The sequence below is a fragment of the Coffea arabica genome, chromosome 2c (assembly GCF_036785885.1).
Source record: "Coffea arabica cultivar ET-39 chromosome 2c, Coffea Arabica ET-39 HiFi, whole genome shotgun sequence".
Classification (NCBI taxonomy): domain Eukaryota; kingdom Viridiplantae; phylum Streptophyta; class Magnoliopsida; order Gentianales; family Rubiaceae; genus Coffea; species Coffea arabica.
Window position 1 is genome coordinate 27,806,178 of NC_092312.1, and position 143,521 is coordinate 27,949,698.

At 36.4% G+C, this 143,521-nt stretch overlaps 12 protein-coding genes and 1 long non-coding RNA gene across 19 annotated transcripts in view; 2 read left to right on the forward strand and 11 right to left on the reverse strand.

The window, feature by feature from the left end:
* Positions 1-7,144, reverse strand: part of LOC113727105 (cytochrome b5 domain-containing protein RLF) — a 7,403-nt gene extending 259 nt beyond the window's left edge. The window contains exons 1-6 of the mRNA XM_027251100.2: positions 6,828-7,144; positions 6,236-6,316; positions 5,722-6,115; positions 3,717-3,851; positions 2,070-2,120; positions 1-184 (exon numbers count right to left, since the gene is read on the reverse strand). The exon at positions 1-184 is cut by the window's left edge and continues 259 nt beyond it. Coding sequence (XP_027106901.1) covers positions 108-184; positions 2,070-2,120; positions 3,717-3,851; positions 5,722-6,115; positions 6,236-6,271 — 693 coding nt within the window. The 5' untranslated portion in view covers positions 6,272-6,316; positions 6,828-7,144 and the 3' untranslated portion in view covers positions 1-107. The remainder of the gene's footprint in view (positions 185-2,069; positions 2,121-3,716; positions 3,852-5,721; positions 6,116-6,235; positions 6,317-6,827) is intronic.
* Positions 7,145-24,401: 17,257 nt separating this feature from the next.
* LOC113727106 (cycloartenol-C-24-methyltransferase) lies at positions 24,402-31,882 on the forward strand. 3 transcript variants are annotated; one of them, XM_027251101.2, is made up of 14 exons: positions 24,402-24,605; positions 24,732-24,843; positions 26,426-26,492; positions 27,248-27,321; positions 27,414-27,498; positions 27,607-27,662; positions 28,174-28,228; positions 28,483-28,530; positions 28,622-28,705; positions 28,877-28,993; positions 29,095-29,178; positions 29,277-29,402; positions 29,537-29,634; positions 31,606-31,882. In XM_027251101.2, exons 2-14 carry the CDS (start codon positions 24,761-24,763, stop codon positions 31,667-31,669), a joined length of 1,041 nt encoding a protein of 346 aa, XP_027106902.2. In that variant the 5' UTR covers positions 24,402-24,605; positions 24,732-24,760; the 3' UTR covers positions 31,670-31,882. The 3 variants fall into 3 exon arrangements, with proteins under 3 accessions (XP_027106902.2, XP_027106903.2, XP_071931728.1); XM_027251102.2 differs by lacking the exon at positions 28,877-28,993 and having other exon boundaries at positions 24,447-24,605; XM_072075627.1 differs by lacking the exons at positions 24,402-24,605; positions 24,732-24,843 and adding an exon at positions 26,187-26,205.
* A 10,377-nt stretch (positions 31,883-42,259) lies between these two features.
* Positions 42,260-49,776, forward strand: LOC113727107 (pentatricopeptide repeat-containing protein At3g53170-like). Of its 5 annotated transcripts, none has more exons than XM_027251105.2 (5): positions 42,275-42,778; positions 44,552-45,647; positions 45,892-46,002; positions 46,860-47,026; positions 48,277-48,372. In XM_027251105.2, the coding sequence occupies exons 1-3, from the start codon at positions 42,485-42,487 to the stop codon at positions 45,921-45,923; spliced, it is 1,422 nt and encodes a 473-aa protein (XP_027106906.1). In that variant the 5' UTR covers positions 42,275-42,484; the 3' UTR covers positions 45,924-46,002; positions 46,860-47,026; positions 48,277-48,372. The 5 variants fall into 5 exon arrangements, with proteins under 5 accessions (XP_071931731.1, XP_027106906.1, XP_071931730.1 ...); XM_072075629.1 differs by having other exon boundaries at positions 46,866-47,026; XM_027251107.2 differs by having other exon boundaries at positions 42,308-42,778; positions 46,878-47,026.
* Positions 49,777-50,684: 908 nt separating this feature from the next.
* Positions 50,685-52,554, reverse strand: LOC113724197 (protein STRICTOSIDINE SYNTHASE-LIKE 10-like). Its single transcript, XM_027247122.2, has 3 exons — positions 52,248-52,554; positions 51,450-51,716; positions 50,685-51,165 (listed from the first exon to the last, which is right to left on the reverse strand). Exons 1-3 carry the CDS (start codon positions 52,499-52,501, stop codon positions 50,691-50,693), a joined length of 996 nt encoding a protein of 331 aa, XP_027102923.1. The 5' UTR covers positions 52,502-52,554; the 3' UTR covers positions 50,685-50,690.
* A 4,969-nt stretch (positions 52,555-57,523) lies between these two features.
* Positions 57,524-58,016, reverse strand: LOC113722971 (uncharacterized). Its single transcript, XR_003456861.2, has 3 exons — positions 57,912-58,016; positions 57,713-57,809; positions 57,524-57,608 (listed from the first exon to the last, which is right to left on the reverse strand). It is a non-coding gene; the product is annotated as an uncharacterized lncRNA (long non-coding RNA).
* Positions 58,017-58,179: 163 nt separating this feature from the next.
* On the reverse strand, positions 58,180-58,895 carry LOC113724198 (uncharacterized). The gene is made up of 2 exons (XM_027247123.2): positions 58,490-58,895; positions 58,180-58,394 (listed from the first exon to the last, which is right to left on the reverse strand). Exons 1-2 carry the CDS (start codon positions 58,893-58,895, stop codon positions 58,180-58,182), a joined length of 621 nt encoding a protein of 206 aa, XP_027102924.1.
* A 42-nt stretch (positions 58,896-58,937) lies between these two features.
* On the reverse strand, positions 58,938-59,636 carry LOC113724199 (uncharacterized). Its single transcript, XM_027247124.1, has one exon. It carries the CDS (start codon positions 59,634-59,636, stop codon positions 58,938-58,940), a length of 699 nt encoding a protein of 232 aa, XP_027102925.1.
* An 11,739-nt stretch (positions 59,637-71,375) lies between these two features.
* On the reverse strand, positions 71,376-82,547 carry LOC140035585 (uncharacterized). Its single transcript, XM_072076870.1, has 2 exons — positions 81,750-82,547; positions 71,376-71,495 (listed from the first exon to the last, which is right to left on the reverse strand). The coding sequence occupies exons 1-2, from the start codon at positions 82,545-82,547 to the stop codon at positions 71,376-71,378; spliced, it is 918 nt and encodes a 305-aa protein (XP_071932971.1).
* An 18,411-nt stretch (positions 82,548-100,958) lies between these two features.
* LOC140035586 (uncharacterized) lies at positions 100,959-101,594 on the reverse strand. Its single transcript, XM_072076872.1, has one exon. It carries the CDS (start codon positions 101,592-101,594, stop codon positions 100,959-100,961), a length of 636 nt encoding a protein of 211 aa, XP_071932973.1.
* A 198-nt stretch (positions 101,595-101,792) lies between these two features.
* LOC113724200 (uncharacterized) lies at positions 101,793-103,486 on the reverse strand. The gene is made up of 2 exons (XM_072076873.1): positions 102,899-103,486; positions 101,793-102,827 (listed from the first exon to the last, which is right to left on the reverse strand). Exons 1-2 carry the CDS (start codon positions 103,484-103,486, stop codon positions 101,793-101,795), a joined length of 1,623 nt encoding a protein of 540 aa, XP_071932974.1.
* A 60-nt stretch (positions 103,487-103,546) lies between these two features.
* Positions 103,547-105,520, reverse strand: LOC113724201 (uncharacterized). Its single transcript, XM_027247127.2, has one exon. It carries the CDS (start codon positions 105,518-105,520, stop codon positions 103,547-103,549), a length of 1,974 nt encoding a protein of 657 aa, XP_027102928.2.
* A 5,718-nt stretch (positions 105,521-111,238) lies between these two features.
* On the reverse strand, positions 111,239-112,093 carry LOC113724202 (uncharacterized mitochondrial protein AtMg00310-like). The gene has a single exon (XM_027247128.2). It carries the CDS (start codon positions 112,091-112,093, stop codon positions 111,239-111,241), a length of 855 nt encoding a protein of 284 aa, XP_027102929.2.
* Positions 112,094-113,660: 1,567 nt separating this feature from the next.
* Positions 113,661-114,365, reverse strand: LOC140035587 (uncharacterized). Its single transcript, XM_072076874.1, has 2 exons — positions 114,300-114,365; positions 113,661-114,110 (listed from the first exon to the last, which is right to left on the reverse strand). Exons 1-2 carry the CDS (start codon positions 114,363-114,365, stop codon positions 113,661-113,663), a joined length of 516 nt encoding a protein of 171 aa, XP_071932975.1.
* Between the last annotated feature and the right edge of the window lie 29,156 nt (positions 114,366-143,521).

Sequence of the window (143,521 nt, forward strand, 5' to 3'; positions counted from 1 at the left end):
CATTCACGTAGGAAGATGTAATGTGTCTTATTCTCTAAGGCAAATATGCTTGTCATAAAGCACTTTTCCTGAGAACAATTTCTTGAATCTTGCAAATAAATGGTTGTTCAATGGCCATCCTGTAAAGTGCCCACAAGACACTTTTCCAGTAAAAATTCAGCATTAACCCAAGGATGGTATTTATCTGTATAAAGAATAAGGATTACAACGGTAAGATCTACAGTCTACCATGCGTGGCTTTTGAACACTTTATTTTCCTTTCTTATTAGATGGAGAAAGTATATATGTCCTCTAGTTGCAGACAGGGGGAAAAGGACGTCACATGCTACATTAGGCAAACACTAAAGGAACCACAAAACCATCATCACTGCATACTTTTGACCAGTAAAAAGTTTCTGACTAAAGCAGTTATTGAACTTTCAAAGATCTAACCTTTTAATACCTCCCTACGTTTTCACCTGCTAGGTCCTCCCTCATATAATATTTTAGGGGCATTTATGCCACCATAGACAACAAATCTTTCAAGTTCTTTCTGTCTCTTTTATCCTTTTCTTTCCCTTTGGCAGATCCCTCCACTCCCTAAACCCCCAACAAAAAGTCAGCACGTCCCCTTCACCGCTTATTGCACTATCTCCCAGTATTTTGCCCAGTACCCCCAACACCCTCGCCAAACATTCACACACCCCCCCCCAACCCCCCCAAAACAATAGCTCCCTAGCGCCCAAGGTACCTCCTTTAAATCATTAAAATCCCCCACTGCGTCCTGTTAAACACCATTATCACACAGTGTCCGATCAGCACCCCCAAACATGCAAGAATGGAAAGCTATGGGAGGAGGCTGGCTTAGAGGAAAATGGAAAAGCAGGGTTGATGGGGTTGTAAGTTGTAAGATATGATGTAACAGAGGAGAGACGTGGAAGGGGGTAAAAAGACTGGGTAGCACAAAAGATGGGGATAGGAGAGGCAGCATAGGTCAAAAGGGGGCTGGAGGCGTTCTCTGATTGGAGATACCTGATGATGGGATAGTAGGATTGCAGGAAAAGAGCAAGAAAAAGGAAGGAAAGAAGGGGAAAAAGGAAAAAGAAAAAGAAAAAGAAGGAAAAAAAAAAAAAGAAGGAAGAAGGAAAAGAGGAGAAGTAATAGGTCTATAAACTTCTAATGAACTTTAAGGATCCTTCTAATGAACTTTATACATCCTTAAGTTTTGTACAAAAAAGGACTTGGCAGCTCAAACTGATGGAAGTACTAGAAGTTTATGCTCTTTCGAGTTCAATGGGCAAATAAGACTAAGAATAGTTGAATGGACAAAAGAATACTCCATGACAAGCTTTTAGGTTCATCGAGGTTGTTTGCCCTCAAAAGCTCAACTGAAATTCTTGGAAGTTTTATCGTTTTGCAGGGCAAAAATTCCACTTTACATCACTATGAGAAAATTTTATGTCCCTATTTGACTCTGTATTCAGACCACAAAATAGTAAGTCTCAGATGATAGTAGCATACATCTCCTCTTGCCTCCTAAACTACATTTTGTCCCCTTTTAAACCCCCTTGAGCCAACCTTTTACCATGCGAAGATCAATATCCACTCCTTACAATTTCTACCGTCCTTACAATTTCTACCGTCCAAACAGTTTCTGCCAATGAAAGGATAAGGGATGACTTTGGCTACAATTTATCACTGGCTAGACGTGGAGCAAACCCAACACTAATAGGGGGGCAACAGTGTGAACTAGATACAGGGTCCTACCCTTTTTTGAAGCCTTTCTCCAACCCCTATGCGATATCTTCATCACCATTTTTTATCACCCAATATTGCTAGCCCCTATTCCAAAGGAATATTAAAAAAAAGGCTACAAATGTTCAATTTTCTAATACTGATGAGACAAAATAATAGCCCAGTGATAAATTATCTTCCTGCACAGTAGAACTTGGAATCTACCAGCCTAGATGTGCACATGTACTGGAAACCCCAATTTCTATCCTATAATTTGCAGTGTGGGAAGTATGAAAGAGGCCCAAACTTAATGCAGACAAAACCATAAAAGTGTGCTAAATCAAAGGAAAGGATACTGAACAAAGATGTGCAATCCTTGCCAACCGCTTTCACCAGCATATCAACACCTACAAACGAATAAGGCATAAATCATTGGCAAAATTTGTGAACTCAACAAACTAAAACATAACAAAGAGTAAACATTTAAAGACAAACTAGCAGACTCGAATCATTTTTACATTAGATCCTTTACTTTCAGAACTACAGTTTTTATTGTAATCTTCCAAGTACCACATAAACTATAGAAATATCATTAATGCACATTAACCAACAAAAAGACAAGCCAGTCAATTCTCACAAGCTCTGATCAGAATCTACCAATTGATCAAAGTGAAGGAATTTGGCATGCCCATTAGGACAGCTATGACTAGAAGAATGAAGTATAGAGCAACAATAAAACACTAGACAAATGTGCCCATGGTAGTTAATGTAGTACTCTGCCAAATGGACTACCTTAGGTATTAATAGGTTGTGTCTGGGCATCCTACGAAGGACAGGATTTGGTGGACTCAGGGCATCCTACTATGTTGGTAGAAGTCAGAGATTAGATCAACATTTCAGTAACGTTATAAGAACATGATGGACCCAGTGACTCAGTGCAAGAGGTACTGCTATGTTTGGTAGAACTTGGAGATTAGATCAACATTTCAGTAACATTATAAGAACTTGATGGGCCTAGTGCCATGGCAGAGCTTATGGTGCTTAGATAGATCCCCTCAAGTTCACATGTTGGGAGATAATTCTGTCAGCATATACAGGAGAAGTCTTGAGACACATGCTTGTCCAATACTTCACCTTCATCAAACAGACAATTTTTATCCACTGCTCAACTATTTCCATTCAAATAGGAGCTCACTACCACAACTTACAGAGATCTGGCCCCCACTCAAAGCAACCCAACTAAAGCACTCTTTCACTTAGAAAACTGTCATACCATCTTCATGCAGCATCGACAAATCCTCCAAAGGTCTCCACACACACAAACAAACTGGCCTTTCCAAAAAATAACCATTTAACTTTAATTGAGTCTAACAAGGACGTTAATAGAAATAATTAACACATTGAAATTTAATCTTCAACCAAGGAAAAGAAACAGAAAATGTCTTTGAGGTGAGAACACAGATTGCATGAATAAGAACTTAAAAGAAAAGGTGAGATTGAATTTCATAAACATGGGAATAAAGATGCTGGACTCAGCTTTTCTATCACATTTTTCATCAATTGAATAGGACACTTGTATTGGGCCTGACTGAAGCTCTATTTACAATTTTAAGTTCTTTTGCCTTTTTTAAGTTACAAAAGTCGAAGTGTTGCTTAGCTTGAAGATACATTAATTTCCCCCTTAACATCAATATTAATAGTAATACTTTGTTCTCTTTCTATTTTAAAGTAATCATAGACTAGTAACATCATTATTGATAAACCTATCTCACAAAAATACTGCATTTATGCATTTGGGTTCCATCAGTTTACAACTTCTTGAATTCAAAATGAAACTAACAAGTTCCTCTTTGGTTGATAAAGCAGATGAGAAGCATTCCCCCCCCCCCAAAAAAAACCACTCCAAAATTGAGCACATAAACAAAGAAAAGCCATTAAAATGTAACCTTAACGATTAGTGTAAGTAACAACATCAAAAAGCTCACAGAAACTTTTAATCCTACCTCCTGGGTGAAATTTCATGTATGGAGCTATGTTGTAGACATGACCTTTAAGAACTGTCCACATGGAGTCCTCATTTTGGTGTTGTTTGACTTCATTCAACGAAACAAGTCTCCTGTTGGATTGTCCATTTAACCCTGAGAGGCAAAGATTTAATAACAATGACAGCTATACTTAATTATCTCCAAACATGAAACATGGAAATCAATCGCTTTCAGGTAATTTAAAGTTTGGCACAAGCAATGCCTATTCTGCTGTTTAGCATATAGCAACTGGGAGACCACCACAATTTAAAAAAAAAAAAAAAAAAAAACACTATTGTTTACAGTACTTTTGAACAGAGTCATGATGTCTGAAATCTGTTTTTTAAGGTAATCCAACCATATTTACACAAAACAAAGTATTAATCAGTTCCATGTATAAACTCAAGCAGCAGAATCGAATAGAAAGGCAGAAAAGTGTCTGTAAGATATTTAAATGAATGTTTTTCATATATTGTATTTTCCAGAGTATTTCGTATCAGAGTGCAGATGTAGAGAAAAGGATTTGATTCTGATTAGCAGTATAAATGCATAATTACAATGGAAGTAACATGAGGCTCTCCCAGTGCAACCTAACAGGGACCAACAAATAGCTCATTATAAGGCTAAAGCTCATTGAAGACCTCTAGGCAAACATAAAGGACAGGTGCTGTGTACACAAGTTTTGCCACAAAAGATCAACAATGGAGAACAGAAATATCTTTGCCGATTAGACTTGCAATTGCATCTTCTACCATAAGGCTGGAAAGGGATGATAGAACAATACATAGCCTGCTTGAGTTCTATAATTATAGTTATGAACTACTCTTATATCCACTAGTTGGTAATCAAAATCGGGGACCTGTTCTACCACAAACAGTCCAAGGTTAAATTAACTTTTGCAGGTACTTCAAATCACAAAGACGTCACCAATGAGCTGTGAGAGAAGGTAAGATATGAGGCTTTCACAGGCTTGACTAGCTGTGCCTAAAAGTTTCACCATAAGAAAAGTAGCAACTAAGCCACCATATTCAGAATAAAATTTTGTCACAATGACATCTAGAATAACATCTGCTTTAGGAAAAGTTGCAAGTTCTTTTTCCAAAAAGAATTGCAGGTAGTTCAAATAAATTTGTCTTGTCCTAACTTAATTTTTCATCAGTTGAGAACTAGAGAATCCTCTTCAGCAGTAAGCTGCCCAACATCACAGCATTAAGCTCTCATGTCATAGTTTATAAGACCCATATGGCAAAGTCAAGAACAGTTGATCTTGATGATCCAAAATTTTCAATTCAGTAGTTGGTCAGTTTGTACTAGGAAATTACCCCTGCATGCTCCCAGTATAACTGCACCATGAATTCAAACTTATCTTTATACAAAGATAAATGCAAGACAGTCACATATGTGGCATATAGCTATACTCATTCCTCAATCAGCTTAAATGTCAATGCTATACATATACACATATTATATCAGTTGTACCCTTTGATTTTTCTTTTGGTGCCTTACTGAAATCTGATCAATGGCCTCTCAAAGAGAAAAAAAGAAGTTGATCTGCGAAATCTCCAACCACTAGCAGGATAAAGGGGATCCAAATTCAGTGGATGTATGATATGATAAACTGACGGAACACAAGGATAGAATCTCAAACAGATCTCATGAACTCAACAAGATTTAGTGGAAACGACCAGTATCATTAGGAGTAGCTTGAAACCCGTAAGATTAAGCCAAAACTGCAAATGTCAGGTCTGTAAACTCTATCTAAACGTCACTAAGAGTTTTAATCATTAAACTGACTAGATCTTGTTCATGGACACTTAGGAAATCAGCTTTTCTTCGTTCACCCTTTCAAAGCAAAGCTACGACAACTAGCAGTTCATCTTCTTTACTTCACACCCTATGAATTTGTTTCTTCCATATTTCAGATAAAAGTTTATAAAATAAGAGATATTTTAAGTGGAAACTAAAGTTCACTCAGAGTAAGTACCTGCCAGATCAGGATGCATTCTAGTGAGTCTCATCCAATCCATCTGGCTATAACCCTTCTCAAATGGAACCTTATTCCGCTGTGCAGGCTTCCTTGTAGCAGTCTTCTGTCCCTGTGAAGCCTTAGCTGAACTTACTGCATTTTCATCTTCACTTTGGCTAACATGTTGGTTCACTTTATCGCTGGAAGATGTATCAATTACACTGAAAGACAGCGATCCTTTTCTTTCTTCCTTTGATGAAGCAGTGGTACGAGGCAACTTATCATTCCATAGTATGCCACTGGCCTGACCAGAATCATGGTCATTCACTGACTCATCTTGTATTCTGAGGCCACTAATATTTTCAACTACTTCTTGTGCATCAATTGCATCTTTATCCTCATTAACACCAACCTATTTAGAAGATTCCAAAAACACCTTCAATTTCAGTACATATTGTCCAGTTATAGATATTGCAGCCACTAATGCTAACATTACATGAAGCATTTCTTTAAAATTCAAACACCAACTTACTTGACAAAAGGTAAAATCATCATCATTAGCAATCATAACCCTGCCAATTCAGCTATAAGACAGACTTCAGCTGTAATTCACCTGTTACATGACAAGGCTCTTGTTTAGACTAACAACGCAGAATCTAAATATATAAAATTAAAAAAAAAAAAAAATTGATTGCATAGAGCCATTGTCAAGAACAAATTGCTACAATCACTTATATGACAAGAACTTGCCCAGTAAACTAACAATTATCACCAACATTAACAAACTAAATCATCATAATTAAAATAACTATTACCTAACGGCAATATATGATGGAAAAACTGAATTTTCCAGCTGAAACGTAACGACTGAAGGACCCAAAAGGGGAAACTAACCCTCAAATAACAATAAAAACACTTTTGCCCATTTCGATGACCTATTAAAGTAAACTTCAAGATGGCAACTTTTTTCAAAAGCAAATACTAGGGCAACAAAAAATAAAACAACGCCCGTTTTCCACCTCAAAGCTCTCTGCAACATTCCCACAATCGTTCCCATAAATCAATAAAAATAATCAAAAATTAACACGCAGAACAGTATTTAACTGGAAAAAGATGGGGCTTACTTTTGTCGAAGACGATCCCTTTTCGGTTTTCCCTGTTATCTAGTTCTTCTCTGCACGAGCAATTTCCTTGAATGATACTTACAAGAAAAAAGAAAAAGGAATAAATAGACTGGGAGAAAAAAATAAAATATAGTAGTCAGATATTAGACAGCTATAGGTGTGGCAAATCGTTTCGCGTTGTTATTGTGCTCGTATCAGAGATTATATGCTGTTTGTCTTAGAATACTTCAACTCTAATCCAATCCATTGGATTACTTTCGTGTCATGTCGGCACATGACCTGTTTATTAATAAGTTAATCCACTCAACTTTCGTGCCGTGTCGTCTCAAAACTTGTGTTGTTTTATAAGTAGGTTGATTCAACTCAACTCGCATAATCAGTTAAATACGCTATAAAAATTAAAAATAATTTTGATATGACGCATTATTTTGGAAAATCAATCTATTGACCTATGCTAGAAACACTCTAACATTTTAATCACTTATTTTAACTCATTTGATTATATAATCGATTTAATGTTGCTATTGTTCAAACACATTTTTTGAAATACATCCATTTGAATTAGCTGTTTTTTTGGGTCTTTTTGAAAAATTTTACTGTAACAGAATTTTTAGAGTATATTTTGAAATATTTAAGAGTAGTAGAGTTTTTAAAATATATTTTGAGATTTTTTTAAATATTAAAAAAATTTTAGATTACTTTTTAGAGTACCTTTTAGAATGCTTTTAAAAATTTTTTAAGTATTTGAAAAACTGAAGGTTACAAACAGATGACTATAGCTTTCCAACTTCCAAGCATAACGTAAGTACAAAGTCAACCTTGTTTGGATTGATTTTTTTTTTTTTAAATCTCTATTTTCTATGAATATTCCTTGTGCATAATTTTTAATTATTTTTATATCTCACATACATCATATCATAAAATATACTAAAGTAATTTTTCTCCAAAAATTCTCTGGAAAATAAGATCCAATCAACCCTTTAGAAACACGGTCAGATAGTTCCATATATGATAACATATAAAAATATGAGTTTTTAAAACTTCTAATTGAAATTTTCAAACCAATTTTGATGGTTGTTAATTTTTCCTAAATACTCAAAATGACCTCTGCAGTGTTTAATTATTATTATTATTATAAAATAAGCACTTTATTGGGTCAGCGTGTCAACTTGCGAGTTGATCCAACCCAACCCACGTGCATTTTGACTAACAGATTGACCTAATAATGACCCATTAAAATTTGGACCATGCTAAAATCTATTAATTTCGAACCGTGTTCGAACCATATTGTAGTACCATGCTAAAAATTGTCACCCCTAAACTGTTATGAGTTAGAAAAAGTGGTTGGGCTATCTTACATTAACGTAATTTCTTTTGGAGTCTGTAGTTGGGCTAAATAATGGGTCGCACGTAATTTGTTTCTTGTCCAAAGAAACCTCCAAGGCCTGTGGACTCTGTTTGAGAGAATATGTTTGAATTGGAGATTATTTGAATTTTTTAAAATAATATTGTTGGACTTTTTTGTGATATATGGTGATTGAAAAGTGTATTCGCGTTGCATAATATTAGTTACTATCTTTAATATATATATATATATATATATATAATCAATTAGTCTCTTTCCAAATCATTTATGAAAGGATAATATCCCAACCTTTTAATCCGAAGTCCTTCTATCAATTAGTCCCTTTCCAAATCATTTATGAAAGGATAATATCCCAACCTCTTAATTCTAAGTCCTTGTATATATATATACACACACACACATAATCAATTAGTCCCTTTCCAAATCTTACATATATAAAGCACGAATAGCTTGTGAACAGTGCCTGATGGACCGGTTATGCCGTGATTTGTGTGAGCTTGAGGGGCGTTTTGGTCTTTTGTTGATGGGTGGCAGTGGCTCTGCTGGAATTTCACTTCTGTCCGCTTGGGCAAATGGCCCGGTTACTCCGTAATATTCATGAACTCTGGGGGTGTTTGTTGGTTGCATGATTTTTGAGCGGCTTGGGGAAACGTGTGTGCAGATAGCCTCATTGAATCGGTGGACGCTCTTTGCTTTGCCTTCTCTCTCTCTTCCTTGCTCTCAATTTCAATCCTTGCTCTCTCCAAATTACCACTCTCTCTCCTGCTCTTCCAATTAACGGACCAATTTCTCCCCTTCACTTGCTTACGCCATGTGGCAAAGATCAGCAATCAAGATTAATCTTTCTCTTCTCCTAGCCACCATCCCTCCTTCCTCTAGGCTTCAGCCCACCAACCCTTGCCGCCCTATTTGTAGAATAGTTCTATCAGTTATTTCTTAGCATTTTATTCTAACCTATCCTTAAACACAAGTTGATTTGAAATTCACCCTTTAAAGATTTTAACTATCTCTTGATTTTGAATACCACTTTCACTTGCTTACGCCTTGTGGCAAAGATCAACAATCAAGATTAATCTCTCTCTTCTCCTAGCCACCATCCCTCCTTCCTCTAGGCTTCAGCCCACCAACCCTTGCCGCCCTATTTGTAGAATAGTTCTATCAGTTATTTCTTAGCATTTTATTCTAACCCATCCTTAAACACAAGTTGATTTGAAATTCACCATTTAAAGATTTTAACTATCTCTTGATTTTGAATACCATTTTTATTGAAAAAGAAAACGAAAAAGAGAAACTCACCTATTTTAGCACATGATTTAAGAACACAAAATAACCTATAATGTTGCAGCTTATGGTACAGATTACAAAAAAAAAAAAAAAAATCATCAGCCAAATAAGAGAAAGAATTATCAAATAAGTAAGAATTATAGATCCCAAGAACCTAGAAAGTAGAAAAGAAAATTTTAAGCTCACGAAATTATTAGACTCATTTTCAATGGATGATGTCCTGTCCAAAGAAACCATTGTTGCTCCCTCCATTCTTGAACACTTTTAATCTATCAATTAAACAATCATCTGAATTACAACAAAAAGGTATAATATGAAACCCTGATTAGGAGACAAGGTAGTATATATAAACCAAGGTCATGGTGGGATAGAGTTGAATAAAAATTATATATCGTGAACATAGACCTATTAATGTAAAACAAAAAAGCCGCTGAATATACAAAAAAGATTAATTCAATTTTACATTGGTTTGAAAATATTTTTAAATATGTTTGAATGCTCATTCAAGTCTAGCAAACAAAAGAAAATGACAAACCCATTTTATAATTGTCTTTCTTTATTTCTTTCTTCTCAAAGATTGTTAAATGTGAAGTACTAGCAAATAGAAAGTGTCAAAAAAAATGGAAATTGTCAAATTGCTTGTCTTAGAGAAGCAACGTGACTAATAAGCAAGGCTACACATTACATGTATAGCCATATGCCTTTTAGTTCTACCTAATTTTAGGCATTATTTATTGATTAATGCTATAGTAAAAATGTTAAATAATCATGCCTTTTAGTTCTGCCTAATTTTAGGCATTACTTACAGATTAATGCTATATGAAGAATATAAGATAACCTGATTTCAAAGTCATGTTTATTTGTGCAATTAGGAAAAAACACACAGTCACGCACATGACTACTGTATCTAATAGAGAAAAAAATACAAAAAATATAATAACAAAATAATGAGTCTCAACTACCTGACGCCATGCGTCAGGGCTGAAAAACTAGTCATTTATGAAAGGATAATATCCCAACCTCTTAATCCTAAGTCCTTTAAACTAACTAACTATATATATGTGTGTGTGTGTGTGTGTGTGTGTGTGTATTTTGCTCTTCACCACAACTGTGTGATATTGCAGGGGATGGATTTTCATATTTTCATGTTATTTGAGTAGGCATGCTCCATATAAACTACAAGCTATTGAAGGCTTTTTGTCCTTTGAGAATCATTTCACTTTTTTTTTTTTCATTATCTTTGTCAAATTTATCTTGTAGCTCTTATTCATTTGCACGGCCTTGTATTCTGTTAACTTTACTAACGGTATCATCAATCAGACTGAAATGAGACACAATTGAGAGAATAGCGTGCAACAAGTCCAAAATTGAAATTTCAAGTGTAAAATGAAAACGGTGCACAAGTTTGGGGGTGCAAAATGAAATTGATCTTCTTGAATTTAAAGCGCGTTGCCTTCTTGCCTAACTTCCCCAGCTATGATGTTTTTTTTGGTCAATTTTTCGCCTGTTCATTGTTTTTGGATTCATTGAATGTAATGTTTTGATATAACCAAAAACAGAAGAAATGAAAAGCATACAAAAAAAATCTTCTACCTGCCGCACAGCCCATGGAGGTTTATGGACCTGTAGATAATTACATCATAAATTGTGTTGTCAATTAGATGTAAATCCCCAGATTTCTTCGGGGTTGGGGGTTGGGTAGTTAAGTCCTCAAATTTACCTCAAAAGTTGTCCACTTTTGGGATTAAATCTGGGATTAGATTTAATTAACTAATTTTAAAAGTCTGAAAAAAAAATTAGATGTAAATCCTATCCTACCCTACCCTACCCTAATTCTAATCCTTTTTTTTTTTTTTTTTGGAAAACCCTAACTCTAATCCTAATTCTAATCCTTCTATCCTATCCTACCCTTAGACCTAAAAAGGAAGAGCTCAAGTTATAGTAACCGTGCCTACTGGTCCCCTGTCAACGCGGCTGGTTGGTGGGCCTATATGTAATTTTAGTCATATTTTGCTAGGATAATTTCAGAAACCTCCCTTGAAATTTCAGACAATTTCATTGAGCTCCCCTAAGATTTGAAAAATTACATATACCTTCCTTGATTTAATAGTTTTAGTAAAAAAATCTTAAAATAATTTTGAGTTGGTCAAATTTTTAAATGAATACGCAAAAATGCCCTTGTGTGATGAGTGTTAATTTACTTTTTGATACAATTATAAGATTTTCTAGTATAATTATAAGAAAATGTATCAAAATTTTCATGTTAATACCTACTATTTGATAAACAACTATAATAATAATTTTATCGCTATGACAGAATACTTTTGATGGTATTTTATTATGGATTTAAATTTATAAAATAGAAAAAATGTTGAAATAATGCATTTAGAGTTTATGAATTTTTTGAGTAGCGGGATTATCATAATTTAGAGCCATTTCCTTTTGATTTATTGTTAATTTTAATACAAAAAAATAGAAAACAAAGATCAACAAAAACATTGAATTGCATATAAAGTTAATTCATAAAAAAATCACTAGTTCGCCATTTGGTTACAATAAAAACTAGAGGTAATAGTGATAATTCTACAGTTTTATTGGTAAAAAATTAAAAAAAAGGAATAAGAAGGAAAAAGAATAAAAAATTAATTTTAAAAGTCATTTTAAATATAAACATACCATAAAGGGAATTTCATTAAAATATTTAAGACTAATATTGTCATTTTAAATAATAGGGAGGTATGTATAATTTTTAAAATCTTGGGAGAGCTAAATGAAATTGTTAATAACCTCAAGGGAGGTTTCTGAAATTATCCCTATTTTGCTTCCGGTAGCAACTTGTGGCGCGGACCAACTAAAGTGGTGAATAAACAAATTAGCCTAAGATACCAAATACGTCACCTATGAATGATTGTTACGCTCAAGTGATAACTGTTTGTGAAATTTCTCTTTTCCAGCTGTTGTCCAAAATCTCATGCGGTTCGATGTTAGCTGTTTCGTGTATAAACCGATGATATTTTATAGGAATATTCATGTAGCATAGAACCCATGTTAAATTCTTGAAGTTTTAAAGAATCAAACTTTTCAATATTTCGTGTATAAACCGATGATATTAAAAATGGTTCACTTGACTCATTAAAAGATATAGCAATTGATTGAGTAAATTTTGGTGAGATATTTGAGAATTGAGACCCATGAGTATTCAAGTATTTTCCAAAAATTTCCATCAATGGGTATAAATGAGATTAGTCCTGTTTCAAGATCAACATCAAAATTAGAATATCCATCTCATCCAAAAACCCTTTCGACTTAGGTAGCTCATTAGGATTTGGGACAGACTGCCACCTCTAATATCCATTAAATAAATATATTAAAATAAGTCAACCCATTTATACTCATTATATTTAATGGGGTATGGTTATACTCAATTAACTATTTATGACTCATTTGAAATTTTACTTGTTCTTTTTTTGCGGATGTTGTTGGTAAGAAATTATGACTTTTTATTGTTATTGAATTAGTAAGAAATTCAAATTTATTCACTTCACATCTATCAAAAATTTAATTTAAATGTAAAATTATTTTAAATGAGTATTAATGGATAATACAAGTCAATCCCTTTCCCACCAATTAAAAGAATTTAATTGAGTTACGCATTTAAACTCATTTAAAGTTCATTGCATACCTAAACCCATTTATTAATGGGCGAATTTAGACAAATTAGAATAATTGGGTTGTAATTGATACATATGATGATATGTACAACACGGTGCTACCTTAACATGGATTTCTGATTTTAGCTTTTTCAAAAAATAAAATTTTATAGAAAAAATGGGTTAATTAACATAGTTCTTACATCTAAATAGTTTATTAGATATGAAATAGATGTACTTATAAATTCTCGTTGTACACCTGTTTGAAGAACCTAATGTCTAATCATTACACAAGATAAAATTTGTTGCCTTTGGTAATCGCGTGGTCTCTGTATCCGCACGTTCACAATCAGTTGCTTTAGGAACTAACTTTACTAATAGGGTTAAACGAACTAAACCCGCTGAACTTTACCTTTAGTTGCTCTTTGCTTCTCGGTCTAAACTCATTAAATATGTACTTTGTCCTACATCTATTTGATGTTTTAAGTCAAAGGTGTTCTTACTGCTTTAGGCCTTGTTTGGATTGCTGTTTTCCATCGAAAAAATACGTTGTTTTCCGTAATCACATTTCCCTATTACCTTTTCCCCTCACATACATCAAATCGCTACAGTAATTTTTCCATGAAAAATCATGAAAAATACAATCCAACATAACTTATTTTGTTTCTTTTTTAATTTATTCATTCCCTTATTTTTTTTCTTTTCTACTACTTTATTTTATTTTCTATTTTTTCTTCTTTTACTTCTCCTATATTGCACTTTCTTATTGGTATTACTAATTTGTGTGCTTATTATAATATTGTAATTTTCTTTTACTTATAACTTAATTCTCATTTTATATATTTACACTATTAGAAAATTCAAGACAAACTATATAGCATAAAAAACTAATATATGACTGTCATAATTAAAAGTGTATATGACTAGCAATTTGACTATTTAAAAAATATTAGCAAACTAGAAATTTAAATTACTTAATATTAAAAGTACTATCCCAAAATAATAAGTGACTAATATATTTGTTTACTTTTTTTATATATAAATAGCTAATCATTATGTTATTACAATTCGAAATTGTTACTATTATTATTAAAAATTAATTTATTTTAGACTCTTGACGAATTGATTTAAATAATATATGAAATAGTTTATGCCTATAGATAACATATATTTTGTTATAGCATAGACTTTATGGCAATTAATACTTCTAATAATACAAAGTTAAAAAGATAGAAATAAATAAAGAATAAGTTTAAAAAGACTAAAATAATAATAAAGATAATAGAGTAGTTGATCATATCAGAGAAGGAAGAAATTTTTAAAATATGTATAAAGAAAAATGACAAGTAGAAAAAAAGTAAAAAGGAGAAAAAAGAAATAAAATAATAATTAATATTGAAGGGGCATTTTTATCCTAAAACATAAAATAGGAGGGCAAAACGCTTATTTATTGAGTTGATAAAGATAAAAAAGCAATTGAGAATAAAGTGCAGGGAAGTTTAATGCTTTTAACTCTTACTAATAATAAAGAAGAAATACTTAAGGAATTAACAAAATTGGTAGGTCTTTAGGATTGAATGAAGTAACCTTTGTGGAGCTATGTTTGCAAGTAGTTGCATTAGACACCATCTAATCACTAATATTGAAGATGAAATTCTTGAAAAGTTAGGATGGTAGGCTAGCCATTAAAATATAATGAACTCCCAAACTCCACTAGTGAATTGCGCAAATGTCATGACAAAATAAAATTACGCAAATCTTATGTAGGTGTCAGGCCCTTCAATAATCAAAGGAACCAACGACATGGATAAGCAAGGAAGGGGGAAGGGAAAGAGAGGAAATGACTGGGGAAGACGGAGAATTGAGAGAGGGAAAGGACAAAATCAATGAGTTTGTTATTTTTTGATTGCCCATCCATTGCACGCTTGAGCCTTTATACAATTGAAGAATGATCAGAAGTTATTTCACTACTACTAATAACTAACTCTTTCTTCATTTTTGTTGCAACTAATAAACAAACTAACTACTTAGCTTTTGATATTTACACCAATGGTCCCTGAAAACTTTTGTTTTTTGCAATTAAATCCTTGATCCTGTCAATACTCCCTTGGTTTAAAGCAGTCTTGCCCTCAAGGCTGGAAATCTGGAAATTGACTGTTGCTAAAGGACTGATCTTCGCAAGAGGCTTCTTCCTCTCCTAGCTGATGCCATTTGATGAGATATAAAATAACAGGAATTGCATTTCTCATAATAACACATCGCTTCAATATTACAGTTCGCTGTAGAAGACACTGATCATGGCAGTCAAATTTTGGTAATGCTGAAGTTGTGGCCTGTTGTGGTCCTAATTTGCGTTTTAGGAGGGAAACATGAAACTTTGGATGTATTTTAGCTTCCGCTGGTAGTTGAAGCTTGTATGCCACGATGGTCCATAGAATTTAGCTGCCAACTTTAAGTTTTTCCTGAGAGCCACGGACTGTTGCCTAAATAGTTGTAGTTTTAGGAAGACCCAATCACCAACATCAAACTGTCTCTCTGCTCTATATATGTCAACAAACACCTTTATCCTATTTTGTGCTTGTTGCAAATGTTCCTTAATTCTATGGAGTATTTGAGCTCACGTATGTAACATGTTGTTGCAACTGGTATTATTGTATAATGGTATAGCCCCATAGATAAAGAGAGAGGCTTATAGCCATAAAGGGCTTCAAAAGGGAAAGCCCCCAAACTGGTATGATATGAGGTATTGTACCATAATTCAGCGGAGCTAAGCCAATAACTCCAACGAGTCGGGGCCTCAAGTAGTTTTCTAAACACCGGTTCAAATGTTCACTGTGGCCATCAGTTTCTGGATGATAAGAAGAGCTATAGTGTAACTTTGTCCCAGCCAACTTGAACAACTTTTGCCAGAATTTACTAGTAAAGATCTTTTCCCTGTTAGTCACAATGGACTCTGGTAAACTATGGAGCCTGTAAATATTGTCTAGGAATGCTTATGCCACATGAGCAGCTATGAATGGATGTGTGAGAGGAATGAAATGACCGAATTTTGTTAACATGTCTATGACCATCAGAATGGTATCAAATTCTCTTGAGAGAGGTAAGCTCTCTATAAAATCCATGGTGATGTGTGACTAGGCTTAAGTTGGAATAGGTAGATGTTGCAGAAGTCCTGGATAGGGAAGATGCTCATTCTTATTCCTATGGCATGCGTCACACTCCTTATGAATTGAATGATTTCCTTCTTCATCCCTAGCCAGTAAAATATACTCTTGATTCTTTGTGTACAAGCTCTTTGTCCATAATATCCCCCAATAGAAGATTCATGTAAGGCCTTGATTATCTTCTGCTTTATTCTTTTGTGGTTCCCTACATATAACTTCTCTTTATACTTGAGTAACCCCTAATTCAATTGAGAGTCAGAATTCTGGGGTATAGGCTCAAAAATTAGCTGACTCATCAAGTCTTGACACTGCTTATCCTCACAGTAGCCATCTTGTAATTCTTGCATATAAATAGGTTGCACACTTGACAATGCCATCAATTGTGGTTGTTGTCTAGGCTGAGGTTCTACAACACTTCTTCTAGATAATACATTAGCTACTGTATTTTCAGAGCCGTTCTTATACTAAATTTCATAATCCAGGCCAAGTAACTTTATTAACCACTTATACTGGACAGTAGTATTTAACCTTTGCTACCAGAAATTTTAATGACTTGTGATCTGTCCTGATAATGAAGTGGTTCCCCACTAAATAATGCTCCCATTTGGTTACTATAAAAACCAATGCCATCAGCTCCTTTTCATAGACAGACAGTCCCATATATTTGGGGGAGAATGCCTTGCTGATGAAGGGTATAGGGTGGTTTTCTTGTATCACTACTGCTCCCATACCTTGACAACTGGCATCTGTTTCTACCATAAATGGCATCTCAAAGTTTGGTAACCTCAACAATAGTGCACTACTTATGGCTTGTTTGAGGAGATCAAAAGCTTGTTGAGACTCTGTGCTCCAATTATAGGCATCATTTTTAAGTAATATAGTCAGTGGTTACCGATTGCTCCATAACCTTGTATGAAATGTCTGTAATACCCTGTGAGTCCCAAAAATCTTCTGAGCTCCTTCACAGTTTTAGGAGTAGGCCAAGTGAGTATACAGTCTACTTTGTTCATATCCATACTAACATCTTCATTAGATACTACATAACCCGAATATTCCACCCTATCCTGAGCAAAGGAGCACTTAGAAAGCTTAGTATATAACCGGTTTTGCTTAAGCACTTCCAACACCTGTTTTAGATGCTTTTCATGAAGATTCATGCTCGTGTTGTAGATCAAAATATCATCAAAGAAGACTAAAACAAACTTCCTCAGAAAGGGCTCAAATACTTGGTTCATTAGTGCTTGAAATGTTGTAAAAGCATTGATTAATCCAAATGGCATCACCAAAAATTCATAATGGCCTTGATGAGTCTGGAAAGCAGTCTTATGTGTATCCTTCAATTTCATCATGATCTGGTGATATCCTGATCTGAGATCAATCTTGGTAAAGAACTTAGCACCATATAGTTCATCCAATAGCTCATTAATGTTTGGTATGGGATATCTGTTTTTCACTGTCTGTGGCCCACACAAAAATGTCATGTGTTGTCTTTTTCTTAACCAGTAACACTGGAGATGCATAAAAGTTGTTGCTTTGCTTGATAATTCTAGATTTCAACATGTCAACTATGTGTTTCTCAATTTCTGCCTTCTGAGAGTAAGGATATCTATATGGCTTCACCTTGAATGGCAGTGCCCCTGGTTTTAGGGGAATTTGGTGGTCTAAATTTCTATTTGGAGGCAACTGAGTGGGCTCCTGAAGATTTCTGGGTACTGATTCAGCACTATAGTAATTGTTTCTGGTATTCCTTGGTCTTCTGCAATTATTTTGTTAGTCTGTATTGAAGTAGCACAACACCTTCTTTTGCCCTGCAGGAACCTTCTGAGGTCCTTCTTCCCGACCAAGTCCATGGTTGCTTCATTTACTGCTCCATTTAAGGTGACAACTTCTCCCTGATTGAACATAGAAATCTTCAACTAGTGAAAGTTAAAGGTGATTGGACTGTAATTGCTCATCCAATCTACCCCTAAAATGATATCCCAGTCCCCCAACTTTATGATCCTGAAATCAAAACAGAACTTGTATTCTTGAACACTCCAGGAAACCTTTGGACACCGTGCACAATTGGTCACCAAACTCCCATCTCCCATAGTGACAGTAAATGGTTTGACATACTCATGAAGAATGGCATGTTCAGAGACAAGCTTGTGATGAACATAGCTGTCACTGCTGCTAGTATCCACTAGTATCTTAATAGTTCCTTCTACCAGCTTTCCTTGCAATAAGATGGTATTCCTTCTAAGGGAGTCAGAAAGGGCATTCAAGGATACTTCCATTGATTCTCCTGGATGGCCAGATAATTCATCTTGCTCTCCTAAGGCGTCTTGAAACTGTGCATCTTCATTCTTCTCATATAACATGAAATTCAGGTGCTTCATTTTACACTGATGTCCCTGGTCAAATTTCTCACCACATTTGAAGTATAAACCATTGTTTCTTCTAAATTGTACTTCTTGGGGAGATAACTTTTTAACCTCCAGATTCTTGGTTGCCTATCTAGAGGTATTGCCATGGGGTAGCTTGTAGTTACTGACTCCTACATTAGCAGGAGTGGGGTGTTTGAACATCCTAAATCTTGGCTCAGTCACTATTCTACTACATTTCTTCATGGTTTTCCCTTGTAGTTTAAGTGCTTGCTCTTGTAAATGAGCTATTTCCACAACCTCAGAGAGAGTGCCTGGTTTAAGCATTTTTACCATAGGCTTGATTTCCTCTTTGAGACCAATTTTAAAACTGGAAATAAAATAGTCTTCACTCAAATGGGGATTTCGAATTAGCATCAATGTCTTTAGTTCCTCAAACTTCTCTTGATAAACTTTTACAGTACTATCCTGATGTAGTTTATTAAACTCCTCCACTACATCCCTACTGCAAGTGCCCTTAAACCTTTGACACAACAATTCTTCGAATTCCCCCATGTCAACTTAGGTCTTTCAAGTTTAATGCCTTGAAACCAATTATCAACATTTCCATCAAGAAACATCTCAATTATTAACAATTTATAGTTTTCAGGTACCTTGTTCAGTAAGAAGTATTTATTGCACTTCCTAGTCCATTCCCTGGGATTCTCCCCACTGAACATATTAAGCTCAATCTTAGGCAAAGTGCAACTAGAAATCTTACCCATTCGCTTGCAGCTTTTTGCTCCTTCTTCCACTCTTGTATTCAATCTCTGATGGATAGAAGGAGTAGGTAGCAGGGGCGTACGATCCTTTCCACCCCTTTCTTCTTTAGTTGGATTTCTCTTTTTGCTCATCCATGTTTTCATCATTGAGCTCGGTGCTTGAAATTTTTGATCCATCCCTAGGACGATTGAATCCAGCCTTTTATCCTTTCCGGCCAGTTCTTCCTTCATCTGAAACTGCTAGGTTTTGACATCTTCCATAACTTCCTACAACTTGATTTCTTGCCATTTGAGATGATCTTCAAGAGTCTTGAAATGAGTACTTTCCACCATTTGAACTCCACGAGCTGCCAAGGATCAGTCAGCTCTGATACCAATTTATCAGGCCCTTCAATAATCAAAGGAACCAGTGATAGGGATAAGCACGGAAGTAGGGAGGGAAAGAGAGGAAATGAGGGGGAAAGAGAGAGAATTGAGAGAGGGAAAGAATAGAATCAATGAGTTTGTTATTTTTTGATTGCCCATCCATTACAAGCTTAAGCCTTTATACAATTGAAGCATGATTAGAAGTTATTTAACTACTACTGATAAATAACTCTTTCTGCAGTTCTGTTGCAACTAACAAACTAACTTACTACTTTTTTGATATTTACACCAATGGTCCCTAAAAACTTTTGCTTTTTGCAATTAAATTCTTGATCCTGTCAGTGGGCTATAGGCTATAGGGAACCACGCTTAGGGATGGCAACGGGGCGGGATTGGGGCGGGGGACCCTTCCCCCGTCCCCCGCCCCGTTGCCTATTAGTTCCCCTCGTCCCCCGCCCCGTCCCCCGCTTCCTGCTCCCCCCGCCCCGCCTTCCCCCGCTTCCCCCGTGGGGTTAATAAAATTTTATTATATAATTTTATTATAATTAAATTTTAATAAATAATCAAGTACTAAAATATCAACACATCACCAAATTATTATTCATTGTAATTTTACAATTGAAACTCATAAAAACAATCAAACAGAAGTTATTTGAATACAATCCAATATGATGAAATAAATATAACTAAAATAGTCAAATTTTCACTTTTAGTACAAATACAATCACTAATTCATCATTGTGTTTGTGCTTTTTTTTGAGAAAAAAGTGTTATTCTATTAAGTGTAATTAGAAATTTAGTATAAATGTATTAGTAAATTTAGTATAACTAATTAATAAATTCTATTAGTAGACATGTATAATTATTCATATAATTGATAATATCAATTATATTACATAAACTAATATACATTATATAATACATCTAACTAATAATATCATTATCATAAGTTTATAACTAATTAACTTACATATAATATATAGTCATTTATATATATACATTTTTTTTTTGTTTTGCGGGGGATGGGGCGGGGGTATACTCCCCCGTCCCCCGCCCCATTTCTAAGCGGGGGGAAAAAATTCCCCCCGCCCCCGCCCCCGCCCCAACCCCCGCCCCGTGAGCCCCCTGCGGGCACCCGCCCCCATTGCCATCCCTAACCACGCTCTTTGTATTTAAGTCAAAAAATTTTAATTTAAGCTACTCCAATTTTCTACTAAGAAGTCATACAGCCTAGTAGTTCTAACAAAAAGTCGAATTACTATTAAATGCTTGTGACATTTTACCGTATATTTAATTAATTATTAATGTTAGTGCTTTGCTCACTAACATACAAGAAAAAAGAATTTGCCTTTTCTTTAAGAATTAATCTTTTATAACACTACAATATATACACGATCAGACATGAATAAAAGACACATAATCTTAGTTCGAATGTGAAATATAAATTTTGTAAGAGTGTAAATGCACTGATAGCATATATACTACTAGATGCATGAAATTTGTTTTTTTATACATATGTTTATAAAGCACTTAACCAAGTTTCAATTTTTGCTAATAGGATTATACAAAAATATCAATTGAAAGAATAAATTCAATTGAAAATTTGTTGTTCATCTATCATTATATACGACACTAATAAAGATAAAGTATAAAGTAAGAGGTATATAAAATGAAATCAATTCATCATCCGTAACATCTACCTATTTTGTGATTTCAACCAACTCACTTATTGAGTAACTCTTAGGTAAACTAATAAAAAGAACCGGCTTATGTACCTACATTAAAAAATGAAACTCTTTTTGAATTATTATAAAATAAATTCAAATTCAAATTTATAAATATGTCTCCCATTCAACCCAATACCGTATACACAACTCAAAAAAAAATATTTTTAGGTTGTTTTATGTGGTCGCCGGACAAAACTTAAAAAAAAGCCAAAAAATTGCATACCAGCTACAAATGAAAAGAACAAATGATAGAAAAAATTTATTTGGATAAAAATTTATTTGTTCTTTTTTTTCCTTTTTGTTTGGATAGAAAATTTATTTACTAATTTAATATGATTTTAATTTTTTATTACAATAAAATATGACTTTAATTTTTTTTCCTTGCACGTGAATTGTACTCTTATATTTTTGTTCCACAAGCAATGGATTTCACCCATTTACTTTTAGCTATGTTTTTAAATTTGTACCTGACATTGAGTTGGCTGAGGTCATGAGTCAATGGGTTCGATCGATTGTCTAATCGGATGATTTCATAATGACATCACAAATATATTTTAGTTATTTATAAAATAAAACAAATATAAAATTACCCTTAACTTGACATATTTGATGAGTTTATAGCTAATACAAAGAATTGATTTTCAAAAATTCTACAATTTAGGGGTTGGAAATACAATTTGAAAATATTTATGGTCCAATTAATAATTTTTTGAAATAGTTATGGGTCAAAATAAAATATTGAAAATTATCAGGACATTCATGTTCTTTTCCATTTTCTTTTTATTTGGATAACAAATTATTTATTAAATTTAATATGTCTTTTATTTTTTATTTGGCTACTAGTTGATTATATGATAGAGGATGAAATCAAGTCAAAATGAAAAAAAAAAATAGCAAAGAACAACATGCATGGTTCTCTTCTTGTGATCAGCTGTGAAGCTTGTTTGGAGCAGTCAAAGGGTTCGTTTGGAGCACTCAATGAAAAATGAAGAAAGGGGAAGAAATCAACCGTCTTTTGCCAAAGCTGAGGAAACTCAGCCTTTTTGAAATAAATAAATCTAATTCTCCGAACAATTTTCAAAAGCCGGTAATTTTTGAAAGCATCTAGGGGATTTATCTACCCATCAACTCAACCCCCCCACCCAATTTTTTTCTGTCAAGAAATCATTGATTCTTACTGACTCAACAAACCTCAACCCCCCACCCAATTCAAAGAAGCAAAAATGAAAAAACTTTTGGCTGCCTCGCTCTCTCTCTCTCTCTCTCTCTCTCTGCCCCACCAAGTACTATTGCCCTTGTTATATTGGCAATAGAAAATATTCACTTTCCCCCGTAGTAGCCAGGACCCAAATATTCGCCCAAATCCACAATTTCCCTTGGTATCGTGCACTTGCCATTACCCACCTCTGGACTCCATTTGCTGACGTGGAAATCATGAATACTAGTCACTGAGCAGTCAGTAAAAGATTCCAACATTCTTGAACTTTCTGTGAAAATTACAAAATGTTCCCTCCTATTTTGTGCAAATGCTTTTTCAGCCCCTGGTAATTGGAATAAATCAATTTTGTTTCTAACATGTTTAAGCTCCATGCCTAAATTTGAAATCGTGTTTTTGCTTTGTTTGCTTTGGAATGTTAAGCGAATGTTACCAGCATATATAATCAATGAAATCCCTTCCTTAAATTCTTCAAAAAATTTTCATACCTATGCAATAGTGATGTTGAACGATCAAAATTATTCTCTTAAAACTAATTTTTTATTTTATATAAAAGTTTTTTCTTTATGAAATAAGTACCATTTTGTATTGCTTCTTCCACTGATATTATTATTTCGATTCTCAATTATACACAAACTTCTATCAAATCAAAAAGACAATCTTTGTTTCACAAGAAAATGTTGCAAGAATTAGTCCCAAGTTTTGCTTAAAGTAAAATGAGCTTGATAAAAAAATTTTTTTTTTCACAATTTGCAAATTATGTATATTAAAGATAAGATGGACATTTTTGTGGCAATGATATGATTGAGCTTTATCATTTGAAAAAATATATATAATTAAACACCGAATTTGGCATAACATATATACAATCATGCCATTACTATGGTCATTCAACTTTTAGATCAGTGTCATTCGTGTAAACTTTAATACTACTAAGTAGTAGAAGTTTTGTTTTCTAAATTTTAGTACTAGTATTAGATTGAGAGGTTCCAATCTAACATCCTAACATATACTCCCTCCGTCCCACTTTGATAGTTATGTTTTCCTTTTTCGTCTATTCAAATTGTAGTTCACTTTTCAATTAAAGAATGTAGTTGTCTTTTAATTTTTCTAAAATACCCTTATTTAATATAAGTTGTTATTACTATAAACAACCTTATTTAATATAGATTGTTAGTATTGAATATAACCTATCCCATTTAATGCATTTAGATTTTTCAAAACATATTGATAAATGAAAAGCCAGCTTTATTTAATATAAGGGTATTTTAGAAAAATAACAATCTAAATTTATTTTTCCAATAAAGTTAATTATTTTTGCTTAAACTGTGTGAAAAAAAAAACTAGGACTATCAAAATGGGACAGAGGGAGTACATTACAACTTTTCAGCTAATTTAATCTAAACCTGATAAAATTGAAAATTTCTATGATCCCTTTTTTGATAAAACAAAAGTCATCCAAAGCTTAAATCCCACTTGCTCAACTCCACAATTTCCCTAAATCAAAATAGCTTCCAGAAATGTGAAGTGCCGTGGTCCAATGTCCATGGCCATGAGGACAATTTACCCAAACTTTTTTTTTCTACAATTTTTTTTTTTTTTTGTGCGTTTCGTCTCATTCTCTTGGGCCGCTGACGTAGATAACATTTAAAAACGAGACAAATCTTTGCTGTCTCCGCCGTGTCTTTCTCCTCCTAACTTTTCTCCACTCCCCTCTCACTCACCCAGCTTTATCAGCGCACACTCGCACAGTAGTAATTCAGCACACCACTCTTCTTATTAAAATCCCATTCAAGACTCAGGCCTGACCCCCTTTTTCCTCTTTTCTCCGTCCATCTTTGCCGGCTTTCTTTCTCCATTTCACGCTAGATCTCTTTCGACGTAAGTCAAGATTACTGCTGCATTGCTTTGCTTGCCTTGTTTTTTGCGAAATCTTTACGCCCAATTCTTTTATGGGTTGTTTTTTGGTCTGATTCTTTGTGGGTTTTGTCTGTTTGTCCGTTTTAGATCTTGGGTGGTGAAAGCATCGAGAAAAGATGTCGAAACCAAGTGCATTGGATCTGGCTACTGGGCTCGGTGGAAAGATTGCCAAGGATGATGTTGTCTCTGCTGTTGACAAGTATGAACTCGTTTTTACCCATTTCTGGCAGTCCCACTGTTTTTTTTTTCCTCTCCCTAAGCATGCATGTTATGAATATGAATACGTTGAATTGTTATGGACGGGATTAAGAATTTTCTTGATATATGAATGCTGTGCATGAGATTTAGATATTTTCAGACTGATGATTTTGTGCATAAAATTGGCATGAATTTATCTTTTCCGTAAAACCCCATTGTTTTTCTTTTCCTCATATTGAATTTGTTACAATTTTTAGTATTCGGATTGATGTTGATGGTAATTTGCTCCCCTGGATAGTTAGTCAACGTCATGCTTTTTAAACCTGAGTGTGAAATTGGGTCATTAGTCCAAATTGATGAGGCTGATGTGGTTATGCTGGCTTCACTGTATCCCGTTCTTTGTGACATGAAATGATTACTAGAAGTCAATCTTGGAGTGCGGGTGCTCTTTTTTTTTCTTCTTTTTTTGTTTTAGTAAATGCCTTGCTGTAACCATAATGTTTCTTGATAAAGTAACTTGGTCTATAAAATACTAACATTTAGAATTTTCAAATTTGTGTTTTTTTTGTCGATGATTTGAGATAAATAGTTTCAGGGTAAGACTATTTTGAATTAATTTGTAAGGTACTTAATTTCAAGATTTATCAAATAATTTCGGCCCAGATGTTTTGTGTTGTGACATCATAATTAGCAATAGCTTGATGTGGAGGTGTCCAGTTGTTGGTTGCAGGTTACAATTCTTTTTTAATAATTCTTGAATTATGACATCATAATTGCTCCTTGATGTTTAGTTTCTGCCTCTCTCTCTCTCTCTCTGAGTGCAAATTTTTCTTGTATCAATCTTCTTGCTAACGCATGTTCTGGTTTTCCTTTTGTGAGCAGTTTAAATATCATTACATTTGAGTCCTTAAACCTTGGCCTTGTTCCCAACAGTTTGGGATTACTTAAGCTGATTAATTAAAAGCTGTTGAGGTCCTACTATAAAATGTGAGAAAATATTGTTGGTTTGAAATGCTTTTAAAAGCTAAAAGCTGCTCTCAGAAGCACTTCAGGGGCTGCTTTTCTGAGCAAAATAAGCTAAAAGTAGAAGCCATAATAAGTTGAGAGCACCCAAAAATACCTTTTAGATTTGGAAAAACAATAATCAGCTGATCATGAACTATTGAGAAAAGTTTATTGCCTTCTACCTGAGATTTGCATTTATAACAAAGAACTCACCTGATGTTTACAGATCTAGCCCCTTTAGAAACAGTTTTAGAAGTTATTTGGAAAACAAAAAATGTTTATACATGTTTAAAAGTTATTTGGGTTTATGAAGTTTCTAATGAATGACATCATGAAGTACTAGGTGAAGACTTTTAAGGTGATTTTCAGTTCTGAGAATATTAAATGAGACTACTGCTTGCTAGCACTTGTATGTTGGTGTTTTTTGGCCTTTGTACTTTTGAAGGGTGGAAGATGGTTTGAGAGCATCATTCTGGCCATTGTTGTTTGACAATTTCACTTGAAACCTTTTGCCTTCTCTATTGTTTAGGTGAATTTCTGATCTTTTTTTTTCCTTTCTTGTAATGATACTGAACAAGGTATGAGAAATATCATGGTTACTATGGAGGTGATGAGGAAGAGAGGAAAGCTAACTACAGTGACATGGTGAGAGGGCTTTGTTATAATGGATCTGTTTACTTATGTTGATGTCTATGTCACGTCTAAGTGGCAGATTTAAACATTTGCTTGTGTGGTTAATTTAACAGTCATTCTTAGACTGTTTTGTATGTGTGTTCAGTGGATAATTTGCAACTGCAATGATTTGACAAAAGAAAAGGATGAGCTGGAAGAATATCTATTAAATCTGGGGCATGCAAAGTATTCATAGTATACTGGTCCCAAAAGTGACCACAAATCATCACATTGAATGTCCCTGAGCCTTTGGAAGTATGACATTTTCCTGTATCCAAGCCTCTTTCTTTGATAATTTTCCACCTGCTATTAGATCGGCATTTATCAGGTTACCTCTCAGCCCCTAGGATACATGGTTTGATTTAGAGACTAGATCATCAAATTTGGTGCAAGCAAAGCCTGCTTGTTGCAATTTTCTGATGATTTTGAGCATTCCTTACCTGCCTACTACAAACAAAATGCATGTCATTGTTTTGGTTGGCCAACTTTAGAATTTCCAATGTGATTCAGTTTGAATTTTAAGCTGCAGATAGGAAGTGCTGACTGGGATTACATACGGTCATATAGCAAGCAGTGTAGCTTATAAGTTAGCAAGCATCTGTGCAATCATTTTTGCTCCCTTGTTGCTCAAGCATTTGAATCCATTTGTCCAGTCAATGTGGTTATGGGTATGTAATTTGACTGCAAAGACATCATGTTGTTTCATATTATGTGCTTTTGGTTGTCAGGTCAACAAGTACTATGACCTGGTGACTAGCTTCTATGAATATGGCTGGGGAGAATCATTCCACTTTGCAGCAAGGTGGACAGTTACATTTTATTATCTGTCTTATAATTTTCCACTTTGCAACTCTTGGGACCAAAAATTGGTAACTAAATTCCACTTTCCTGCAGATTGAAAGGAGAGTCTCTGAAGGAGAGCATTAAGCGGCATGAGCATTTCCTGGCTCTACAATTAGGGCTGAAACCAGGACAGAAGGTCTCGTTCACTAAATCTTGAATTATTTTACCACATCAAGGAAAAGGGCTTGTGTTAGTCCTCTAATTATCTCTTCCAGACATCATTAAAGTTCTGACATGATTGTAGGTCTTGGATGTAGGATGTGGAATTGGTGGACCCTTGAGAGAAATTGCTCAGTTCAGGTTGATAAAATTTACCATCAGACTGATCCACATTATTTGCTTCTCATTGCTTGAACTTTGATTTCTTTTCTTAAAATATTTTTTGCTTATGATATGTCATTTGTCCATCTTCCTATCTTGTGTGCTATTACAGTCACAAGATGCTAATTGTTGGGATGTAAAATATTCAATTCTCAAACTTCCTGTTGTTAGCTGAAATATATATTTTATAAAAGGGTATGCCCTTTTCTCTATGATAAAATTGTTTGCTAAATACCTACATATAATTGCTGCATAGATATCACAAAATTGAACATATGGTAAGTTATTAGCCTGACGAGAAAGGCTACTAGCTGTAACAGTACATTGAAATTGATGTCAATAGTGAAGGCAAGTGCCAAAACTTAGTAGAATTTCCATTAGGAATCTTTTTCATGTGTATCATCACAATGAGTATCTATCATGTGTGTCCAAGAGTTTGCACATTTTTAGCATGTTGGTTCAGAAACTGATTTATGTTGATATCTGGCAGCTTAACTTCAGTTACTGGTCTGAACAACAATGAATATCAGATATCAAGAGGAAAGGTACAACTTATTTTCCTTTCTTGTTGTTTAAATATAGCAATGGACGCCTAATCACTTTCAATGTTGTTGTGTATTGGTGGCAAAGCATTTAAATTGAAGGACCCGTGTTGACCAATTCATGTGTGAAGTTGAAAGCTTTTTATTAGAAAAGAATTTGCACAGTTTTTTTTTTTTTTTTTTGCACTGCTTCCTTTTTCCTGGTTGTCTAGCATGTAAGCTATGCATGTTCCAATGTGTTTATCCTGTGACTCTAGGTACTGAACCATGCTGCTGGGGTAGAACGCACTTGTGACTTTGTGAAGGTCAGTAACTTAAGGAGGACTAGTTAACAAGTTATTCTCCGGTTCTGATTTCTGTCCTCTCTAGTTATAGCATTGCTTAATGATGTTGCAGGCTGATTTCATGAAAATGACATTCCCTGACAACCATTTTGATGCAGTATATGCAATAGAAGCTACATGTCATGCACCTGATGTGGTAGGGACATTTCTTCATCCTTGATGTGACATTTTAGACTTCCAAGCTATATTTGGTTTTTGCTTGTTTTTTCACACCAGGTTGTAGAGTCCTCTTCCTTGACTAATTGTAATTATTGATGACTTAAACTCGTCTTTGTGTGTTTGCTTATGTTTGTTTTCTGGCCTTAAGGTGGGATGCTACAAAGAGATATATAGGGTACTAAAACCTGGTCAATGTTTTGCTGCATATGAATGGTGTATGACAGACTCTTTTGACCCCAATAACAGAGAACATAAAAAAATCAAGGTATTTGAAGCAGCATGGAGATCATCTCCTTAGCATATTTTAGCAGTATATATTTCTTAAATGGATTATTTACATCTAAATACCAAATTTAATGGCTGCAGGCTGAAATAGAGCTTGGCAATGGTCTACCTGACATAAGATTAACAGGACAGTGCCTTGAGGCTGTGAAGAAAGCAGGTTTTGAAGTGAGTAACAAAATTTTGATTATTCTATTGAGTCTTCATGTTGAAGGATGCTTTTAATTTGCCAGTTGATTATTGGAAAACTATTTCTGTTTGTTAAGGTTATTTGGGAGAAAGATCTTGCAGCAGACTCACCGGTTCCTTGGTACTTGCCCCTGGATAAAAGTCACTTCTCCTTGAGCAGTTTCCGACTAACAGCAGTTGGACGTCTTATTACCAAAAACCTAGTAAGATTTTTAAATGCTTTCCATTGATGCTGCTGAAACAACAAGTGAAAGCTCCTTTACTATAGTTTGTGCTACCATTGTCCTAATAAGATCTATATTATGCTTTTTGCCACCATTGATCTGTTTTCTTGAAGGTTAAGGCTCTAGAGTATGTAGGACTTGCCCCAAATGGAAGTCAGAGGGTTCAAGATTTCTTAGAGAAAGCTGCAGAAGGGCTTGTTGCTGGTGGAAAGTAAGCCTTTTATCCAGACTTTGACTTCTGTTACTAGTACCTTGGCCTCGTGTCTGAAATAAAATGCTGCACATTAGTTGATATTGCTTGATTGCTGTGGATGTTACCAGTGCTGCAAATACCATTCTGCCAGAGTATTGTTTCATTTAAGAGAGTTTCCCAGCAGGAAAGAGAGAGGAATTGATTCCTCTTATGCTCATTCGATTCTGCTCTTGCGCTTGTTGACTCTCAATCCCTTTTCCAGAACTATTTAAAGTGCAATTTTTTAACCACTGGTGAAACATCTATGCACATTGTCTCCTCTTTCAGACAATAGATTACTAGTCTGACTTACTCATCAAATGCATAGAATGACAAAAAACGAATATATCAAATATACACCACGGTAACAAATTTTTTGTGTAATCTATTACAGGAGTTCATCTCTGAACTGGAAAAAAAAAATCATACCTAACTTGGTTTTGGGATTAGAAGCAAATAATTTTGATAAGTAAGTTGTGTTAGGCTTGTGGTTTTTCAATTGGGTTCTGTGAAAGCTTTACAATCCAGTGGGCTGCAACTTAAAAGATATGACATCACAAGTCTTCCTGTTTAGGCGAAAAGATGGTGCCGGAAAGGAAAATTTTTAAGTCTGGTTTGTTCTCATAAGTCATAATGGGGCATATATTTACATCCTTGTTCGGGTTGCACGTGAAAGAAGAAAAAACTTTCCTTCTGTTTTTCTTCCTAAAATGCAGCTTTGTATCTGTTGCATATATGCCCTCATATAGGATTTACCCTGGAAATACCACCAGTCATTCATGAAAGGCATCACAAGTGCTATTTGGTTAGATTAGTTTTAGGCTCATAATCTTAGTAATAGCAAATATTTTAGTAATTGCAAGTGCAATCAGAATCATGAATGTCAAAAGAGTCAGAGAAACTAGAAATGCCTGTGACATACCATCTGATTAGCATGAATTACCTAATCAAGTAAAATTGCATGGAGGATTTTGAATCTTGGTTGAGGTCTTTTCCCTTGCGTGGTGGAAGCTTAGTTTGAATTTTAAAAAAGCGAAAAAGAAAGGCTTTTGAAGTTCACCCAAAAACTAGGAAGGAACAATTTTGTGAACTTGACTAGATAAGTATGGAGTATGAAGTTGTGTTATGTGTGTCCTCATTATGAATGGCAGATCTAGGGGCTGGTGGGTAGCCTTTTTACCCATTGAAAATTTTTTCTCTTTTCAATAATAGATCCTCAATGAACTTTGATTCTTCCACATCAAAAAAAATTCTGCAAAATTGAAATCAGCCCTCCCAAGACTTTGTAAGCATCTAGATTTTGCACCACTACCTGTCATAGAGTGGAAGCTTGCTTCTCGCGTTCTACATTCTTCCTTCTTCCCTACCTTGTAATTACTGTTTAAAAGAACTGAAAGGAAAAAATGTCATGGATCCAATGGTTATCCCTAGATTTTCTAGGTTACAGCTATGAACTTTCACGTTAGAATTGTTTTTGAAATTATAATAAGTAACTTATTAAAGTTTTGAAGCTGTCGATTTAGACTTAGTTGGAAATTTTCATCACAGTATGTTTTGTTTGTTTCACTTGTATTATTTTAACACATGAATTCGTCTTTTTTGTATCCCATAGTCCAATAATCATCTGAAATGGCTCATTTATTTCATCCTGGGTAAGGTACACATACAAGTGGTGCTTTGCTCATGTTGGTCGGGAAAGAACTGAGAGTGGGAACATGTCAGTGTTAATAAACATATTTGGGGATGTATGTTATCTCTCATGCTTGTTTCTGATGCATATTTACTTTGTGGTGCTACATTTAGACCTTATTTATAGTAGCATGTTGGTTGACTCGAAAGAAAGTGCATACTCAAGGTCTAAAGCATCTTTTCTTGGGGTGTGGTCATGTATTCCGATCTGCTGGCTCCTTCAGGGTCATAACTAATGGTTCTTTGAATTCGCCTCTGCAGGAAAGATATCTTCACACCAATGTATTTCTTCTTGGCTCGGAAGCCCCTTTCAGATGGTCAGTAGTGTGAGAGGGATCACTGTTTTGTTTGAAGATCTTGTTCAGTAAAATCATTTAGGTTTGGCTGAGTCTTGTGACTATGCTAATTGTGGGTTATTCTGAAAGATGCTCTGCATTTGAAGTTCTGTTGCTATTTCCTGCTTCTCTCACCAGATTTCTGGCTTTTTCTTTGACTCTCTTTGCCTCAAGTAACCTATATAAGTTTTCTTTCTCTGCAATTTGTTTGGTTGGGAAAAGGGATACTCTTTTAACAGACACACAAGTCAGGGAATGAGGATATCACTCAAACTTAAATCACACCAGTTAATGTAGGCTTGTTTTTTGCTTTTCCTGTCACCAGACCTTTTAAGGTTACTTGTGAATGGCTGATCAGGAAAACTAATCGGTTGCATATGATATAGAATTTTGTGCTCATCTATATCAAGCAAATTTTCCTCAATAGTGTGACCGCAATTAGGCTGAAAAAAAAGAGCTACATAGTTCTGTGCCCAAAAACATTGGCATAGTTATGCACTCAGCTTTCTTCTGCACAATTGTGTGCTGCGTAAAGATATTCAAATGATGGTACAATAGCGTATAAGTTAATTTTACACGAAGATATTCATGAAAGAAAAATTAATTTTTTTTACACTGACAGTATATGTACACTATATTGATGTACACTATATTGATGTAGTGGCTAAGATTGACATTTCAAAAATTAGAGGTCTTGCCTCAGCATAGGCTTTAATTGAAGTTTTTGAGAAAGTGGACTTGCAAAAAAAAAAAAAAAAAAAAAAAAAAAAGTGCTAGATGCTCAAGCGGGCATGAATGACCGTGGAAATTGCTCTGGAAAAAGCATATAGGAATGAGTTCGAAAAATGGCTTCAATTTGCAGGTATGCATCTGCCATAGTGGACAAACACCAGTTGAACCTTTTGCCTAAATTCTAGAAAGGCAGCCGCAGCAATTTCCGGGATTTTGCACGACTAAGTCACTAAGCAAATGTGTGAATACAGTCTCCTCCCTTTCTAGTTGCAAAAATAAAAGAATCTGTCGCGAATATGCCAAAAGACAACTCAACATAGAAATTGCATTAGAAAAACAAGAACGAAAATTTGATGTGTAATTGATGTAATCCAAATTTGAGTTACCTAACAGAATATCACGTTTATGTTGTAGAGACGTACAAGTAGTTCATTTAAAGTTACAAAATATTTAAAAAAATATTACACCATTCAGGGACTAGTTTATTTAAAGTTACAAAATATTTAAAAAAATATTACACTATTTAGGGACGGTTGATCTGATGATTGTCCTGCTCCGTGTCCTTACATAACATCAATACTTGGAAAAAAGAAATGTATGAATTTGACAATCTTCAACCGAAATGTTCGGGTCCTACAAAAAGTCATCAATACTATATTCTTTATGGAAAAAGATATAATGTATAATTAAAATTAAGTGAATTAAAATAAAGAAGAAGATGCCTCACTTTATGATCACCCCTTGTTAGTTTTTCTTTTGAGGTACGAAAGGCTTCAACTATTATTATATATATGTGTGTGTGTGTGTATTCTCTGTCAGGATTTTAATTTTTGATAAAATCCGGTCAATCAATTAATTTCTTAAAAGTTGAGATAAAAAAAACTTTTTAACTTAGCCGGACCGGCCAAATTCTGCCAGTCGTCATTGATGGATTTTGGTTCAAATAAAAATACTTACCCAACAAATATGTACGTTGCCTTTGCGCTGGTGGAGCTTGGTGGGTGGGAGGTGAAGGTTTCAAACCTTGCCTCCTACCAATTGTCTCAATAAGTGACTTTTCTTAAAAATTCGGACGGGTATGTAATGCATCCGATTGGTCTGATGGTAGCTTTGTCCCACCTGTCTCTCACGGGCTCAGTTGGACCTTCCTTTAGATAGATTAGGATATAGATAAAATGACAAAAAAAAAAAAAAAAAAAACCAAATATGTACGTTGAACATATCCATCGGTTTGTATTTTCATTTAAAGAAATAAATGCTGTCACGTAGTTGGAGGGATTTGCCAAATATTAGCTTTGGTACGGTTTGATACTCTTTTCAACTTTGTGGTTGGGAAGCAATAATGGGGTCACCAAATGCAGTGCAGGACAACCGATCCCACAACCCCGGCGCCGCGGCGAAATTAAAGAACTAACCAAATACTAATAAATTTGAGAAAACACGTGCCTTCATATTCCTTTTTTTTTTTTTTTTAACCCTTCTGCTTTTCTCCACTTCCTTTCCACCACTAATTACAAGGTATCTAATACAGGGTGGTTCTATGTGTAATTTCACTAGATGACCATTCAATGGTACTTTCTATATCAAAGGCTCCTATTAATTCTTTTTCTTTACCATCAAAGAAATAGGAATTGTCATGAGTCACTAATTCTATACCAGTCAAATGAAAACTTTGAACTGGCCCTGTTTGAATTAACTGTGTTATAGAGGTGTTTTTAAAATATTTTACTATTGCAGTGTATATGAAAAATTTTTACTATAAAAATTTTTTGAAATATTTGATATATTATATAGTTGAGATGTTTTTTCAGTTATTTTTGTTTATGTATTACTTTAGTATTATATTTAAAAAAACTAATTTTTGAAAAATGGCCAATCCAAACCGATTAGATTTGGAGTTAGGTGCGATTGCACTTACATTCATATTATATTTTTGACGCCTTAAATCAACCGAGCTGTCTAGGTCATTAATTTGAGATTCAAAATAACGACTCGGATAAGTTGAACTCATCTCGACTTATTCGGCTCGTTATATGCTCTGTATAGTTGAACCGGAATCCTGTTTGGTACACCATAACCCAATTTTTGCTCAAAAGTGTAAAGAAACCATTACCAGAATTGTTTGAATTAGATACCGTGCGTGAATGGACAAGCTTTGACTTCCGCTAATGCACATACACACCCTAAAAATAATTAGTGGTATTTTACGCATGTGTATGGTAGTAGCTAGCTTCCCTTCCCTTGTGGTCCGGTCCTAGAAAAGGCATCTATGCTATTCTTTCAAAAATATTCCTTGCTTCAATCCAAATCCATATTTGTTATTCGAGAAAACGTATCAAGCGATAAAATTGAATTAAATTTGAATAGTACCCCGCTTCCAGATAAAGGAAAAAATCAAAGAAGAAAGCAATAAATAATTAAGGAAAAAAAAAAGAAAAAAGAATAGCACAAAATTTATAGTAAAACAATTCAAACTATAACCCATAACTTTTGCAACCAATCCAATTCCAATAGTTAAATAGCAAAAGAATTATGTTAAAACATTAATCTGTGGCCTCAGCCTAATGTCACGAGACAACAGTGTAAAGAATAAAATCAGTAGAATCATTCATCCCAGAACCACCAGCCTCGGAGCCAAAACGTCCCATCAAAGCTGCCGAATCATCGGTAATGCCGCGACCAAAAAACCCATCAAGAGGGTGGTTGTGGGACCGTTCATGGTGGTGGTGAAAACCATCTTGACTTGCCGGAGGATGGTAATACAATCTTGCAGTTTGTGGGAAGTGGGAATGAAACCTTGCAGCTATTCTGACACCTGCATCCAATAATTCCATGTATTTTGCCATTTCTTGATTGGTTGATTGATTCCTTTCCTTTCTCTCTTTGATGATTTTATGACAAAATCTCCTTGGAGAAAGAGAGAGAGAGAGAGAGAGAGAGAGAGAGAGAGAGAGGAAAGGAAGAATAAAAAAGAGAAAAGAGAAATGGAAAAAAAATGGAATTTGTTAGAAAACGTCCCAAACCTCAGAGCCCATAAAATGGGAGAATGCTATGTGAATGCTTGTGAGGGAATTTAGGTCAAGTGTGCGTGTATATATATAGTTCTCGTCTCGTGGTGTGGTCTTTCGGTGACTTTTCCTTGTAACGTTAATTTTATGTTAATTGATTTGCGTGTTTTAAGCAATTTGTGTTTCTACCCTTATAAGCTTATGTATCCTTGTTCTTGGCCCAAGCATTTGCGGTGTGGTATATGCATTGAAGTGTGGTTTCAATTAGGGTTGTTTAGTAATAGCCACTTTATAAATTTTCATTTCATTTTTTGACATACAACAGAAAAGCATTGATCGATTTCATCAATTTACTTGATTTTTTTAATTAAAATTTACAGTTGATATCATATATATATTTTTAAACTCATTCTATTATTAATTATGCAAGAGTCGAACTCAAAAAATCTATTGATCACATTTGGTGTCTTATTCTCAATAATTTTTTATACACATACTAAAAGGAAATTGAAATGCAAATACATTAGGTGTCTTATGGTATTTATTACATTCAAAATAATGAAGACAAATTAAGTTCTTACAAGGACAATAATTAGGAACTAAAAATCAAGTTCATAGTCTTTCTGTGTTAGCTAGGAAATTTTGTCATAAATAAAACGACTCTATAAACAAAAACAATGATTAATGTTCAAGACTCGAGCTTCAATGTTTTTACTTATGAAATTACGCTATTAAGATCCCTTAGTAGATTTATCTAATTGACAAAATATATATAGTTAAGAGATTGGAAAACTAATATACAAATGAGGATGGGTCCTGTTCGCCAATAGTGAAGAATACGAGGGCATATTTTAAAAGTTAAACCTTCTTTTCGTTGTTTACTTATTTGGACCAAAAAAACCGCGTCAAGTTGGCACAGGCTGGCCATAACCGCCGCGTTCTGGTGACTGGTCCAACCGGTTGTTGGTCCGGGTGCTGGTCGGTCAACCTCATTTCTGTTAATGTACGTAAATTGAATTTTAATTTATTTAGGGTGTCCTTGTGTAATTTATTATTACGAAATCCTCCCCAAAGAATCTTTGAATCTTTCATTTTGTAATGCTCCACTTATTTCTTTTTGTTATACTCCCTCCGTCCCACTTTGATAGTCCTGTTTCTTTTTTCACACAGTTTAAGAAAAAGTAGTTAACTTTGTTGGAAAAGTAAATTTAGATTGTTATTTTCCTAAAATACCCTCACATTAAATAGAGTACAACTTTATGGGAACTTGAATTGATGGTAAAAAAAGAATCAACTCTCATTAAATGGGGTAGGTTTATAGCAACAACAACTTGTATTGAATAAGGGTATTTTAGGAAAATGAAAATACAACTACATTCTTCAATTGGAAAGTGGACTGCAATTTGGGACAGACAAAAAAGGAAAACAGGACTATCAAAGTGGGACGGAGGGAGTATTAAATTCTATGTTACTCAAATCTAGATGCATGCTCTGCTCTTGACATTTTCGATATCTTAGAGATTTTCCTGAGTCTTAAGTCTTTAATAAGACCAACTAAAGTTCAAAAAGTTACAAAATGGTACAAGACAAATTTGACAACATTGCAGTTATGTAGAATAAATTTTCTTGTCATTTGAATTTCTTTTGTAAAATATTACTACTGCTAATAAATGTCAGATACCGATAATCATGCACCCTTCTTAGTTTCTTGTATACTTTTTAAAAAATTGTTTGAATAAAGTAAAATAACAATTATGTATGGTAGTCAAAATTCATAATAAGGACAGGCAATAATCTTAAAAGGCTGTACAAGTAAATGCTATTGCCTAATAATTCTGTAAAATTCGTCTAGAAAGGGTAGTATGAAAAGTAATAGTAAGATGAAAAAGAAAAAAGGATTTATGGAAATTGAACCCTTGACCAGGGACGAAGCTATGGAGCCATCACAGCCCAATTTTCAGAATATTTCACTTTTATCACTTATAGATTTCAAAATGATATTTTTAGAAATAAAATATTTACCCCCATAAAAATGTTTTATTTGTTTGATGATTTGCGGGGTATCCACTTCCCCAGAACTATTTGTAATTTCTGTTTTAATATATTTCATCTTTTATTACAAAAAAAAAGAGAGAGAAAAATTTTGGAAATATAGAGATTCTAGAATGTCAAAGATGCCGTTCTCACCTTACAGAATATGTCATCTTAACAACGTTGAATGGTTCGCTTTTATAGTATAGACCAATCACGCCGGTATGTTGCAACTTGCAAAGCAGGTAGGAAGTCCTCCGTTTCCAAGTAGTAACTTTTTTTTTCTTTTTTTTTTTTTGTCAATCTCATCCCTACTTCTACTCTATCTTAATCTAACTATGGGAAGACTCAACTGAACCTATGCGAAAAGAATCACTACCAGACCAAACAAGTACACCACGCACCCGTCTGAATTTTTTGAAGAACCACAATTATGACAAATCGGTGAGAGGCAAGGTTCGAACCCTTGCCTTCCACCCCACCAAAGCCTTAAAAGGCAGCCTAAGGCTGATGGTCGTTTCCAAGTAGTACCTGCACTAGTTAGTTTCGTTTCTCTTTTGAATCTTGCCAACTCTATTGATTGGGTGATTACATTAGTCAAGTTGTCTGTCCCCAATCTTACAAAAACAGTCACGTGAAATCTATTATTTAAAGTGTGAGCATATGCATTTGAAAAATGTAGATTCCAATATTATGCTAATTAAAACCACAAAAGAGGGCGTCAGGTTTCTTTAGTCATAAATTTCTTGTCTCCTAATGTCAAGGAAAATGGCCCCTCTCATGAAATCAGAGTATATGAATTTTGTGCATTTCATCTAGGATTGTAATTGAATCAAGCTACTCGTGAGATGCATGCGATCTGTTTGGTCAATTGCTCGATTCGACTGAGCGTTGATCAATTTCGAATCAAGTTCGAGTATGCTCAAGTAATCAAACGAGTCGAGTTTGAGTATTAGAATACCACGATTGAGTACTTGATGTGTTTAATCGAACAGTGTACATTACTTTAATTATTATATATTAGACGAGTTCAAGTACTGGTAGAAATTTCATCTCAGATGGAAACCAATCTTGTTCCCAATATGTCAAAAGTGCCATTCCTTGAGCTCTTTGGAATGCTCAATTACATCTTTTTGCTTTTCATTTTTGGAGCTGGTTGTTAAACTTTTTTCAATTTATTCTCCATTTGCCAAGGTTAGAATATATTTTGAGACCTTGTATAAAATTTGTCATGCATTTTGTGATTCTTTAAATAATTTTATGGAATTATGATGCACTTTTTTTTGGTGGATCAGTTATATAATTCCTGAAGTTTTGGAAGTATTGAACAAACCACCTTCTAAGATCATCACTAAACTCAAGAACTAAGGTATACATGGAAGCACTTCCCATCATAATGTTCATTTCCTCACATAATGTTGTGTGTTAAATTTGAATATACAAAAGCCCACATAATGTCATGTGTTATATTTGACTATACCAAAGAACCAGGTCGCACCTTTACAATCCGAATTTTGAGAGACTTAAGAGTGTATATCACTAAGTTTGATTTATATATCACTACCTTTAAAACAATAACCTCTATTGCAACATAGAACAGCTGTTTAACATCTTCAAAATTAAGAAAAATGTAGTTTTAGTTCTCAATATTTGGTCTGTATGCTAAATTGGTCCATAGTGTTTCCACCAAAATAAATATGATTCCTAAAATTTCTAATTTTAGCATACTTAGGACAATTAATGAAAAATTACAATATCTAATTGTCAAAATCAATTGGAGTTAACCAAAAGTTTGACTTTATATATTTGGCCCTTAATGTTCAAAATTTAACAATATGGTTTATTATGTTTCAAATAGTTACATTTAAGGTTTTTCAAATTAAATAAAATATGAATTAAATTAAATACGTGACAAATGTGTTCTCAAATTCCTATAAAAATCCCTCAAAGCACTTCACATTTACACAACACCGTCTTTTTACCTAAAGAGTATCTCCTTATTAAATTAATAAAAATACACATATAAATAGATATAGAAAAATGTTGTGGGAAAAAGAGAATCCTTAAGTTTAGTATGTAAATTTATAAAAAAACACTATTATAAAAGTTGTTGCATTACTTATGGATGTAGGTTTTAATTGATTATTGTTAGGAATCATGACAAGTAAAGATAATTACCAATACAAAATACTCGTATGGATTTTTGGAAGAAACTTGCTTTTCATTTTTTCTTGTCTTTCCTTCATGTTAAATTAAATATTTTAATAATAAAGTTTTAATGTATTTATGTTTATGTTCATCTAAATTGATAATTTTATTAAAGAATTTAAACAATTATGAAACCGCTGAAACTTAATGGATAACCAATTGCAATGCCAAAAAGAATTTATTATTCTATCAACTTAATTTACATGTAGTTGTTTATATTTAAATGGGATATTTAACGGAGTACTTAAATATCAATATATGTTAATAATAAAAATCATTATTAGTTAATTATTGATATAATTAGATGTATTTGCCTAATTTGAGCCTAATTAGGCAAATGAGAATAACACATTATGAATTCGTGATACGAGTAAATGAAATAAAGAAACAAAAAAGGAAGAAGAAAAGTTTATTTAATTTTGGGAAATTCGCCATTTTCGTCCCTAAACTTTTACACTAAAACCAATTTCGTCCTTTATGATTTTTTTTAGCCAATTTAGTCTTTCGACTATTTTGAAGTCTCCAATGTAGGACTTTTGTGGCGGCGACACTACATTTTACATATTCTGTACAACCGGTGATGGGTACATCTGTCATTTTAATTAGATTTCTTTAATTTAAACAACCTTTGACCATAGTTCTTCTTCTCCTATGGAAATCTCATCCCATTCACCAGAAATTCGCACAAACTCTCACTTCACACACCCATATATATATATATATATTCTTCAGTCCACGCTAAGAAAATTGAAGACTTTCTGCTTTACGTCAAATTGATAGTTATCATCAAAATGAGGCTTAATACTTCTCACCCCTTTATGTACGGCCGCATTGGGTGGTAGCCACTATTAATCAACTAAAAAGGGTGTTTTTTTCTTTCTAGAACACTGCTATTAAGCCAATTTCAAGAATCCGTGAGTACATACAAGTCATTGCTATTATTTGCCAACATAAATTAGTACCAAGAGTGGACACGAGCTATAATTAAGCTAACCTGTGAGGAAAAAGGCAAGCAGCGACGCCATTGTGAAGGCGGATCTCAGCAGCCTTGGCAGCAGAGACAGAAGGGAGATTAACGTGGGTGGTTAGGAGAAGGTTCCGGTGGATGAGGAAGCCGGTGCCGGCAGCTCCGATTCTGGCCATTAAGGGACCTATACCGGAGAAAATGGCGGCTTTCATTCTCTCCGACTTACCTCCGCCGTTACAAAAGCACCAAGACTCCCTCAATACCCCATTCTTGTTAATTACTTCAAGAATGCGGGATTAGCTCCAAAAAAAAGCGTTCCTTTTTTCTTTTTTTCCCCCTGGGTTTATTCCTTTCCAAGTAGTGGAAATTCAGATCCAGAATTCCAGCTGAAAATGCATATTATTCATTCTTCTTCTTAAGCTAGGCGCCCCAATGCCAATGCCCTGACCATCGTCTTTAGCTGTGGCTACCACTTGAAGGCTTCTAGCCACTCCCGCTAGTATTAATTCAAACAGAGCAAAATGCGTGAATAGAAAGATAGAATCATGGATAAAGCTAGAGAGACTGACTGAGCGGGTAATGTTTCAGGGGGATTTTGGAGAGCAGATGTTTATGGTAAGAGTAAAACAGATTTTTTTTTGAATGCATGGAAATTCGATCTCCATGAGTTGGTCTTGTTTCTGAAAACTTGGCCGCTAACACTCTGTTTCTTCAGTGCCCTTCTCCTTGCAAACCCAATTGTCAGTCGCACTAATAAGTGGATGTACGACATTACTCAGTTCTTGATTTTTTGTTTTTTCTCTTGTGAATTTTGTTTCATGATTTGAGTGTGTGTGAGAGAGAGTTTGTGCGAATTTCTGGTGAATGGGATGAGATTTCCATTGGAGAAGAAGAAGTCCGTATAAATTAAAGAATTTAATTTAAAATGACAGATATACCCATCACCGGTTATACAGAATATGTAAAATGTGGTGTCGCCGCCACAAAAGTCCTACATTGGAAACTTCAAAATAGTCGAAGGACTAAATTGGCTAAAAAAAATCATAAAGGACGAAATTGGTTTTAGTATAAAAGTTTAGGGACGAAAATGGCTAAATTCCCTTTAATTTTTTCATGTTTCTTAATACTACATTCTGTAGTAAATATAACACAATTTCAAATCGATTCACATCTAATTTCATCCTCTAACCCTCAACATTACTATTTAAAAGTTAAGCAACTATAGTGATTTAAATCCCAAATTTTGGGGGTCCAAAAATGCAAACTTAATATAGTTGATTAACTAAAATTTGATTTTGAAAGTTAAGAATGATTAAATTTTCTTTAATTGTCCTAAATCTGCTCAAATTTAGAAACTTTAGGGACTACATTTATTTTAGTCAAAATATTATGCTCAATTTAATATGCAGGCCAAATATTGAGAACTAAAATTGCATTTCTCCGTTAAAAGTATTTTTGAATTTTATCTCGTTTTGAAGAAAATGAACTAATGAATTTCACAAAACAAAAAAAGACATAGTTCATAGCTTGATACATGTATCATTTTGGTTCCTTTAGTCCTTACTCCATAGCGTTACTAGGGCTAGAATTAAGTTCTAAATGAACCAATAAAATGGATTTCATTTGGATTTCTAAATGACCCATTAAAATCTCACAATTGGAATTTGGACCACGAAATCAAAATCTTCGTGCCATCCCTGGACCCTGCACGTAAATCTGTTATCCCCGCGCAAAACAACACAAATTCCACTGTCACTGCTAAGCTACGCCTCTCATCTTCTTCCTCCACCCTCCACCCTGCACTTTTCCCAAATTCTCACATTTCATTCAAACAGTCCCTCCCCTACACCCCCGGCGCAATGGAGCTTCACCTCGTCGACCCAGCTACCCTGCGCCTCTTCTCCTCCATTCATCATCCCAGAACCCCAAAATTCTCCACCATTAAATCATCAAAGAAAGACTCAATAACCACCTCAAAGGGCCTTCAGAAGAGTTCCCAGAAGGAACTCTCAAGAATTCTCAGGAGTGAGGCTGCTACGAAAAACATAGTGAAGAAAGCAAATTCTAATAAATATAATAATCTCCATCCAAAAGCTGTTTTGGATGCCTTGGATGATGCCATTAAAGGGAATGATTGGGAATCTGCTCTTAAGGTTTGTGGGTTTTCTTTCCCCTGCTTGGTAAAATTTCTGTCTTTGAATGATATGATTTTTTATTTTGATTTTTGGTGTGAGGTCATGGTGGTTGTTGCTAGAGTAATTATAATAATACTAAAAAATAACAGTAGTAGTAGTTGGAGGAGACAGAATTAAATAAGGTGAAATGGAGTATGTTGCTTCATCTGCAGAATTTAAGGACAAGAGCTGAAAAAAGGTGAATTTGTCTGAGTAAAATGTTTTGCTTTGGGATGCTTGTGTGAAAAATCCATTTTCTAAATAAAGTTTCCGTCTTTAAATGATATGATGTTCAATTTTGATTTGGGTGTAAGATCATGTTGGTTGTGGTGGGTACCATAGTAATAGTGACAGAAGTAGGAGTGACAGGGAAAGAATTAAACGAGGTGAAAAGGAGTATATTGGGTTCATGTGCAAAATTTAAGAGCAACAGCAGGAAAAAATGTGAAGATGTCTGGGTAGAATGTTTTGTGGTTGAATACTTAAATGAACAGAGCCAGTTTCTGATGAACTTTTCCCCATTTCATGATATGGTTGTTGAAGTTTGTCCTGTGTTGTATTTTTTCAAAGCTATGGTTTCTAGATTATGTTAGTTGCCAGTTTAATCGTCATTACAATTTCACCAGTACTCATGCCAGATGATTGCTTAGTGAACTACATAAGGTGTATGGAAGTTTAATGCGCTGATGGGGGTGGTAGTGAGATACATTCATTAATGGCTCTACGCCATTCAATCTGCACTCATAGGGAGAGAGGGATTTGTGCAGTTGGAACCGAGTAGAAGTGAGACTGGGGTGTAGAAAAGTAAAAGGAAATCTAGCTCCAAAAGTGGTAGGATTGATAATGAAAATCACAAAAGCTTGAAGGATACAGAATTAATAAGCTGTATGAACCCGCAGAGCTGATACAAGTTTTAGGTAATAACTGATATGAAAAAGTTCTGGCTGCAACACATAGATAGACTACTTATTCTCCAAATACATTATTGCCAAAAATTGAGAAGAGCACACTTACCCTCAATAATGCACCTGTCTGGCACATATTCACCAGCTACACAACACAGTTTCTAAAACTACTGGAACAGTTGCAACAAAGCATAACTAGCGAAGCATAACTACAACTTACTTAACAGCAATATCAAGGTGTAACAGGCTCCTGCATCAGATCGTGTTTTCAAAGGAATTTTATTTTCTCAGCTGTTCGTACTCAGATCTTAGTTTTAAGCAATTTAATAGGTGGCTCCACCCTAATATTCATAAAGTATGTAAAGTTCAAAGAAGACAAATTAATGTCCTTAACTCGTGTGGCTGTTTTTGTTGAATCTCTTTGGTGTTTCAGGAAATTTACGGAAACAAAGGTTTAGTTTTGGAGGCTTTTCATGTTGTGCTTTCCCACTTTTAACTATGCACAAATGCCTTAGGTTGATCTTTTTTTTTTTTTTTTTTTTCTGTCGGATACGATAGACCTACACTATTTTATAGTAGGGGGAGGGGGGACCTGAAGAGGCCCAGGGGTAACCCAGATTGAACCACCACCCGACCATACGGGTGCACTACGCACCCGTATGGATTTTTGTTCAGCAAGCCCACGCATATTGTGGCAATTGGTGGGAGGCAAGGTTTGAACCCTTGACCTCCCACCCCACCAAGCCTTAATGCTTTGGTGGTGGCCACCAGCCCAAAGTCTGGTGGTTCTTAAGTTGATCATTCTAACAGTTTTTTGGATGACTTTGTCTGAATTTCCTACTCGTAGATTTTCAGCCTACTACGTAAGCAACGCTGGTACATACCAAAAGGCCAGACATATACAAAATTATTGGTAATGCTTGGCAAGTGTAAGCAGCCAAATCATGCTGGCTTGCTTTTTGAGATAATGGAGTCCGATGGGCTTCAACCGACAATTGATGTTTACACTGCACTTGTGGGTGTCTACGGCTTTAGTGGCCTCCTTGACAAGGCGTTTCATACTGTTGATGAAATGAAGTCAGTTTCTGATTGCAAGCCTGATGTGTATACTTACTCAATCCTTATCAAATGTTGTGCTAAACTTCGTCGATTTGATATGATTGGGAAAATTTTAGCTGAGATGTCATATTTAGGAATTGAATGTAACACTACAATGTACAATACTGTAATAGATGGATATGGTAAGGCTGGGCTTTTTGATCAGATGGAACACGCATTGTCAGAAATGATTGAAAGTGGCACATGCCTTCCGGACATATATACTTTCAACTCAGTTATTGGGGCTTTTGGCAACTTTGGACAGATTGATAAAGTAGAGAGTTGGTTTGATCAATTTCAGCTAATGGGAATAAAGCCGGATATTATGACGTTTAATATACTTGTCAGATCATATGGTAAAGCAAGCATGTATGAGAAAATGGGTTCTGTTCTGGACTTTATGAAGAAAAGGTTTTATTCTCCTACAATTGTTACTTTTAACATTGTCATTGAGACATATGGAAAGGCTGGAAATGTTGAGAAAATGGAAGAATATTTCCTGAAAATGAAGCATCAAGGAATGAAACCTAATTCAATAACTTACTGCTCCCTGGTTAGCGCTTACAGTAAATCTGGGCTTTTGGACAAAGTTGATTCAATTATCAGGCAAGTAGACAATACTGATGTGATATTAGACACCCCATTTTTCAACTGTGTCATCAGTGCCTATGGCCGGACTGGGAATATAGAGAAAATGGTTGAACTGTTTTCAGCAATGGAGGACCAACAATGCAAACCAGACAGCATAACCTTTGCTTCTATGATCCAAGCTTATCAAGAACAAGGAATGATTGAAGCTGCTCAAGAATTGGAGCATAAGATGTTAATGTGCAGTGGTAGTTCAGGTACTGATATCATTGCCTTCCAATTTTTGCAATACCAGATTTTTCTTCTGGCATGAAAGTTGAAGTTTGTTGCAGAATCTTTATCTGGTTTCTTATTCTTTCGACTATTATTTCTATCTGGTCTGAGTTAGTTTGTCTGCTGTTTTCTTATCATAATCGCATTTTCTTACTTATGTTAGTATATAAAATTGAAAATGTACAAAAATCTTTCATAATTTTACAAATTGAATTGGCTTTTCCCCAGAAGTAAAGCTGATTGGAAGCTGGCATCACTAAGTGGTTCAAGAGTTGATATTGATATAAAGTATTCTGTCTGAGCTAGGAAAGGAAGAATTTGGTGGCAGTCTCTCATTTTGTGAGCGCCTTTCCCTTTCCATTCTCTATATATGCTTATGTCCCTGTCCTATGAGGTTCTATGCATTGTGCCCAAAGTCCAGATAAAAGGAAAATTTTTCCCTTTTCTTTTTAATCCAACCATGCTTTACTGTATATTAATTCCATATCCACCTCTAAATAATTGCTTTGCAAATTGGAAAAAGAGTTTTACATATGATTGTTATATGATGCTGATGACTAATTCCCAGCTAGCTGCACAAAGAGTGAGTTACTGAATGCCTTCAGATGCTAACTAATAAATAAAGATAGTACTTTTGGAGATTGCAATCATAATTCCTCTGTTTCTCTCTTTCTCCGCCTTTGTGCTTTCTTTATTTTGGAACTTCATTGATTCAAAGAAATATGCAAATGATTTGAGAACTATGGTCAGAAGATGAGGGGATTTACATGAATCAGTCAATGGCTTGGTAAGCTGTTGTTTTTGGTCAACATTATCTTGTTTATCTCTGGTTCAGGGATTACGGTAAGTAGATAGTATACTTCGAGAACAATCAGAAGAGTGCTAGGTTCTGTAGGTGTGAAGGTCAGAGGATCAAAGCGGTAAAATTTTGTGCTTGTTGCAATTATTTTGGTTTTGGGATTTGGGTTATAAAATATAAACATTCAACCAGCTTTCTTGGCCCGCTCGCACAACAATTTACATAATGGGAAGATTTTTCGCAGATTTGATATGTGTAAGGGGTATTAGATTTCAATTTTTCTAAAAAGCATGGTTCAATCAGTTGATAGATTATCTTTTTATAACAGGACTGCACATTTTTCTAGTGAAAATATCTCTTAGGTTGATAGTCTACTCTTGACGCCACTACTATGTAGTTATAGTGCTTTTTACAGATTGATTTGGGACTCAATCCCCTGGTAGAAGCAATGCCCTAAACATATCAGATTGGCCGATTAGTTGGTTGAAGACCATTAAGTGGTGTGCAATGAGGATCTTGGCTGAATTGGTGACTGACTTATTAAGATTCCTGTCCAACTTAAGGGTATCTTACAACTGTGGCTTGTAGTCTTTTCATTGCATATCTGATTTTCTGTTATAAAGGATTGTTGTCATACATCTACAGCAAATTCAGTTATTCTGTGCATTAAAAGTTGTGCCTTTAACTCCTAGGATGTCTTAAGAAAATAACATCATTACCACTAAGAATTGTATTGTTGTTTGAGGGGCTTGAAATGAATATAAAAGGCTGCAAATATAGTCCCTTTCTTAGTGGAACAGATAGCTGATCAAAGATTAGACCTCAAGTCCTCTTTTTCATTCCCAAAGACAAAAACAAAAATAATTTTGTTGCACGACGCTCTTTTAAGTTCAATGTATTGGAACATTTGCTCTTTTCTTAGGGATATATGCCTAGATCCACATCAAAAGAGGGAAAAAGGGCAAAAACAAGGAAGTTCAAAATTTTGTATGTTGGTCTCCTCAAGTGACAGTCTATGTCAGTTAAAAAAACCAAAAAAAAAAAAAAAAAAAAGCTGACAAGAAAAATTTAGGCATGGAAAGGCAAGCAACATAAGCATTGGCAGGTTGTGTATCATTCATTTAGACTCTGCGTAATGGAATTAATGAATTGATATATTCATGATCTGGAAAAAGTTCCATTTTTGTTGCAATTGTTGCAGTCCATATAAATCTCATTTGAATGCTAATAAAATCATGTCCAAAAAAGGAAAAAATGTGCTAAGATGTATATGTTCATTGTTCAGAACTACCAAATTTTACTGAACATGTGAAGACCAGCATGTATTACACAATTCCGAATGACGAGCATAAACTCTTCTCCAAGCAAAGGTTTTCCCTTTCTGAACTCAGAAAGAAATCTGCTGTATCAGTCAGTTACACCCATCACTTCTGCATCACCTCTTAAAAATTGATAAGATAAAAAATAGATCTCGTTGTCCTCAGCCGCTTGCTCTTCAATATGGAAAGGGAAGTATCTAGACTGTTTTGTCACTGATAATGTATCTGTAGATAGATAAGAATTCAAGCAATATTTCTTGTTTTTTAACTTTATCTTGTCTGTCTCTTCATGAGGTAAGCCTGAATGCACCCTATTAAAGTAATACCTGATATGATTTCAAACTGAGTGAAACAAAAATGAAGCATATGACAGGATCGGAATTTAACTAGGACCTGTTCATTGATTCAACTTTCAGCAGTTTTCTGCACTTCAGTTTCTTGGTACACATCATGATATCCTCTTACTTTTGTTCTTTGTGCTCTTCATCTTTGCAGAAGTGGGAGAATGACATGATTCTATGGCCTGCATTTGCTGCCATTATGAAAACATACTTCTGGTGAAGGATGGCAAGCTGCTCTGCATTCAGAGTGTAAGATGGTGTACAACATGGCTGCTTAAGGTCTTTCATACCACTCCTACTTTCTGAGAATTTGATCCTTATATTTTGTATTGGACTTCATCATTAATTACTGCAAATTTTTGTTTCCATGTGCTGGAAGAGTCCTCGGTAGATTGAAAATGATGGCTTCCCCATAATACAGTATCAAACTGCCTGATTCTTTTTATCACATTCAATGCATTGGTTCTGCACTTTCTTCGCATTTTATTTTCTCATTTTTAGAATGACTGGAGATAATAGCAAAGTTTTCAAGCTTGGAAAACTGATACAACTGATTTTCCAGTAAACAATCCAGGCCTGTCAAGTTTTCGTGTCTGGGATAGTTTAGGTATCTGAATAGGGATGCATGTTTGCACAAATTTGAATAGATAAATAATAGGCTAATAAACTTTTTAAGTGACTTGACCAGAGATATGGAAAAACATCACTAGGTCGCCTAATAGCTGATATAATCAAAATTTATATTTTGCCTCTCTCTCTCTCTCTAATAATTCCTGCTTCTGCTCGAATGATTTTGTATTCTTAGGATCATTTTTACAAATTGACATGTATTGCTCATCTATCTTTTGTTGTGCTTAAACAGGATAAAATCACAAATAACAATGGAAAAGCCAAACCAGGTTAAGACTCCAGTGTACACAAATTAAACCAGATATATTCCATTCTACACAGAGGATTTGGATGAATTGGGTCTCATGAACAAGCAGTATGAAGCAGCTTCAACAGAATTCAAAAATCAATTAGCTAGTTGTGGGGTTGAAGTCCTGAACAGAAATAATAGCTTGCTTGTGTAAAGGACCACTTGCAGTGTGAAATTCGGCTGTGCCATTTTGTCAGATGTTCGGTTAAGCCTCCAGTATGCACAAATTAAACCAGACATATTCCATTCTGGACACGGGATTTGTAGAATTGGATCTCACAAACACGAAGTATGATGCAGCTTCGACAGAACTCAAAAATCAGTTATCTTCTTACGGGGTTGAAGTCCCGAACAGAAAAAACTGGTTTCTGTAAAGGACCAGTTGCAGTGCGAAACCGGCTGTGCCATTTTGTCGGATGTTCCACACTGGTGGTGAGTACTAAATTGCAGAGTATTATTTACTCAGTGTGTGAGTTCTCATTCTCTCTTTCCTTTGTTTTATCTGTGAATAACTGTCCACGTTCACTTGGTGGTATGGTGAAACTAAACCATGAGTTGTATCACTCAGAGTTAGTTTTGGAGAACTGAGTAGAATAAAACAAGTTTTAGTTAAGTTCGGATAGTGTCTTACTTGCAACACGTTGATAAGATATTTTACTTTTCTTTCCTTTGAGCATAATGAATGGTTGAGAAATGGTTTATTATATTCAACTCTACTACAGAATTTCTGTGAAAGTTTATACGTGAGCATGCCTGTGAAAAGACTCCCTTGGACTCGAATACTTTAACTATCACCCCAGATTTTGCAGGATTAAAAGTCAAGATCCTGAGATTGATTTTTCCATATGGACAAGCAAAATGTGCCATGAATATGCCAACTACATATAATTTTCCAGCTTTCTGGGCAAAACAGAACAGCCCTCGATCTACATTTCAATCATGACAATGTAGATCATCAAGGCATTTATATGACTAAGACAGAGAAATTTGCCCACAGTTCTACTACAGTTGGTTTTGATCATCTGCATCCTGAAATATTTTGGACCCTCCCTTGCGCAAAGTAATAATCGCAACTTCACAGATTAGGGCATCATAGAAGTAGCAACTCAGTTATGTTCAGCAATTTTTTCTTCATTAAGAGTTCTATTTTGTCATAACGAGACTTTTCAAGTTATCGAAAATTAAGCAACTCGCGAAACATGAACTCGATCACATAAAATTGATATATTTACTCTATATATTCATGTAGGTAAAGATGACTTCTCCCCCAGAAGGCACGAGATTGCAATTCTGAAGGACGTTGACTGTTTTTACCATGTTTAGCTAGCGATGTTATAATTCCAAGTCTAAAAGGCCATGCATCTTTTTTCTTCTTCTCTTCGTGCCACCTTGAGGGCGACCTCCTACAAAATTTGCAGCCCCTTCAAACCGTAGAGGGGCTGGAGCTTCGAACTAGAGATACCATATATGCCTTTTGACAGGCCTGATTCTTTTCTTATAAAAACATAAATTATTTAGTAAAGATGCTACCAAAGGTGAAACAAGCTTAGAGTTAATACGGTACTTGAGAGAGAATTAAACAAAGCAAATGCTACTAAAACTAGTAATACAGTACTTGTGAGAGAGAATTAATGCCACCTGATACATGCTTAGAGTTTTATCTTCACGACCCGAGATTCTTCTACAGATCCTATCCACAAACTTCCATTCTGTTCATTCACATCGCTACTAAGCTGCCATGTCTCCCCATTTCCAGCCTCTAATACCTTCAATATGTCACCATTTTGACTCAGTTTAACTATCATTCCAAGCGGATTGTATATCCCATCTCGTGAGTTAGCCGCCACCCAAAATTCACCTTGTTGGTTTCTTTTGATATTGTCTGGCCTTCCTGGAAGCTCTGCGAAAACATCAACCGTGCCAACCCTGGATGGCTCAAGCCAATACCTCAGCACCCTACTATTTGTGGTTTCAGTAACGAGTAAGAAATCTCCATTTTTGCTCAATGCTACTCCATTTGGAAACATGAGATGGTCCATAAGAACCGTCACTTGATTAGTTCTCAGGTCATATTTCAACAGCCTGCCTGAGTTGTCACCACTTAATATCACGTAAGCATATGCACTGAAATTTCAAAGCATCATAATTAGCATTGGATGTCGAATACTTGTAGACGCAAAAAACTAAAGAACATCAATTATTTCCTCGGTCACACACAAGAAGACACAGATAAATCAAGATTCAGGCATGCATTTCATATGGTATAATGAGTATAAAATGTCAGTTTAATATACATATACCCATCTTCAGTGAAGAAATTTTTAGCCATTTGCCTTGTACTTTAGTGAGGCTGGGTAAATATAACCTTTTGTGTTACTAAGAAAAAGTGAGATAGGATATAAATTTACCTTCTTGGCAATCTTGTGCTGGTGTCAGTAAAATATACTATACCACTGTTTTGGTCGACAACTACATCATTGGTGAATCTGAAAGGAACTCCTCCAGCTTCCTTAGCCAGTGGTCTCGCTAATCCACCCTCAGGACCTACGACTAGGAGACCCATATAGGCATCGGCAATGTAAAGATCACCAGTCCTATGATTGAAACTTAGCCCCAATGGTCGCCCACATCTTGCCTCTGTAAGAACATGATCAAACGGACCTTGACAACCAAATCTGTTTATGAAAACATTGTAGCTTTAGAATTTTAGCAAATAATAGCAGTATATAAGAAAAAAGTCCCAAACTTGCCTAATATTTGTTAAAGAGATTTGTAGAATGATGGAACCAATTCACTATCATGCCATTTTTTTATCTCCAAAATAATAAATATCCACGATATTAGTATGTCAAATCTCACCAATATACTACAAGACGCTTCACTATGAAATATTTCTTTTTAAAAATTTTTTCCATCAAGGAAGGGGTGGGACTTGAGCAACGGGGAGAGACGGGGATTTGATCCTTTCTATTTGAAAAACTGCATAAAACCACTGACTTGTTTCTCTGGCTACCAACATGGAAAAATCTACTAATATCCAATGCATAAGCGCGTATTCAGCAACGAAACAGAAAGACTTAGATTGTCATGAAGGGTTTCAGTTTTTGCTTACGTGAAAGTGTTACATAGATAGCTCGAAGCACAAATAAACACAGTTGCATAGATTCTAAATAGAAATATTCGTAGTTGGAAGCATGAATAGTAACCTGTATGGAGTTGTTGTAGCAAAATCGACCCAGCGATTCACGTTTGCTTGCCACTTTATTATTCGACCATCAGAAACACCTGTGTATGGGCCACCACCATTCCGATCAAAGGCAAGACTCTCTGGTCCGGTTGCACCAAAGATTGGAAAAGTTTCAGACCTCTTAATCTGACAACCGACAATTCCAACGTTATAGATTAATGTAGCTAAGAGAAATAGGGTAGAGAGAGATGAATCATGCTGCTTAGGAGCCATAAGGTCTGGAGAATAATGTGAAAAAGCAGCAGAACTAAAGTTTCCTCAGTCTTCTAAAGTAGGTTTTTTTGTTGAAGTATAGCAGCCGGGGCTCTTTTTATAATGCATGGAAACAATCTCTGAATCCGATTCGAGAAAGGGAAGTCTGGAAACGTTTTTTCTTTTGCCTTCTGAGTTAGACCGGCAGTTGCCCTTGCCTGATACATTCATATTCCGAAAAGGAATCAGTTTTTCTTAGTAGTTTAGTCAAGGATAATTAAGGTTTGAAAAAATAAAAAACCAAAAGGGATTAGGGGTAATAAAGGTAGCATTTTTGTATGCTTAAGTTGGTTTTCCCCTAAATTGTTTTCCCCTAGATATCAAGGCACACTCGATGCATGTGAAACTAGTCAAAATATTTTTAATTGAAAGGATCATGAAAATAGTGCAAGTGAATATAACTATTTTATGTAATATGTAATAAAAAGTGTGTCATGCAGAAATGTGTATAATTGGAAGTAAAAAAAAAAGTGTTCATAGGGAAGATCGTGAGAATTGGAGGGAGATAGTTTTGATTGAGTAGGATTTGTGTGTGAGTTGATCATAGAAATAAGGGGTAGTGGATAATAGAAATAAGGGTAAATTTGAAAACAAATAAAGTTAAAACCAAGTTAACTACTTACACAGACTTTATTATTGTAAAGATATGGCAGAAAACAATATATTTAGAATAAATTAGCTAAAAGAGTTGTTTTATCATTTTTGTTAATTAAACTGGTCAATAATTCAATATTAATCCAAACAACTAAAGAGGGGAAATTTAGCTTCATGAATTGGGGAGGGTCCAATCTAAAATTAAACCAAATCTAAGTGGAGAAAATAAAAGTTATCTTTTTTGGACACCAATTAAAACCAAACTCATTAATTTAAGGACTTGATAGACAGTTTTTAAAAAGTGATGCACCATATAGGACTATTGGAAAAAGTTGAGGGACTATTAGAGTTGTTTGTCCCCAAGTATTAGGAGTAAATAAGGTATTTTTGAAGTACGGTCGCAAGCAGTTAATTTTTTTTATTGGTTAATTTTTCCAGTCAAGTTATTCCAACGTGTTTGAAATTATCTTTGTTTTTCTTTTTTTTTTTTTAAGAAAGAACAATTTTGTTTGTCAAGAAACTAAACAACCACCAAATCAAACAAGAATGATTAACTAAATACTGAAGCATTTCATTTTATTTTATTATTATTATTACTACTAAATAATGTTAATATTTTGTCGAAAATACAATTTCATTCATCAAGCAAGCAACCAAGGCATCCAAATTTGCTTCTCAACGACAAATGTGCCTGTTGAACAAATTAATAAATTGAGCCACCCTATCATTACTATGTCAATTTTATCCCAACAAATATAAAATGAGTTAAATGCATTAAACCCTCCTAAACTTTACCTTTAGTTGTACTTTGCCCCCTGAACTCATTAAATAAGCACTTTGCCCCCTATTTGATATTTAAAAATAAAAGTGTCCTTACTATTTTCTTTTTTTTTGTTTATTCATTCTCTTATTTTTCTTTTCCACTACTTTCTTTTATTTTTCATTTTTTCTTTTTTTACTAACTTCTTTTTTTGCCCTTCTCTCATGTCACTATTTTGTGTCACTTTCCTATTAGTATTACTAGTTGTATGCTTATTACAATATTGTAATCATTTTGCACTTATAATTTCATTCTTGTTTTATTTATTTACACTATTAGAAAATTTAAGACAAATTGTATAACATAAAAATTGATATATGCTTATCATAATAAAAAATGTATATTTCTTTTATAAAAAAAGTATATATTACTAGCAATTTGAATATTTAAAATGATATTAGCAAAAAGAACTTTAAATTAGTTAATATTTAAAAGTATATCCCAAAAATCAAGTAATTATTAATTTTATTTACTTTTTTTATGTATATTTGATTAATTGCTACTATTTTTATTAAGTATTAATTTATTTTAAACTTTAGGCATATTGATTTAAGTAATGTATGAAATAATTTATATGTATAAATAGACTTTATGGTCATTATTTTTTCAATAACAAAAGTAAATAAGCTAAAAATAAATAAAGCATAAGTTTAGGAAGATTAATATATATATATATATATATATATATATATATATATAGCAAAGAGAAAAAAAGTAGTTGATCACATGAGAGAAGGGAGAAAAATAAAAGAATATAAACAAAATTGACAAGTAGAAAAAAGACCAAAATAAGAGAGAAAAAAATAAAATACTCCCTCGATTCCATTGATATTATCATACTTTCCTTTTTAAATTGTTTCAAAATATTTGTTGCTTATCTTAATTGGCTAATATATTTCTATTCAATTTATCCATTTACCCCTCAAATACTCCTTAAAAGTCCAGTGTACTATAAGTCTTTTCACGGGCCCACTGCTATTACCAAGAAACCAAACTAGTGACTTTTGTAGCACATGGTAGCCACTTAAACTAAAGCAACTTAAGGGCTTGCTTGGATTGCAATTTCCACCGGAAAATGCTATTTTCTCCAGGATGGGCCCCACATTTTTACAATGGAAAATACCCTACGTTTTTCACAGCTTCAGAAATTACCCACAAAAAATTTTGGACTGTCCAAACTGTAGCTGACAAGACATATACCTTTTAATGGCCCTCGCTTTATTACTTTGTTGTAAACGGTCAGGAATCTTGCATCAATGCTTTTTGGGTTAACTTTTGTTTCAAAACATATCCTTTGAACTGTTTTCCTTCTCCGCCATCTCAACGCACTCCTCTTTGGAGATTGCAGGGATCATTCACATCCCAAGATTTGTCTATCGTCTTGCAGCAGATTAGCAACCATTTACTCGGTTGGCAGTAGTTTGTGCCGGGGGAGAGCCTACTTAGCTTGGCCGTAGCTTGGTGCTATTGCGGCTCAAACGTTGCTACCTGATGGCGGTGGCGGAGGCTTATTTTTTCGCCGGAGATACTACATACCAGGTTCGTAGCCCTTTTATTTTTAGTAGATCGAAAAGCAGCATTGTTCTTGAAGAGGAGAAACATACTGCTGAACTTGTGCGTTCGCTAATTAGTACTGTTGAATGGGTTTGTACATTGGTGTTAGCTGTACGGATCCACCGAAATGGTTGGCCATGCCAGCTGTGGTTATTTGGTTGCAGAAATTGATGTCACTGTTTAACCAATTGGATGAGTCGTAAGCATTGTATTTGCGTTTTATTTGGGGTGCACATTAGAGGACCTGAATGCATCTACATTTACGCTATTTCCCTTTGGTTCGTGAAACATAGCTCCCTATCCTGCTTAATCCCCCATAATTTCTGAACTGTTTGTTGATTGTTTTGGGTGTACCAAGTGTATCTGTTGTAGGAAAATTTGCTGGTTTGCTCTCTGTACATCACGATAATATTGTACCTACATTTTTTTGGATTGGGCCCTGACATACGAGTACCCCTTACGCGAGTGTGGTTACGGGTTGCAAATTTCTCTATGATTCCCAATATGAATCTTTTCATTTCAAAACACAAATATGAAGCTGTCTGTGCTAAAATTTGATGCCATTGTTTGTCATATTCTAGCATTTGAACCCGCCCCTGCTGAGGTCATATCGTTTGAAGTGTGTATTGTATTATGGGTGCCATGAATGTCCATTATTAGTATCAATACTTGTCACCAAATTGTAAAATAGTCGAGGTTTTCATAACTGGAATTGTATAACAAGAATGTAATTTGATTTATTGAAACGGGGGCCTGTTGTGGATCCTCTGTATGGGTTTTTTAGAAAGTTTTTAGTATTGCTATCCAAACTCATGTTTAATTTAATCGAAACAGGCCAGATGGTTGGTTAATATTATCAATGACGTCTTATGTTCTGAACCTTTTGGCAACAGAAAGCTTGTTTAGCTACGTCTTTGTTTTGGTTGCATTCCTTCTAGGCATTGGCATACCCTCTGATCTGTGCTGCATCTATTTTGATCGCCTGCACACCGTTTGATGTCTTCGAGTCTCCATAAATTAAAAGGTGAATTACTTACGTTTGCCTTGTATTCATGGGTGCATACTATAAATTGTCCTAGCAATATATATGTCATTGCTTTGGGTTGCATTTACACATACCACACCTTTTTTTCCCTAACAGTAGCCTCATCGTTTAGGAACCTCTCCTACGCCGTGTTCTAGTACTAGTAACTGTTGTCAATCAGAGAGTGGCTCAAACAACCTAGAGGTGTGCTTGAAGTACTACCACAATCATACTTCAGCGCAAGTTTTTCAAAGACAACCCTATTTGTTGTGTGACTTTTAATGCCTTTCAATATTGCCATTAATGGTCCACTGATACTACTTTAATTGGAATTTACGTCTTAGATGGCTCGAGGCAAGACTAATGACAGTGGGGGTTCTAATGTCATAGCCAAGTGGGAATACGAAATAGAGTGCTATTATGTTTAGCTGTTGTAGGAACACAAAGAAGTTGGCAACTTGTCTAAAAATAACATAAATGCCTGTGTGTTTGAGGATGTGCGGAATAGGCTGAACATGAGGTTTAGCCATAAGTCATACGATTATGAGCAAGTGAAAAGGAAGTACTACAGTTTCATGAGGGTTGCACGTCTATTCAAGCAAATTGGGGGCCAAACTGGCGTAGGGTGAAATGAAACATTAAAGTGCTTTGCTACACCAGATTCTGTTTGGAGCAATGTTTTTAAACCCGGGCCGTTAATTGAACCGGTGAGGTGAAAGGGTCGAGATTCAACCGGTCGGACTGGTTTAACCGGGGTTCAATAAATAAATAAATAAATATATATATATATATATATATAGACACACACCTATGCACAGAATAAGATATAAATGCTGAACCACAATAAATATAAGAGCATTATCCAACAATTAACACAGTTATGAAACTTACATGTCCAATTGTCTAAATATTAAAATTAACAAAAAACAATACAAGTCTAGAAAACAATCAAAAAGTCCAAACGAGTCCAATTTCTGAAGCTTCTATAATCTTCTTCATAATTCTGGGACAACAAAGCTTCAAAAAAAGCCATCTTGACAAGTCATCATCATCATCCAAGACCATTATATGAATCACTGACAAGTGATAAAAGTATAAAATCATATTAGTTTCATCACACCAATTGATACAAATCTTAAAAATAAAAATAAAAGAGTACAAATAATTCTATACCAATTACCATTTGAACATTTAATGCCAATCATCATCTTCATCATTAAAAAAGTTTCGACGCTGAAATGTTTCTAAATCAACATCTTCTGCTTCATCTTCATTATCTAAAAAATCAACATATTTAATTATATACATATTCAACAATTGAATATCATATCATACTAGCTTTATTTTTGCATCAAACTAATGATTTATGTCAAACTAACCTTCAAGTTGTTCAGAATTTGAACATTGACCATGAATTGGAAGCTCTTCAAGCTCTTCCTCTAACTCCTCATAATCAAGCTCCCCTTCTTGTTCTTCTTCAACCACCCAAAATTCTGTTTTATCAATTGACTCATAATCAACGGGATCATACAATCTCTTTTGCTGATTATGCCTACAACATATATATATACACACAACATATACACTTAGTTAGTACTAAAATATTTTCTTAAAAAGAATGAAATGTCATTTATAAAAATAAACCATTTACATATACCTATACTGCAAACGCAAATTGTAATGCACATATACAAGATCATTGAGCCTTTGATGCTCCAACCTATTCCTTTTCTTAGTATGAATACGTTCAAAAACACTCCAATTATGCTCACATCCTGAAGAAGAAGCTGTTTGACTCAAAATCCGAATTGCAAGTTTTTGTAAGTTGGGAGCATCACAACCAAAGAGCTTCCACCAATTCTCTGTCATATTCAAAATTTAAATATAAACAAAATATTTATAAATTAGATATATATATATATTAGAGAGATTCAAATGCTAGAAAAATATAAATTACCTGGTCTATCTTTCTTGCTAGTAAGAATAGCAAGTTTTCTGCCAAAACTTCCCTCCCGCTCTCGATACATTCCAATTTCTCTTGTTAAATTTTCCACACTACACCAATCCACCTTTGATTCTATGTAATCCAACAAACCATTTGTAATTTCTGGATGTGTAGAGAATGTGGCAGTGTCACATTGAAAAGCGGGATTTAAAAAATATGCCGTAGCATGCAAATTTTTCCTCAACATCCTATCCCATCGGTCATTGATGATATCAATGTAAGGCTTATATAGTCTTTCACTACTCCTGAACAACTTCTTGATTCCAGTAATTGCTCTAAACATACCTTCATACACATACCCCAAAGAAGGCCTTTCATCAGTGTCACAAACTCTCAACAACCGAATAATAGGACCCATTATTCTCACCGTAATCAAACAATTATTCCAAAATCTATCATCCTAAACAATTTGTTTGACCTCTTTTCCTTTGTTCATTTTCAAGAACTTTTTGTAATCTCCGCTAGTGACTAAAGCTTGTAAGCTGTCTTTGTGATCATGTAAGCTCTTTAGTGCAATAAAAGTGGTGGCGAATCGTGTCTCCCCCGGACGAATAATCTCCCTCCACCCATTAGTTTTTCTCAGCCAATTTAGAACATATTTATGATTATACACAAAAACAGTTACTGTAGCAGCAAGAGCCATTAGAGATTTAATAGTACCCATTTCACCAATATCCTTCAAAATCAAATCGATACAATGGGCAGCACATGGAGACCAGCAAATAGTTGGATATCTTTCATTTAATAAAGTTCCAGCAGCCTTATAATTGCTAGCATTATTAGTGACTAAATGCACCACATTTTTTGAACCAACAATTTCAACAATTTCAACAAACAGATTGCACAAATTTTCTGCATTTGTCACAATGTCCGATGCATCTATAGACTTGATAAAAGATATACCCTTAGGACAATAAACCAGAAAATTAATCAATGGTCTTTGTCTACTATCTTTCCATCCATCACCCATTATAGTGCATCCAATTTCAGCCCAAGTATTTCGAAATGAATCAACAACTAACTGCACATCTTTCTTAGCATCTCGCAACAAAGTGACTCGCAAAGAATGATAAGATGGAGCTTTATAACCATGGCCCATTGATGCAATTTGATCGATAGCTTTTTGAAAAAATGGAGAATTAACAGCATTAATGGGAATACATGCATCATAGAATCAAAGAGCAATGGCCATATCAGTATTTTGCCATTTATCCTTACTTTGCAAACAAGCTTTGATAGTAGGTTGAGCACTATTACATCCACCCTTAAAGAAAGCACGAATACCTGTAGGGGCAGTGGTTTTTCTCTTTCCTTTACCTAATGATGTACCAGCCTCATTCATTGAAATTTCCCTTATTCGAGGAGGTGGAACCTCTTGCACTTCATCACCGACAAATTCGTGCACTGGTTGACCAAAAGGACTTTCGACCCCAAAATCTCCTCTTTTTTCTTTAGATTTTTTATCATTCTCTTGCAAACATGTTAATATTGAAAGCCTCACTGCTGGATCAACATTTGGACATGAAGTAACACTGCTCGTTACTCCTGCCAAGTGTTGCTTCATTCGGTGGATGCCACCCCCATGAAACACTTTAAAACAATAAGTGCATGTCATGGTTTTTCTTCTTTGTGCATTTCTGCCCTCAGAAACATATCCCCATGCTATATCTGTCTTTTGCCTATGACTTTGGGGCTGACTTGCAGATCCCTTACTATTGAATGGTCCCTCCGGTGAACATTGTGAGTTACTACCGCTACCAGCCTCCATCCTAAAATGAGATATTTAAAAATAACTAGTCTGAACAAATAATTAATATACACAAACTGAAACAAATTATTAAAGCTATTCGTATTTGGGAACTGAAACTGTCACCAAAAGATCTAAAGGGATTAATGGAGACAATGAAACAGCCGTTTAGCACGAGTGAAGTTAATTCCCTAAGCCTTGTGCATTTCTTGAGGGTGTTAAGTATCTTCAAGATAACTGGGTTTTGCACAGAGATTTAAAGACATCAAATATACTTTTAAATAATAGCACAGAGATTTAAAGACATCAAATATACTTTTAAATAATAGCACAGAGATTTAAAGACATCAAATAACTTTCATCTGTCATGTTACTGTAGATTTTTGTATGGATTTCAAGCTAATTTTCTTCTCTGTGGCCTTAAAGATCATTGTCGTTTTGTTTTGCAGATATTCAAAATTTTTCGTACGCCTAATGACACAATCTGGCCTGGGTTTTCGAAGCTTCCAGGGGTCAGGGTTAACTTTGTCAAGCATCAGTATGTATTTCGTGTGATTCTGATCTGGCTTTCTGGCCTTCGTTGGTGACAGTTTCAGTTCCCAAATAAATGAAGCTTAAGACTATTAGACTATTATTAGAATCATGTTTCACATGCAAATTTCATTACCGAATATCAGTACCGTAAACCAATTCGTATTGAAAAAAGAAGATAGAAGCGCAGCAGGTGTATGAAGTAAAATACCTGAGATAGGGTTGCGAGAAAAGCTGATGAAGATGGTGTGAAGTGTGAACGAGTTTGGACTTCCACTATTAGTAGATAAGCTTGAATTCCACAATTTTTTTTGGCTTAGAATCGGAGCAGCAGGCGGAAAAACTTCAGGCTTCGGTGCTTCCTTTTTGCTGATTGCTATGGATCAAGATTGGAGTTTGGACTTAGTAACATCAAAACATAGAAGCAGAAATCAGCACATTCATAGCAAGTCCAGCTCCACAAATTACTCCTAGTTCCTAGTTCCCTCTACAAATTACTCCAATCGATCGCTTGATAAATCTTCCATCACCATGGATCCACAGGATTTTTCCACCGGCGGCAGGCCGTCTCCGAGGAGAGAACTACAGGGCCCAAGTCCAGCTCTACTTAAAGTAAGCAAAGACTCCCACAAAATCAAGAAACCACCAGTTGCACCGCAGCTGCTGAGCTGCACCACCTCAATCACCCTGCTTAGCCACACCTTCAGCCCACAGTCGACAACGAGCACCGCCAACCAGTGGTCATCTACGCCGTTTCCCCAACCGTGATCCACACCACACTTTGGAGAAGGGATTAGAGTTAAGCCATTAAGGGGAAAAGGAAATTTCGGCAATTGTAGAGAGAGGAACCAGGAAGACCGAAGCGGCGAAGTGAAGTGCGAAGAGGAAGACTTGATACGAATCTCGTTGGTGAGAAGATTCGCGACCCAAGATGACTTGTTGGATTTGACTTCGAACGCAAGAATGGTAGCAGCGGAAACCCTACGACCCCTCTAATCCCCGTGACTACGAACTTGTTGATATTATCTCAACCCGTAACCAAACGAATTAGTGAACCTCAGGCAAGTGTAGAAGGCGCCACAATTCAAGTGCGATTCTTGAATTGATATGCCGAACAAGAACACTAGAGTATAACTCTAAGTTGTTCAAGATTTGCTCGAAAGCTATGGAGAAAACTCTCTCAATATTTTTATCATAAAAGTGTCTACCTTTTATTGATGTAATATGGTGCCTTATATAGGCTACAAGTGAAAACCCTAATCTAGTAGAAAATGGACTAAGGGTGCAGTGGATATGGGCCCTAATAAGGGAGGCTTAACTCCCGACGGGTTGGGCCTCATGTGGCCTTTCCTTCCTAGGCAGCCCACTCTAGTAAATAATAATGAGTAAATTAGCAATCCTACCCTTGGCGATTCTACGTGCAATATGCACTTAGCCAATTATTCAATCTAATCAACTAATGTGGAAATAACTAACTATGATGCTAAAACGGAAATTAGGGTTTGGCAAAACCCTAATCCTCAGGTGTAGCTTCAATGCTCATTATCGGACCGCGACCACCTTCACTTGAGTGTATGAATCCTTCAAAGGACTTGTGTATGGCCTGAATAAGTACATTGAGTTGCTCACGAAGTTTCTTTGCGCGAACCCTAGTAATGGGTCCACTTGGGGCGTGCACGTGATCCTCAACTCTAAGATTACTTGAGCCATTGTTGGCCTGCCCACGTACCATGATGCTATCATTCCCCTCCTCTTGAGAAGGATTTGCCCTCAAATCAAACGCATCATCTGCATTAAAAGGAGCTAAGTCAGAGACATTAAATGTAGCACTAACTCCATACTCACCAGGAAGGTCAAGTTTGTAGGCGTTGTCATTGATGCGTTCTAACACTTGAAAAGGTCCATCACCCCGTGGTTGTAATTTGTTCCTCCTTTGAACAGGAAAGCGTTCTTTGCGCATGTGCAACCACACCCAATCGCCAGGCTAAAAAATTAACTTTTGGCGACCTTTGTTAGCTTGCTTGACATATTGAGCAGTTCTCCTCTCAATGTTAGCCCTGACTTTCTCATGCAGTTGCTTAACAAACTCTGCATGTTTCTTACCATCCAAATGTGCGCGCTCATTACTAGGTAATGGCACTAGATCAAGTGGTGTTAGCGGATTAAAACCATAAACACATTCAAATGGAGAGAAACCAGTAGTAGAATGGATAGCCCTATTATAAACAAACTTAACATGAGGTAAACACTCCTCCCAAGATTTTAAGTTCTTTTTGATGATGCACGCAACAAGGTACCTAATGTACGATTTACCACCTCAGTTTGACCATCAGTTTGGGGGTGGCTCGCAGTAGAGGATAGCAGTTTGGTGCCTAACTTAGACCAGAGTGTCCTCCAAAAATAGCTCAGGAATTTAACATCTCTATCAGATACAATGGTCCTAGGAATGGCATGCAATCGCACAATCTCTTTAAAGAACAAATTAACAATATGAGATGCATCATCCGTTTTATGACAAGCGATGAAGTGTGCCATTTTAGAGAATCTATCAACAACCACATAAATGGAGTCATGGCCATACTTGGATCTAGGCAAACCAAGTATAAAATTCATAGAAATGTCAACCCACGGTGCACTAGAAATAGGTAACGGGGTGTAAAGGCCATACGGGTGTACCTTGGATTTAGCTTTCTTACAAGCTAAGCATCGTTCTACCACCCATGCAACATCTCTCCTCATGTGCGGCCAATAGAAGTGCTCCTGCAGCATGACAAGAGTCTTATCAACCCCAAAATGTCCCATAAGGCCACCCGAATGGGATTCTCGTACCAAAAGTTCACGGATGGATCCATGTGGGATGCAAAGCCGATTGGCATAAAACAAGTAACCATCGGAAATGAAGAACTTACCTTGCCCAGTGTGTTTGCAAGAAAGGTAAAGTTCACCGAAATCACTATCTTGTGCATAGATGTCTTTAATCAGCTCAAACCCTAACAACTTAGCATCTAAGGAGGTGAGTAGAGAGTACCTTCGTGAGAGTGCATCCGCAACCACATTAGACTTACCAGTCTTGTATTTAATCACGTACGGAAAGAACTCCACGAATGCGATCCACCTTGCATGCTTTTTGCTCAGAGTGTGCTGGGCATTAAGGTATTTAAGGGACTCATAATCAGTGTGTATCACGAATTCCTTAGGCCTTAAGTAGTGCTGCCAAACTTGTAGTGCTCGAATGAGGGCGTATAACTCTTTATCATAAGTTGAGTAGTTCAGCGCAGCCCCATTGAGTTTCTCACTAAAGTAGGCAATAGGTCTTCCTCCTTGGTTCAACACAGCTCCAACTCCAATACCTGAAGCATCACAGTCAATTTCAAATGTCTTAGAAAAGTCAGGTAAAGCAAGTACAGGTGCATGTGTGAGTTTGTGCTTTAAAGCGCGAAAGGCTTGTTCTTGAAAATCTCCCCAATGGAAGTTCTCATTCTTCTTGATCAACTCAGTCAAAGGTGCAACAATAGTGCTAAAGTCCCTCACGAATCTCCTATAGAAACCCGCAAGGCCATGGAAGTTTCGAACATCACCCACAGACCTTGGTGTTGAGATCAATTTTGGTAAAGAACACAGCCCCATGTAACTCCTCAAGCATGTCATCTAAGCGAGGTATAGGGTGGCGATACTTTACCGTGATGGTATTTACGGCTCTGCAATCAGTACACATTCTCCACGTACCATCTTTCTTGGGCACCAGAATGACTGGAACAGCACACGGGCTTAAACTCTCACGTGCCCATCCTTTGCCAAGCAACTCGTCCACTTGCCTTTGCAACTCTTTAGTCTCCTCCGGGTTGCTCTTGTAAACTGGCCGATTTGGCAATGAAACTCCAGGGATGAAGTCAATTTGATGCTCAATGCCCCTAAATGGTGGCAATCCACTTGGCACGTCCTCGGGGAAGACATCAGCGTACTCCTGTAAAAGAGACTTAACTTCGAGAGGTATATCAGTACCAAGTTCATGCACATTCAGAGCTACTTCCTTGCTAACAAGCATAAGAAGTGGCTGCTCATCTCTCATTAATTTCCTCACTTTCTTGGCTTTTATCAGGAGCATTTGTTTTCCCTCGATTTTTACCTTACTTGCCAAGCTATCTATAGCCTTTTTCCTCTCCTTTTTTGCCTCGGCTCTCTCATTTTCTTTCCTTTTTGCACTATGCTTCTCAAACTCTTGTTGCAATTTCAATTGATCCTCATGCACTTGTTTGGGGGAAAGGGGAGTTAGGGTGACTTTCTTACTATTGTACAAGAAACTATACTTGTTAGTCACACCATCAAAAGTTACCTGCCTGTCAAACTGCTACGGCCTACCTAGTATAATGTGACTAGCCTGCATAGGTACAACATCACATAATACTTCATCAGAGTATTTATGAATTTGGAAGGATATAAGAACCTGTTTGGTTACTCGAACCTCCCCAGAATTGTTGATCCATTGGAGTTTGTAAGGTCGCGGGTGATCCCTCGTAGGCAGCTTCAAGTTGTCCACCATAAGCGAACTAGCTACATTTGTGCAGCTCCCACTATCAATAATCACACTACAAAGTGCTTGATTGACGAAGCACCTAGTGTAGAAGATGTTCTCCCGTTGAAGCTCGTCCTCCTTAATACGTGCAGTTAATGCTCTCCTTGCAACCAAGGCGGTTCCAAAGTGACCCTCGGGTGCACTAAACTCCTCTTCATTTGGTGACTCACCATCACTACCTCCTTCAAGAGGTGGCATGCCTTCTGTCGCGCCCCATTTTTCGCGATGGAAAAGAAAAATAAAGTGTGAGGTTTATAAAAGATATGATTTTATTTTTAAACAAGTTAAAAGGGACCTAGAATGGGACTTAAAAAGAATGCGACAATTTGGGTCCAAAATTTAGTCTAAAAGGGTTTTAAAGAAAAAACAGGAGTCGCCACTTGGTATGGAGTTTTGGTGTACCAAGTCACCCAAAAAATAAAGTAAAACAAAATAAAACCCTTTTTGACAACTCCAGGTCTTTGAAAACAAGAGAAAATGGATTCGGGAGTCACGGTTGAAGAAAGGGAAGGCAAAGATTCGATTAACTCAAATCTAAGGCACCCTTTCAACCTAGTCTAAGCTAGTTGCGAGGTTTAGTCAAAATTTTCCTAATCTAACCCTTAATTTATCACATTTGGATGTTTTCTATATGAATGCAAATTTAAAAAAATATCGCAAGGGACAACATGTTCATTCAAGGGTTTAATTGAACCAATCGCATTAATTGCGAAGGTCAAAATAAATCCTCGAAGGTGTCACAAGGATGCAAATGATGAAAAAGAAAAGAAAATAAAAGAAAAGAAATTAAATTATATACATATATATAAGTGATCAAAGAAAAAGGGAATGCAACATAAAGGGTACGGGAGGCAAAAAAAAAAATTCGTGACATAATTTTCTTATACATGGATTAATAGGGTATTTAAACTAGAAAGTTATAATCACCCATTTCCCATGTTTGAAAAATAATTATCCTAACATGAACAAGCAAATGAACTAGCTTAAATGGGATGCAATTCTAAATGACATGATTAGCACCTATAGCGGGTAGGGGATAATAAAATAGGGAATATCATGCAAATGAGAAAAGATCCTAAAAATGAAAATATGCATGAAAATGTGGTGAATAGCATACAATGATGAATCTAGCGCAAGATGACCTAAAGGGTCTAGCGTTGGACTAGCCCATTTCTAAAAGTCCTTACTAGCGTTGGACTAGCAAGTAAGCGGAGGGAGAAACCACAACTAGCGTTGGGCTAGTGTGGTGACGTCATGCATTAACAATTCATAGTGAAACAAATAAAGCATAAATTAAAACAAATAAACACATAAGAGCACGTAGCACGTAACACGTAAGCATAATATCTAGATGCAAAAATCCTAAGGAAAGCAGGTAAAACATATAACACATAAGCCACATAAACACGCAAACCTATCTATTACATCGGGGAACGCCTAACTACAATCTAGAAGGGAAAAATATAATAAAACAAATCTAATTATCCTATCTATTACATTTTTTGAGGTATTTAAATGCCTCTCGAATAATTATAAAAATTAACTAAACAAATATAATATAAGAGAATTTAAATGAACATTTAAATGCAATAAATAAAACATATGAAAATATATAAACACATAGGAACACATAGAAGCACATAAGAGCACGTAATTGACATTGAAATAATAAAATAGGAGTACCTCCCGTTTGAAGTGGTGACTAAGTGGAGTCAAATTATCCTATTTATACTCACAATGAACAAAAGAATCATGGCACCAATTTAATTGAAAAAATAGTAATAATAAAAGTACTAAATTCACACTAATATGTCAAACGTAAATAAATTTAAGAATACTTAAAAATTACAAGTTAAACATACTCAAAAGTAACATAATTAGCTATTAAAAAAAAAAAGCAATCATAATAAAGAGAGTCAAAATTCACTAGGGACTGAATTGCAAAAATTGAAAACTTTTGGGGGACAAAAATTATATTTTCCAAAGTTCAGGGGTCAAAATTAAATGAAAAATAAAATTCAGGGACCAAAATGCAATTAATATAAGGACCTACATGAAAGAAATTTAAAATGTTCTGGGCTGCAGTGAAACTACTCAAAAGATCAGGGGGCCAAAGTGCAAAATTCGGTTTCTGATTTGGGAGAAGAAAGGCCATCGGGCCGTTATTTTTATTTATTTGGGCCGGATACTACCTAAGCCCAGTCGAAAATCTAAGACCAAACACACAGGCCAGCCCGTCTTTTATCACTCAAACCCAACCAAAATTAAAGCATGGGCTCCGACCTTCTAGCTCAACCGAAACCCGAAAGAAATAAAACAAAAGTCCATTCCCCAAACCCAACCAAAATAACCACAGGCCCACCTAAAAAAAAACACTAGCCCAAACCACTTTCCTTTTCTTTCTTTTCTTTTCTTTCTTTTCTTTTCTTTCTTCTCTTCTTCCTCTTTTCTTTCTTCTTCTTCCACCGAGAAGCTGAAGCTTCTCCCTGCTGGCGGCCATGGTTGCCTCCGGCGGCGCCACCACCGGACCGCCGCCGGCGATCTCTCCGATCACCAAATTTTCTCAAAATACACCCCCTCACTCGATTTTTCGCGTAGATTCCATTTCCGGAGTTAGTTTTTACAAAAAATGAGTCGAAAGTGGTCAAAATGCCAAGAAATCAGTTCAGTTTTTTATTTTTTTAAAACCTTCACATCTTCACCAAAAATCATAAAAATTATGCCAAAACCCTCCTGATAACTTCTACATTACAACTATAATCTTAGTTTGACAAATAAACAACAACAAAATAAAGCATTAAGTCAAAACAGCCCCAAAATGAAGAAAATTATTCTAATGCTTTGAAGGCTCAAAAACTCCCAAAATTTTGGATAACCAAGCATTTTCAGATCTTTGCTAGCTAATGGTCATCCATTTAAGCAAACCATACACACCAAATTCACTCCTTTGATTCATTTTTTCATTCAAACATTTTTTCAAACATTTGGCATGCATTCACAGCACCGTTTCTTTTTTCCCTAATTTTGTTCATGACCCATCCCGAAATTTCATCCATACAACACCAACAAAAACCAGCAAAAATAAGCAATAAAAAAAGTAACCACACATACATTCAATCTAGTTAATTAAAAAAAAAAAAAAAGCTGGAAAAAAGGGAGATAAATACCTCAATGAAGAGTTTGGTCCCTTTGCCAAGATTTTTGATGAAATTGCCAAGCTCCAATCCAACCGATTGCTGCCTTGTTGTGTGCAAATGTGTTTGGATTTTGTGGAAGAAAATGTGTAGAGGGAGCCCCCCCTTTTTTTTTTTTGTTCCTCTTGTCTGATGAGGGAGAGAGCCGAGAGAGCAAATTGAGCCAAAAGGGTGGAGTCTTTTTTTTCTTCTTGTCCTCTGTCCGTGAGAGCCGAGAGAGGAGATTGAGGAAGTAGTTTTCTTTTCTTTTGTTTGGTTTTTGTTCTCGTCTGTTAAGAGCTAGCCGAGAGAGTCAGGAGATGTATTTTTGGGAGAGAAAGTGGAGCTTCTCCTCAATTTTTTCCAAAATGATCATTTCTCCACTAATGAAAAGACCAGTCCATGGCCATTGAGTGTGAAATGGGTTAATAGTGCATTTGGTGAAAGAGCAATAATTAGGAGAAGATTTTTGATTTCTTGATTTTCTCTTTTTTTTTTGTTTTGCTTTTCTTTTTTCTCTTTTTTTTTTCTAAAACAAACCTGCAAAAAATGAGAAAAATACACATTAAAATGTAAGAAAATAAATAACTCATCAAATAGAAAAAATTCACTAAAATATTAAAAATTGACAAAAATTTGGTGTCTACAGCTTGCCCCTCTTTGTCTAGAGTTTCAAAGAAACTCAAGACAAAGACGTAGACACCAAATTGCTTACCTGTCTTTTCTAGCTGTACCTGAGTTAAAATAAACAAGCTAACACTTGGCCGAAATTATTGGACAAAATGATGCAATAACCTTGCAGAAAATGTGACCGAACCCATGTAGAGTTGCCTACGTATCCCACCATGGGAATCAGGTCAAACGTAGTTCGAATGCAAGTGAACCACAATGAAACAAGTGCATTGACCAACTGTGGTCTTTGCAAAGTCGAAAAAGTCTGAGCTCTCAGAACTTCTAAACATGAAACACCAAATGAATGAGAAAGCACAACAATTATTGGTCAAAACAGTCAAGAAAAGTAACTTGTCATAATTAGAAAAAGATGCGCGGAGGGACGCGATTACGCTCCAAGAAGGGGGATAGAAGGGTACGCGGCGGACGCTGAGACTCACCAACAAAAATTTAAATTGTCGAGAAGGGGGACAGAAGGGTGCGCGGTGGACGCTGAGACTCACCAATAGGAAATTAAATTGATGCGCGGAGGGACGCGATTACGCTCCAACAGGAATTAAATTGTCAAGAATGGGAGATAGAAGGGTGCGCGGTGGACGCTGAGACTCACCAACATGAATTTAAATTATCAAGAAGGGGAGGTAGAAGGGTGCGCGGTGGACGCTGAGACTCACCAACATGAATTTAAATTGTCAAGAAAGGGAGGTAGAAGGGTGCGCGGTGGACGCTGAGACTCACCAATAAGAAATTAAATTGATGCGCGGAGGGACGCGATTACGCTCCAACAGGAAATTAAATTGTCAAGAATGAGAGATAGAAGGGTGCGCGGTGGACGCTGAGACTCACCCACAAGAAATTTAAATTGTCGAGAAGGGGGATAGAAGGGTGCGCGGTGGACGCTGAGACTCACCAACAGAAAATTAAATTGATGCGCGGAGGGACGCGATTACGCTCCAACAGAAAATTAAATTGTCAAGAATGGGAGATAGAAGGGTGCGCGGTGGACGCTGAGACTCACCAACAGGAAATTAAATTGATCAAGAATGGGAGGTAGAAGGGTGCGCGGTGGACGCTGAGACTCACCAACAGGAAATTAAATTGATGCGCGGAGGGACGCGATTACGCTCCAACAGGAATTTAAATTTGTCAAGAATGGGAGGTAGAAGGGTGCGCGGTGGACGCTGAGACTCACCAACAGGAAATTAAATTGATCAAGAATGGGAGGTAGAAGGGTGCGCGGTGGACGCTGAGACTCACCAACAGGAAATTAAATTGATGCGCGGAGGGACGCGATTACGCTCCAACAGGAATTTAAATTGTCAAGAATGAGAGATAGAAGGGTGCGCGGTGGACGCTGAGACTCACCCACAAGAAATTTAAATTGTCGAGAAGGGGGATAGAAGGGTGCGCGGTGGACGCTGAGACTCACCAACAGGAAATTAAATTGATGCGCGGAGGGACGCGATTACGCTCCAACAGAAAATTAAATTGTCAAGAATGGGAGATAGAAGGGTGCGCGGTGGACGCTGAGACTCACCAACAGGAAATTAAATTGATCAAGAATGGGAGGTAGAAGGGTGCGCGGTGGACGCTGAGACTCACCAACAGGAAATTAAATTGATGCGCGGAGGGACGCGATTACGCTCCAACAGGAATTTAAATTTGTCAAGAATGGGAGGTAGAAGGGTGCGCGGTGGACGCTGAGACTCACCAACAGGAAATTAAATTGATCAAGAATGGGAGGTAGAAGGGTGCGCGGTGGACGCTGAGACTCACCAACAGGAAATTAAATTGATGAGCGGAGGGACGCGATTACGCTCCAACAGGAATTTAAATTTGTTTTTCTTGATTGATTGATTTTTTTTTTTTTTTTTTTTTGAAAAGGTCCAAAGTGACGAATTTTAAAACTAGAAGGATACCAATGACAATTCTCCCTTCATGAGATTCGAGAGGTACATACATATGTCACTATCCTCTCGATTTTAAAAAACTCTTTTTCTTTTTGCACTTTTTTTCTTTCACAAAACCGATTTAGAACGCATTACCAAAATTGGAGCTCACTCCTTTTGCTATTTGCTCCAGCGTAAATCATGTTTAACAAAAACCACATTTTTCATGCTTTCGAAAAGGTAGAAAAAGTGATCACATAATGCCACCACCCATGTGATCCCTTGTGATTCCTTTGGCCTTGAGAACCATGCAAGCATGATCTTTTGATATCAAAATTGCTCCCCAAGAATTGTGCTGCAACTTGTGTTGAATCTTCTCAATTTTTTAGCATCAGTCAGTTATACTTCCCTTTGTATCACAAATCAACTCTTTCTAATGACCAGATCTGAAGGACTGCCCGTTTCAAGTTTCAACACTCTGCTCTTCATTCATGATCTCTTGTGCTCCAAAACCTTACATTGATGACCTTAACATTTCGGATTTTCCCTAAGGTCACCCCCATTTTCTTTTCCTTTTTCTATTTCTTCTTTTTTTCTTTTTCTTCTTTTTTTTTTCTCTTTTTTTTTCATTTTTGAAAAGACACCCATTCGGGTTTTCACTCAATGAACAAATCTTGTTAACAACCTTTATCAACTCAGAAATATATTTAAAGAATGATGGCATTAGTGCGATAATCCTTCCCATGCAAAATTGGTGAAGGTGTATTGACATCATTTGCCATTTGATTAAGTGATTTTTATCAGAAATGCCACTAAAGCGGAGGTCGAGACTTTCATAATTTTTGTGATGGGCTCAGATGGGGTGGAGAAATATTAAAGGTTGAAAGCAAAATCTTCAAAAAGGTTTCAAAACCCTAAGATCACGTTCTATCAATATTTGCTCCAGTATAAGGGTATTAATATTGAAAAAAATTGCCCCAGTTTGGCTTTTGAATCCTTTTTTTCTTTTTTTCTTCTTTTTTTTTTTTTTTTTTTTGGAATAACAGGAGATAAAAATTTACCCCAGTGTGAGGTTTGCAATCTTTATGAGGGCTATCAAATAAAGGGTTAAATTATTCTGGAGGTTCAATGGGGAAAACTAGGGATAAGATGTTCAAAGAGAAAAGAAGAAGGCTCGCCTTTGATCCGCCATAGATGGTATTTCAAAAAGAAAAATCACATAATCAGATAAAAAAAATTTATTACACATGTCTGAATTGATTGGCAAAGGAAAGACCTGTCCATCAAGTTCTGTACGAATGGACGTTCTTCCGGATAGCACTCTTTGAACAATAAATGACTCTTGCCAAGTTGGAACAAACTTTTCTTTAACCTCCTCTTGAATCGGAAGAATTTACTTCAAAACCTTATCCCTCACTTCAAATAAGCGAGATTTGTCTTTCTTGTCATAACTAACGAACCATCCTTTGATGATAGCATTGTCCATGACAAACATTCAACTTCTTTTTCATCAATTAGAGACAGCAACTCATTGTGCTCCTTAATCCATTCGATTTCTTCTGCCTGAGCCTTTGTCAAAATGTGCAAGGACGGAATCTCGGTTTTGGCATGTATTACCACTTCCATTACAGTATAAGAGGGCAAGGTGTTACCCCAACTTAGAAATATAATCTCCAATGAAATGCTCCCAGAATTCAATTGCAAAATTTGCAAAATCGAAGGGAAAACTCTCTTTTTCTTTTTCTTTTTTTCAATCCCTTTTTTTTCTTTTTCTCTTTTTTTCATTTTTTTTCATTTTTTTTCCTTCTTTTTTTTACTATTCTCTCTTTTTTTTTTCTCTCATTCCCCCTTTCTTTTATTTTCTCTTTTCTTTTTCTCTTTTTTTTTTCTTTATTCCCCCTTTTTTCTTTTCTCTTCTCTTTTTTTTTCTCTTTTCATTCCCCCCTTTTCTTTTCTCTTTTTTTTTTTTCAAGTTGGTTGCTGAAGTATGTACTCCTTTTGAGCAAATGGCCGATCCTCCACTTTACAATGTAGCATCATTGCTCCATTTTTATTCGTGATTAATCTCCAAATTTGCAAGTTTTGAATTGCACTTTTTCCTCGATCTCAACCATAAACACCTGCATAAGGGGAATTTTTCAAAGCACTTGAATTTTTCAATTTTTTACTTTTTTTTTTGTTTTTTGTTTTTTGTTTTTGTTTTTGTTTTTTTTTGTTTTTTTTTTTTTTGAGCAATGAAGTAACAATTAAGATTCATGCAAAGTATTGACTTATCAAGATTTTAAAAAATATATACTTGATCTTGGACATACCCTACAAATGTATTATAAAACTTTTGCCCCAATTTGAACTTATTTGGTGAAGTCTCACAAATATATTACAAAAAATTTGCCCCAATTTGGGCTTATTTTAGTTGCAAAATAATCACATACAATGTGAATAGAAACTACATTTTTCAAATGAAAAAATTAAATGTCATATCCAAACTCATGTAGAAGATTCCATGATAAATCCCTCAAAATAAGACCAAATTGTAAAAGATCTCTTCCTCATTTTGGGATCGGTGTTGAGGGAAAAGGATCACTTTTCTTATGAGCTCATCTTTTAGGACCAATCAAATGGATATTATTCAGGATTTTGAGATGGCTCAGGGGAGTGGTATGTCAGGATCTGTTTTTTTTTTTTTTTTTTCAAATTGTATCTAGCACATTCAATATCACATCTTGGTGAAAGCAAATAGTTTATCACTCTTATTTCTTGAGAAAACTCAGTCAACATATAAGCTGTATAGGCTTGTAATATATGGGTAGAAACGATAGCTAAACATATAAGAACAGGTTATGACCTTATGATCATGAGTGATTGGAAGATTCCTCAGAAGCAAGATTTTCACTTCAAATTGTCATGAAAGATAAGTCAACAATGGACTTTATGAGCTTGTAATATGGCTTAACAACGATAGCTAAAAGAAATAAACTTTTCAAGGACAACGCACTTAAGATCGCATTCCTTCAAAAATTGCCCCAATTTTGATTTGACTCTCTCTCTTTTTTTTTTTTTTTTTTTTTTTTCAATCACTAGAGGGAATTCAGCATTGGATGTCTTTACTTTTTTCTTTTCTTTTCATTTTTTTCATCATTTTTCACATTTTTCTTTTTTCTTTTTTTTTTTTTACCAATACTGATATCCCAATGTCAATGATCAAATTGAAAACTCCCTAATTTGGAGTGTAGATGGCCCTTCTTTCTTTTCGATATTGAATACCAAAATATCAATGGTAGAGTCAAAATCCCCCAACTTGTAATTCTTTCTTCTTTTTTCACTCGTTTTCTTTATTTGATGTCCCTTTCAAAAATTTTGAGCATCTTTGCCATTTTTTTTCAATTCTCAAATCTCCTTCCCCAGTGTGGGGGTGCGATCATAAGTGCTTTTAAAACGAACCACCAATTTAGGCTCAAACGAGGATGCAAAGGATGGATAGTGTATAGATAGTAGAAACGATAGTCAAAGTATCATTCTTATTTCTCATGACAACCAAAGTAAAAAATAGCCCATTGAAAAAATTCATTTCCTTTTGACATTTGAAAATTTCATCAATATAGGGTTATGATCACCAAGGCTCTTATTTGAAACAAAATTGTGCTTGCGATGGTTCAAAAAGGAGACTGAATGATAAAAACTATATGGATAGAGAAATGAAAGCCTAAAGCATCATCCCAAATTCCCAAAATAAGAAGTAATGTGCATTTTTGCTTTCACTCAGATGTGTATTGAATCTGATTAGACACCCAGGACATTTTCACGGTAAAAAAATTGTCTCACTTTGAAGCTAGTCAACCAATGCGACTGATCTTGGAGGTTCAATAGAAGTGGACAAAAAAATGAAAATGAAAAGTGTTGGGGTTGATCTTTTACGACAAGCTATCAAATTTGAATGACCCCCTTTTATTTCCGACTATCCTCATTGAATAGTTTAGACCACAAATCTAGTGTATGCAAAGAATTTTGAGAATTGGACATACGCTCATGAATTTCGAACAAGAGGTCAAATAATTTCAATTTAGCCTTATTTCTTAGGATTCATCATGAAATCTCCCAATGAGCAAATAAAGAATGAGTATATACAAAACAATAGTTGTCTAAATAAAACTTTATTATTCAAATGTTTGAAAATTTCTCAAATATAATACATGTGAGAAAAATAAAAATCTCTAAAAAATAAACTTTCAAATATATACACACTTTCTCTTTCTATCTTTTGAGACAAAATGTATTAGAAACAATGAATCAAGAGATTTTTGAGATGCTTTACACTAGCATTTTCAAATGGATTTTTCATTCATTTTTTTTAATTTTTTTTCACATTGTAGGATCTGCCCAAGAATCAAGTAACACTTGTAATTTTTCAAAATTTATTAGACCCAAAAATATTATCAGATGTAGGAAAAAATATTTTTTTACCTTGTTAAAACAACTTTTATAAATACAGGGGAGGGGAAAAAAAAATAAAAGCAAAATACCCAGAATTAGTAAGCAAAACTGCAAAATCGGTATGCATGTCCTATGGGAGAGCCCTTTTATGCCAAGGGTTGGCCTAGCATGAAAATGCAATCCTCAGGGGTAGGCACCATACAATACCCGATGGATCCGATCGACTTATTGAGATTCGAATAAAAGACAATTTTGAAAAAATTGAATAATTGGAGTGACAAGAGACAATTTGTCCTAACAAAATGAGGACAAAGTCCGAATGGGTTGAATGCTTTGATTGACATATAAAGTGATATTAAAATCAATTTAGTGTGAAAAGCTTATTTTTGAAAGAATTGAAATGTCTCGACTAGTTTATTCGGTAAACCATAGATCAAAACCTTTTTTTTTTTTTTAAAAAAAAAAAAGGAATAAACGGGCCAAATGGATCGAATGAAATTGATTATTAGTTCAAAAATTGATTAGATTATCCTAAAAGCGAATAAAACTGATCAAATGAATTGGATGAAATTGAAAATTTATTTAAAAAAAATTGACTTAATTATCCTAAAAAAAATAATGGATTGGATGGAATTGACGGTTTATTCAAAATTGACTGAATTATCCTAAAAGTAAATGAACGGATCAAATGGATTGAATGAAATTGAGGATTTATTCAAAAATTGGTTGGATTGTCCTAAAAAATGAATAAACTGGTAAAATTGATTGGATGAAACTGACGATTTATTCACAATTGACTGAATTATCCTAAAATCGAATGAACAGATCAAATGCATTGAATGAAATTGAGGATTTATTCAAAAATTGGCTGGATCACCCTAAAAAGGGGTAAATTGATCAAATGAATTGAATGAAATTAATGATTTATTTCAAAATGAAATTGAATGAAAATGAAATTTAAAAAAATGAGCAAAATTGTATGGATCGAATGATCTATAAAAAATCGATTCAATCATCTTAGATGTAAAAATGGAATGAATGAAATTGATGGTTTATTTGAAAGTTGATTAAATTGTCAACCCATTGGTAGTTTCAAAAAATTCATTGCGATGCATCAGTCTATGAGCCTTCGGAAATCAAGATTTGACCTTAACATACTTATCATCTCAACAATGAGGAATTTGTGAATTTCTTCAACTTAATGTCCTTTACGCAAGGGATTTTTACCAATTCTGATAAAATGGCCAAAAAGTGATTATTAAAGGCTCATATTCTAATGCGTAAAAACTGTTCCATCATTCTCAATGCCGTCGCACAAAAGGGATCGAATCCTACCTTACCTTGTGCACTACCCCTTTGGATGGTACAAAAAATATAAACGTGTAAGTCTCATTGGATTACATATCCGAGACACAAAGCGGCTTATTCCTAACGCGGGATCCCCTATGCGGCATTCCCTCTAAAGTTAATGTATGATGCCAGTTTATTAAAGCGATTAAATATGCAATGAAATAATTGACATATGATCTAAAAGTACCCCATTTAAATGCCGGGGTAAGCCTAAAATGAAATGTATTCATGCTGCAAATGCGAAGCATTGAATTTAAACGTGTCACATCAAATAGGGTAGGCTCCTAGAGAGTACCATGCCAGGACTCTTATTTTCTAGGACTTACGAATGCAATGAAGACACAAAAACCAAGAAAAGTTAGTTTAGACAGATAAATACACATAACACATTGTAGCAATGAAATCAACACAAGGAAATAAAGCAATAAAAAGAGGAAAGGGATTGGACCCCTCCCCTCGTGAATAGTGTCCCTAATAGGGTAAGGTCGACTCTACCCTAGGCAAGCTAAAATGGATGCATGAGGTTAGGGTTCACTAATGCATCTAGACTCGATAGGTTTTAGGTCCCCGAGCCTTCAGACTTGGAAACCAAGGGTCATCACTCCCAAGGTTCCTTGTCGGTGGCTCGAGCGATTCCCCAGACGTTGCTACGCACACGTCGTGTTACGGCTACCCGTCTGGGCGAATCTAAAAAGAATCCTCAACCTTCGACTAAAAACTAATAGGTCATCAACCTAAAGTTTAAAGCGGAAGATCGAGTGACCCCTCGGATCATGCTACGCACACGTCGTAATACGATCACATGTCCAAGTGGGTCGCCTAAAATCCTAATAGGGTGGAGTGGCGTGACAAGCCACTAAAAGAAAAATAAATAAGGGATAAAAAATAAAACGTATGCACGTATGCCAGTGCTCATTTTGGAGGGGAGGGATCGAGAACCAATGCGAAGCTCTAGGGTAATATTCCCCACCCCCAAATGCAAAGCGCGATACATATAAGTAAATAAACAAAAGTAAATAAATAAATCATTCATCAGATATACGAGGAACGATAAACGAATACGAGGGTGAAATGCAAAATATCCTAAAAGAGAAAAATGCAACCTAAAACATCCAAATATGATAAATATAAGGGTTAAAAAGAGAAAAGACGACTAAACCAAGTGCTTGGACTCTCTTACGTCCCCAGTGGAGTCGCCAAGTTGTCGCGCCCCATTTTTCGCGATGGAAAAGAAAAATAAAGTGTGAGGTTTATAAAAGATATGATTTTATTTTTAAACAAGTTAAAAGGGACCTAGAATGGGACTTAAAAAGAATGCGACAATTTGGGTCCAAAATTTAGTCTAAAAGGGTTTTAAAGAAAAAACAGGAGTCGCCACTTGGTATGGAGTTTTGGTGTACCAAGTCACCCAAAAAATAAAGTAAAACAAAATAAAACCCTTTTTGACAACTCCAGGTCTTTGAAAACAAGAGAAAATGGATTCGGGAGTCACGGTTGAAGAAAGGGAAGGCAAAGATTCGATTAACTCAAATCTAAGGCACCCTTTCAACCTAGTCTAAGCTAGTTGCGAGGTTTAGTCAAAATTTTCCTAATCTAACCCTTAATTTATCACATTTGGATGTTTTCTATATGAATGCAAATTTAAAAAAATATCGCAAGGGACAACATGTTCATTCAAGGGTTTAATTGAACCAATCGCATTAATTGCGAAGGTCAAAATAAATCCTCGAAGGTGTCACAAGGATGCAAATGATGAAAAAGAAAAGAAAATAAAAGAAAAGAAATTAAATTATATACATATATATAAGTGATCAAAGAAAAAGGGAATGCAACATAAAGGGTACGGGAGGCAAAAAAAAAAATTCGTGACATAATTTTCTTATACATGGATTAATAGGGTATTTAAACTAGAAAGTTATAATCACCCATTTCCCATGTTTGAAAAATAATTATCCTAACATGAACAAGCAAATGAACTAGCTTAAATGGGATGCAATTCTAAATGACATGATTAGCACCTATAGCGGGTAGGGGATAATAAAATAGGGAATATCATGCAAATGAGAAAAGATCCTAAAAATGAAAATATGCATGAAAATGTGGTGAATAGCATACAATGATGAATCTAGCGCAAGATGACCTAAAGGGTCTAGCGTTGGACTAGCCCATTTCTAAAAGTCCTTACTAGCGTTGGACTAGCAAGTAAGCGGAGGGAGAAACCACAACTAGCGTTGGGCTAGTGTGGTGACGTCATGCATTAACAATTCATAGTGAAACAAATAAAGCATAAATTAAAACAAATAAACACATAAGAGCACGTAGCACGTAACACGTAAGCATAATATCTAGATGCAAAAATCCTAAGGAAAGCAGGTAAAACATATAACACATAAGCCACATAAACACGCAAACCTATCTATTACATCGGGGAACGCCTAACTACAATCTAGAAGGGAAAAATATAATAAAACAAATCTAATTATCCTATCTATTACATTTTTTGAGGTATTTAAATGCCTCTCGAATAATTATAAAAATTAACTAAACAAATATAATATAAGAGAATTTAAATGAACATTTAAATGCAATAAATAAAACATATGAAAATATATAAACACATAGGAACACATAGAAGCACATAAGAGCACGTAATTGACATTGAAATAATAAAATAGGAGTACCTCCCGTTTGAAGTGGTGACTAAGTGGAGTCAAATTATCCTATTTATACTCACAATGAACAAAAGAATCATGGCACCAATTTAATTGAAAAAATAGTAATAATAAAAGTACTAAATTCACACTAATATGTCAAACGTAAATAAATTTAAGAATACTTAAAAATTACAAGTTAAACATACTCAAAAGTAACATAATTAGCTATTAAAAAAAAAAGCAATCATAATAAAGAGAGTCAAAATTCACTAGGGACTGAATTGCAAAAATTGAAAACTTTTGGGGGACAAAAATTATATTTTCCAAAGTTCAGGGGTCAAAATTAAATGAAAGATAAAATTCAGGGACCAAAATGCAATTAATATAAGGACCTACATGAAAGAAATTTAAAATGTTCTGGGCTGCAGTGAAACTACTCAAAAGATCAGGGGGCCAAAGTGCAAAATTCGGTTTCTGATTTGGGAGAAGAAAGGCCATCGGGCCGTTATTTTTATTTATTTGGGCCGGATACTACCTAAGCCCAGCCGAAAATCCAAGACCAAACACACAGGCCAGCCCGTCTTTTATCACTCAAACCCAACCAAAATTAAAGCATGGGCTCCGACCTTCTAGCTCAACCGAAACCCGAAAGAAATAAAACAAAAGTCCATTCCCCAAACCCAACCAAAATAACCACAGGCCCACCTAAAAAAAAACACTAGCCCAAACCACTTTCCTTTTCTTTCTTTTCTTTTCTTTCTTTTCTTTTCTTTCTTCTCTTCTTCCTCTTTTCTTTCTTCTTCTTCCACCGAGAAGCTGAAGCTTCTCCCTGCTGGCGGCCATGGTTGCCTCCGGCGGCGCCACCACCGGACCGCCGCCGGCGATCTCTCCGATCACCAAATTTTCTCAAAATACACCCCCTCACTCGATTTTTCGCGTAGATTCCATTTCCGGAGTTAGTTTTTACAAAAAATGAGTCGAAAGTGGTCAAAATGCCAAGAAATCAGTTCAGTTTTTTATTTTTTTAAAACCTTCACATCTTCACCAAAAATCATAAAAATTATGCCAAAACCCTCCTGATAACTTCTACATTACAACTATAATCTTAGTTTGACAAATAAACAACAACAAAATAAAGCATTAAGTCAAAACAGCCCCAAAATGAAGAAAATTATTCTAATGCTTTGAAGGCTCAAAAACTCCCAAAATTTTGGATAACCAAGCATTTTCAGATCTTTGCTAGCTAATGGTCATCCATTTAAGCAAACCATACACACCAAATTCACTCCTTTGATTCATTTTTTCATTCAAACATTTTTTCAAACATTTGGCATGCATTCACAGCACCGTTTCTTTTTTCCCTAATTTTGTTCATGACCCATCCCGAAATTTCATCCATACAACACCAACAAAAACCAGCAAAAATAAGCAATAAAAAAAGTAACCACACATACATTCAATCTAGTTAATTAAAAAAAAAAAAAAAAGCTGGAAAAAAGGGAGATAAATACCTCAATGAAGAGTTTGGTCCCTTTGCCAAGATTTTTGATGAAATTGCCAAGCTCCAATCCAACCGATTGCTGCCTTGTTGTGTGCAAATGTGTTTGGATTTTGTGGAAGAAAATGTGTAGAGGGAGCCCCCCCCCTTTTTTTTTTGTTCCTCTTGTCTGATGAGGGAGAGAGCCGAGAGAGCAAATTGAGCCAAAAGGGTGGAGTCTTTTTTTTCTTCTTGTCCTCTGTCCGTGAGAGCCGAGAGAGGAGATTGAGGAAGTAGTTTTCTTTTCTTTTGTTTGGTTTTTGTTCTCGTCTGTTAAGAGCTAGCCGAGAGAGTCAGGAGATGTATTTTTGGGAGAGAAAGTGGAGCTTCTCCTCAATTTTTTCCAAAATGATCATTTCTCCACTAATGAAAAGACCAGTCCATGGCCATTGAGTGTGAAATGGGTTAATAGTGCATTTGGTGAAAGAGCAATAATTAGGAGAAGATTTTTGATTTCTTGATTTTCTCTTTTTTTTGTTTTGCTTTTCTTTTTTCTCTTTTTTTTTTCTAAAACAAACCTGCAAAAAATGAGAAAAATACACATTAAAATGTAAGAAAATAAATAACTCATCAAATAGAAAAAATTCACTAAAATATTAAAAATTGACAAAAATTTGGTGTCTACACCTTCGTACTCGGTTTCGTCCTCACTCACGATTTCACCATTTTGCATCATAATCATAATTCTTTGATTGGGACATTGACTAGCAATATGGCCTCTACCTTGACACTTGAAGCATCGAGTATCACGAGCCCTAGGTTGTGCCCTAGGCTCCTCAAATTTCGGGGTAGAAGAGGGTGGCTTACCAACACTAGGGTTGCCCACCTTACCTCCCTCGATTCTCGGCTTTGGTGTAGGAGCATTTTGCGAAAACCGAGAGTCATTCCTTGGTTGGAATGGCCGGGTGGTAGAGTAGGTGGTATTGCCAAAATTCGATCGAGTGGTACCCCTCCTCTTGAGCCTTTGCTCAACCTTAATGGCCTTGTCAACAAGCTCATGCAACTCCATATAATGTTGAAGTTCCACTCGTTCAGCAATATCGGGTCTTAACCCGTTCAGGAATCTCGCCATGGTGGCTTCAGGATCCTCCTGTACATCCGCTCTAAGCATCAGGATCTCCATCTCCTTATGGTACTCATCCACACTCCGGTTGCCCTGGACTAAGGTTTGTAATCGGTGGTACAAATCCCTAGTATAATGTCTAGGTACAAAGCGGGTGCGCATCATGGCTCGAAGCTCGGGCCATGGAACGAGCTCAGGTAACCCATTTCTCCTTCTAGACTTTTTGACTTGGTCCCACCAAACCACAACGTATTCAGTGAATTCCATGGTTGCCAATTGCACCTTTTGCACCTCGGTGTAGTTTTGGCAAGAAAAGACCATTTCGATCTTGGATAACCATTCAAGAAAGGCCTTGGGATCGGACCGTCCTCTGAATTCAGGGATTTTCATTTTGATCCCCTTGAATCCATCAGCGGATCCAGTCGGGTTCCTTCACCTTGCCCGAAAAGGAGGTTCCTCGTCATCATCATCATTGTTGGAACCATCGGATTCCTCCACGTCTCTTCGCCTTCGTGTAGACTTGGAGGTTTTTGGTGTTCCAGACGCTCGGAGTTGCAGCAACTCATCTTGAATGGGTACTAGCATGCCTTGGAAACGTCTCTCCATTTGCTCCATCATTTGTTCAAAGTCCATGGGACGAGATACTCCTTCGTTGCCACTAGACATGAAGTCTCAAGTGTAACTGCAAGGAAAAAGGAGAAAGAAACGTTTGTCTCCCCTCTTTTTTTTTTTTTTCACTTCACTCCCTAAGTGTATACTCTTACACTCGTGTATGGTCACTCAGATCACTCTAATGAGTTCACCAAAATTTCTCACAAACCCCTTGCAAACCTTGAAGAAAGTAGAACTCCTCAAGTGCTCAAATGTAGCCCAAAAACAAGTTCACGCTAGAATTTGAGATTCGTAAGAGTAGAGATTTTCTTGGAAAACAAAATTAGGACACTAAGAATGGAGTGCTAGAATATATTCAAGACTACAGACTGGAAAAGGAATTGACACAAAAGCTGAAAAAAATTAAGAACGACACTAAAAGCTCTAACCGACAAGGAAAGTGGTCCTTTTGCTTTGCTGGAATTTTTTTTTTCTCTGGGCCGTTTGCTGAAATATAGCAGGTGATATAGCTAAAAGATAGGCAGGAGTTTAGGCACTATTCAGCTATAAAATAGGGAACAAGGTGCGGTTAAAAGTTAGCCTATCAGTTTTGGAAGTCTTTGGCTTTTAGAAATCTTTCGGGTTTTGGAGACTAGGAAGCTGCCTTTTCCTTTTCTTGCTTGGTGTTTCCCGATTCCCCTTACTGGGTTGCGGAACAAGATGGGCAGTTTATTTTGTTCCTTTCAAGATCAAATTGGCTACTGCAACAGTTTTTTTTTTTTATATGCAGCCAAAAGATGAACTATGGGTTCGGCTCAAACACACGAATTTCCAGGTTTGGTTGCAGCTTTGGTGTGGCCTGTTTTGGTGATTTTAATGTTTGGCAGGATGTGATTCTTGATTCCCAACAATTAGAGTTCAAAGTTCAGGTATGCTTCAATGTCACGCCCAAGAAAATTTCAAGAATTCAAAACCAAACCACAATTTCCAGCAAATAACTTCAAGAATATCAAGGCTAATTTCCAGATTTCAAGAATATCCGAATCCCTTCAAGATCTTCGTGAAACCAGCAATTTGACGCAAGAATTTCAAGAACAAGGTACCAATACTTTCCTAGATGATAAGCAACTGAAGAAAAAATGACATGAACAGATTTGGAAACAACTAAAACTCAACAAGGAAGAACGAACAGATTTTTGGAAACTACCAAAACTCAGCACGAAAGAATGAACAGATTTCTTCTTCTTCTCTTTTTGTTTTTTTTTCTAACGAGATAGATACAAAAGACACGAAAAGAGGGATAAAAATGATGTTACCAACAAGCTAGCTCTGATGCCAGCTGATACGAATCTCGTTGGTGAGAAGATTCGCGACCCAAGATCACTTGTTGGATTTGACTTCAAAAGCAAGAATGGTAGCAGCGGAAACCCTACGACCCCTCTAATCCCCGTGACAACGAACTTGTTGATATTATCTCAACCCGTAACCAAACGAATTAGTGAACCTCAGGCAAGTGTAGAAGGCGTCACAATTCAAGTGCGATTCTTAAATTGATAAGCCGAACAAGAACACTAGAGTATAACTCTAAGTTGTTCAAGATTTGCTCGAAAGTTATGGAGAAAACTCTCTCAATATTTTTATCATAAAAGTGTCTACCTTTTATTGATGTAATATGGTGCCTTATATAGGCTACAAGTGAAAACCCTAATCTAGTAGAAAATGGACTAAGGGTGCAGTGGATATGGGCCCTAATAAGGGAGGCTTAACCCCCGACGGGTTGGGCCTCATGTGGCCTTTCCTTCCTAGGCAGCCCACTCTAGTAAATAATAATGAGTAAATTAGCAATCCTACCCTTGGCGATTCTACGTGCAATATGCACTTAGCCAATTATTCAATCTAATCAACTAATGTGGAAATAACTAACTATGATGCTAAAACGGAAATTAGGGTTTGGCAAAACCCTAATCCTTAGGTGTAGCTTCAATGCTCATTATCGAACCGCGACCACCTTCACTTGAGTGTATGAATCCTTCAAAGGACTTGTGTATGGCCTGAATAAGTACATTGAGTTGCTCACGAAGTTTCTTTGCGCGAACCCTAGTAATGGGTCCACTTGGGGCGTGCACGTGATCCTCAACTCTAAGATTACTCGAGCCATTGTTGGCCTGCCCACGTACCATGATGCTATCAAGACTGGAGCGAACTAGCGAAGTGAAGAAATCAGAAATGAAGAATGAAGATTAGGGTTCGGTCAAAATTGAAGTTTTTGTCAATTTTGACTCAAAAATTGGAAAATCGCGGTTCACGGTCCGACCTGATTTTGAAGATTTGAATGGTTTTTTACGATTTTGACCGGTTTCTTATAAAAGTCAACATAAGCTATAGACCGGACCGGACACATGGCCGGGTCGCGGTCGAACCGATCGGTCCGGTCCGGGTTTGAAAACATTGGTTTGGAGATACTGCGGCCAGGTTAGGGACTTCTACTTAGTCAATCCAATTATCTAATAGTCCTTATGATTGTCGTGTCCAGAAACGTCTTAATTTGTTTTATTCACATTCAAGCTAAGGCTGTTGCGTTTTTTATGTAGGACAAAGACATAAGTCTTATCAAGAATCGGCCCAGCGACCATTACTGGAATTTGATTGAACTTTTTGAAGATATTGGCGCCCTAGGAACTTACAGCCAGTCTTTGAATGACCCACCTCTAATTGGGGAAGAGGGCCGATCAAGGCAAATGAACTATGGTAGAAATGAGGGTAACTATACAATGCAAACAGAGGGGTCTGCGCCAGGGACGGAAATGCCAGTTGATGTAGACACTGAGAACTGCGAAGCGGTCTCTGACCAGGAGCCATAACGCCAGGGTGCCCACAAGAATAAGCATAAGAATAGTCGATGTACCTCTTCTTTGCAAGAGGGTTCAAGGTCTTTGTCTGAGAAGAGAAAGCGTCATGAAATATATGATCGTGCTTACGAGGAGTTTGGCCTTACAGCTAAGGCAAAGCGTGAATATTACTCCAATAAGTCTGGATCATATAATTCTCCTGACCCCAATTCTGCGTACTCCGCCGCCAACTATGTACAAGAAGTGGATGAATTGCAAACATTCCTCCTTCCCGACCAGGTCAATAAGGCATACGCTTTCTTTAAGGAAGATGTGTGGAGACAGATGTTTATAGCAATGTCCACTGCCCAGAGGATTTCATGGATTAATAGCCTATAACATGATAGGTTGTTAATCTAACAAGTCATGTTATTCTCCCTAGGCCCGTTCATCTTCTACTTGAGAGCACTTAGTCAATTTTAAAATAGGTTGTTGTACACTTATGCAGAACGAATTTCGTGTTATAGTAGGCAAGTATTGTACTTAGATGTTGTCCGAACTTGTACTTCATTGCTTTGTAAGGCAATACTGATGTTACTTTTTTAGTTTTCTCCGCTTTTTTGAACAGTTGCCTGTTTTTTTGGCATTGAGCTTTGTTTTATGAACTTGATTCCCCTTTGCGCCTTCTTTATTCACCCAAATATATCTTCTTTTTTTCTCTCTCTCGGCTAGATATCCTTCAACTCTTCAAACTTTCAATGTACTAGGACCTACTTTGTATCCTTAACTGGAGACCATCTCGTTTGCAGGTAAAAGCCACAATGCAGAATGCCCTTGAACCACAACACTGTGATTCAGCGTCAGAGGATGAAGAACTTGAGTTCTTAGCTTTGTTTGGTGTGAATGCACCTTTGAACAGATGCTACAATGTAACTGGTGTGGTTGGCAAAAAGCGAATTTGTCATGACTCTGCACAAACTGGAAAAGACTGGATCGATAAACTTAAAGCAGGAATCATGATAGAATGCTAAACACCATGAGGATGGATGTTCCTTTTTTCTTAAAGTTATGTGAAATCTTACAAGCAGGGAATTTCATTAAACAAGATTATCGCAAAAGGGTTCAAGCTGAAGAGGCTATAGGCATGGCTTTACATTGTGTTAGCCATGATGAACGGCACCGCAATCTTGTCAAGAGGTTTCAGCACTCCACTGAAACGATCCACAGGAATATTAAGGAGGCGTTGCAAGCTATTATGCGTTTAGCCCCGATTCTGATAAGGCCGAGGGACGAGACTGCTGTGCATCCCAAGATATACAACAACAACACCTTCTATCCATGGTTTAAGGTAAATACATGTAATTCTCCTATCATATTTTACCCGTTCTCTTAGCTACAATTTCAGTTGATAGGGATGTGTTTGGTAATTGCCCGCTTTTAATACTACTGTACACTTAACTCTGCTCAAACAATAGGACTGTGTTGGTGCTATTGACGGCACTCTGATTTCCATCTTTGCGCCATTGACTAGGCAACGTGCTTTTCGTAGTAGAAAGGGCGAAATTTCACAGAATGTGCTAGCTGCTTGTGACCACGACATGCGCTTCACTTATATTTATGCTGGTGTTGAAGGGAGTGCACATGACGTTAGAGTTTTTCAGCATGTTGTCTTATCCCTAGATCCTTCATTTCCAATGCCTCCTGCAGGTTAAGTTAGCCTTCACAATTTGCTTGGTTTTACAAGTGTCAAACTGGTAATTACTCTTGATTGTGTAAGCTCTTATGGCCTAATTAACAGGGTTTGCTTTCGTCTATGTCCTCAACTAGGTAAATACTATCTTGTGGACTTGGCGTATAAGAATATGCCTGATTTTTTGGCCCCACATAAGGGCCACAGATACCAACGAGATTAGTTCGGCAGGGGAGCAGGAGGACCAAGAGGCAAGTATGAGCTTTTCAATCATCGCCACTCGCAAGTTCGTAATGTCGTTGAGCAGACCTTCGGAGTGCTAACGGCTAGATTCCCGATCTTGAAAGGGCCAATGGCAAACTATTTGATGAGTAGGCAAGTAGAATTGGTAATTGCCTGTTGTGTATTACATAACTTCATTAGGGATGAGCATCTACATGATGAATTGTTTGCAAGGGAATCCTGCGAAGATGAAGACTTAAATGCGGATCTTGATGCACAATCTCAGCAAATTGACTTATCTGCTGCAGCACAACGCGATTGGAATGCTTTCCGGATGGCCATAATTGATCATATGTATGACCACCAGAATGGGAGACTGTAGTGCCGACCCAATATTTATTTCCTTGAAGGCTGTGGCTAAAATATAGTATAGTTTTGTTATTTTTATTGTTACCCACAACAAATAGTTTGGCCAAAATATTGTGGATGATTTGGGCACAGGTGTTGGTGCTTATTGTACATTGTATAGGCCTACTCCATATTTTATTATCAATGACTGTTTAAATATGTTTCAACGGTCACAGCTGTTTTATGAACAACAGTTTATGAATGCCAGTGGTATTTTGCAAGATGTATATGTATTGTGCTCTATTGCTAAAACGTCTAGGATGGTTAAACGATATTTATTGTGTTTTCATCTTTTTCTCGGATACACAGGAATTGGGGTCACATATCTTTTATGTTTCTAACCCGGCCATGTAATTTGTTTAGAGAAGCCACAGGTATTTGACAAACGTGGTTATTTTGACAGAGCATTAGAGGGCCTTTTTTTTCTTTAATGCAGTGCACAAGGATTTCTGCATTTATTTTCAGTCATGAAATCACGGTGGGAATGTCCACTCGCGGTAGTTGACTGTTTGTGATTAGCTGTATGTTGTTTGACGGATGCTATCCCCAGCATTTCATTGCAACCTGGTATGCATTTCTCCTTGGCATATAGAAAAGCCATATGCCTTCATACTGTAATTCCCATGGTGCCCGTTTAGCCAATAAGCATTGTTATTACAAGGTGATTAGCTATGTAACCAGCAATCTGCCACTTTGCACACCTTTCTTTTCGTTTTGGTAACTGCAACCTCTTTAGTAACATTAAAAAGGCTCAACTGCAGCTTTTAGTTCCTCATCAAATAGCCATGAATGTTTATAGGTCGCTCTGTAATGGTCGACAACATCTCCCGTTTGAAATCATGTTTGCGAAACTCAAAAAGCCCACTTTGTCAATTGGCTTTTAGTCCAGATCATTCACATCTCAATTTGGATGCTGATTTTTATTGAGGGGCCTCATAGCCTTCATCCCAGTATGTATAAAAGTTTATGTGCTTTGCCTTATTGTGGCTTGGCTGAGAAAGTGACCTCGGATATTACCAAATTGCATATGTAGGACTAGTACATTTTCGTTGGCCTTGTATCCCCATCAAAAATTCCACAATTGGTTGCCCAACTAACAATCAAAAAGGTTGGCGCCATATTTTCCGGTGCAAAATACAGCAATCCAAACAACATATTTGAACAAGTGTAATCCAAAAAGTTTCCATATTTTCCGTCGGAAAATACAGTGATTTTCCATTGAAAAATCGCAATTCAAACGCAACCTAAGTTTCCTCATCACATGTGCTAGTTAGCAATGAAAATATGAAGTTGAAACAAACATCAGGCCCTACACTTCTTTAGATGCTGGTATGATGCTTGTATCTCTTCCAGAGGGTGAAAGGGAAACTAAGTGAGGGGGTAGACTCAAAGGAGCCAATCTGAATTGTTACCCTATTAGATTGGTGATTGTGAATTTTTTCAAAAAATTTTGGATAAAAATGCAATCCAAAAGATTTGATCTCTTGATCTATACTTAAGGAGAGTTTTAAGTTTTACTTTAGTGACTAACTATTCTAGAACCACTGGGCCAATGGCTCAGTGGCCACCAGGGAGGGGTTTAAGTCCCTCCTTGGGCTATAGGTGAGGGTTCAAACCTCGTCTGCAGCGAAAAAAATCTAAAGATTGTGCCATAACACTCTCTTGGTCTAGTTGGGTCTGTATATCCACTTACCCCCTACTACAGCCTCCTTAGGCTCCCTCTCCCCCTTAGATTAGGATAGAGTAGGTTATACAAATGTATCGTTGCTGACAAAATAAAAAAAGACTAACTATTCTAGAGAGCTTCAACTTTTCTATATTGTTGATAACAATTGCAATTCTTGAAGTGTGACATATTTGTGGAACGGAGGGAGAAATAATTAATATTAAAGGGGCAATTTTGTTCTAAAACATAATGGAAGGGATAAAGTGCTTATTTATTGAGTTGAGGAGGATAAAGTACAACTAGAATCAAATTCAGAGGGAATTTAATGCTTTTAACCCACATAAAATCCTTTGGGTCTAATAATTAACTTATACTAATGACATCTAACATCATCCACGCAAGGGCCACGAACAGACAGGTGAATTCCCCTTCAAAAATTAGTTTCCGGATCCAAGCCTTGCATAGTCAATTCTAAAGCTATTTCGCATAACCAATATTAGCCATTGCTTATATTAGGACTTTTCAATTCTTTGACCTAAAGGCAAACGATAAGTATACAAAAAAGGGAAAAAAAAAGGGACACAGGTTTACTATAAAACATTAACATTATTGCGCACCTAAATTGTGGATATTTTAGCTTTTAAAGGTTTAAAAATTTGAATTAATCTTGTATATATTGACAGTGAATACAATGATGTCTTTGGATGTATGCCACTTTATCTCAATTTTAATTTGAATTTCACTTTTTGTACATGTAGTATGCATTCAATTAAGTATGCCAATGGGTAAGGTTTAGGTTGGATACTCAAGGTTTAGGTTCAGATTTATTAAAATTAATTAGACTCAAATCCAGACCCAAACCCTTATGAAAACCCAAATCCATCCCTCCTGAGTTTGGATACTAACAAGTATTGTGGGTATTTTTCTCAATATACAATGGAGAATTAAAGTAAAAATATTAAAAATATATAAAATTAAAAAATAACATAACTATAATTCGGTTTTTGTTTTTAAATAATAGAATTAACATTCAAGAAATTGAATGTAGTATTATAAATTCAGAAAAAGAGCTGTTATCAACTAATTGTATTTATATTAAAGCTTCATGTACACACTCATACATGAGTACGGGTTTGGATTTGGATTTTGATATAAATAATAGAAAATCAAACACTAACCAGATCCATGATTCTCTTACAAGATCTATATATGGATAGGATTTGGGTTAGAAAAATTAAACCTAAATCCATAAAAGTACGTTGAGTTTGGGTTGAATTCAGATAAAATCCGACCTATTGACATGTTACATCCAATGGTGGTACTGTAGTATGCAGGTCTACTCCACTTTTCTGCCTTCAAGTGTCTTAAGAATTGAAAGAATAAATAACACTTTAAATCGTCAAGTAGTTTGTGTATATTTAACATTCCTTATAATCTTTGGGATTTTGGTCAAATTTCTACCATAAATGGTTTCCATGATTTGCCCCGAAACCATTTTGAATCCTTTTTCTATCTGTATAGCGTGATGGGCCTGTAATAGTTCACCACTCCCTTGCTAAAATTGACGATTCATAAGGTTGTAGTTTAGTCTAATGACAGCAAACTCTTCTTTTAACAAATTATTATGTTACAATTTACTGATTTAGACTTTTTAAGTTATTGAAATTTAAGTAACTCATGAAACATTGATTAAAAATCTGCATGTTTATTCATATAAAATTGCTCATGACTTCTTTTTCATCAGGAGGCATGAAATTGCAATTCTAGAAAGACCTTCTTTTGTTTTTTGCCAACTTAAGCACCAACTCTTTCCACATTTGCTGCAAAACTAGATATACCATGCCTTTAGTATAAGCTGAATGACAGACTTTTGTGTTTTCCCTCTATAAAGCATGGATTAATCTTTCTTATGCTAACAGTATATACACTGTCAATTTTGAATGAATGGTAATTATGAAAAATCTAAATTTAAAATTCTAACTTTTGCACATGTATTATGAATCCAACAGTAATACTGTATATACTTTTATTGTATATAAGATTTACTCATAAAACATTATTTCAAAATGCTAATATAGGAAACATTCCTGCTGCTAAGGTTGAAACAAAGTACAGGGAAATTCATATTATCGTTATTGATCTTTGTCCAAAAGATTAGAAATGCCACTAAAAGAGAGACAAAAATTTAAGAACTAATGCTAATTTTTCTAAGCGATATTAGCCTAGTTAGAGAGTGTTAGTCTGATAACACGAGACTCTTCTACTGATCCTCCACAAATTTCCATTATGTTCATTTACATCACTACTAAACCCCCATGTCACCCCATTTCCAGCTCCTATCTTCAATATGTCACATTCCGGATTCAATTTAATTATCATTCCTAGAGGATTGAAAATCCCATCTCTTGAGTTAGTTGCCACCCAAAATTCACCTTGTTGGTTTCTTTTGATGTTGTCTGGCCTTCCTGGAAGTTTTGCGAAAACATCAACCTTGCCAGCTTTGGATGACTCAAGCCAATACCTCAACACTCTATTGTTTGTGGTTCTAGTAACAAGCAGGAAATCCCCATTTTGGCTCAGTGCTACTCCGTTTGGAAACATAAGATGATCCAGAAGGATCGTTACTTGATAAGTCGACGGGTCATATTTTAATAGCCTTCCTGTATTGTCACCACTTGAAATCACATAAGCAAATGCACTGAAATTCCAAAGCATAATGATTAGTAAATTGGTAAAGATACAGTAATTGCTTTGGGCATACACAAGAAGATACAAATACGTCCAAGAATCAAGAAAAAAAATTGCATTATAGCAAAAAACCTTCTTGGAAATCTTGTGCTAGTGTCAGTAAAATATACTATACCACTGTATTGATCTGCCACCACATCATTGGTGAACATGAATGGAATTCCTCATGCTTGCTTTGCCAGTGGTCTAGCTAATCCACCATTAGGACCAATGGCCAGGAGACCCATGTAGGCATCAGCAATGTAAAGATCACCTATTTTCTGGTTGAAACTAAGTCCTAGTGGTCGCCCACATCTTGCCTCTGTGTAAATATGATTAAATGGACCTTGACAGCCAATTCTGTTTACAAAAGTTATTGTGTTATTTAAAACGTTAGTAAACAATTACCTTGCAATTTTAATAGCAATGGATAATGAAAATCAACTAAGTCGCCAAATATTTGATAAAGAAATTTGTAAAATACTTGCTGCAAAAGAACAATATAAAGAGTAAAGTGTACTTAAGATGTGTTTGATAAAACTAAAGTTTGAAAATTGAAATCTAAAATTTGAAACCATTAAATTAGTAGATTGTTAAGTACTAGATGTGATACATTTGAAGGTATATCACATTAAATAATAAGTGAATAGTTTATCACTTATTTTTTGGAGTAAATTTTGCTTAGAAAATTCAGTGTCACTTAATTAATTTAAATATTTTGATTTTGGTTATCAAACGCATCTGAACATATTAAGATCTGAATCTATTAATTTTAAGTGTTAAATTAGGTTATCAAACAGGAATCAAGGCCAGTGATGCACATATGATTAATAGTGTTCAAGGGTATGTCGTCTTATTTCTTAATTTCTTTCAATCTGTTATTGAAGTCACTGATGTCCATCATAATAGCGTAATCAAATAAAAGTCTAACCAAATAAAATATGTGATCAATCATAATGCATTAATTGTGGTTCGTCGTTTTTAGTCCAATAAGTCAGATGAAATTCTGATACTAAATAAGGTTTGTTTTCGAGTGGTGATTGTGTATTTAATTCTGATTTATTATCACATCGAGAAGGTTCTCATAAAAAATGTTGTTCTTTCTAAAGCAATTTCGGACATGAATACTTGATCTCCATAAAGATACTAGTTTCAGTAATTTCCTTTTATAATTTCAAATCTACCATTTACATGCTTCAAAAAATGCATAACTTTTATCAATTTTGTCAATTTGGAAACGTTTACCTGTAATTTTTTGGACAAGAATTTATAATCTAAATATGCATAAAATCAATGAAATTTTCTCTAGCTACCAATATTGCAAAATTCTACAAATCTCGAATTCATGGGTCGTGGCAATTCCACAATGAAACAAAACAAATTAGATGGCTATAAAGAGTTTCTACCTACTAGTGTTAAGGGTGTGAATTAATTTTATACAAAACTTTTGTTTTTCTATATAAATCAAATTGATATAAACTTTTTATTAAAGAACTTCAGCTTATAATGTTATAGTAATTTGGTATTTAAATTAGGGCTATTATAAGTAGTTATAAAGGCAATATGTAAGTAGATGATGAGGGTAAAAATTAATTTTTTGTAAAGATAAAGTTGAAAGTTCAAAAGATAACTAAAATTGTTTGCACTATCTACCGCTTCTTTAGTTTTATAAATTGTATATATTTGGTGGTATGTAAATAGACACAGAACTGATAACAATTGCAAGGATTGAATATACAAAAAAAAAGTCATAGATGGTGTACGCGATAAAAATTTCAAGTCTACAAAACGACAAGAAAAAGAAATACACGACAAATATGTACTATATAAACTTAAAAAAAATATGTAGGTACAATCTCTGGAAGTTTCTCGAACTTATGGAGAGCTTCCTTCGATTCTTCTCCTCGAACACCAATCCAAGGGCTTCGCAGCTTGTTCTTGGATCAACCACCGACTCCTTCAAATCTTGATATGGAAGATTTGAAGGATTTGAAAATACTTGAAGGCTCAAGCCTTGATATGCGGAAGACTTGAGGAGCTTTGAGACCCAGACCTTCGTAGCTTGAAGCTTCAATACTTGAGTGTATGAGATGCTTCTTGATATCTCTGTGTATCTGTATGTGTCCCTTGATTTGGTTGAGAGACCCCTATTTATAGCTATAGCAAGAGGTAGAGGTTGAGAACCTGTGTACTACCTTACTTGTCTTGCAAGACGTGCAGTCATATTAGGACTGTGCCAGTCAAATATTATCTCTTCATTTTATATTTATTAATAAAGAGATAAGAAATTTATCGATTGGCCAAACTCGTGGGGACACGTGACATGGCGCCGTTTGACTGGCCAAGCTATTGCAGTATATAAGAGGTATATTTGGATTAAATAACTCTAAATATTATCCCTTTAATAAGAAATAAATATTTAGATATTTATTCAATGGACATGTGACATGATATGATCTGGTTGGTGGAGATATCCTTGCAATTTGAATTGATTTGGAACATCTCGCCTTGACACGTGGCAAAATATAATTGGTCATTTAATAACCAATTTTTCCAAGTGTACGTGCCATATGGCAATATCCGATTGGATAAAAATATTTTATAGACCAATGGTAACTTTTGGAATTTAATTAAAATTCCATTGTCTACAAATGCCCCCTCGAAACTTGTTCGTGAATGTTGAAGACCGAAGCAAATTTTGAACGGACAAGTTTTGACATTTTTTGTTTCAACTTGAACATCGTTGATATTTTAGCTTTTCAAATAAAACTCATAAATGGGCTAAATTCCAAGCTTTGCAAACTTTATATCAATGACTTGTTTCATATAGGATAGCTACGTGGAATACCACCAATTCATGCCTTATTGATCTCAATTTCCAAGACCACTAGTGCCAATTAATTTCCAATGTGAAATACTGCCCATTAATCCCGAAGCCGGATTACTCCAATTTGAAGCCTTATAATAAAGTGCGTGAATGGACTTTGCTCTTTGCAATGTCATGGCTTTGAACCGGGCACAGGGTGGCCATGTGGGGTCCAACAATCCATGCAACATTTTTAGTGATATCAATCCCAGAGTCAAAACATGCCAAAGCTTCAAGTCCACCGTGCATCATCAGACAAGCTTCGGTTGCTTCAATTTCCAACATGACTCTCTCATGGCCCACAAGACTTGTCCTATATCAACCATGATTGATCAATCCCAAAGCCAATTTAGAATTCTAGACGGTAGCAAACTACTTGGCCGACAGCTTCTAACAAATCCGTTTTGGCTCAACAAGGCCATTCCAACAAGGAATCGACTTCCTTCCCAAATTCTTACGGAGGAAGACTTCTTTTGGCTCGGATTCGCATCAAATTTCCCCTATAAATAACCATCCCTAGCTCACAAACTCTTGAACGAGTTTTATTTCTCTCCTCAGTCGCATCATAAATTGCCGCTGCCGCCAGAGCCAGTCATCATCCGTTGGAAAATCCTTCGCTTGCCAGGTACCTGCAGCTTCATCATTTTTTTTTTTACTTGCAATATTCAATTATTACAAGAAGCTTTAGTCAATTGAGATGCTTAGAGCCCCATGACTTTACCAAATAAATTATCAAAATATTATTTGAGAATGAAACTCGGGTCTCGATTGAAAACTTGTCCGAATGGAGATTGGTGCCTATTGTTGGAATAAAGCCCACGGGTAGATTTACTTAAAGCTTTGCATGTCATGGCTTTTGAACCAACGTAAGATTGTCATGCAATGAAAGGCATTTTTAGTTCCATGGCCACAGTATTAAATGCACGCATCATCTGGTGGGGCCAACACTTTAAATTTCCAAGACCAAGACGCTTCCCTACAATGTCTATGCCATGGCTATATCTTAAATCCAATGAAGTAGCTATCCTGCCGTATGCAATGACTCCAATTTGCGATATGATTCTCCCATGGCCCACGAGTCCTTCCTTTATGCCAACCGTGATTGCTCAATCCCAAAGCCAATTGGAATTCTTTCCCATAGCAAATTACTTAGCCGGCGTAGTCCACGAGACCTTTTGACAAATTGGTCTTGAATCAACAAAGTAGACTCCGAAAAGAACTTGACTTTCTTACAGATTCGTATGGAAGAAAACTTCCTTCTCGGCTCAGATTCACACCAATCCTCCCCTATAAATAGCCACGTCTAGGTCACAACTTTTGAACAAGTTTTTTTTTTTTCAGCTATATCATCACGCGGCCGCAGTTGCAAGGAACAACCATCATCTGCTGGCTATACTCCAGTAAACACTTTCCTTCGTTTGAGGGGTACTTCAGGCCTTTTTTTGTTTGCCTCACCCGCAACATTTAGTTGTTACAAGAGGTCTCGATCAAGGTACTCACGTGCTTCATCGTCAGATGCTTTGAACATGATCTGCACTTGGAATTTTATTTCTCTACTCAACGTGTGCCTCTAACTTGTATCTCCGACATATTACAAGGCAACTTGGCCCTTTGATTTATCTACTAAAATAATGCCAAGCATGATATTCATGGCTGAAAATTCAATTTTTTGTACATTTTTTTTTTTTTGCTTTGCTTTGTTTTTTTTTTTTTTTCATTTATTAGGGTAATACCAAATATGATATTCGAACCCCCCCTTTTTCTTTAACACTAAATATGATATTTGAGCAAAAGTTTTTTTTTTTGCTTTGCTTTTTTTTTTTTGGTTTTGTTTTGTTTTTTTTTTGTTTTTGTTTTTTGGTTTTGCTCACTTACTAGGATAATACCAAATATGATATTTGAACCCCCCATTTTTCTTAACACTAAATATGATATTTGAACTCCTTTTTTTCCATGTATGAGGGTAATATCAAATGTGGTACTTGAGAGCCCCCCCCCTTTTTTTTTTGCTCCAATCCATGTCAATATCTCAACTTTCCTAACTTGTTCTTTTGTAGATACCTCATCTCGTGCCTGAAAAGGAGCTTGAAACAATTTCGGGGATTTGAAGAGAGCCACCGATTAGGTAATTTAATTACCAAGGTCTTGCAAGGATTTCCTTTCGTCACCTAATATTTTCTCTTACATAATTTCAGCAAGCATGCAAATCAAGGACTATGCCACGCCATTGCCCCATATCTCATTGACGGACGAAAGGGGAGGAACTCAATCAAAGAGCTTGTCACTGCATGTTTACAAACCAGCAATCGGCCCGCTCGCTGAATCCTTCATACCTCTCGAAGGATGCTTTCATCTCGAAGATTGGACTAGCAAGTGGACTAAGGAAGTGGTGGCACCGTCGACTTTCTCCACTACGTCGAGGGAAGAAGAAGTGGTTGTGTTAAACTCGTCCCTTCAGAATGGAGATCCAGAAATAGCCAAATTCACGCTTCCGTTCGTGGGATTCAATATTGACAAAACTACATGGAAAATCCCTTCGTCCTTCTTCGGTGAGGCATGCTTCACCTCCCATTGTTGGGAGTGGGTTGAGGACATGCTTGGAAGGTATAAAGACATACTCACACGCGCTGGTATATTTGAAGCCGTCTACGCGTCGAGATACTCCTACGACCACTGCGAAAATGTCTTGCGAGCCTTCTTCAAATATTGGTGTCCCTCGACGAACACACTCCATACGCCCGTCGGGGAGTTGTCCATCACTCTTTGGGACCTCTATCGACTTGGTGGCCTTTCGATCGATGGCACGTTTTTCGATGAAGTTGTTCCTTCGGCGCGAGAGCTCCTTACTCGTGACAAAGAAGGGAAGCCACTTCTTCCCGAGAGTTGCAGGCACCTCTTTTCCGCCTACTACCACCTTTGGACAAATGACCAAGGGGTATGGATGAAGGACTGGATTCGCTTCTGGTTCAAAGGAGAGGCTAGGTATAGGGCTCCTCCGAGTAGAGCGAATAGAAGGAAGACCACATCTAAACCAAAAATGACTTACAACCCTTCTGGAAGCGTAGAGCCTTGCGACCTTGCCGATACGAATGATTTCAACGCCCCTTTTGACACCCTGGGTATCCCAGGGTCTCTAAGAAAGGAAACCTATATTGCGACATTCATAGCATGTTGAATTTGCAAGTTCCTTTTGCCAAGCAAAAAGGTCGATCGTATTCGCCCGAGTGTCTTCAAGGTTGCATGCTTAATGGCCACAGGAAAAAGATTTTGTCTTGCAATTCCCGTCCTTGCGAGCATATATCATGGGTTGAGGGAGATCGTCCACGCCCCTAACCTTGGAGAATGCGGGGTAACTTTTCCAATTCATTACGTCTATGCTTGGATTGGTCAATACTTCGATGTCTATTACGAAAATCATCAAGTGAGTAGCCACCACGCGCGCATGACAAGATTTAGTGGTGAGAAAATGGCAATATTTTATGGCCAATTGGAAGCTGAGGAAATCTTCAAAGAAGTGAACCCTTTGATGCTTCCTAAATTGTGCTGGACCGAGAATGAAGAAAAGGCGTTGATCGATGACGGATCCTTATCATCCAGACTCACGAGTTACTTCATTAGTCAATGCTCTTGCCATTTAACTCTACGTAAGGACAATACTTTCATTATTGAAAAATATAATCCTTGCAGGTTCAGCAGACAATTCGGCTTCTGTCAGGATATCCCCAACAACTTGAAAGAGATCACTCACACGTATACTTTGGGTGAGGCTATTCAACTATGGGATTCCTCAATTCGCACGCAGACACGATCTCGGATGACTATACCCGCGCACAAGAAGCATCCATTGATCACAAAAGACTATGACGCCTGGTGGTCGACTCGGTCAAATAGTGTCTCTTCAACTTCCTTTAAATTCACCGTTAAGATCCCTCAGCAATCATCGAAGAAGGGTAAGACTACCTCCGCTAACGAGTTAGGGCATCATAATGGAGCTATAGAGATTGTAACGGGTCTTGCCTCATCCACCTTGCGAAAGAACAAAATTACTAGCAGTCCCTCGAAAAATATTGTCGCAAGGAATAAGTCTTCCAAGGACTCTCGACAAGCCATCAATGAGGTGCAACCAGTGATTCCAACAGGGCAGACGCCACCCAAAGTTCCAAAATCCTTATCGGCGACTCACACTGAAGAAGATGTCGAAGTTGAAACGGTGGACGATCATGATTCTATCGAGGCTATAGAAAAGGAAGGGACTCAAGTTCAGGGCATCGGATCTACCCAGGGAGGAGCCCATTCGTTGGCGAGCGGTAGTAGTAGTCAAGATCGTCACTGGAACCGATCAAAGAAGACGACATCTTCTGATTTGGAGGAGGTTTCCTTTACACCACCATTGGTTGGAGTGTCGCCACTTAAGGTAATCATCTCTCCATCTTTTTCCCTTTTTGTAAAAAAAATTTTTTTTTCTTTTTTTTTTTTAACTTTTTCCTTTTCAGCCCCCGTTTCTTGAATTTCGTCAAGAAGGTGTTGGTATCAATTCATCACCCGAACTCGAAACTGATGATATAATCTCAAACAACAAGAGTGACGAAATAGCTATCAGTACTCCAAGACAATTTGCCCCCAGTGGAGGTACTTCGTCAATGCATAAGAAGGAGCTGACTAGTTCACACGAAATTCGAAAAAGGCCTAAGGTGGCATTGGTTTCAGAATTTCACGGTAAAAAGTTGATCCAGGCACATCGAAGAAAGTACTTGCAAAGTTTGTGGATGGATTTCCGCGGACAGATTCTTGACACTCCAATTGAGCAGATCTCTTCTTTAAAAGAGTGTGCAGAGGAAATCGTTGTAGAAATCACAAGAACGGATCCCGCCATTGGTCTCCCTTTAAAAGACCACTTGATGGAATTATTTACCAAGGCGGAGGCTTATGATGTTCTAGCATCTTCATTGTGGGAAAGGATGAACAAAGAAACACATGCAGAACTCCTTTCCAAAGCGACCGTCCAACTCGAGAAAGTTAAGGCAAATGGAGAAGAATTGACTCGTCATTTGCAAAGTCTTGAAGAAGAGTTGCAATCCATTGAAGCCAGGAAGAAGGTTCTGCAACAGGAACTCATCAGTTTGGAGAAGCAAAGCCTGGAAATCACCTCAACTATCGATCAAAAGCATGAGACCTTCAAAGAGATCCAGGTCGAAATAACCCAAGCGCATGATGAGCTATCTTCCATTGAACAGACCAGCATCTTGACTGATGACGCTGTGAAGGAACTTGAGGACATGAAGTCTGCACTTGAATCATATAAAGTAACTGTAGTGGAATACAAATTTGATGTATAGACTTTCCACCATGTTCTTCTTTTTCCTGAATTCTTTTGCCATTCATCATTTTTTTTCCCATGTAATGAGTTTTTTTTTTTCCCAATAATAAAACGCTTTTCATTTCTTATCTCTTTTTTTTTAAAAAGAGAAAAGAACTCAAATGGAGCATTTTATTATGTTTTTTTTTATTTTTTGGAAAGAGGAAATTCTTTTTTTTTTTTTTACAAGGGACAAGGATTTGATTTGGAGTGGTGTAACTGAACTTAGAGGCTGCCCTCCAAGCTGCCTACGTATCCCAACAAGGGAATCAAGTCACACGTAGTTCCTGCCGTTCACATTTTAACCTCATGCGGGTCAGGAGTATCTATTTGTTTACCACCTTAGACTTGGTGGAGTGTTTCAGCAGTTTAACCACATACTACACTACTGGTGGTTGCCATCCACAGTTTTACCTCATGCGGGCCAGGAGCCTTGCGCGGTCCCGATTACGCATAGTATCTTTTTAGATACTTGCCATTGATGGGGCCAACCCTTAACCCGTCTTCAGCAACCAACTTGTATGAGCCATTTGTATACACTTCTCGAACAACATAGGGCCCATCCCACTTAGAAGTAAACTTTTTTTGACCGCCATGAGTGAGAATGATCGGCCTCCGAACGGCGAGTACTAAATCTCCAATCTGGAAAGAGCGTGGCCGGACATGTTTATTAAATGCTTTTGAAAGGCGGGCTTGATAACATTCAATCCGTTGCTGGGTTTCCAATTTCTTTCCGTCGAGTGCTTCTAACTCCTCAAGGCGAAGACGGACATTATCTTCTCCACTGAACCCTTCTTGAATCGCAATTCTTAGCGAAGGTATTTGACACTCAAGTGGAAGAACAGCTTCAACACCATAAACAAGTGCGTATGGGGTCGCTTGCGTGGGAGTTCGAAAAGTAGTCCGGTATGCCCAAAGTGCTTCTCCAATTCGAAGATGCCAATCCCTTCTCGATTTATTCACGACTTTCTTTAACAGATTATATAATGTCTTGTTGAATGCTTCAGCGAGTCCATTTGCAGGAGCGTAGTACATGGACGAATTGTATTGTTTGAAATGAAACTTCTCGCAAAGTTTGTTCATTGCTACATTGCAAAAAGGCTTACCATTATCGGTAATGATATAACGCGGGACTCCATACCGATAAATGATGTGCAAGCGAATGAAATCCACTACATTCTCCTTTTTGACCTCTCTTAGAGGAATCGCTTCAGCCCACTTTGAAAAGTAATCCGTCGCCGCCAAAATAAAAACATGTCCGCTAGAAGACTTTGGAAGTGGTCAAACTATATCCAAACCCCAAGCATCGAACGGCCAAGAAGCCACAGTTGGGTGCAATGGTTCAGGGGGCTGATGGATGAAACTGCCATGAAATTGACATGCTTGACATCTTCTAGCAAAGTCAATGCAATCCTTTACCATTGTTGGCCAGTAGTATCCCATTCTTTTAATACGAAAGTGTAATTTCGGGCCAGACTGGTGAGCACCGCATATCCCAGAGTGAGCCTCCTCCATTGCTTGCATGGCCTCATCTTCTCCAAGACATCGTAGAAACACCCCATCGAATGACCTTCGGTAAAGCGTCCCTTTGTAGTAAATGAAACGTGGTGCTCGACGACGTATATCAACCCTTTTCTTAGGATCTTCTGGTAACTTTCCATGATTAAGATAATCAGTGATGAGGTGACGCCAATCCTCCTTTTCGATCTCATGGACAAAAATATGATAAGTATTTTCTTCTTCACTATCATTACCTTCATCAAACATCGGAGGTATGACCCAATTTTGACATATTGAAATCTGATTTCGATGAGAAGGTAGAGTGATCATGGACGCCACCCTTGCCAAAGAATCAGCTTGTTGGTTGAAATTTTTAGGGATGTGTTCTATAGTGACATTACCTAAATATCCCATGAGTTGCCTTGCATACTTGTAATATGGGATCAATTCAGGTTTCTTGACATCATAAACACTAAGGAGTTGATTTACCACCAATTTTGAATCACCGTAGACTCTAAGATGCAACTGCTTCATGTCTACAGCCGTTTCAAGACCGAAAATCAACGCCTGATATTCAGCCACATTGTTGGAACACCGGCGTGTTAAAGTGAAAGAGTATGGCAATATATCTGCTTCAGGAGTATAAAAGACAACTCCCGCACCAGCTCCATCACGGTGGGCAGCTCTATCGAAATACATTGACCGCGGCAATTCGACCATAAACACTTCTTCATCGGGAAGTTCATCAGTCAACTCCCACTCGGCAGGTAGGGGATGATCGGCTAAAAAGTCTGTCAATATTTGTTCTTTGACAGCCTTTGCAGGTACGTAAATAATTTCAAATTGTTGAAACTGGAGGTACCATCTCGCGAGTCGATAGATAGTACAGGTTTTGCCATGACATATTTAATGGGATTGGACTTAGATATGAGACGAATAGTATGTGCATGAAAATAATGCTTCAACTTCTGAATGATAAATATAAGTGCCAAACACAACTTCTCGATGGGTGCGTAGTTCAACTCATTAGATGTCATCATCCGGCTCAAGTAATACAGTGCATTCTCCTTACCTTCATCGTTTTCTTGAGCAAGTAAGGCCCCAACCGACCGTTCTTGAGCGGAAATATAGAGAATCAATGGTTTTCCGGAAATGGGCGCAGCCAGCACTGGGGGATTCATGAGATACGCCTTGATACTTGTAAAAACATTCCTACACGATTCATCCCACTCGAAGGGTACCCCTTTCTTCATCAATCTACTAAAGGGTTGGCATCGCCCGGCCAAATTAGAGATAAACCTCCGGATATATGCCAACTTCCCTTGAAGGCTCTTCAATTCATGAATATTTCGCGGTTCAGGCATGTTCACAATGACATCAATTTTAGATCGATCGACTTCTATTCCCCGTTGATGAACGATGAAACCGAGAAATTTGCCAGAAGTGACTCCGAATGCGCACTTCAAAGGATTCATCTTTAATTGGTATCTCCGAAAGCGTTGGAAAACTCTTCGAAGGTCTTGAATATGATCCTCTCACTTCTTTGATTTCACCACAAGATCATCAACGTAGCACTCCACATTTCTATGGAGCATATCATCAAATATTCTTTGCATTGCCCTTTGATATGTCGCTCCAGTATTTTTCAAGCCAAACGGCATTATTTTATAGCAATAAATTCCCTTGGGGGTGCGGAAGGTAGTTAGCTCCTCATTCTCGGGCGCCATACGTATTTGGTTGTAGCCAGACGATCCATCGAGAAAAGATAGTGCTTCATGCCCGGTTGTAGCATTTACCATCAATTCTGTGATGGGGAGAGGAAAATCGTCTTTAGGGCAAGTCTCGTTTAAGTTTCGAAAGTCAACACAAACTCGAATTTGCCCATTCTTCTTCCTTACAGGGACGATGCTTGAAATCCATGTTGGATATTTTACTTCTCGTATGAATCCGGCTTCAATTAATTGATTTATTTCATTTTCTATCAGAGGAATCAATTCGGGCCGAAAACGCCTTTGCGTTTGCTTGACAGGTTTTGTTCCTCGCTTGACGGACAAATTATGAACGGCGACCCTTGGATCCAAACCAGGCATTTCTGAGTAATTCCAGGCAAAGACGTCCCTGAACTCGAGCAGCAAATCAACATACTCTTTTTCTTCTTCAGGAGTCATACAAGAGCTTATGTAAATCGGGCGAGGATCGTCGCTTGTGCCAAGGTTAATCTCTTTTAGCTCATCAACCGTATTTTTTACCCCTTGTTCAAGTTCAGCGGGAGCGTCATCTGCATCTTCTTCTTCTTCTTCAAGATCACTGATCGTAATATGGTGACAGGAAGCCGTACTTTCTTGACCCTGTTCTTCAAAAATGGTTTCAATTCTTACATTGAATAAGTCTCCATAGTGCATGAAGAAATTGGAGACTCGCTTTCTTGGTCTGTTCTTCTTTATTGGAGCGAGACTTTCTTCCCTGACAACTTGATACTCTTGTTTCTTACTGCTTAATCTCTCATAGATGGGCGACTTCAGATTTTTCAGCTGCGGGCCAAGTTTGTCAAACACAGAAGTACGTTTTGACTTATTTCCCAATCGGTCGGACACAGATCTCTTTCGGCTTGTGACCTCCATTTCTTCGTTCACATAGTTACAACTCGCTCTTTTGATCATTATACGAACAGGAGAGGGCGGTTGATAATCAAGACCCATCGATGAACTTTCAACATTATAACCCCTTTCTTTCAACATTTTTTGCGTAGGTGTCAATCCGTGAGTCCTCTCGCCAGTCACTTCAGGAGGGAGTTTGCCCAATGTATTCTTCTCATTTGGGTTATAACCCGCCTTAGCAAGAAGTCTATAGGCGTTTGGATCAAAACCTTCTTGAGTCCGATTAGTTGGTAGCGAGTAATGTTCCACTGCCGGTTCTTCTTTGGGACGAACAAACCCTTGCAAGCTCACCTTCTCAATTTTAACAGGCTCTATTTTGGTGAGCGGAACATTTAATGTGTCATTTCTGATAAAAGAAGACTGACCTTCTTCTCTCTTTGATCTTGGAGTATACCGCCAAATGGGTACTTTGGAATCTTGACTTTCTTCCCTTACCGATTCCTTTCTTTTTGCTTCTTTGTGAAGATAAAATTTGGCATCGACAAAGTGAGTTTCGGCTTCCGTGAAAGGTTTGTTATCGGCAATAACTTTCTTAACAATACCGTCTCGACAATATTTGAAACATTGATGCAGAGTCGATGGTATAATTTCATTCTCGTGAATCCAGGGTCTTCCCAAAAGCATGTTATAAGAGGTTTTGGCTTCAATGATATGAAATAACGCACTTGAAGACAGCTCACCAATGAGCAATTCAAGCCTTATGAGACCAATTGCTCTTTGCCCTCCTTGATTAAATCCTTGGATCATGAGGCAGCTCTGGGAGAGTTCATCACTTGAGATTCTTAACTCTTTCATAGCACGTACGGACATGATATTGACAGCAGATCCCCCATCAATGAGTACCCGACTCATCTTTTGTTCTCGAACATATGCACTAACAAACAAAGGTCGATTGTGGGTCTTGAACTCAACAGTTAAATCATTATCATAAAAAATGATGGTCGTTGCACAATCCACCGGTGGTTTATCATCGACTTTGAGTTTTTTCTCAAATTCAGTGCCAATTTGTGTGACTTGAGGATTTTCAACTTTGACGACATTACAAGAAGTGAAATCATCGGTATCGTCACTTAAATACCCCTTGGGTATAAATTCTCTCAGTGTCACGGGCTGCCGAACCTCTTGAATGCGCTGAAAATCTGAAGGAATTGGTTTTATGGCCACTCTCTTTTGTTTCTTTGTTGTATTTTGTCATTTCATCGTTACTTTTGGCTTTGTCGAATGAATGCTTTTCGAAAAGATGTACTTCTTTATTCTTGGCTTGCAAGTCTTCTTCCGAGTGACTAAAGTCCATCCTTCATTGTCATCTTCAATAACATCTTCAATTGAGGATTTTTCAAGCTCCTTGGACAAAGCGCTGCTTGTTGTGGATAAAACTTCTATCGGACAACACACAGACCCAAATATTATTGTTGTTTGGTTTGCCGATGCTTTATCCTCCTCAAGAAGGATTTTTCCTTGGCGGGCTAATTCCATAATTTTGTCCTTAAAGACATAGCATTTAGTGAGAGGGTGACCAATCAAGCGGTGATAACAGCAATAATTCGAATCATTGACTTGACCGGCTTCCTCCGGACGCTTCATGTCGGGAAGTTCAAGGAGCTTCTCCTTGAAAAGATCATCAAACATTCCTTGTAAGTCGGACTCAAGGAAAGGGTACTCCCTTTCTTGCATCTCTTTTAAAGTGGGTCTTCTTACTGATCTATTCTGGGAGGAATCTAATTTCTCAGTGATCTTTCGACTCATTTTGGTAGCAATTTTCATGGGAGCTGTGTTTATTGCCATGGACTCCTTATTATTGAATCTTGAAGGAGGCTTGCCCCCTTTTCTATTTTCTTGTCTTTCATTGTTTTGCCGAGGTGGCTGTACTCACGAAATTTGAATAGGAAGCCCATCAGTTGCATTGGCCGTGATGCTTAACTCCATGTCATGAGCACGAGTAGCTAATTCTTCAAATGTGGTTGGGCGTATACCCTGCAAAATGTAACTTAGGCTCCAATGCATTTCTCGAATGCACATTTCTATGGCAGAGGGTTCAGACAGCCTGTCCTTGCAGTTGAGACTTACACTTCTCCACCTATCAATGTAGTTGACCACAGGTTCATCCTTCCATTGACGAGTGCTAGTCAACTCCAGCATACTGACGGTTCTTCTAGTGCTGTAGAAGCGATTCAAGAACTCTTGTTCCAACTGTTCCCAACTGTCGATGGACCCCGGAGTGAGATCAGTGTACCAATCAAACGCGTTGCCCTTCAAGGATTGGACGAACTGTTTGACTAGCAGGTCACCATAGGTTCCAGTGTTATTGCAGGTTTCGACAAAATGGGCCACATGTTGTTTTGGACTGCCTTTCCCATCGAACTGTTGAAACTTAAGCGGTTGATATCCAGCAGGCATTGCTAGATTGTCAATTCTAGCAGTGTAGGGTTTGGAGTAGGTAAAACTCGATCTTGAACTATCCCTATTTTTGTCCTTGATCACGCCTTCAACAAGTTCCTTCAACTGTTCTACGGGGATAGTTCCCTCGGCGGTCACGTGTACTTCCTTCACCTTGTCTTTACCTTTAGATGAGAGATTTTTACGCTCTTGGTTCTCCTAAGAATTCATATGGCTTCCCTCAGGAGCGTGGTCCTTTTGGGTGAGCAGTTGAGCGATAAGAGCATCTTGGTCCTTGATGTGTTTCATCATGGTTTCCATCATCTTGGACATGTTCGAAACTTGTTCTTCGAGACTCAAAGTATTTGTCATCATGGCAGGCATTGCAGCAGAAGAAGCAGCAGAATCTTCAATACAAAATTTTGAATGAAGAGTTTCATGTGAATAGGCTGATCCAGTGCTTGATGAATCATCGTCATGCTTATAAAATTTGGGTTCGGATCCAATTTCGAGCATGGCAAGAGCCTTCTCAATCGAGGTGAAAACGTCTTGGACCCCCATCGTGGAGGAATAGCTCATTTGTGATGTTGGCCCGAAGACGGGAGTTGGCGCCGAGGATTCCATGCTACTTTGGGTGGAGGCCTTCGTCATACTCCTTGTCACGGGGCCAATAACGCGGGTATTGGTGGCAACGTGTGCAGCCTCCTGAACAGACTTAGCATCAGTAGCCTTGGAACGTGCAATCACGATTTTGTTGCTCTTTGGTGCCATTGGTGATAGACGTAGTTGAATATTCGAGGGGAAGAGATGGAAGGCAGAGATGGTCCCACCGGACGTGCCAAAAATTTGTACGCGATAAAAATTTCAAGTCTGCAAAACGACAAGAAAAAGAAATACACGACAAATATGTACTATATAAACTTAAAAAAAATATGTAGGTACAATCTCTGGAAGTTTCTCGAACTTATGGAGAGCTTCCTTCGATTCTTCTCCTCGAACACCAATTCAAGGGCTTCGCAGCTTGTTCTTGGATCAACCACCGACTCCTTCAAATCTTGATATGGAAGATTTGAAGGATTTGAAAATACTTGAAGGCTCAAGCCTTGATATGCGGAAGACTTGAGGAGCTTTGAGACCCAGACCTTCGTAGCTTGAAGCTTCAATACTTGAGTGTATGAGATGCTTCTTGATATCTCTGTGTATCTGTGTGTGTCCCTTGATTTGGTTGAGAGACCCCTATTTATAGCTATAGCAAGAGGTAGAGGTTGAGAACTTGTGTACTACCTTACTTGTCTTACAAGACGTGCAGTCATATTAGGACTGTGCCAGTCAAATATTATCTCTTCATTTTATATTTATTAATAAAGAGATAAGAAATTTATCGATTGGCCAAACTCGTGGGGACACGTGATATGGCGCCGTTTGACTGGCCAAGCTATTGCAGTATATAAGAGGTATATTTGGATTAAATAACTCTAAATATTATCCCTTTAATAAGAAATAAATATTTAGATATTTATCCAATGGACATGTGACATGATATGATCTGGTTGGTGGAGATATCCTTGCAATTTGAATTGATTTGGAACACCTCGCCTTGACACGTGGCAAAATATAATTGGTCATTTAATAACCAATTTTTCCAAGTGTACGTGCCATATGGCAATATCCGATTGGATAAAAATATTTTATAGACCAATGGTAACTTTTGGAATTTAATTAAAATTTCATTGTCTACAGATGGAAGTATAAATAGAAACCTGTATGGAGTTGTTACAGCAAATCAACCCAACGATTCATAATTGTATCCCACTTTATTATGCGACCATCAGAAATGCCCGTATACGGGCCACCACCATACCGATTAAAGGCAAGACTCTCAGGTCCGGTTGCGTCATAAATCGGAAAATTTTGAGAGTCCTTGATTTGACAACTAACAATTCCGGCATTATAGATCAATATAGCTATGAGAAGTAGGGTAGAGAAAGATGCAAACCAATGCTTAGAACCCATACTGAAGAAAGAATTGAAAGAATGGAATTTGCAGCAAGAAGCCGAATAAAGGTTTTTATTTTTGTTGTCTAAAATAGAGTAATGTTTTTCGAAGTAGTGTTGGAGAATTGTAGTAAATAACAAAACTAAACTAGACAAATGCAGAGACTTTGAGGCGTGAAAGCACTTTCCTTAAGGTGCCCAAGTACCCTTGTCAAAATTTTATATATCTTTCAATTCATATTCAAGTGTATGAGATATAAACTGAAATAACTTTCCCACCAAATTTTCCCTCCAAACTAATATTTTGGAACAAGTTTGTAAAGGAAACTAGACAATGATGCATATATAGACAATGAGCACTCTATCCTCTTTCAATGTGGGACAATGAACTTCAACATTCTTATTACAAACTATTACCAACAAGTAAAACAGTCGGGCTCTTCTTTATAAGCCTTGGAAACAATTTGATTCCATAAAGGAAACTGTAGAAATTTTTTTCTTTTATTGGTATACTTCGAATTCAAAAGGAAGTCTGTTAAAGGAATACCAAAAAGATTAAGGACCTTAACTTAGCATTTTTATAGGTGGTTTCCTCAATTCGAATAAAACTCTAATCAATTCAAATCTTCTATGCATAGGGGTCAAGTGGATCAACAAGGTAATCAATTGACATCAATAACCCCTCATATATATATATATATATATATATATATATCAAAGAACTAAATTCCCTAAACAAACAACTCCCTTCAATAATTTTTAAATATTTTGCCAAGCTGTAAACAATTTATATTTGCACAAATATTGAAAATTTTTGTTTATATAATAGCTACACTTTATATGGATTAGGTGTTTTTTTGGAGTGTTTTTAAAAAACTTTATTGAAGCGGTGTATGTTAAAAACTTTCGACTATAGATGATCACGGTTGACTTAGGTATTTTTGGGATATATTTTGGGATATTTTTAAAATTTAAAATTTTATTGTGATATTTTTAAAAATTTGTAAAATATTTCCTACCACCCACCATCCTTCCCCTCTTCCCTCTTACACCGCCGCCACCTCCCTCTATTCCTCCACTGCCACCACCTCTTCCCCCTCCCTCCTCCCTCTTCATCTTCCATTTTTTTAACAAACGATAACATTTTTTAGATATTAATACTTGAAAATACAAGAGTTAATTACAAAAAGGGGTAACTACCCCCATATCTTTCCTAACTAGATCAGTTAGCCATGCTGGGAAAGAAGTATCCCAATCAATGTTTCTAATCACCTTGCTTGCAAACTGAGCCATTGCATGACTACACCTATTCGCAGTTCTGGGAATAAAAGAGAATAGGCAACTGTCAAAACTATTCTTTAGGGCCTCAATGTCCTCTAGAATTGTTTGTGACTTACAATTCTGAACATTACCCGCATTAATAGAGCTCACTACATTTTTGCAGTCAGACTGGACTTCTATATTTGCCCATCCTGCAACTTGAGCCATTTCCAGCGCACTTCGGATTGCTAATGATTCCTCTGTGGCAACTTTCTCTCTTCTCCTTCCACCGATCCCTTGAGCTTTCACTAGTTCTCCACACCAATTCCTTGCAACTATCCCCAGACCAGTCCTGACCATTTTGGCTGAAACTACTGCATCCGCATTAATCCTCACTACTCCCTTCTTGGACGGCTCCCAAACGTGCTGAACCAACTGTTCCCTCTCTGATGATGCAGTTGTTCAAGAGTCAGCTTCATTTGCCACGTCAAATTCGAGCCACTCCTGCTGAGCTTTGTCGATAATCAGTTTTGCATCCACACTCTCCAGTTGGAATACCCTCTGGTTCCTCGCCTTCCATAGCTGCCAGAGAATATTCACTGTTAGCTTGATGCGATCCATTCGTTGTATCTCCTTTGCTGAGTCCATCACAGCATCCCACCATCTCTACAAGTTGCCTTGTAGTTCAACTATCCCTTTCCATCTCACAGGAGCTAGCCTCTAAGCCACTTGAGCTTTTGGACAAAAGAAGAACACGTGTTCAATGGTTTCGGTAGCCTCTCCACAGCAGTGACAAAGATTGCTTCCTTTTCCTACTCTCTGATAGAGTGCTTCACTAGTAGCTAGTCCATTTTGCAAACACCTCCATAAAAAGTGCTTCAATTTCATCTTAATATTTAAGTTCCACAATCTTTTCCATACCGTATGCCTCCTAATTTCCTAGCTAGTCTCAGAGTCAGGTTCTGACCTGCGGATCATGGTGTCCCTTCCTCCTTTTGCAACAACATAACCTGTTTTAACTGTATATACCCCAGACTTGCTATGATCCCAATACAACCTGTCTTTCCTATCATAAGGACTAAGAGGTACACTAGTTATGAGCTCCATATCATTTGCATTAAACCAGAGCTGCAATTGATCAGTCTTCCACTTCCTCCCCTCTATTAACTCATGAACGAACTCTAGCTGACAGCCGTCTGGTCTTGTCGTGGCTATTTTCCCATGGATTGATCCAGGTAGCCACCTGTCATTCCAGATTTTTATTGTCCTTCCATCTCCCACCCTCTTGTATAAACCCTGTTGTAGTAGCTCTCCCCCCTTGTTCATGCTTTTCCAGCACCAAGATGCTGTTTTCAGTGGCTTTTTGATCAGCCAGTCATCACTCTTCATGTACTTATCTTTCAGAACCTTGCTTACTAACAAATTAGGATTGGTAATGACTCTCCAAATTTGTTTTGCAAGCAAGGCAACATTGAAAGCTTCCAAATCTCTAAAGCCCAACCCCCCTTTCCCTTTAACTTCGGACAGCTTATTCCATCTAACCCAGTGCACCTTGTTTCCTAATTTCCCACCATCCCACCAGAACCTAGCAATAGTTGCACTAATACCCTTACACAAGCCTTTGGGGAGTTTAAAATAGGACATAACATATGTAGGCATGGACATAATGACAGATTTGATAAGGACCTCCTTACCCCCTGGACTAAACAGTTTATGTTTCCATCCTTGAAGCTTACTAGTGATTATACTTTTTAGGTACCCAAAAACCTGATTCTTAGTTCTCCCAATAGTCATAGGTAATCCTAAATATTTCCCACTAGAGGCTTTTTTCATGTTGTCCAAGACCTTGCTGATTTTTTTTCGAATCAAGTTGGGGGCATTCTTGGAGAAAAACATAGCAGATTTGTCAAAGTTTACTACCTGTCCCGTGGCCTGACCATATATCTGAATGATCTCCTTCACCTTCTAAGCCTCCTCCTTGCTTGCTTTGCAACACAAGGGTGAATCATCTGCAAAAAATAAATGAGAAACCATAGGGCTGTCTTTGCAGACTTTGATGCCAGTTAGTTGCTTATTTTCCACAGCTTTCTTGATTAAACTAGACAGCCCTTCCGTACATATAATGAACAAATAGGGAGATAAAGGATCTCCTTGTTGAATTCCTCTGGAAGGTTTGATATAGCCCACCTTTTGTCCATTCAAGTTAAAGGAATAAGAGACAGTGGAAATGCACGTCATGATCCAGGGAACAAAGGTAGGACAAAAACCCATATGCAACATTATTCTACCTAGGAATTTCCAATCCACTTTATCATAGGCTTTGGATATATCAAGCTTTTGTCATGAAGCCTACTCGACCATTTCTCTTGTTATGCAGAAAATGCAAAATTTCATGAGCAATGACGACATTGTCTAGAATTTGTCGGCCTAGGACAAAAGCAGATTGGGATGGGCTAACACAGTACTTTAAGACTTTTTTCATTCTATTGGCCAATATCTTAGAGATGATTTTATATATAACTGTGCAAAGACTAATAGGTCTGAAATTAGTAAGCACTACAGGATTTTCAACCTTAGGGATTAAGGAGATAATGGTCTCATTGATAGCTGTTAAAATATTGCCAGAATGGAAAAAACTAGTCACGACATTGACCACATCAGTTTTGATAATATGCCAGTAAGTTTGGAAAAATAATGGGGGCATACCATCAACTCCAGGAGCTTTATTAGGGAACATGGAAAAAATGGCTTGTTTGATCTCCAGCTCTGTCACTGGTCTAATCAACTGTATGTTCATGATACTGGAAATAGTGCAAGGTATGCCTTGCAACACTTCTTCAAATTTGGTTGGATCATTTGAATGGAACAGCTCCGTATAGTGCTTACTTAGTTCAGCTTCAATTTTCTCAACACTCTTACACCACTCCCCATTTGTCTTCTGGAGTATGCTGATATTGTTCCGTTTCCTATTATCCATCACACTTAGGTGGAAGTAAGTTGTGTTCTTGTCCCCCTCCTTGAGCTATCTGCTTCTTGACTTCTGGCTCCAATAAAGCTCTTCATCCTTGTAAGCTTTGCTGAGTTGTAGCTTCCAGGCTGTGATAGTTCCTTTATTACACCACTTATTCCTCTCACGTGCAGCCCTTAGCTGCTCCTTCAGCTCCTTAATTTTTTCCTTTGTGTTGCCTTTTATTGACCTGGTCCATTCAATTAGAGCCACTTGACACTCCTTAATTCTTCTCACCACTCTAAACATTCTAGACCCTTGCTGTTCCAGCCCCCAAGCCCTTTTAATAACTGCTACTGATGCCTCATTCTTTGCCTATCTTTGATCGAAGAAGAACCTTCTTTTGACTTTCCTTTACTGCGGGTTGGTATCCAACATTAGCAGGCAGTGATCAGAAGCCTCTGTTTCAATGTATTCCACTGTGGCATTCTCATATGTCTGCACCCACCCAACACTACCTAAGTATCGATCAAGCCTCTCTTTTATTTCTCCCTCCCCTTCCCATGTGTTACTCCATGTCCAAGAAACCCTCTTATACCCTATGTCCACCAACTCATTCCCTAAGATAAACCTATTGAACTCCCTAAAACTACCCTCTGATCGCTCTTTTCCTCCCCATTTCTCCCCATTTGAGTAAATGTCGTTAAAGTTTCCCACTGCTATCCATTTCTCACCCCATTCCTTCTTTTTTTCCCCTATGATCTCCCATTGCTGCACTCTTACCCTTTCATCCGTACTTGCATATATACCTACTAGCCACCAGTGATCCTTTGTCTCCTTGTTTATCACCCTTGGTGCAATATACTAATCAGTATTGTGTATATCGAACAATTGCACCCCCTCCTTCCAGAACAAAGCTATTCCCCCTATTCTACCCATAGGATTCATTACAAAACTGTGTTCAAACTTAATTCTTTTCAGCTGTTTCATGTAATTTTCTTTGTTTTTTGTCTCACATAAAAACACCATACTAGAAGAGTGGAGATGAAGTACCTCCTTAAGTTGGGGAATTGTCAAGGGGTCTCCTGCACTTCGACAATTCCACACCGCTACCTTCATTGTGTTGGTGGAGGCATTGTGGGGCTAGCCTCCATTTCCCCTCCTAGCTGAGCAGCATCCTGATCCCTTCTTAAGAGCTTGTTTTGTGGACCTTGTATTCTATCCTCTTCCATACAATCCAAGTCATGCCAATCTTCCTTTGTTTTCCTTTTCTTTCCCAGGTTGCTTACTGGCACTCTATTTGTAATGTCTCTCAATGGTACCCTTTTGGTACGTGAACTCCTCCTCCACTGACTTTTCCTTCCTTGAGTACTTCTGCTTCCCGGGTTTCGGCCTTTTACATCCACAGCTTCAGTCTCATTACTAGTCAAAACCCCTTTATCCAGCTTATCTATCCCCTCCCTACTCTCATTGCCATCTAATGCTATATCCTCTGCATGTTGATTTTCTTTCTCGGGCAAGTCAGTTCCCAGGTCCACTACTACATTCTGAATTTCAATATCTTCCCTTATTTTCATTCCACTTCCCTTCTTTTGTTTTCCCTCCACCTTACTCTCGTCTTCTAGTCTTCCTTTCAATTCTAAGTTCTCCCTCAAAACCTCTCCCCATTTTTCCTCAATTGCTATTTTCTTCTGGGCATCATCCCTAACATCCTTGTCACCCCCTCTTCTGCTTGGTCCAATCCTGACTCCGAATCCTTCCTCAGATGTCGTCCCAACCCTATTATTTGGTCCCTTGTTTACCAAAGCTACCTCTCTGGTTTTCTGACTCACCACTATGCCAGACATTGAACAAGCTTTCAAGGGGGAGGTCATGATGTTCCCTGCCCTCATCCAAGCTCCATATTGCCCTTCCCTACCTGACTGGCCCTCCCTTTTATCCCCAGTACATGATTTATCCCCATGCCCAATGATCTCACAATTGTAACAAAAGTCTGGGCATCTCTCATACCTAAATCCTACCCATGTATTCACTCCCTTAAACTTTACCAAAGTTCCTCTCGGGAGAGGTTGTTGCACATCCATCTCAGCCATTATCTTCATATGTCTCCCAGATTTTCCCCCCGGTGGAATAAGCACCTTCCTAATAGATTTAAATATCTTTCCTAGCTTAAAGCCCACTGATTTACACAGCCAATGGACTGGAAGATTCCATATTTGAACCCATAGGTGAGCAAATCTAAAGTGGTCGGACTTCCTTTCACACCCCTCCTCCCATTCCTTCATCACAAGGATCTGGTTGTCCATAATCCACTGTCCTCCCATCAGAATCTTTCCACGGTCCTCTTCCCTCTCCATCTGGAAGTGAAAAAGATTTGGACCCAGCTCAGTCACAGTCAAATTCCTGGGATATCCCCATATATGATTAGTGAAATTCTTAATGCCCGTGAAATTTGCAACCTTTTCACCAATCAACCTTCCAACCAGACTCTATCTACAATCTTGAATCCCCTCACGTATGTCATCAGAGCAGAGATCTACCCCTACCAGCTCCGACGCAGATAGTTCAAACTTGCTGAAGGCTCTTGCTAACTCTTCCTCCATTCTCCAGATTTCCAGTTGCAGCGGCGCTACCTTGCACTATTTCCTATCGTAGAAGTACCAGTTGAATAAACCTGCAAAATAGAGTGGAAGAAAACCAAAGACAGAGAGCCAAACTTCCTAATCTGTACTATCAAGCTCAAAAGAACCTACGAAAACACACACACACGCACACCAGCTCATCTAATCACTAGAACCATTTTTTTGTGGGTTTGATCCTTCAACTGTTCTCAAAATCATGATCTTTCCACAAACGAAACAGGGCTGCAACACGAAGGTTTGCTTATGGATGTGGATTTGGGTGTCTCGGACGTACGGAAGTTGAACAGGCACTATTTGTGGTTTTGCAATACCTACTGCACTTTCTATTTTTGGGTTGGCCCTTCTTTTAAATTTTGAAAGCTCCTACGTTGAGAAGAAAAGCTCTCAAACTAGAGGGAGAGGCTCTCAAAGTAGAGAGAGTTTTTTTTTTTATAGACATGCCCCTCCCTCTTCCTCTTCCAACCTTCCCCTTTTTCCTCCTCCTTCCCCTCCCCCTTCTTGATAACCCTCCATTTTCCTGATCTAGTTGCAGGTCGTGACCCACGACCAGTCATGGGCTGGGCCGTGACAGGTTGGGAAAAGGGAAGGTTGTAGGGAGAGGAGGGGAGGGGGTGGCAATGGTGAATGGAAGAAAAAGAAGTTATAGAGTGTTTTTTTTAAAGATGTATTTGAGATTGTGTGTAGTTAGAATGTTTTTGAAAGTGTTTTGAAGTATACTACTATACACTTCAAAAATAAAAATAAGTTTGTGGAAAACTCCACAATCCAAGCAGAGTGAATAAGATAAGAAATGCCAATTTCTCAGTTTTGACTTTTTAGTCTCTAAATGTTTTTCACTTTTAGTACCAGTTAATATTGACCTGAAATGCATAAATTTGTGTGAGGGAAAAAAATGCCAATAATAAGCATTGCATATAGCGGTTTTTGAAAATTAAGTGGGGGCAGATTGCCCCCTCTTGAACCTATGTGGCTCCGCGCCTGCCTTAAATTATGTGAAAATTCGTATGAGAGGACATTTTGGACCTAATTACCTAATATCATCTAAGATTTTTTTACGAAAAAGACTAGATTTTGAGATTTGTTATCCATATGCACAACTAGAATGTGAATCAATTTTGAAGACGTGCACTTTCAAAATCTACAAAAGGGGAAAAACAATCTCTAAAAAGTTGAAATGTAGTAAACAATGAAGTAGTACAAAAATGAAGTCATTAAATTCGATTCTCTTTTGTTGCAAAAAAGAAAAGAAAACCTACTAAAAAAGTTGATTGCACTACAGATCCTATCCATAAATGTTCATTCTCTTCATTTACATCGCAACTAAATCGCCATTCTTCTCCGTTCCCAGCCTCTATTATCTTCAGTATGTCACCATTTTGACTCAATTTAACTATCGATCCGAATGGATTAAACACGTTCTCCAGTGAAACAACTACCACCCAAAATTCTCCATTTTGGTGTCTTTTGATGTTGTCCGGCCTTCCTGGAAGCTTGGCAAAGATTTCAACTGTCCCAGCTTTCGATGGTTCAAGCCAATACTTCAATACTCTACAATTTGTGGTTTCAGCAACCAGCAGAAAATCATTATTTTTGCTCAATACCACCCCATTTGGAAACATGAGATTCTTCAGGAGAACGGTTACTTGATTAGTCTTTGGATCAAATTTCAGTAACCTTCCCTAGTTGTCTCCAGTAAGTATCACTAGAGCAAAATCTCTAAAATTTGGAGCATTACGATTAATGGTACTTATGTTTGAGGATAGAAAAATTACAAACATATAATCCAAAAAACAAGCTGTTTCTTTGAATATTCTTGAATCAGTGTTAAAATTTAGGTATTAGTTATGATAGATCTTTGGACTATATGGGCAGGCACACAAACTAACAGGAGGCCAATCTAGCAAAGGAATTTTGGTATTCTCGATTGACGCATATTTCTAGTTAAACTTTTAAAACTAGGGTTCATAACACTTTGCCCCTTGAACCTATGGGGTTGTAACAGTTTACCACCTTAAACTTCAAAAATATATATTTTGCCCTCCAAAGTGAATTATATTTTACTTTTAATTTTGACAAACCTATGAGCATATTTTTCTTTCCAAATTAACCCCAATTTTCCTATTTCCTCAATGGTCTGCTTTTAGCTTGTTGCATTTCCTTATTATATATTCATCAAAATATTTTGCTATTACAAGATGTGATGTTGGATAGCAATTTAATTAACTTATTATGTAAACTTATCTATAATTTAGGGTTAGTTTAAATAGGGCTCCACCCGTGCCTTGCCCCCGCCTTATATATATAATGTATTATAGTACTAATATGCATGAGTATATTGTAATTTAAAATTAACAAAATGGTATTTTGTTGTGATAAAATAATGTACCTTTTCTTGGCAACTTTTTGTGTTTGTAGTGAAATTATGATTTTGTTATGTTAATTTTCTTGAGTTTTTATTTGTCAGGTGTTGCATATATTTTGTAAAAAAATTCATGGATATTGATTTAGATTTTATGTAATACCAAATGTGAAAAAATGACTAATAAGTGCAGTTGTTTTTCGCTAAATATTCAAAAGAATGATAATTGCGATTTTATTAGTGTTATATATATTTAAAAAAAATGTAAAAAAAATAGTAGTAGTCACAATGGAAGCATCCACAAGGTAGTGAAAAAGGACGGAGATAAGGTAGTAGTTAGGAATTTTTTTAAATTTAATTTATACTGTAATCCAATATCATAGCATGCAATAATAGAATATTATGGTAAATACATAACATGAAAATACAACAATATAAAATTTGACTGTTGAGAAATTAGGAGATTTGGCGTCATTTGGAAAGAAAAATATGCACATGGATTGGTTAAAGTTAAATGTACAAAATATAATTAATTTGGGGGGTGAAATGTATATTTTTGAAATACAAGGTGGTAAAATGTTACCACCCCTTAGATTCAAGTGGGGCAAAGTGTTATTAACCCTTAAAACGAACCTATGTCCAACTTTTTAACTTCACTTAGCGGCCTCTAATCTAGTGGCTAAAGTGAAACTCCAAAAATTTGAGATTTTGGTTTCTAATTTCCGTTTATTAAATCCCACTCTTTTTGTGCTGGAAAAAAAATAAAAAAAATTTTAACTTCAATGGTCATCTTCCATTTCGTATTAGTTTCACAACACTGATGGTGTCCAACAAGCAAGTAAAAGGAAAGAAAGGGAACTTATGGTAATGCAAGTAGTTGAAAACCCATCTTTTGTTGAAGAAACTTTTAGCTGTTTGGCTATATCTTTAATGGGTATAAGTAAAAATAACCTTCACTGTATAAATATAAGATGCAGTATGAATTTACCTTCTTGGGAATATTGCACTACTGCCAGTGAAATAGACGATGCCACTATTTTGATTAACAACTACATCATTGGTGAATTTGAAAGGAACTCCTTCAGCTTTCTTTGCTAATGATGCAGCCAATCGACCACTAGGACCTACAACTAAGAGACCCATATAAGCATCCGCAATGTACAGATTTCCACACTTCTGATTGAAACATAGACCAAGTGGTCGCCCACATTTTGACTCGGTTAGAACATTATCTTGTGGACCTTCACAACCAGATCTGCTCCCACTATTTAGAATCTAAACAGAGATTAGTAACAATGAATAAAACAATCCCCAATTAGGCAAAACTTTGTAAAAGAAACTTGTAAAATGATGTAATCCTTGCATTCTGGTGTCTTTGAATGAGTTTGACCTCTAACTTTTGCCAAATCAAGCTAAACAAATTAGGATTAATCTCTTTCATTTTATCAATGCAACAATTTGTTTACACAAGCAATCTTTAATGTGTGCTACATGTTTAAAACAATATTTTGAAATTTGACTCCAAACTTGTAAGGGTGAAAAGAAATTTGACACTGGAGTCAAATTACTGAAAAATGGGGATTACATCAAATCCAAACTAGCAATGAAAAGAAATTTGAGGTCATATCCAAACTTTAATTACTGAAGGCAGAATATTTATTTTCTTAATAGATGTGTAGCTAGATTGTAGAATTGAAAAATGGGGATGAGTACATTTACATAAAAGTGGTCTAAGAAGTAAAAAAGGCGTACTCTGACATTTGAATACTTAATAAAGTTGGGAAAAATATCCAAACCTGTGTGGGGTTGTTATAGCAAAATTGGTCCAACGCCCCTCATCTGGAAGCCACTTGATTATCCGGCCGTCAGAAATACCGGCATAAGGATAGTGCATCTACCTCCACCGCACAGCCTCGTCGTACCAAAATGACTGTTGGTCAACGTCTAACTGAGGAGGAGCCATATCATCTGAAGAGAAGGAGTAGCAATAGCTTACTTCATCTGAGGAGGAGCAGCAGCAACAACCTAATTCATTTGAAGAGGAGGAGCAGCTACAAGACCCCAAGCTAAGGAAGATGAGTAGTATGATCGTACCCGATTTACCTCTGCAGCTAACCAAGTCTGGCACGATGAGAGGATTCTAGCTAAATCCAAAGTTCTAGTTGAAAAAGACACTGATCCTATGGTTGACAACCATTATCATGTGAAAGACACCTTTGATAAGGTTGGGTGGCGAGGATTGTTTAATCTCCCCAACTGCTATTATCTAGACTTAGTACAGGAGTTCTAAACTAATATTCCTAACAAAAGAGCAAGTGACCTCAAATTTGATGAAATTGTCAGTATTGTTAGAGCAAGAAAAGTCCGTATTACCAAAGATGATGTGAACAGTTGGCTTAATGTGCCCAAGCAGGGAGAAAGTAGATTTGAAAATGGTCTTCACTCCTCCAAGTGATTGGAATAAGGACAAAGCTCTTAAACGCTTCAATGTGAAGACAGAATCCTCCAACAATAAGAAAAGAATCTTGTATACATCTCATTTTAAAAATTATTAGCACCGCATCCTTATTTATTTGTTTGGTACTAATATCATCCCTAGGGTGAGTGGAACTAATGAAACTCAAACAAGTGTTCTTTTTTTTTAGACCAAATCATTCGAGGGGTGCCACAGGAAAAATATTGTCTCTTAGGCAGCATTTTCATCAAGCATATATGGATTGTGGCTAGGGGCAAGAAGCCACATGCTTTCCATACGCTTGATTCCTCACCATAGCTTTCCAAAAGGCAAGAGTGAACTTTTTTGGGCTAAAACCAGTGATCATAAAGCCCACCGATGCCTTAGGAAAAGCCACCTGCAAAAGACTTGGTATTTCTACTGATTTTGGTAGAAAATTGGTTCAGGATAAAAGAACTAGTGGCCAACAACAACAACCACAGGAAGAGCAACAAGCAGGAGCCTCCACTTCTCAGCCATTTCAGTAGCCAACTAGCCACGCTCAAGCTCCACCACCTCTTCCAAACACTCGACCAGGATGGAGGCACTTCATTGATATGTTTAGCTACTTTGAGAAGAAAGTGATGCGAGAGCTTCAGTGCCATGGTGAAAGCATTCTACGCATTGAAGCAAAGTTGGGCATTGACGTGCAACCAACCCTAGAGATGCAGCAAGTTGAACTCAGTGGTGAAGGTAAAGCTGAGTTGGATAGGGTGGAGACATTTGCTAGAGTGGAGAAGTTTTCAAGTGCTGAACCCGTGGTGATGGTAGAGCTAAAGGGGTGCTGAACCCAGTGCTTGCTAGGGTTGAGGATTTTTTGGGTGCTGAACCCGATGGTGATTGTAGAGATGAGAAGCTTAATGGTAGAGCTGAAAGGGTGCATAGTGTTGGGATATTTGTTGGAGATGAGAAGTTGTTAGGTGTTAAACCCAATAGTGAAGGTGGAGCTAAGAAGCTGTCAACTTTGGAAGTGGAAAAAGAGCAGTCTTGTGAGGTTGTTACATTTTCACAACAAAGTCCAAACAATGAAGAGAACTTGTCCTATTATATGTGACTTCATAAATTGGTAAGTGTATGTTAATGTGTTCCTTTTCATCTTATTGTTTTTTCTTTTCTTTATATCAATTAACCAAAATGTATAATCTGATTATTTTCTTCCTAGATTACAAAGAATCTTGGAAAAATTTCAAATGTGATTGGTGACTTGGACCTGAAAGATACCAAATTGGAATTATTGACATTTCTAAAAGATGCGAGACATGTTCCTTATGTTTTTTTCTCTGATTTTAATAAATACTAATTTCATTAATGAACAGTGTTCTGCAGAAGGTTCTAAAGCAGTAGAGAATGATTTGGAAGCCTCCCGGGGCTAGAGCTGGTGGTAGTACCCTAGTTGGAGGAGTACCACCGCACAGGTTCGAACCCCAGGTAAAGCGGTTGGTGAAAAAGCTGGGCAGCCTCTCCCAACCCGTAGAGGATTAGTTGGGTCATTAGGTATTACCAATCTGAAAACTCAGATACCTCTGTGATAACAAAATATAAAAATGTAGAGAATGATTTGGAAGCAGCTGCATATATTCATTTCAGAGAAATCCTTTCTGCAGCGTATGTTGAAGTTAGTGGCTTTAGTCAATGAAAATATGTCATTGTTTTGTGATTTTTGTGATTTTTTATTTCATCTTCCACAGCTATGTGAAGGAAACAAATGAGATAGGGATTTATACTCTTAACAAAGAACATTTGGAGAAAGTTATGGATGATAATGCTTGGGTTGAGGACATGGTTAAGTTTTTTATTCTTTTGAACAGTAATAGCTCTTTCTTTATTTTTTTTTGTCTTAATAGCATTTTACTGAATCTGTTAATGTATTCTATTACTTTAAGATCATCGTGCAATACACTCATTTACTCCAAAAAGAGTATCAGCAATTTGCTTTCACCCATCCTACATTTTGGGTAAGTTCTAATATTATTACTTATTTTCTTATGGCTAGCAAAATTCATATCTGACTCTTGCTTGTCATTCACTTCATTGCAAAGAATTTATGTGACAGCTTATCCATCTAAAGCACCCACAACTCCAGAGATTCCTGATCTTAAAGACAAGATGGAATTCATGAAAATTGCAGAAAAGGTATACACATTTTTATTGGTGGTGGGGATTTACAAGCACTAGAAAAGTTCGAGAGGTTGCATTAGTTTCCTGTACAATGCCAAACTGTTTCATGATTGTGATGGTCATCAGGAGGCTCTTTAGTCACCTTTAGTGGACAAACCAACAAACACCTCAAATCCATACCCAAATTGACTACACGGTCTACCGGATTTAAGGGATGTATGCTTAAACCCATGCTGGACTTGTTACATAGTTGACCGGATTATTTGGCCGGATTTTAATCCATGGCCAGATTTACTACATAGTTGACCAGATTAGTGGATTTGAATCCAAGATCGAAATCTGGTCCACAACCTTCACAATCCATGGATGGATTTGAATCCGGTCCAGAAGCACATATCAATCCATGACTGGATTTTAAATGGGTTTTCAATATATTGAAAACTGTTTTTTTCCCCAAACTTTTGAGTCTTAACAAGCCTTAGTTTCATTTCAATTCACAAACTATTCCAACAATTTTATCATTCTCATTGTTTCGTCATCTATAACTTCATAAATGTATCCATTATTTTAAGTTATATATCTATACTTATTGCATAGTTGTTAGCAATTGGATATTTGTTCAATTAGATATTGTTTATTATATGATATTGCAGATCCTTTTCCCTACAACTTTACACAAGCATTGGTATTTGATGGTTGCTCATGTGAAGGAAAGGAAGTCTACATAGTTGATTCTTTGGTCCATGAGAAATCATACTATGAGGGTGTAATGCAATTGCTGGTACGTACAAGATATATTGCAGGTTATCTTAATATGAAAGAATGTAGGATGACCATGGCAGTGTCTTTCCTTGTTAGAGTCTATCAACAAAGGTATTGGTGTTACAATTGTTTGCAAGCATGAGACCATTCAATGCCTCAAAAAGTAGAAAAAATGCTTGAAAAATTGAACTTCATTTTTTCAAGTGAAGCAATTTTATTCAACATGAATATGGCTGTGGATTTTTCTATATTTGGTCAGATTTTTTGACCAGATTCTTGACAGAGGCTAACTCTTTTGAAACAAAATTTTTGACAAAATCCAACCTCGAATTTCGGTCAGGGCCATGTGAATCCACCCCTGTGACTTATTAATCTCAAGTTTTTTATCAGAAGACATTGTGTTATGTGCAATGTTCATGCGTGCTAGGATTTTTTATGCAAAACTCCACGATTGATTCTTTGTCTGTATTTGAATGATCAACATTGCTTACCCCAACTTGACTTCATAACATGATTATAAGGTTAGACAAAAGTTAAATATTTTGCCTGTTGCTATATTTTAGGGGAAAATCACTTTTACCGCACATATGTTTAGGGGAGTTAACATTACTATTTTATGCTAATATCTCTAAATTATTTCCAAAAATAAAAAATAAAAAATTGTGTCTAATGAGACTTGCCGTAGGAGAATGTACTTTATTTATTTTAGAAAATGTTGAGGAAGGGCCTCATACTTTCTGAAAATTTGCAAATTTGTAACTTATTTCGCTTTATGTTTGTGTAGCTTATCTTAACATGAAAGAATGTAAGATGATCACTGCAATGTCTTTCTTTTTTTTTTTTCCTTTTTTTGGGCATAGGTATGGATTTTGAGTAGATTGTTAAATAAGGATCCTAGGTGGACATTTTTTCTTGTCAATTATCACAATTCAAGACTGGGAGATGGAACAAGTTGTGGAATTCTCACAATGAAATATATGCAATATGAGGCAATGGGATGTCGACCCAACATTATTGGACCAGTAAGTGCACTAATCCATGTTGTCCTTCTAGCAGGCTTAGCTTATTGCGTCCAACTCCTAATATTTGTATGTACAGCCATTGCTAGGAAGCTTGCTGTCTGGGAGATTGCATTGGATAAATTGGCAGACCCCTTCAATTATGCTGTTTTCCTGAAAGAAAATAAACAGAAAAAGGAGACCAATGCCAAAGGAGATTTGCAAGATAAGGGGTCGAAAAAGAAACTTCTTATTCTAGACCTGAATGGAGTGCTTTTGACCAGTTTACCTCACAGTAGATCCAAACAACATGGCTTTACCTTTAGACCCCATTGCATTGAGTTTTTGAAATTTTGCTTGTCAAATTTCATTGTGGCAATCTGGTCATTAAAAAAAGGCATGCTTCAACCTATATTTTAGTTAATTGATTCATACATTATGTCTTCTCTTTTTTCTACTTTTTAGCATTTCATTTTTTTGCCAGGCGTAATATTCAACTTATACTTCAAAGTATATCAAAACGAATGGGTAAAGGTTTTTAAGAACAACTATTGTTTGTTTGGGTGAGACTTCATTCGTAATTATCAAAAATTGCAGAATCAGTCTCTTAGCAAAATTTTGGGTAATGTCTTGTTTGATACTGCTGTATTTTGCAGGATCAGGATTCTTGCACTGTGACAAAAGCCAAACTGAAAGAAAATACAGAGAAAAATGCGATGTTTAAGGACTTGAAAAAAGTTTGGCGAGATTTCAATTTATATAATGGATCTAACATAGTATTAGTTGATGATTCTCCAAACAAATCATTCCTTAATTCTATAAGTGTACTAGCTCAAAGTTCCTTATGTGGTATATTCCTTCTTTCTGGTCTGGATGATGTTCTAATTATTGTCCTTTGTTGAATTATTTAGAGATACAATGTCATCTTCTCCGTATCATATAATTCTTTGAGTGCAGAGGACAATTGTCTGGGTAAGAAGTATTTTTCTTGTAATTTTTATTTTTCAACTATCCTGAAATTTTCAACTAACCTGAAAAAAAATCTGTAGATCCTAAAGGAAACTTTGTACAGTACTTGGAGAAATTGGCTGATGCTGATAATGTAGAAGAATTCATTAAACAGAACCCTTTCGGTCAATTAGCCATAACAGAAGACAGTAACAAGTGAAAATTTTTCATGAATCTTGTTACCGAGCATGGATTACTGGAGAAAAGATAGCATGATCAGGAGGGAGGGGATGAGCACCATAAGCAGTGTAGGCATCAGTCTGAATGACAAAAGATTGTCCGAAAGAGATTTGGTCATACACTTCCACACGAATGAGGTATAGATTAGTTATATGTTTCTAAATCTGAAGCATACTATGTACATTTACATCTGCACTTGAATTATGCACAGACCAAAAAAGTAAAAAGAATGTAACCAGTTTTTTTTCTTGGAAACAATGGATGGGATCATTGGTGAGCTGTAGGTAACAACTCCAGTCAAGGCTCCTTTCTTTTTCATTCTTTATTGTTGAAAAATGAAGTAATATTTTCTAGGTTTGTTTATTCGGGTTCTTGTCAAGGAAAGGAGAAAATGCATTGGTTTTAAGGGAAAAAATAAAGGTGAAAATTGCAACATTTCAAAGAAAAATAGATGACCAGACATGTCAATTACCTGATTATTTAGTCTCTTGAAATCTATTGTTGATGTTAAGGAAGAAGCGTAGCGAAAACCACGTTGCTTTGGAATGAAAATGCCATCTTGGTGTAGAAGAAGGTGGAGCAAAATCTTTTATAGTTGGCTAAAAAGCATGAGGTATGTCTATGTTATCTTTTAATGGGGAATGGGAAGAAACTATAACCACTGTGTTTCAATAGTGTAAATTGGAAACTTAACTTGCAGGAGGAAAGAGAGAACCCTCATGTGCGAATTGTTGAATTGATGAAGAAATTTTATTGAAAGCATGCATTGCAGTTAGAGATAGAATATTTGAGAGGAGCTGCGCAAGTGATGACTCATATTCAAGATGGTAGATTCGAGGAAGTAGATGACGGCTTGGCAGCATTGAAATTTAATTTTAAAAAGAAAGAACGAGAACTAGAAGATCTAGATTTGGTTGGTGACCACTTCAAGATGTTTACTAACGATTTGGTTTCAAAAAACTGAAGATTAAATGGCGAAAAGTGGGATTGAAAGGGGGGAGGTGTGTGCACTATTTGAAGGTTGAAGAAGATGAAGCGGAAGAAAAGTGAGAATACGTTCGTGGATTCTTTATTTGAACAGCAGGCCAGCAACAATCCTTGTCCGGATTATAGTCGTCTGACCGGATCTGTTGAATCAGTTGATACAATGCGGCCTTAAAATCTAGTCTACTCCTCTAGATGCGTCCATGGATTTGTTTTGAAAATTTTCCCTTCTTCTGTGACGGATTACAGTAAAGTAGTGAACATACAGACTAATTTTTAATTTATTCATCTAAATAATTATATAGTAATTTGGCATAATTATAAAAGGAATGAGTGTCAAGTTTTCCAACCCAATATTTGTTGTTTGAGTTAGAATATTTTCAATTATATTGATAATTCGTATAAAATCCATCCATGGACTCGATTTAAATCTGAGCACGGATAAGAAAACATAGAAACCAACAATTATGCAATGAATGAAAATGGAAAAATAAATAGCAAGGAATAGATACATCACCAGAAAAGGCTTTGAGAATTCGACCTGTGAACAAAAAAGAAAGTATGTGGTTTGGTAATTAGAACTTTATTTGGAATAAGTGAAGACTATGATCATGTTTGGTGACTTTTAATGCTATGATATAATCTGGCTGCAGAATTATCTGTCAAAGGACCAGATTATCAAACGGTTTCCAATTGCAAATGTGGCCAACATTCTGCCACAAATGCGTTTGTTATATCTGGTCAACATCCATTATATCCATCCACAGATTTTGTTGACGGAAATTTTTCAAATTTAATATGGGGATGCTTATTTAAATGATAGACCGAATTATGAGTATGGGTGTCCAAATCCAACCCATAACCCTTTTGTAACCCATGATTATGTATGGGTCTGTCGTGAAACTTTTGTAATTTCCGAGGGTTCTTCAGTTTATACAAAGTGTTTAAAAAATATTAGGCTTATTATCAAATATACACCTAAAAATTATAAAATTGTGAATTCATATATAAAATATATTCATTCTCTATGTAACACTTTTTGAATTTTACTTACAAACATTTATGTGTTTATCATAAATTAAATGTTTGAAAGTAAAATGCTTATAAAGAGTTGGGTAATGCCCATTTGCCCATTACACTACTAACAGCTCCTTCCATTTACACTAATACCAGTTCCCGCCCATTCCTTCATTCGAAACTTTCCTTCCCTTGCTACTTGGTTGGTCATCTCCATGTGGAAAAAGAATGAAGAAAGAGAAGAATAGAATTGTAAGAACTAGAAATAAAAACTAGATAAGATACTGAGTTGTCTTCTGCTAGTACTATATATGTTTCTGCCCCACTGCAGAAAATTAAGCAATCACACGTTTGGACTGGCTTTTAGTGTGGCCTGACCATTAAGGAGTGATGTTCATAATGCAGCGTGTAAGCTTTCTGCTTTTAATGTTTTCTGACCAAAATTGATAACTTTCTTTTTTGATCTCGATTTAGCAGAGATATTCTTCGTTAAATGGGAATACGATTTAGGGTGACTCTGAAGAACATATTTTTTTGCAAGTATAAGATGTGGAGATTTTTTCTCTTTTAAATTTTTTGGATTTACTCGAATTGATTTTCATGTTACCTTCAATTGGGACTTACACGAAAAAAACCATTCTGCAAAACATTTACAGAAAAAAAATGGAGCTCAAATTAGACTTGTACTGTGAGAGGGGTTCAGAATTTAGCTTCTAACGCATTTGGTTAGTAGTTTTCTCCATTAGAAAGCTTACACATTTTCTTGGGCTGAAAAAGGCCCTCTGCCTACATCATCACACTGTCTGATATTTCATTGAATAGCATCCCCTTGTGGTGCTGTGGTTGTGGACAATGTTCTTTAATTTTCATGAGCATATTTGGATTAATTGTTTGATTGCATTGCATCGAAGAATTTTACCTAAACAAGTAGATGTTATTTGTTTGAATTATTTATGTATGAAACTTTCACTTGAATTCTTTAGAATTTATGTTGTTGCCTTGATGTCAAGAGTTAGTTTTTTTTGAAACATTAGAAGTTTTATTGACAACTGTAATTGTACAAATTTGAGCAACGGCTTAAAGCTTCAATATAAAAGTGCAATCAGCACAAGGGAGCAGGATATAACCTCTCCTCATCACAATATATGCTTAAAGCATAAGATCTTATCTTGATACTTAAATCCATAGTCACAGCTTTTAGTTGTTTTGTTGTTAGCTATATCAATGTTCTACTGTGTGATTATGTTTTGATTTCTGAATTGTCGTAAGCACTCTTTTTTCTTCCTTAGGTAAAAGTCTTAGGTAGAGGTTGAAACCACCGCTAATGGCCTAGGCTCAGTAAATTTATTCATTTCCTCTACCAGTTTTTAGAAAAATGTCTTTATTCTTTTATTGTAGTTATGATTATTTAATTTGATTCTTTTTTTTCTGAAACTATAACTGATTTATATTGAACAAAGTAACTTTACACTTTGGAGAAAGAGCCCCTCATTTCTATACAAAAATGCATTAGTAGCACAGAGGATTAATCCACTCCTCATCATGTAAAATACCTAAAACATAGTTACTAATTCTATTACTAACATGGTTAACATTCTCAGCTCTAAAACAAAACGGGCACATATAAAACAGAGATTTTAAGCTAAGTATATCCTTAATTAAAGTGTGCATTTTAATATTTTCACACTTAGAGATGTGATTTGCTAGAGCAATTGCTTGTTGCTACTCTGGACTATGATCTTCCTCCACCTCTTTATTGCAAGTTTACTCATGGCTAATTTAATTGCCTTAGCTTCATCCAGTTGCTGGCAATTGTAGTTTCTTTCATGTATAGCCCAAGCTGCCACTACAATGTCTTCTTCAATCATGGCAGTCATACCTATGTCAACCTCATTAGTGTCTGGCCTCCTGCGATTAGCAATACAAACTTTGACCACCTTTGGATCCTTCATTCCTGTCCTCTGAGTTTGGTTACCGTCTATTTATTTTGTACTGGTTGTCTCCCCTAGTCTATGTGCATCACCGTACTTTATCTACTCCTCATGAGCTTTCTGCATTATTTGCACTGATTGTCTTTTTTTGTTGTTGAATTCCAACTCATTCTTGTTCTTCCAAACTTGCCATAGGATGTTAACTATTAAGGCTAGATGATTAGCACCAGAGTGTCTATGTCTAACTCCTAGGATTTCATTCCACCATGCCTTAAAGCATCCTTGTTGTTCCCTAGCTCCGTCCCACTGGATAGGTGCCACCTCCCAGACCTGCTTAGTATGCCTACAGTTTAGATGTGCATGCTCTGCTATCTCAATTCCTTCTCCACACCCTTTGCATATAGGGTCCCCCATCTGGACTATGATCTTCCTCCATCTCTTTATTTCCAGTTTACTCATGGCTAATTTAATTGCCTCAACTTCATCCAGCTACCGCCAGTTGTAGCTTCTTTCATGCATAGCCCAAGCTGCCACTACAATGCCTTCTTCAATCATAGTAGTCACACCTATGCCAACCTTATTAGTGTCCGGTCTCTTGAGAGTAGCAATACATACTTTGACCACCTCTAGATACTTTATTCCTGTCCTGTGAATTTGGTTACCATCTATTTGTTCTGTACTCATTGTCTCCCCTAGTTTATGTGCATGACTATACACTATCCACTCCTCATGAGCTTTCTGCACTGTTAGCACTGATTGTCTTTGTTTATTGTTGAATTCCAATTCATTCCTGTTCTTCCAAACTTACCATAGGATGTTAACTGTTAAGGCTAGATGATCAGCATTAGAATGTTTATGTCTAGCTCCTAGGATTTCATTCCATCATGCCTTAAAGCATCCTTGTTGTTCCTTAACTCCGTCCCACTGGATAGGTGCCACCTCCCAAACCTATTTAGCTTGCCTATAGTTTAGAATGTATGCTCTACTATCCCAATTCCTTCTCCACACCCTTTGCATATAAGGTCTCCCATCTTTGTCCTGCTAAAAATTACCTCAGTGACTGGAAGAGCATTGTTTTTACATTTCCACATGAAATCTTCAATTTGTTCTTGATGTTTAATTTCCATAGGCAAGATCACAACTGGCTGGTTGAGCTATGAGTACTTGTTTCACTGTCCTTGCTTCCCTCCCCATCTTGGATCTCCTTTCCTCTCATCAGTATCTTATGTGCTGAGCTCACAGTATAAGGTCCCATTGTACTCTGTAACCACAGTTTCTTATATTTAATTTGATTCTAATTACCTTGTTTTTTTTTTGTAAGAGGACCCTAGATATTGCTGATTTTACAAAAAAATATTTCAAGTGTTGCAGACAGAGTTCCTGAATCTATCAAGCTACAATTACATAGAAGCATATTTGATAGCTTGTTGAAGCTTAAGGAGCCTACTGATCACTTGTCTATGCTATTGACCGCTGTTGTCAATTATTATGATAACGAAAATGGATGTTTAGTCTTTGGGGAAGATAAGTTATTCATTGGATTGGAAAATGTATTAAGAATAACATGTTTGCCAATAGACAGCAAACTAGTTATCACAACAGGGTTTGAGGAGGAACAATTATATACTTTGTGGGATAAATTGATGGGTGAGAGACAAAGATTAAACAAGCGAAAGAGGGGATTCACTTTGAATTCTCCAAGGAAGATATTCAATAAATTTGAGCTAGAAGACGATGCTACCATGTGAGCACTAGTCCTATATTTGATGAGATCAGTAATTGTTCCCTCCTCCAATAATGTAGTTCCTCTTGTCTATTTAAATTTTTCGAAAGACATTGATAGGATCAAAGATTTTGCTTGGGGAGCAGTGATGCTAGCCTTCCTCTAAATTAGCTTGAGAAAAGTCAAATTGGACAAAACCCACTCTCTATGGGGGCATTTCCATTTTTTGTCGGTAAGGATATGGTATAGTTTATTTACGATTATAGTATATTTCTTTCTTATTTCATGTTTGAATTAATTTTTCACTTTCTCTTGCGGTTATTTATATTGAAGCATCTACTCGTTGTTGCACAACAAATCATTTATGGCTCCCATTGTGATGCCCTACTTATCAATAATGTTCCCATGAACTTCCAGCTGATGGTGGAATGGAGTAGGCTACTGAAGTAGCTATTCATGAACCATCAAAGTAGGCTAGAAGTCGATTCCTTGTTGCAGCTCTTTGAAAGCTTGGAGACAAATCAGGTATGTTATTTTTTGATAAAGAATCGAATGTGTTGAATCAAATTTTGATGATCACATTTTAAAAATATTATCTATTTTTTCCTAATTTTTCTTATATTTGTGTTTCATAATAGATCATAAGGTCTCCTTATGAGCGATTGCCCGAAGATTTTTTTCCAGCCCCATATGGATAGCAACTTTGGATGGGCAGTGCTTTCACTTCCATTTTGTGCATAGAAAGGGTATATCTTCATGACCCTCTTATTGGACAAGATAGAGAGGCCCGTTAACAATCTTGTACTGAGCTTCGTGATAAGTATAGAAGTATTTGGATTCCAAGAAGAACCAATCAAGGCAAGGGGCAAGTAAGAAGAATTGGCCTGATATACATTTGGTTTTTATGAATGCTTGGAATCAACGTGCCACTCATTTGCTTCTTAACACGAGCAGTACAGGTATATTACTTAATTTGATTACATAAAGCTTTTCATTGTGTATATGATTGCAATTTTTTTGGTGCATGCTAATGAAGTGAACATCTCAACCACTGGAGGATTTGAAACCTCTAATCCTAGGAGTCCTCGAATCAATACTTTAGGTATAGTTAAACACATTGTATGTCTAAGAATATATATGATTTTATGCCTAACAATATATATGAGTTTCTAATTCTATGATTTACTTACTAATTTCTTTTTTCTATTTTATCTTTTTTTTTTGTTGTATAGATGAAGAGATGTTTACTAACAGTTAACATGAAGAGGGCACATCCTATGCAAGTCAACAGCTAGAGGAAGCGGTCAATGATGGTGATGAGCAAAATAACACATTGCATTTTGATTTTCAAAGTAATATTCTTTCTTCCCATACATGATATGATTGTCTAATTTTATAACTTATTCACTAATTTATCCTTTTTTTATATAGACATAGAGATGGGCACCAACGGCCCAATCTATGACCAACAGAGGTCTGAGGAGAGGACTTTTATTGAATATTCTACAAGTGTAGGAACCAAGAAGTTTCATAATCTCAAAGATATTTGTGAATGTCTTCAATCTGTTGGACAACGATCGGTCAGGACTCCAGCCAGAGTTAGATATCAAGATTTCACTAATAACAATCTACTCTGTAGAGTTTACAAGGGTAGGAAAAAGAGTATAAGGCAAATTGAAGTGCACCACCTCATGGAGTTAGGTTAATATTCAGCCTTCCCTTTCATTGTAACTCATCTAAAATAGAAAGCATAGTAGTAACCTAATTCCCTCAAAGTCAATTCTAATACAACTGAAACAGCAGAGGATGTGGGGAAGAGTTATTCTAATACAATTGAAAGGCTGATTATTGAAATTCTGATTCATGTTGTCTTGTTAGGCATATAGCCATAAGTTTGAAAGAGCTAAGAAAAGTTGTAAAGTGTTTGACAAGTATGAAGAAAATGTGGAGATGTCTATTTGTAAAGTTGTAAAGTTGTTCTGCATGTTCCAAGTGCCCTTTATCGCACTTATTGACATGCTAGTGGGAAATTTGTTGATCTTCAGGATTCTGATGGAAACAAGTGGACTATTCGTGTTACAGTGAAAGGAGATGGTACAAGTGCCTGTCTGAGCAAGGGTTGGAGTCAATTTGCTAAGGGTAAAAAGTTGCATTGTGGAAATGTCTGTATCTTTGAGTTGAACAGATCTAGACCCGTAGTGATGAAGGTGTCTATATTTCCTGCCAAAAAACATGTGGAACTAAAATAGATGGTGGTTTGAATTCTGGTGCTAGCCTGTTGATATCCAACTGGTACGTGGTCATTGTGGCTAGTATGAATGTTTATCTTGCAACAATCTTTAGTATCAATTGGACTATCTATATTTAGTTAGTATTGCCATGCTTACAGTTATTACTCAGAGTTACAGGGCTTTGTGGTTTGAATTACTCAAGCCTCTTCATGGGTATCTCTCTATTCTGACCTTAGTTTCTAAATGTTCAAGAATCATGGTTAACTGAGTTATATATCACAAGATGTAGTGAATCTTGTACAACTGCACAATCTGAAAAATTACAAGTGATGTCCAGGTGAATGCTATAACTTTTTGGACTCTTTTGGAGAAATTAAGTGGTGAATTTGGGGCTGACTCGTCCATACGACTTACATTATGTCAAATGGTGGCTCTAGCAGTTATAAAATTATAAATTTTGGAGACGTAGGTGACGATGTTTAATTATACTACAAATTTGGACTAGCAAGTTTATTCGAAAACCCTCGTATTTGCAAGTATATAGTTCACTTTGCAATATAGATGAGGTGTTCGAGTCGATCCCACAAGGAGCAAAGTAAAAATTTCTAAAGCTTTAAACCTGCCTTATTATCTAAACTATCAAAAGAATCAGTGAAAAGGAATTTGGACAAACAAATAAAAGTGTACAATAAAGCCCAATTATAGCTTATTAAAAATGATAAACTTGAGATGAAATCTTCAAAGTACAGCTACAAATTGTCACTTGAAATTCCCATTAAAAAAGAACTCAAATTGTGCAAGAAAAGCTACTACACACGGTTTAGCCGTTACTAAACTGGGAGACTAAACTGCGGTCGGTTAATAAATCGTTTGTCATCAGAAGGTAACCGGCACCGATTATGATCGTTGCTAATATCTCTAACTCTCTGTCCACAAACCAGTGTACATAACCGGTCCACTTCTCCTAGTAACCGTGGCCGGGTATTATCTGTTCCTTTCAAATTTTTCCTATTTGCAATTTAATATTGCAAACCCAGCTCTTTATCACTCACATCCATTAATTTTATTGAATGAAATAAATTAGTAATTTGTTCGATTTACACATCATCGGTTTTTTTTAGCATTTTATGCTCTTTTTATTTCTACATATTTGTGATGTAACTTATACATACTTTATTCCTCAACATTGCTTTCCATGAGCTTTTTTGGCCACTGCACATGGTTCAGGCATCACTAAATCAGGAAAAAGCTGCGGCTGGTTATTTCGTAATAGTCTACCGTTATACAACCGATTGAGTAAACCATTTCTCTTCAGAATATATCCGGTGCCGGTTAAGGTTGTTGCTAATTTCACCAACTCTTTGTCCACAAATCGGTGGAAATAACTGGTAGGTAGCTCCTAGTAACTAACCATGGTTACTATTTGTTCCTTTAAACCAGGGACGATTATTTTTTCTTTATCACTACGAGCCTCTTCATTTCTTTCTTGTTTGACACCCAATCTATTCCATCTATTGGTTTTGTAATTCCAGTTTACTAATATCCATAAAAATGAAGATAATAAATAGAGGACATAGTAAAATATGAAATTATCAGAAATCTCAAGGGAGGTTTTTGAAATTATCCCTATCTAGAAACTATCACCTCTTCATAAGTTCTTTTTCGTCTTGTCTAGAAATGAGAAAAAAATGCAACTGTGCATGGGATTCTTTGTGGGCTTCTGTTTTCTCCTTAAAACAAAAAGGCGGCCTTTGTTTGTAGCTCTCTAATTTAGTAATTAATCATATAAGTAAGGGTATTTATGTAATTTCAACTAGTTTGACGAGCTGCTCGACAAGCTCATGAGCCTATATATAGATTACTCGAACTCGACTTGTGTGCTATACGAGCTGCTCGAACTCGGTATTGACCGAGTTCAAGTCGAACATTGACTCAAGCGCAAGCAACTCGATTTGTTTACAACCCTCCTAAACTTTGTCGTATGGTTCAAAAATTTTGATTTTCCAGATAATAAACAACAACCATAATCAAGAAGATGAATATTAGAAGATCATCTTGTAAACATTGGAAAGGAAAAACAAATAATAGATATAGGAAGTCATAGTGCTGAGAGCACAACTTAGAGTACATATAGGAACAAAGATAAGCATATAAGCATTTCTTCTTAGACATTAGTAGGCTAGCACCAGAATTCAAACCACCATCTATTTTAGTTTCAAAATCAATCAATAAAATAATAGCAGCCCATCTCAAGATACATTGAAAATAGTCAAAATCATTCAATTATAAACCTCTCCCCCCAACAAAAAACTGCAATTACATGCTCAGAAGAATAAAATCGAAAACATCAATAATTTCCAGCAATCTCGTAGACAGAAGTTGCAGGAGAACTCGTAGGATTTGGAGAAAAGAAGCTTCCCACCTCAAAACTAAGAAAAATCAATCAACAAAATAATAGCTACCCACCCAAAGATACATTGAAAACAATCAAAATCATTCAATTATAACCTCTCCCCCCCACCCAAAAAAAACCACCAAAAAAAAAACTACAATTACATCCTCAAAGGAATAAAATTGGTAATTTCTAGCATTCTCATAGGCAGAAGCTGTGGGACTCATAGGATTGGGAGAAAAGAAGCTTCCCACCTCAAACATTGATCCATAACCCAATTAGTCATATTGAGTGTTATTAAGGCGTTGAGTGTTGTCTAAAATGAAGTAAGATATCATATAAAGTATTAATGTGACCAAAGTAAAGTAAAATGTCATTTGAATAATTTATTGAGTATAAGCATCTCCAGCAGATCCATCACACGGCCACAAACACGGCCACCCATTGTGGCAGTGTAATGCTCAGATTTGGGGCAAGAACAGTTGCAGGATTCCTACAAGTTCATGGTCAAGATTTAGCCAAAAAAAATATAAGGTTCAAATTTCATTTTGTACATCATTTTTCACACTATATATAGAGCCAACAAAATTTTGTTATATAGTTACACGTTGTGCAAAGTGAGTTACATCATGTGCAAACTGAGTTACATCATCCATAGTTACAAATGCATCCGTAATGCTCATTACACCCATCATTCTGATGATGCATGTAATGTTGCTAAAAAAGAGAAATGGTAGGCCTGGCTGGAGTCGATTTAAATTATGTAATATTATGCTATGAAGTTCAATTAATTACATAAAGAATTATGATAGGCCCGGCATGTAATGTTGCTGATTTGAATTATATAATATTATGTTATGGAGTTCAATTAATTACATAAAGAATTATTAATTAAGTATGGATTATTATGATATTTTAACATTTGATACATCACATATTTGTTTAATAGTTACATAATTATTTTTTAGAAAATAATAATATATTATTTTTGAGAGATAGAAAAAGATATGTTGTTCAAGCTCGAAAATTAATAATATTATTTTTTAGAAAATAAAAATCCAAAAGGTAAAAAATTTAATGAAAGTTAATAATTTAGTTTTTTAAAAATAACGAAATTATTTTAAAAAATTTGATTTGATTGTGGACTCATACTATTACATCTTGTGGAGTGTAATCCATTATGAGTGAAAGTATAATAAAAGAGGAGATAGCAGAATACTAATATGGCATGTGAATTACACTCTAATTCGTGTAAATCACTATAGATGGCAAGTAGACTATGACCTGATGTGGCATTGGTACGTTGAAAAGATTCAAAAATGGTCTTTCCATCCGAAATTTTTTTCCTGTCACAATGGGCAAAAAACTTATTTACCATTCTAGTGTTAGACAACCAAGTTAGAATGAGTTTTTTTTTCCCAAATTAGAATGGCATGAAAAATATTATTATATTGAATTCTAAACCCTAAACGCAATTAAGCTGTGCTCCAGGTTTTAACCGAAACAGCGAATGCCAACAGATGCTTGAAATCCATGGCTGGATTTACAATCTAGTAGGCGGGATTTTTGGATCGGATTCTATCCAGAAAGTTGTTTACGCTCTACCTTGAATCCATGGCATGAATCTGATCCACAACATTCACAATGCATGGCTGGATTTTAATCCGGTTCAGAATAACGCCTCAATGCATGAACGGATGCTGTACGAATTTTCAATATAGTTGAATATAGCCCAACAGAAAGTTAGGTTTAGAATACATAATATAATATGCATACATAACTTGACAATGTAATCCTACTACACAAAACACCATCTAACTTCAATCCATGGATGGACGTTGTACAAATTTTCAATATAGTTGAAAATAGCCCAATAGAAAGTTAGGTTTAGAATACATAATATAATATGCATACATAACTTGACAATGCAATCCTACTACACAAAACACCATCTAATTCTAGGATTGAAGTTAGATGTGAGGATTGTAAAGCCTAATTGGGTATACTTTTAGGTTTGCTACACAGCTCTTCCAGGGGGCAAATTTGCCTTCATCCCCTCCAGAATTACTACCTCAACTGGTGGAGGTGAGTTTGCTTCCGTGTCCTCGTGCATCTTCCCATCATTGGCGCAGCACATAGCGATGTTAAACAACAAAAGTATAATAGCTAACAGCAGCCCAGCCAACAGAAGCAGGAGTAAAATTGGTTCTCTATTCATCTGAAATTAGGGAAAAGGGAAAAAAGAGAGCAGTATTAGAAGTTGAGGAAGATGAAACTGATGCTGTCAAATTACCATGATCAAAGCCTAAGTTGAGATGCGTGAATGTAATAATGATTCTACAGGATATATTCACACTCAAAGTTAGACTTTGCAAAATATGCATTAGATAGCCTTCACAGTGTTGAATGGGGAGAAAGTGTTAACAGGTATATAGAGACTTATCTATGCAACACCAGGTAAACCAGGTATGCCAAAGAAGAAAGGAGAAGAAGATGATGAGGCAAGACTTGATGGGATGTGGAAAGTAGCGGCTGTTGTGGCAACTGGAATAGGTGTTGCTGCATCAGCATGGGGAGTTCCTAAGCTTTTTGGATCAATTTTGGAAGAACCAGAGCCGCAGGATGACAGGAAGAAGATGAAGGCACCAAGAAGGGTAAATCTACCGTAAATATATTGGTTCCTGGAGGCACCAACTTGCTAGTAGGCCTTTATTTTTACTTTCCTCCAAAAATTCAGGAGAAAGAATTGCAATGACAAATTGAGTGGGATGGAAACTTCACAGTATGGTTAAAAGAAACTATATAGAATGATTGGGGTTGGCTGAATGTATTTTCTGAAATAACTTAATCTCTTTTTGGTAAGACCCACATATTAGTCTTATTATTAATTCAGGATTTCTTATATAGGATGAAGCATTTGCTAAGGAAGAAAGAGTACGAAGCAAAAACCTTTCTCCAAGCTTTTCTCTTTTTTTCTTCTTCTTCTTTCCGCTTCTCCTTTCTTCTTTCTTTTTGCATATTAATCTTATTATTAATCCAGGATTTCTTATATGGGATGAAACATTTGTTGAGGACGAAAGAGTAGGAAGCAAATACCTTTCTCCAAGCTTTTCTCTGTTTTTCTTCTTCTCCTTTCTTCTTCTTCTTGTCACTTCTCCTTTCTTCTTTCTTTTTGCTTCTCAAGGGCCTAAATATAAACAAATGGAGTAACATTTAAAAAGACCTTGAGAATTGAGACAAAGCAACCGGAAAAAGTGAAACATCAAATCACCTTTTTCTTGGACTGAATGGTGTCAAATTAGAAACTATCAAAAAAGCGTTTGCTTGTCAGAATAGGTTTAGACCAAATGGCCACTTGGCCAAGAGTGTGTTTACTAAATACATGAGAACTACAAACAAAGGCCACCTATTTTTTTTTTAATGAAGAAAGTAGAAGCCCACAGAGAATCCCATGCACAGTTGCATTTTTTCTCGTTTCTAGAGAACACAAAAATAACTTATGAAGAGGTGATGGTTTCTACTTTCTAGATAAGGATAATTTCAGAAACCTCCATTGAGATTTCTGATAATTTCACATTTTGCTATGTCCTCTATTTATTATCTTCATTTTTATGGATATTAGTAAATTGAAATTACAAAATCAATAGATGGAATAGATTGGGTGTCAAACAAGAAAGAAATAAAAAGGCTCGCAGTGATAGAGAAAAGATAATCGTTCCTGGTTTAAAGGAACGGATAGTAACCGTGGCCGGTTACTAGGAGCTGTCTATCGGTTATTTCCACCGGTTTGTGGATAGAGAGTTGGTGAAATAAGTAATAACCTTAACCGGTGCCGGATATGTTTTGAAGACAAATGATTTACTCAATTTGTTATATAACTGGTAGACTGTTAAGTAACCGGCCACGATATTTTTCCGGTTTAGTGATGCATGAACCATGTGTAGCGGATTTTCTTGAACAATTTGAAGAAAGCCCTGTAACTGGTTTTGCATAACTCTCTTCTCAGAAGAAAGCTTTTTTGCTTCCAGGGGTTGGTGACACTTCGTCATAATGATTGGTCCAAATCTAGATCCTCCTCTTACTTTCACATTTTTTTTAATGGCCTGGGCATAAGACAAGCGTAAATGTAAATATACATAGTATGCTCTAGTTTTATAAACATATACCTAATCTATACCTTAGGAGTATATCTCTCTGGGTGCTTCCGTGGTCGTTTACATCTCGGTAGTAGCATATTTTCTTCGCGTTTGTCCAACACTTCACAACTTTTTTTACCTCTTTCAAACTCACGGCTATCAACAACACCCTTGATAGAAACACTCATTAGTCCATAACAAGACAACATGAATCAGAAATTCAATTTAAGAAATTAACAATAAGAAATTAATAAATTAATTATAGTTGGCTGCAATCCAAGCTCGTCAACAATGCCATGTAAAAGTTCCAATCATCACTGCCTTTTGTTATGGGTAATTGACCGAAAGGATTTTGTTTGATGAACTCTTCTACATTATCAGCAGCGACCAATTTCTTCAAGTGCTATACAAAAGCTCCTTCAAGATTTCTAAATGTTTGTTTTTAAGTTAGTTGAACAATTTCAAGTTAAGTTGAATAATACAAATTGCTTTGCCAAGAAAAAATGCTTCTCACCCAGATAATTGTCCTTTACATGTGAATATATATAAATGATGTCGGGAAGATGGTATTGTATCTCTAAACAATTCAACAATGGAAAAAGTTAGAACATCATGGAGACTAGATTAGAAAAATACATTACCTAAGGAAATTTGAGCCTATACACTTACAGAATTAAGGAATGATTTATATGGAGAGTCATCAACTAACAATGTGTTAGAGCGATTATATAACTTATACACTCCCCAAACTTTTTTCAAATCCTTGAACATCACATCTTTCGGTTTATTTTCTTTATGTTTGGTGTTTGTCATGGTGCAATGAGACTGATCCTACAAAATATAGCAATTTCCAACAGAACTTACCAAAAATTCAGCTAAGAAAATGATTTTGTAAATTCTAATAATTACAAATGAAGTCTCACCCAAACAAAAAGAAGTTTATCTTGAAATCCCTTCATTTCCTCTGATATGCTTTGAATTAGTGGTTCAATATTATGGTTGGAAAAAATATGAAATGCAGTAAAGTGAGGAAAAACAAAAGAGAAGACATAATGTATAAATCAACTAATTAACATATAGGCTGAAGCATACCGTTGTTTTGATGACCAAATGCGCACAACAAAACATGACAAGCAGAATTCCAAAAATTCAAGGCAATGTGGTTTTAGGTCAAAGTCATATGTTTAACGAGATGAACTAGCCATAAGCACTCCATTCAAATCTAGAATAAGGAGTTTCTTGCTTGAAACCTTATCAGAACTGCTAGTTTCCACTGAAAAAAATTATTACATAAAGCATTAGATCACTAACATGTTACATGTGATTAGAATATTAAATTTTGATGAGATATTTGTTGTGGAGGCTATGAACAAGGCAGGAGGGATGTGCATGTTCTGGAATAATGGTATCAAGTCAAGAAAACCAATCATACATCTTTCACCATAGAAGAACTAATTGAGGATCTTGAAGTGAGAGGTGAGTAGTGGATGATAGGTATATATGCTAGTTGTGATCAACAAATTAGAAAGAAACAGTGGGAAGTAATCAGAAGATGAAAGGAATTGTGAGGGAAACAAATGGATAATAATAGGAGATTTCAATGATCTCTGTTCCAATGAGGAGAAATGAGGGAGTAGAAACAGAGAAGAATGGAGCTTTAAAGACTTTAGAGACTTTATCAATAAGACTCAATTGGTGGACATTGAGTTTAAAAGTAATCCTTGGACCTAGAGTAATAATTGGGAGAATGGAAAAATTAAACAAAGGTTAGACAGAGGTCTTAGTAGTATTGATTGGTCAATAACTTTTGACAAAGCTCAGTGCACACATACTGAGAGTCTGACTTCTGACCATAGTATGCTGATCCTGGACACAATGTACAGTAGCAGAAAAACAAAAAAAGGTTCTTGATCCAAGAATCAGTGTTTACATGCAAAATAAAAAATAACTCATCTTGGTTCTGGAAAACTATAATGACAGCAAGAGCAGCAGTGAAGGAAGGCCTAATGAAAAATGTAGGATCTGGAAGGAGCATAAGCATCTAGAAAGACAAGCGGATACTAGATAGCCCAAATGCAAGACCAACAACAAGGCCGGTGGAAAGTAGGAGCGATAAAAAATAGATGAGCTAATAATGAACTTCAGATAGAACAGGAATAAGGTGTTTAGACTCTTTAATAGGGAGGATGCAGAGAATATACTAAGGATACCCATTAGTTTAGCTGACAAGGAAGATCAATACTTTTGGTTGCACAGCAGGAGAGGGCAGTATACTGTGAAATCAGGCTACAAATGGCTAAGGCAAATGGAGGAAAGAAATATGGGAACAGGAAATGTGTCAGAAGGCCCAAGTTATGATGACCAGCATGCATAAGAATGGAAGACATTATGGAAGCTAAACATTAAGCATAAAATTAGAATGTTCTTATAGAGATGTTTGTCTAACAATCTACCAGCAAGAGAAGCAATCTTTAGGAGAACTAAAAGAGGAGATCCTATATGCTCTAGTTGTGGGGAAGAAGCAGAGACAGTAGAACATGCCCTGCTGAAATGCAGACAAGCCGAGCGAACCTGGGAGATCTCACCAATTCAGTGGGACGGTATCGAGGATCAAGCAGACAACTTTAACAAATGGTGGAATGCTGCCATTCTAGTCAAAGGCAAGAAGGAAGGGAGTCAACACATGGAGCACACAACCAATGTACTATGGCAAATATGAAAGGATAGAAATGAAAAGGAGTTCAAAGGGAAAGATGCAATGAGCTTGTACACCATACAAAAGGCAACAGGTGAATAGTTAGAATTTGATTAAACAATGAAAACCACAGGAGCAAGAAGTATAGCAAAAACAACGAAAGCTAGGAGAGAAAGGGTAGAGGGGGGTGAAGTGGCCAATAGCATCAGTTACAAATAGTAGTGGAAAGGGTCACCAGGACAAGCAAAATGGGAATTGGAGTTGTGGTTATAACAGCAAATAATCAATTGCTAGCTGAATGGGCAATGGTAGAAAGAAGTGCCGAACAAAAATCCCACGATGAAGCAACTTCAATTAGATTAGCATTGAGAAAAGCCAAGGAGCAAAACTATACAAGAATAACAGTTAGCATTAGGGACAAGAACTTGCTTTCATCAGTCCATCAATGAAGCTCCAATGACATTAAACTGACCACATTGGTAGAAGATATTGTGGATCTTGCTAAATTATTTCAAATGTGTTCCTTTAGTTTACAAAATACCAGAAATATAGATTTATGTCATAGGCTTAATGTACATTGCCCAGCCTCCACATGCTTCGCATCT

What these genes read in the sequence shown, in the direction of transcription:
- LOC113724198 (XM_027247123.2), bottom strand. Translation starts at nt 58,895, where the DNA reads ATGGGTCCTATTATTCGGTTGTTGAGAGTTTGTGACACTGATGAAAGG. An exon ending in TAGCAAGAAAGATAGACCAG is followed by an intron (nt 58,395 to 58,489) that starts GTAATTTATATT and finishes TGAATATGACAG; the next exon opens with AGAATTGGTGGAAGCTCTTT.
- LOC113724201 (XM_027247127.2), bottom strand. Translation starts at nt 105,520, where the DNA reads ATGAGTCGGGTACTCATTGATGGGGGATCTGCTGTCAATATCATGTCC.
- LOC113724199 (XM_027247124.1), bottom strand. Translation starts at nt 59,636, where the DNA reads ATGGGCCATGGTTATAAAGCTCCATCTTATCATTCTTTGCGAGTCACT.
- LOC113727106 (XM_027251101.2), top strand. Translation starts at nt 24,761, where the DNA reads ATGTCGAAACCAAGTGCATTGGATCTGGCTACTGGGCTCGGTGGAAAG. An exon ending in ATCAGATATCAAGAGGAAAG is followed by an intron (nt 28,229 to 28,482) that starts GTACAACTTATT and finishes CTGTGACTCTAG; the next exon opens with GTACTGAACCATGCTGCTGG. An exon ending in GAGAACATAAAAAAATCAAG is followed by an intron (nt 28,994 to 29,094) that starts GTATTTGAAGCA and finishes TAATGGCTGCAG; the next exon opens with GCTGAAATAGAGCTTGGCAA.
- LOC140035586 (XM_072076872.1), bottom strand. Translation starts at nt 101,594, where the DNA reads ATGAACAAACTTTGCGAGAAGTTTCATTTCAAACAATACAATTCGTCC.
- LOC140035587 (XM_072076874.1), bottom strand. Translation starts at nt 114,365, where the DNA reads ATGAAGGTAGCGGTGTGGAATTGTCGAAGTGCAGGAGACCCCTTGACA. An exon ending in CAATTCCCCAACTTAAGGAG is followed by an intron (nt 114,111 to 114,299) that starts GTACTTCATCTC and finishes AATACTGATTAG; the next exon opens with TATATTGCACCAAGGGTGAT.
- LOC113724197 (XM_027247122.2), bottom strand. Translation starts at nt 52,501, where the DNA reads ATGGCTCCTAAGCAGCATGATTCATCTCTCTCTACCCTATTTCTCTTA. An exon ending in GCTACAACAACTCCATACAG is followed by an intron (nt 51,717 to 52,247) that starts GTTACTATTCAT and finishes TTTCATAAACAG; the next exon opens with ATTTGGTTGTCAAGGTCCGT. An exon ending in AGCACAAGATTGCCAAGAAG is followed by an intron (nt 51,166 to 51,449) that starts GTAAATTTATAT and finishes TTGAAATTTCAG; the next exon opens with TGCATATGCTTACGTGATAT.
- LOC140035585 (XM_072076870.1), bottom strand. Translation starts at nt 82,547, where the DNA reads ATGAAAATCCCTGAATTCAGAGGACGGTCCGATCCCAAGGCCTTTCTT. An exon ending in TGATGCAAAATGGTGAAATC is followed by an intron (nt 71,496 to 81,749) that starts GTGAGTGAGGAC and finishes AAAATTGAGAAG; the next exon opens with ATTCAACACAAGTTGCAGCA.
- LOC113724202 (XM_027247128.2), bottom strand. Translation starts at nt 112,093, where the DNA reads ATGACTATTGGGAGAACTAAGAATCAGGTTTTTGGGTACCTAAAAAGT.
- LOC113727107 (XM_027251105.2), top strand. Translation starts at nt 42,485, where the DNA reads ATGGAGCTTCACCTCGTCGACCCAGCTACCCTGCGCCTCTTCTCCTCC. An exon ending in ATTGGGAATCTGCTCTTAAG is followed by an intron (nt 42,779 to 44,551) that starts GTTTGTGGGTTT and finishes TCCTACTCGTAG; the next exon opens with ATTTTCAGCCTACTACGTAA. An exon ending in AATGTGCAGTGGTAGTTCAG is followed by an intron (nt 45,648 to 45,891) that starts GTACTGATATCA and finishes GCTTTTCCCCAG; the next exon opens with AAGTAAAGCTGATTGGAAGC.
- LOC113724200 (XM_072076873.1), bottom strand. Translation starts at nt 103,486, where the DNA reads ATGAATCCTTTGAAGTGCGCATTCGGAGTCACTTCTGGCAAATTTCTC. An exon ending in AATATGTCATGGCAAAACCT is followed by an intron (nt 102,828 to 102,898) that starts GTACTATCTATC and finishes GTACCTGCAAAG; the next exon opens with GCTGTCAAAGAACAAATATT.